Source organism: Aythya ferina (assembly GCF_964211825.1).
Source record: "Aythya ferina genome assembly, chromosome: Z".
NCBI classification, from domain to species: Eukaryota; Metazoa; Chordata; class Aves; order Anseriformes; family Anatidae; genus Aythya; species Aythya ferina.
The window spans coordinates 15,664,944-15,809,122 of NC_140299.1; the positions used below are offsets into that span (position 1 = coordinate 15,664,944).

The following is a 144,179-nucleotide window of genomic DNA, read 5'->3' on the forward strand; positions in this document are numbered from 1 at the left end:
CCACCTCCATATCTGGCTTGTTCTACCTGTGAGGCAGCACCAGCCAGGGAATGACACCCTCACCTTGCATTTTGCTGCATTCCTGTGGAAGCACTGGCTGTCCATTTGGAGACGTGGGCTGAGCAAAAATGATGTTTCCAGGAGGGGAGAACCTTGCAGAACAGTGGCTTGTTGGGGCTGACACTTTCCACACTGTCTGTGCTGAGTTTTGCAGCCCCGAGGACACTGAATTCAGGTCTGCAGTGGCAGCTCCACAGATCCTAAGGTTTCAGGGAGCTCTGAGGAAGGGCAAGTCAATGGGATTTTGGGGTCTCCATTCACTTTCACTACTCCCATCTTTGTGTCTAATCTTTGTGAGGCCCATGGCCCTTCCTTGGAGGGATCCAGCTGCCCAGCACAGCCTGGAGGACAGACAGGAGCTGTGGACTCCTGCTGTTTGGTGCCACCTGCACTGTGGAAACCTGGTGTAGAACACCCATCTCCAGAGCTGCTGGGTGAGGAAAGTTAATGCTGCGCCCCCTGGAGGGGCTGGGTTTTGCAGACTCTGGGTTTTTGGGTAGTGAAGGGCAAGTTCGCCTGCCTGACCTCTTGCCCTTCATAAGCCTTTCAATTTCACCTAGTTGTGCCCATATGGTGCTCAATTATTACTGGCAGAGCTAAAGCAGAACTTATACTTCATTTGCTTTATTCGTGTGTATTAATGAGCATGGCACAAAAGTTTTAACTGAATCCAGTTCATGGAACTGTTCTGTACTGTGTTGTGATAATTAGATTACAAACACACTAGCTACTGCTGCTCTTGCTATTTTCCTTTGACGCCAATCTCTCTCTCTCTCTCTTTCTCTCTCTGGCTTTCCCTCTTTGGCACACACCAAATTTGTTTTGTCCTCGATCAGCCATCTGGTGCTTATCCATTATCACCTTTTGGGAAGCTGCCTGTGTCCATTGGGCCAGTACCTGTTTAGTTTGAGTTCTCTGTAGAATTCCTGGAGCTTGAGCTAGTTCAGGGGTTTTGATTGCAGGAACTGAGGAGTCATTTTGAGACCAGTACTGAAACATGGAAAACAGAGTAGTTACATGTAAATAGGATGGATCATACACTTAAATCCAACTTTTAAACATTTAACCTCTGCTGGAGTAAATATGTGGTGTTTTTCAATGAATATATAAAATACAGATGAAAACTAATATACAAGGAAATCTGCAAGGCAACAGTCTGAGGATGATTGTGTAATAAACACGAAGCTAACATGCCTCTTTTTGGAAAAGCTCATCATGCTTTGATCCACCATCATGTTTATCTCAAAAACATATTGTTTATGTAGCAGATTATGCTGTTGCCTTAAACATATTGTTTATGTAGCAGATTATGCTGCTGCCTTCTGAGGTAACTGTCATATGGTGAAAAGTCCAGTTTGCTGAGAGTAGAAACATTAGGAAAAACCTTGTAGGTCAGCCAGTGTAAAGCAGAGAGTTGAACTATTGCACACTTTCTCTGGAATAAATGACTAGTTACAGGTCAACACGTGCTTGAGAATTCCTGGCAGATAGTGAAGGTCACCATCTGTTAAAGGGAAAGAAAGTCCAAAATTAAATAAATGAGGTGAATCACCTTTTCTCAGGGGAGCTCAGTTTCCCTTCAGAGCATTAATGGTAAAGTTTAGAGATTGCAGAAGACTGCAAAGTAGGGACAATCTTGCATTTGCATGAAGTGAGCAAATAGCATGAAACACAGGTTTTAAAAGCCCTTACTGAAATAAAATTAAGCATAAAACATATGAATAACTACCTAAAAGGCTTTTAGGCATCAGTGGAAGTTAGGAAATTGACGGATGGACTAATTTGGCTCCTTCTGAGCCAGTCACGGCTTTCTCAAGGGAAGGTGATATCCTCTCAGGAGGATATGAAATGCACTTAAGTAATTGGGTTTAACTGAAGCTCCTATTTGTATTATGCCTGTCATTGACCAGAGAAATAGCCTAAATATTAACTATCTTTGACCTCAGATGTCTAACAATTAGACATCTAACTTTAGGTGAGATGAATCTGAATTATTTTTACTGATAAAAGCCAGGAGATGTACTTGTCTACATATTATGTGTCTAAGAGACCTGTGGAAAAAAATATCAGTAATTTAAAATTACTATTGTATAGCATAGTACTACAACATTGTGGCATAGTATTGAAAAAGTATAACTATTTTTACTGAGCTTCACTGGACCTTTGTTGATGTCACCTGGCTTTTTTGCTGGAGTTATTTTTTTCAGATAAAGTTACCTGGAGCTACTAGTTTCAGATAAAGTGACCCAATTCACTTTAGTTCCTTTACCTCCAGATAAAAACCAAAGTTTATTTTATATTTTCAGTTGGCTAACGGGCAGAGCCCAAAGGGTTATGGTAAATGAGGCTGCGTCAGGCTGGCGGGTGGTCACCAGTGGGGTCCCTCAAGGCTCCATTTTAGGGCCGGTACTTTTCAATATTTTTATAAACGATCTGGATGTAGGAATAGAAGGTATTTTGAGCAAGTTTGCTGATGACACCAAACTTGGAGGAGTTGTGGACTCGAACGAGGGTGGAAAGGCCTTGCAGAGGGATCTGGATAGGTTGGAGAGCTGGGCGATCACCAACCGCATGAAGTTCAATAAGAACAAGTGCCGGGTCCTGCACTTGGGACAGGGAAACCCTGGCTGCACGTACAGACTGGGCGATGAGATGCTGGAGAGCAGCCTAGAAGAGAGGGATCTGGGGGTCGTGGTAGACAGCAAGTTGAATATGAGCCAGCAGTGTGCCCTGGCAGCCAGGAGGGCCAAACGTGTCCTGGGGTGCATCAAGCACAGCATCACTAGTAGGTCAAGGGAGGTGATTGTCCCGCTCTACTCTGCGCTGGTGCGGCCTCACCTCGAGTACTGTGTGCAGTTCTGGGCACCTGTGGTGGTTTTACCGTGCTGGGCAGCTAAACCCCACAACCGCTCTCTCACTCCCCCTCCTTTAGATGAGGAGGGGGAGAAGTAAAGCAAAGAACAACTCACGGGTTGAGATAAGGATAATTTAATTAAAGCGAAATAATTATAATAATTAAATAAAGACTACCATGAACTAAACAATTTAACTAAGGGGAAGTAAAAGGGAAAAGGGGAAAAAGGGAGGAAAACAAACAAACAAAATAAATGAAAGCTATATGGAAGTGCAGAGGAAAGAAATTACTCTCTACTTCCCACAAATGAGCGATGATTGACCACGTCCTTGAAGCAAGGCCTCAACGCACGCAGCCGGTGTTCGAGAGGAGGACCGACGTCTTCTCAACGAGAGCCCACCCCTCCCCTCTTCTTCCTGTTTCCACCTTTTATTGCTGAGTGTGACACCACATGGTATGGAATATCCCTTTGATTGGTTTAGGTCAGCTGCCCTAGTGATGTTTCTCTCCTCACTTTTTGCCCACCCCCTAGGAGGGTTAGAGAAAGGCCCAATGCTGTGCCACTGCTGCTCAGCAGTAGACACAACACTGGTGTGATAACACTGCTGTTCCAGCTACAAGTACAGAGTACGGCACTGAATGGGCTGCTGCCGGGAAAGTTAACATTCCAGCCAGACCCAGTACAGCACCACAGTATAAAAAGGACATGAAACTGTTGGAGAGTGTCCAGAGGAGGGCTACGAAGATGGTGAAAGGCCTGGAGGGGAAGACGTACGAAGAACGGCTGAGGTCACTGGGCCTGTTCAGCCTGGAGAAGAGGAGGCTGAGGGGAGACCTCATCACAGTCTACAACTTCCTCGTAAGGGGGTGTCGAGAGGCAGGAGACCTTTTCTCCATTAACACCAGTGACAGGACCCGCGGGAACGGGGTTAAGCTGAGGCAGGGGAAATTTAGGCTTGACATCACGAGGGGGTTCTTCACAGAGAGGGTGGTTGCACACTGGAACAGGCTCTCCAGGGAAGTGGTCACTGCACCGAGCCTGTCTGAATTTAAGAAGAGATTGGACTGTGCACTTAGTCACATGGTCTGAATTTTTGGGTAGACCTGTGCGGTGTCAAGAGTTGGACTTGATGATCCTTAAGGGTCCCTTCCAACTCAGGATATTCTATGATTCTATAATTCTATATCACAGAATCATATCATAGAAAGGCACAGATTAGAAGGGACCCTAAAGACTGTGTAGTTAGAACCTCCCTGCAATGGCAGAGATGCCACCCACTACACTACATTGCCCAGGGCCTCGTCCAACCTGGTTGTGAACACCTCCAGGGATGGGGCATCCACAGCTTCTCTGGACAACCTGTTTCAGTGTCTCATGACAAGCTGAGTAAAAACATTTCCTCCTAACCTCTAATTTAAATTTCCCCTCTTTTACTTTAAAACTTTTTTGCCTTGTCTTATCATTATCTGCCTGAGCAAAAAGTTGCTCTCCATCTCTTCTATAAGCCCCCCTATAAATATTGAAAAGCTGCAATAGTGTCACCCTGGAGCCTTCTTTTCTCCAGGCTGAACATCCCCAGCTCTCTGAGCCTTCCTTCATAGGAGAGATGCTCCAGACTTCCTCTGATCGTCTTTGTGTCCCTCCTCTGAACCTGCTCTGACAGCTACACGTCCTCCTTGAGCTGGAGGCCCCCGACAAGGATGCAGCACTCCAGGTGGGGCCTCACAAGGGCAGAGCAGAGGGGCACAATCCCCTCCCTTCACCTGCTGCCCACCCCTCTGTTGGTGCAGCCCAGGATGCAGTTGGCCTTCTGGGCTTGCAAGCACACACTGCTGGCTTGTGTGGATCTTTTCATCCACCAGAACCCTCAAGTCCTTCTCTGCAGGGCTGCTCTCAATGAGTTCTTCCAGTCTGTGCTCATGTCTGGGAGTGCCCTGGTCCAGGTGCAGCACCTTGCACTTGGCATTGTTGAACCTCATGCAGTTCACATGTGCCAAGTCCTCAAGCTTGTCCAGGTCCCTCTGGATGGCTTCCCTTCCTTCTGGTGTATTGACTGTACCACTCAGCTTGGTGTCATCTGCAAATTCAATCCCAGTGTCTGTGTCATTGATAAAGACATTAAACAGCACCGATCCCAGGACAGACCCCTGAGGGACATCGCTAATCACCAGTCTCCACCTGGACACAGAGCCATTGACCACCACTCTCTGGGTGTGGCCTTCAAGCCAATTCCTTATGCACTGAATAGTCCACCCATCAAGTCCACGTGTCTCCAATTTGGAGAACAGGACAGCATGGGGGACTATGTCAAAGGCCTTACTGGTAGATGATATTAGTCGATTTTCCCTTGCCAACTGATGCAGTCACTCCATCCAGGTTGATCAGGCATGATTTACCTTGGTGAAGCTGTGCTGGCTGTCTTGGATCAATTCCTTGTCCTGCATGTGCCTTGACATTGCTTCCAGGAGGATCTGTTCCATAATCTTCCCAGGCACAGAGGTGAGGCTCACTGTTCTGTAGTTCCCTGGGTCCTCCTTTCTACCCTTACTAAAAGTGGGAGGGATGTTTCCCTTTTTCTGGTCACCAGGGACTTTTCCTGACTTTTCAACGGTGATGGAGAGAGGCTTGGCAACTCCATCAGCCAGTTCTGTCAGGATCCTGGGGTGTGTGTCCTCTGGCACCATAGACTTGTACTTGTTTATTTTCATCAGGTGGTCTTGAACCTGCTCTTCTCTTACAGAGGGAAGAACTTCTCTTACAGTTCCTCCAGCCCTCCTCTATGGGTTCAGGAAATGTGAGATGTGGGAAGCCTGACTGTCAGTGAAGGCAGAGTCAAAGAAGTTGCTGAGTTCCTCCAGCCTCCATGTCTGTTGTTACCAGTTCTCCCTTCTTGTTTATCGGAGGGGATATCTGATATCTCTTTTAGTTTATCTCTTTCTTTTCTGGCCTCTGCACCTACAAAATCCCTTCTTGTTATTCTTTGCATCCCTTGCCAGGCTCATCCCTTGCCATCTGTGCCTTGGCTTTCCTGATCCCATCCCTGCACATCTGGACAGCATCCCTGTACTCCTCCGAGGGCACATGTCCCTGTATACAGTGCCTATGTAGTTTCTTTTTGTGCCTCAGTTAGACCAGCTCGTCCTTGCTCAGCCATCCTGGTTTTCAGCCCTCCTTGCTTGCTTTCTTACTCAGGGGGATGGAGAGTTCTTGTGCTCCAAAGAAAATATCCTTAACAAGTTGCTAGCTCTCTTCAGCGTTTTTGTCCTTATGGACAGTGTCTCAGAGCATCTTATCCAGTAGGTTTTAAATAGCTTGTAGTTTGCTCTTCAGAAGTTCAGGTTCCTGACTTAGTTCTTTGACAGGCTCATATTCCTTGAGACCACAAACTTAACCTGGGTATGGTCACTTGGTAACACTTCTCCTCTTGTTGTTTGCTCTAATACCTGGCCCAGGACGTTATCCTCAATGTGCTCCTGGATATCCAGAGTATCCTGGATTGCTTACAGCCTGTTGTGTTGCTTTCCCAGTAGACATCTAGGTGGTTGAAGTTCCCCATCAGGATGAGAGTATGCAAGCATTATGCTTCATGTATCTGAAGCCAGAAGGCCTCATCAACAGGCTCCCCTTGGCTGGGTGTCCTGTAGTAGTTTTACATAAATTATTTCTATTTGTGATATGTATAATGAATATATATGATATGTATAATCATAATAATAACATGACTGCATGTTACCTTCTTGGTGGCATCTAAGCAGACAGAAATTGTAAGTATCCTACTTCATCTGAGTAGTTCAGATGTTCCTTAGAATAGTGGTTTTTCCTTGTTAAGAGAATTATCAGCAGGTAGATGAATTTCTCACAGAAACAAATGTAATGGAAGTTCCTTAAAGGCATTGAAGGTATAGACAATATTGTCTGTCGGAACACAATTGTGAGATTTGAAGATTGCTCTTATCATAACTATTGACCAGTTAAGTAATCTTTTTGGAAAAACTAACAGAGGATACCTGATGAGAACTCTCTCTGTCTTACACTGGAGTAATGAAGACTACAATTTAGAATATTATAGTTGTCTCATGGAAAAATGAACCACTATATAGGATAAAATCCACAGTACACAATTAATTTATCTTCTCAGAATTCCCATGTAGAATTCTGAGTTTTGTTCAGCATTTTGTGTTCGTAGTTAGTACATTCCTGACAAAACCATTTGTTCCAGTAGGCTAAGTTTCTAAGTTTTGCGAATGTCTAAATTTTGCTAATGCTATCTATCTATCTATCTATCTATCTATCTATCTATCTATCTATCTATCTATATTTTTTTTCACCACAACTGATGGAGGATGGTTCAGTGTGTGATCAGCATTTAGTATGTGCACAAAGGCCCCTCTTACTCGTTGTCTCCTCTGCTTTGAGGGGAAGGCGGTTGCAGGGTTGGGGAAAATTGCTCTTCAGCCTGGTCACCACTAGGACTTTGGTAGCAAGCTTGGATGCTGCAGGAATCTGTTCCACTGAAAAGTGTTAGTAGGCAGGAGCAGAAGAGAGCAAAGAACAAAGGCATACACATGGCTTTTCCTGAATGCTGATAGGAATACTGGGGATATCAGAAGCTCAAGTAAAAGGGGCAGGACTCCTGTGAAGCATGTCCTTAAGGAAGGGTGAGATGAGTAATAATCACCACTATGCACATGGCAGAGAAGGATATGGTACCACTGAGAAAGCAGTCTAAGGAAGTCAGTGACCATTGACCAGTGACCTATCTGTCTATGAAAAACATCCGTGTTCTCTGCAAAGGAATGAAGCGTTGACTGGAAACTACCAGTGTTTCTGTTCTGTTCATTGCTCAATATTAGCAATGAGAGTTTGTTGCTTAATGTTAGCAATGGGATATGTCATATTTTTCCTAGTCCACAGTTTGAATTTCTTCTTATATGCACTTAAAACACTATTTATTTATTTATTCATTTATTTTTTCCACTCGTTTTCTTTTTGAATTTCTGGATGGAGCTGTTGTGTCATCTGGTGAATGCTATCGACTGTGTTTGAACTGTATTACACTTTTTTTTTTTTTTTTTTTTTTTAATTGAAAGACTGATTTGAAGGATAATTACTGTCCCCTTTTGGTGAATCATAATCACCAACTGTGTTTTCATTGTCAGTTGTAGATACATCGATATGGTCATCATTAAGTATCTGTGACTTTGCGAGTCCTTATCCATGTAGCATCTAACAATAGATATTTTGGATCAGCTCTGGTGGGTACTAGAGTGACATAACCTATATTATTACCTGGGTGTGATGTCCAGGAATTTCTTGTGAATGTAATGTTTGCATTTTACTCCTAGTATTATTGCCTTATTCCTTCTTCCAGTGCCTCCCAGTGTTCATCTCTCATTTTTTTGTGACTTCCATTTCTGGAACAATAGAAAAAAACTTTTATGGAAATTAGCATTTGTTCTGGTTCAGCCTTTAATTCTGTAGTTCTCGTAGTGCTAAAATTGGAGTAAAGGTCATATCCACTTTGATTTGCCTTGCTTACTGTAAGATTTTCTCAGCTAGCCTGCTGGACTGCATGCAATAAGGGCTTTCATTATAGGTATGACAGAGACATCCTTTACAAACCTAAAAATCCCTCAGTGGCCAGTTGTAACCTATTATCTCAAATTAGTTCTTTCCAACTAAGAGGCTATATGAAAAGAAACCCTGAAGCTGCAGCAGTTACAACAGTTATTTTCCTGCCCTGTTTTAGTGATGAGCATTATACATAACTCTGTTATTCACTGTCCAGCCCTCCAAAAAGCTCTGGTTTATGCAGTCCTAGATTCTGTGTCCTGACATCTGTATCCTGGTGCCTATAACCTCCTGGTCCCATGAAATTAATTTACATTACTCACATTGCTGTCAGGGAGATTTCACACAGTCTGAAATAAGATTTGTTCCAGTAAAAGTATTACAAATATAAGTTTGCTGAATCTCTCTCTCTCTCTTTTTTATTTATTTATTTTTCTTTTACCTATGAATATAAACTAAGACATGTTTTGAGCCACTTTAGCTGCCACCACACAGAAAATAATCAATATTAAACATAATAAAAAGAGCTCCTTTACATTGTCGTTGGTATTTGAGTCATAATGTCTGAATTCCTGCATGAGATTAGATGTGTGTTTTCTGCTCTGTGTGGTGAGAAGACTAAGAAGTAATAGAAAATGATACATCCTCATAAATCAGATCAATTACAAATTCTCAGTTATGACGTATATTGCTGGAACATTTTGTTTAGAATCAGTTGCTATAATCCCAACAAGCAGAACTGTGGAAATACCACTCCCCGCCCCTGAATACCTTGTTCATATTAATGAAGTCCATTGTTTTGTGACTAAATGAACCATGCAACGGTTTTGAGGCACACCCTGTTCTTTAGGAACCGACAGATCCTCTGCAAACTTTGGCAGGATTTCAGGTAATTTTGTCTCCCCATCACTTCCTGCACTGCAAGATTGAAATGTGGTCAATTTTTTTTTTTTTTTAATTTCATTTTTATTTTTATTTTATTTTTATTTTTTTTTAATTTTTAATTTCCAACCTCCAGTTCTTTCTCATAGTATTGGAGTCACTTTTATTAGAGTGTAGCTAGGCTCTGCTCCAGGAAATGATAGCTATTTTGCCCACTAGAAACTTTCAGATGACATGCTTATTTAAAACAGTTTTGTCTATATTCCAAAGTGCTTAATTCTTTTGAACAGCTGGACTTTGAAAAGCAAGTTGAAACATAGTCGTGTTCCCCCTCTCCCCCCCGCCCCATTTTTTGTCTGTTTGTTCAGTTTGTTTTCAGATTTTGTTCTTAAGAATATGGGAGTTGCTGTATGTTAGACCCTTTCCCAGCAGTCATTGTGCTCATTTTCATCAGGAAGCTGTGCTGCACAGCTGCAGCAATTCAGCTTTGTGAATCAGGAGTAATTCCACTGGAGCTGTTGAATCAATTTACCTTGGTTCTGTTTATAGAGAAATAGATCAGGCCTGACTATTGAAGGCATTTTGACAAACATGTAAGACATTCCCACAAGCAGGTTTAAGTTAGACACTGCACCTGCTGGAAACAAGTGAAATGGCAGTGCAAAATACAGGTGCAGTTTCTGTCCTTTAACTATTGGTTCTGCAATTCTAGATCAACCAGTAGGCTGATCCAATTTTGTTTCCCTCTAGCAAGAAACAAATTATTGAGGAGAAGTCACAGGAAGCCTCCGAAAAGATAACAGCAATTAGAGATGGACCCTCAGTACAGATGGCATGTTACTTGCCCTTCCCAACACAGAAGTTGTCTCATTTATGCATCATCATAAAAGAATTGGTCCAGTTTTTGGACCATACCAAGTGTTTTCCCACAGATCAAACTGTTGGCAGCCTAATGGATTTGCACAAGTTAGAGATTTAGTGCAGTGTTCAGTATTCACAAATTTAATTATAAATACCCATTATAATTAACTGTTTACTGGAAAAGTTGCACATTAGAAAAAAAAAGTCTAAAGTTTGAGCTGGAGATCAAGGCAATTCTATTTCCTTGGCCCCAGGTTGTGCCAATGGCATAAGCAAAAGCCACAGAAAACATAACCCAACAGACCCAGCTCCTGGTTCTGATAAAATCTTTTTTTTGCAGTCATAGTTATGTCTGCATGTGATGATGCAGCAGTCTGCAAGAGATACCTGCGACTGCTTGATCAGAAAGCAGCTTCTTAATGTAGGGAATTAATATTAGCAGTAAACTTTGCTTTACATTCTTGACATGTAAATGTAACTAGTACTATACAGGCATCCCTTTGCTGACCCAAATGGAAGACATCTTCAAGTGGTTGGATCTTAAGACCTTTAATGTGGATTTCACCTTGCAAATTGAAACACCTCCAATTAGATATTCATATACAGGTGTCTTCATGTGAATTATGTATGCTTATGCACAGCAAATGGGGCTCTGGCTATCCAGGAATGTACCATGGCATATTGTTGAGCTGACCCTCAGCAATTCAAAGTACAGCATAGCTCATACCCTTCAAATATCCTTTTAATGCTTACCTCAGTTCCTCTGCAATTTCAGCTCATGTCCCAAAAGTTTTCCTTTGGTCCTTCTCAGGCCTTGAACCTAGATACAGCTTATATGCTATGAAAATAAAGGAAAATATGAAGGAGGTTTTTTAAATTAATGTTTAATTTTCTTTCAAGCTTTCTTTCTCAATTATTGCTCTTTCAAACTTTTTTTTTTTTTTTTTTTTTTTTTTCATTTTGAATCATGCAAATTTTAAACAAGTCAGTAAATAACTGAAACATTTTGTTCTCCATGTATAGTATCCATAATATTTTATCATAGATTGAATTTGCACTTAAGGAAAGGCTAAAACCTTTGCATTACCATTGAGAATGATTAGGAGCAGCAGGTTAGTAAGCATCTAGAGCTTTCACAGAAACTGCTATAGTATCCTTTCTTATTAGATTAAATATAAAGTGAAATATGCTTGACTGGAGCATATATGCTTTGACCATAGTGCTTGAACCACATCGCAAAGGCAGAATTGAAACCATACGTTAATGGAATGCGGATATTGATGACAGGAAGGATGTTCTCATAAACAAAGCATTGGGAGCCATATCTCCCTCCTCCTCCTTGTTTCCATCTGCTAGCCAAGTACATCTCATGACTCAGTCTGTATTAGTTACATGAAATAAGCCTGAGAGTACAGCGGACTGCAAGAAAGGTAACCGCTTAAGCACAGCAGCAGCAGCAGTTGTGAAATTATTAGCGCAAATGTGAATTTGAACAAAATGGGTCTCCTGTGTGAGTGCAACCCTCTATTATCAAGGTAGAAAACTTCTTTGTGTCAATAGACATATTTTTCTGCTGTGACATTTAGTTACTGGCAGGAAGTATGCAAGAAAACATTCAGTGTCAAGCAGTTAATCTGTCTTCATATTGGTGGAGGAATATCTGTATAATGTATATTTGATTGGTTCAAGACAATACTCATCTGGAGCTAAGAAAATGGTTGCTGTGAGATGAACTCTGAAAAACATTGTAGTCCTTATAGTGCAGACAGATGCTTTTGCAAAATATACTTACCTTCTTATAATCTACACAAAATAAATTACTATTTATTTTGCTGCAACTGTGTTGTTACAAGCAATGGAATTATTTTGCATCAAACCTCTTACTTGTCAGAAAAGAGTAAAGGTGTAAAGAGTAAACTGGTGGTAAATACATTAAACATCATATAGGACTCTTAAACATTTTAGAAAAAAAATAGTGAAAGGTTTTGCATCTCTGTGGCCCACAACACTGTCAGTTGGCTTTCTTGTAAACTTGACAGTACTTCGGAGCCTTGCACAGGAAGGCTTTGGAGAATCTTTATGATAAAGTAATAGTATGAGATACCACTTCTTAAAGTGGTTAAAGTGGAGGCAATCGATAAAATTTAACCATGATAGTTAGAGGAGCCTTATATTCAATTTGTTGGTGAGTCTTGACCCTGGAGATACATAATTTGATTGGTCATGATTTGAGTTAGTGTTGACATCTTAGCTTGATTAGAAGACTTGCTGGAGTTAGTAAGGGCTTTATCAGGGAATGAAGGGACCTGAGAGTCTGTAAAACAAACAAACAAACAAACAAACAAACAAAAACCACCACACTATTGTATGGCTTAAGCACTGGGATGCTGTTCTGGAGAACCATCCCTGCTTCTGCCACAGAATTACTTTTTGTATAAGCAAATACCGTAGTATCTGAGCATCATGTCAGACTTGACACACACTGGTGATATACTTGGATTCCTCATTTTCTGAGTACCCAACTTAGCACCAGTCAGTCTTGGTATTTCTATTTGCAGCTAAAGTCAAAAAGAAGTATAAGGCTAACTGTTCTAAAAAAGAGGTGTAGCTCTTAGATATGCTTATTTCAGCCCAGTAGACATATTGGGCTTTTACAGCTGGTGAATTCTGTGTATTCACCTGTTGGGAATGGTGATATATAATAATATAATGCCAGTCCTCTTAGGTGGATGTCATAAAAAATAATACAAACACTTTCTCCAAAAAGATTTAGACTAGGTAGTTGACTTCATATATGTAAAGGGCATTCTTCTGCAAATGTTCTGCCTATAATGCAGTAGTAGTACACTGTTCAGAATAGATTAACCAAGTTTACCTTTGGGACATTTTTAATTTGATTTGATTCCACTTTTTATTACTTCTTATTATTTTTTTTATTTTTTATTTTTATTTTTATTTTTATTTTTATTTTTATTTTTATTTTTATTTTTATTTTTATTTTTATTTTTATTTTTATTTTTATTTTTATTTTTTATTCTGCTTCTTTGCACCTGTCCAGATAATTCTTAACAGATTTTTTTTGGGGGGGGAGTGTCAAAAACCAGATAGGTCTAGTGAGAATATTTGAGGAAAAAATATTGATAGCCGAATCTTCAATATTTAATGAGTAAAGATCCTTGTGAAGAAAACTGAAAATTTTTGTCAGTGTGCAGTGTGGATTGTGGATGGATGGAGGCATGTTTTAGGTAACTCTTTAGCAGAAAGAGAAAGAGTAACATCGTCAAGAAACGCAGAATACATCTACGGAAATAACTTAAACCATGAGCTGGAATTTGGATGAAACTTTACCAGATTACTTTCTTTTATCCTGTCCATTTTGCCTGTTTTTATATGCTCCCTGTTTGGCTTTTTTTAGTGCTGTTTTCTGCAAATTTTAATGTTGTTTTCTGTAAGTATACAAAAATAAGCAGTTGACACAATCTTAACTGTTGCCCAGATAGTTGGAAATATTGCAGGAATATCCATTGCATTAAGACATGAGAAGTCATTACATGCACGTCTTTCTTTTTATGGACAAGCATGACCGCTCAGTGCTACCATGACAAGTAAAAACTAAATGAAATAGCTCAAGCATTTCCTTCACTGAAAATAGCTGAGATTCCTGCCTGGATACATTATGTGGAAGGGATCAGAGGATGTCCCTGTCCCATTACCCAACCCCTGAAAAACTCAGGTCCTGAAAACCCCTTATAAGTGAGCAACAGCAAGACAACTGGGAAACAGCACATTGCTCAGTGGAGTTTGCTGGTGTTGGGGAACCTAAATCTGCTCAGTTTGCAGAGTTGAGCAGTAGATATTCCTCTAACGGCTTTGGTTCATCCATAAAGCACAAACAAGATTTCAGCTGATTTGTAAACATGAATGCAGAGGATCCAGCTGAGCAAGGAAATGACTAATAAGGAGTGCATGACAACTTGACTTACTGTTGACTTCTTGAGTGACCAGTTCAAATAGCCAGAGGATGTGTTAACTAAACCAACAACCAGATTCCAGTGGGTGGAGGTTATGACAACATTTGTCTTTCCAATCCCGTGCCTGCTGACACAGACATGGGGCAGATTTTTTTTTTTTTTTTTTCTGAAGACTCTCTGACAAAGGGAGCAGTCTTGAATTTTTCATAGCTCATTTTACCTTTAGATTGTAAGAAGATATAGTATAAAAGCAGTGAGAGGAAGTGATCTATGCAAGTGAATAGTAAATAGCTCTAAAAACGTGGTTTTTACAGATTTCATCTTGGTTTAAATGCAAACTTAAAATTGCCAAAATACAAGGAGATCTATTTTGCTATTCTTTGCTGGTTTTATCACTTACCAAATGCAGAGATTGTGTTGTGATCATGAACATTAAGAACAAATGCTTTAAAATGACTTTTGAAGACAGAACTTTCATTCTGTCTTCCATCACTGAACTTCAAAACCTATCATTTCACTTTTCAAATTATAAGAACAAAATTTCCTTTGACAAGAACACAAATAACCATTTTCTTGTGTATTCTAGTTATTTTTCATGTAAACATAAACATTGCTTCCAAACTATATGTGTTTTTCCCTAAAACTTATTTGTGTATCTGAGCTGCCCCTGTCTGCCGAACTTATTGGTGAGCTAATGACAGTCAATGTTTTTTAGCACTAGAATCTAGACCATGATCAACTATACCAACCTTTAATCCCTCCCGTGTTCATGCTTCTTTTTCTTCAGTGTCATATCTTGCTTCTAAACTAAACTGAATGGACTAACCTTGGAAATACATTCAGACAATTATTTCTTTTTGGTGCTTCATAGTATAGTTTAAAATGGTCATTTTTTCTTAAAGCTTTTGCATGTAAATTTATCTGTGTTATCTGTTAGCTTGCTCCATGCGTAGCAATGGATACCTAGGCTGAAGGGTTTTTAACTGGTTCAGTGAAAAGAGCCTTTCTTTACATACCAGAATATCAGATAGTTTCCTTAAAATAATGTCAAAAATAGAACTAATCATATTCCATAATCCCTTCTTCAATAGTTTTCTGTTAATGGAAGTCCAGATTATGAATGTACACCTGAACTATTCTGGGGAAACCTGAGAAGGAATCAGCTTCCTCTTCCACTGTCTTCATACACAGCCACAGGGAGAAAATCAGAACTAATGGTCTGAGGTGGCTTTATTGCCTCACTTCCAAAGGGAGGAAAGACAAAGATTTAGGTCTGTCCCGTAAAGTGGTACTGTCTCTTACAAATCGTTTAATCTTTTCTCTTATGTTGCCTATTCTTAAGTGGATTAATACTAGTTCCTGTGTGGGCCTTGCAGAAAGACTTCCTTTTCAGCTTCCAAGGTAAGTAAGAAAACTATCCACTGATATGGAGAACACAGGAAAGAAATTAAAGCTAAAATCTGACTTCCTACATAAGTTACACTAGGCATGGATCTCTTACACAATAATAAGGAACAATTTGCAAATGGAGCAAAGCATTTACTATAGGACACCTCCGTAATTATAAAGAAACCACTTAAATCATTGTGGTTTTATCAGTGAATATGAGTGTGCTTTGAATAGAAATTATTGTGAAGTTCATTGAAGTTCAAGTAAGTTGTGACAAGAACGATTATAGCACTGGGTTGGGAGTACTGGCCACACTTAGGAAAAAATGAAACCAAATGCTAGAATATGGCTGGTAGTTATTGTAGTACTTTCTTGACAGAGAAAAAGGAACTATGTTCTGTTAGAACTTAGATTTCTTTTTATTAAGTTGTGGTTTATACCACATTATCGTACCTTTACAGGTGCGATGGGGGAGAGAATCTGAGAGGTAAAAGTGTGAGAAATCATGGGTTGAGACAAGGACAGATTACCAGGTAAAGCAAATGCCACACGTGCAAGCGAAGCAAACAAAGGAATCCATTCACTGCTTCCCATCAGCAGGAGGTGTTCTGCTACTCCCGGGTAAGCAGGGATCATCATGCATAATGGTTTCTTGGACAGACAAATGACATAACTCCAAATGTCCCCCCTTCCTCCTTCATTACCCCAGCATGGCACCACACAGTGTGGGACACCGCTTTGGCCAGCCTGAGCCAGCTGTCCTGGCCCTGTCCCCTCCCAGCTCCTGGTGCATCCCCAGCAGGGCAGCACGAGGAATTGAAACATCCTGGGCTTTATGCAAATGCTGCTTGTCAACAGCTAAGGTGTTTTGTTATCACCACTGTTTTTATCAAAAATCCAAAGCACAGCATTCTGTGAAGCTCTACATGGAAAATTAACTCTATCCCAGACAAAACCATGACAGAATTTTATCCACTTCTCCCTACAAAAGAAGACTTCCATGTTTAGAATACGCAAGGGATATACTTAGCATTAAAAGCACTTTGGATGCTTGGATGCTAATTAGCATAGTGATTAGAAGAGAAAGAATAACTAAAGTCAGAAGCAGGCTTGTGCACTTTGAGTTGTCCTGTCATCTTTGTATTTTCTAGTTTGAGCTAAAATCAAACTAGAAAAATATGAAAATCAGATGTTCCAATAGATCAGAAAGAAATACATTATTTTCGTCTGTCTCTCCAGAATCAAAGACATACAAAACCTTTAGAGAAAGCCTGTCTTCATGTGATTTTTGCAATGAAATCTAAGATGGAAATTGATTTTAGAAATGTAAAACAGTGAAAGTAAATTAGCAAGCCTGTTAAACAAGTCTCTTTAAGGTTTGAAAAAGTTCATATTTTAGGTAGCAGTTTGGATTTACTGCTGCTTTATCTGATCTGAATAGCTATTTCTAGAAGACCAAATGCATCTCGATATATTTATACTTCTGTTTCATTAACATTTTACTGAGCTATGAAACAAAAAACTGAAGAGAAGCAAAGTTTTTTTAAGATGTATAAACATGGCACCCTGCATCTATTTTTTTTTTTTTAGGTGGAAGTCCCAAGTTACCTATCGTCTGCAACAGCAATTTTGTATTCCTTTTCTTTCATATTTTATCTACAGTCTCCGTTTTTCATATTTGATGACATCTGGTTTATTGTGCCCTACGGGACTCAGACAAAAGTAAAGAGTCATAGTGAATGTACTAATCCCAGTGGTGTGCTTATACCCAACTTTATGTAGAAGGTATGAGAAAGTCTGCAAAAATCAGTGGAGATTTTCTTATGTGTGGAATTAGACATAATAATAATAAAAAAAAATATGGATACTGATCAGGTTTTGGCAGAGGTGTGGGGAGAAGGTGGAGCTCAAAATGTTGCAGTCATCCCTCCCATGTTGCCTAAGTCAGCTGCTGTACATGGAAGGTTAATCACATCTCTGTTGTTCAGTAGTATAACTTCCTTTGCTTCATTTACAGTTGAAAAAAAATAGTATTTTTTAAGAGGAGAAAATGGTTGTTAATCTCTGATGAGTGCTGAATTTCTTGAACCCAATGTACTAAGTTGTCTAATGTCTTTTAACAGTGACTGGTATTATGGCAAGGGTATTTTGAAGACTGGCAGGACAGCCAAACATCTGTGATATAATTATTTGATTGCAAGGTAACTGTACCTCTTGCTTCCCCTCCATTCACCTAGCATTTAGTGGCTGTGATACAGCAATCCAATATATCTTAGCATGAAACTCTTATCACTTAGCAAAATCTGATTCGTACAAAATACTTCTCTCCCTTAGCAATGCTTGCTATTATAAACACATATTGTTACACAATTTAGAGACATCCTTATATGTAAGTTGGAGAGATACGGATTTGAAGGGTAGTCTATTTGGTGGATAAGGAATTGGCTGGATGGCTGTATCTAGGGAGTTGCAGTCAATGGCTCTATATCCAGGTGGAGAACAGTGATGAGTGGTACCCCTCAGGGTTCCATACTGAGAGCTGTGCCATTTAATATCTTTATTTATGACATAGATATTTGGGATCGAATGCACCCTCAGTTAGTTTGATGATGCCAATCTGAGTGATGCAACTGATATGACAGAAGGATGGGATGTCATCCAGATGTACTTGGTCAGGCTTGAGAAGTGGGCCCACATGAATTTCATAAAGTTCAACAAGGCAAGGTGCAAGTTCCTACATCTGGACCAGGGTAATCACAAGCACAAATGCAGGCTGAGTGGAGAGTGAATTGAGAGCAGCTGTGAAGAGCAGGACTTGGTGGTGCTGGTGAATGAACAGTTTGATATGAACCACTAGTGCATGCTTGCAGCCCAGAAAGCCAACTGTATCCTGGGCTTCATCAAGAGCAGCATGGCCAGCAGGGTGAGGGAGGTGATTGCCTCCCTCATCTCTGCTCTTGTGAGACCCCACCTGGAGTCTTGTGTTCAGTTCTGGTGCCCCCAACATATGGACATGGACCTGTTGGAGCAAGTCCAGAGGAGGGCCACAAGGATGGTCAGAGGGCTGGAAGCACCTCTCCTCTGAAGGCTGAGGGAGTTGGGCTTGTTCAGCCTGGAGAAGAGGAGGCTCTGGGGAGACCTTATAATGGCCTTCCAGTACCTAAAGAGGGCCTACAGAAAAGCTGGGGAGGGATTCTTTGTCAGGGAGTGGAGTGATGGGATAAGTGGGAGTAACTTTAAACTGAAAGAATGTAGGTTTAGATTAGATATTAGGAAGAAATTCTTTCTTATGAGGGTGGTGAGGTACAGGAGAAGGCCAGAGGCTGCCTGCAGAAGCTGTGGAGGCCCCATCCCTGGAAGTCTTCAAGGTCAGATTGGATGGGCCTTTGGCTAACCTGGTCCAGTGGAAAGTGTCTCTGCCCATAGCAGGGAGTTGGAACTAGATGATCTTTAAGATCCCTTCCAACCCAAACTGTTTTGTGGTAATCGGAGTTCTCCTGTCCCCTTTTAGTCTTTTTCCTAGATAATCTTAGAGTGTCAGTCTTTAGTTAGAGAGTTTAGGACACTCTGGTTACATTTATCCTAGTAAATTAAAACTGGCCAGGGAGGTTTCCAGGCACTGAGACCATTCTCAACCAGCACAATGTGACCCTTGTCTGCATTAATAAATTTGTTGTAGCCCTAAAAGTAACACAGTGACATGCAACCTGCCTTTGGTGATCTCTGTGCTGTTCTAGCTGCCAAATTATGCTCAGTGCTTACTTGGAGGCAGCTATTGGAATGGGTCTGTTCATGCCAGAGAACATACTGACAATTCACTAGCACAGAGGTTGTGTTTTAGTGACTTTGCTTCTTTAGGTGCAGCCTCAGTTGTTGGGACTAAGGTAGCTGATGACCTCCAAAAGCTCCAGGATGAAGATCCTGATTGCAACTTTTGAACCTGATTATAAAAAAAAAAATCCTTTATGTCAATTCTCTCTCTCTCTTTTTTTTTTTTTTTTAAATTATTATTTATTTATTTCCAGAAATGTGTCTGTAACAGACCAAAACTGCTGTGATCATCACATAACTTACATAATCACAGTATATATTGGGTTGGAAAGGATCATCGAATTCCGACCCTGCTGCCATGGGCAGGAACACCTCCCACCAGACCAGGTTGGCCAAAGTACCGTCCAGCCTGGCCTTGGGCACTGCAAGGGATGGGACATCCACAGCTTCTCTGGGCAACCTGTTCCAGTGCCTCGCTACCCTCATAGGAAAGAATTTCTTCCTAATATCTAATCTAAACCTACTCTCCTTCAGTTTAAAACCAATACCCCTAGTCCTATCAGTATGCTCTTTGATGAAAAGTCCCTCCAGCTTTCCTGTAGACCTCCTTTAGGTATTTTAAAGCCACTATAATGTCTTCCTGGAGCCTTCTCTTCTCTGTGACTTCTAATTTAAATGCCAGACATCTTCCTTTGACCTTCATTTTTCTAGTGTATATCAAAATGTATATGCATGTGTATTATAGGATAATACACAAATAATTTCAAACCCAAACAGTCTACTGCTGTGCCAGGAAATGACAGAAAAGCAGACATAAGACAGTGAATTATGTTTCTAAATGCATTACTGAAAAATGCTCGCATATAACACAGTAAGTCTGAGTAGACCAACTTCTAGTATTTATCAGGTGTATTATAGCTGAGGTGAAACGACTTTTTTCTACTTGTGAGATATGCAGTGTAGGTTTTTGGCAACCTCCATCTGCAATTACTTTAAGACCACGGCAGTAAGGTAGCTCATTTAAAATTGAACAATTTGCTTTGGGAATTCTGTTTGGTACCATATCATTCATACTAGCACAAGCAGTCTTGAATCATAGCTTACAACATATTTGAAACTTGATGTAGTTTTGCATTGAGACTCTGAAATCACGCTTTCCCTTTCTGTAGAAGTCCAAACAATGGTCAGCAGGTGACTCAGGCACAGCATTACTACAGTCTCTGAAGCTTTAGTTTCTTGATAATGTGCCAAAACCAGAAAACATTTCAAAATTAAGCAGCAAAGTGACTTCAGTTATATGAACCCGCTGTTCCAAGCTTTGGCAAACAAACAACATTCACTTGTATTGTTTGTATGTTAGAGCAGTTGATATAATAAGTACTAAGAACTTAAGTGCTTTAGAAAATATGATAACTTATTGCTAAGAATATGGGAGATTTTAGCTAAAAAAATCCTGAGGTTATTATAAAGTATGAGTTACATCGTAAGTATAGCAAAAGCACGGGCTTCCTCCTGTTTGTTTTTCTTCCACCTATTTGTTTTCCATTTGAGTTTTCTTTGCTCTTTCTTTGCTCTGCGTCTTTTCATGTTTGTTTTGTTGTTCAGCCTATTTTCTGTGAGTCAGTTTTAATTCACTTTTATAGCAGGATTGTCTCCCTCTCTCATTCTCCTAGAAAGAAAACAAACATGATAACCACAATGTTTGAGTGGACTCACAATTAAATAAAGAGTTCTTCCATCCTTTCACAAAACACAAAGTACTGGACTCACTGATCTTGGCTATACTGTCTGTAACATCAAGATTTGCCAGGGGGTACTGAACACTTTGTGTATCTGGATGTAATAATGGTTACCAACTTTTTTTTTTTATTATTTATTTTGTGTGTGTGTGTGTGTGTGTGTGTTTTGACCTTTTCCATTCCTCCATTCCTGTCAGGCTCAGTTATTTTCAGGTTTAAATTTTCTGCAATTTGTTTTTTTCCGTTCCCAGTCTGAGATTTTCTCATACTACTCTGCGAGGTAGGATGACAGAAGCCAGTCATTAATTAAAGATTAAAGGTAATGATGTCACAGAATCACAGAATTGTAGGGGTTGGAAGGGACCTTGAGAGGTCATCAAGTTCAACCCCCCTGCCAAAGCAGGTTCCTTAGAGCAGGGAAGAGACTCATGGAAATAAAGTCTTCATCCTTTCATATATTATTAAGTTAAGTGTTCCTTATTAGTTAAAAACTTTAATATTGGACATTGATTCTTAGGAAATTGAAATCAATTTATTGCTTTTATATTCTTAAGCAAGCTGAAGAGCTGAAGACCCCCTAAAGCCACTTCATGATATGTAGCTTTTAATTTAGCCAAACCTGAGTGATTAAATTATTACATGTGATGTAAGACCAGCAGTGAGTCATCCAGCAAGTTAACTGAGCTAAAAATCTGTTGTGTCATTAAGAGCAGGAATACAGTCCTTTGCTTCAATAGATTCATTCTCTGGTAGGCATTTTGTAGATAGTCTGCTATACAGTTTTGGTGGACTTGCACCATACTAGTTTGCAATGTTTTTCTCCTTGCAATTTAGAATCTATAGTCACACAACTGAAAAAAAAAAAAAGAAAAAGAAAAAGAAAAAAAAAGGTATTGGAATAAAGGAAGCAATTGTTAGCAATATACTTGAGATTTTCATCAAACGATTTTTAGGAGCCTGTATGGGATGTCTCTGTCATACTCTATCTAGAAAGTGTGTTTGGCCAACATATTTTACTGTTTAGCAGTGGGACTGACAACTGAATTTTTCAATGCACTTTTAAGAGACAAAGGAATAGGTCAAGATGGAAATAAATAATATGTTTTATTGTAATGGCTTACAGTCCATATCCACCATTCTATTAAACATGCTTTCACAGTCTCCTGTATTTTTGTATACTGTTATTATATTTTCAATCAGAATAATATGCTTCAATTTTAATTATCCTGTATAGAGAACCTCAGCAGTGTTGAAAACTTCCATAGGACTATATGAACACTGTGCTGAGAACTGCAGAGTTCCCTATGAAGCAGAATTCTATATAACACTATTAAGATGTTCCCATGATGTGTTTGGCTAACATTAGGTAATATACAGAGTAGTACTGCTCACCAAGCCTGAGGACACTCCATAAATGAAGACTGAGTAGTTGTGATTATTTAGACTTATCTAGAAAAGTAGACAGAAATACCTAAGTATTTTATTTTAAAATATTAAATATTATTAACAGTATGGAATTAAACCCTTCTATAAATCAAATATACTATTTATGATGCAGTTTCTAAAGGTAGCACTTTTTTTTTTTTTTTTTTTTTTTTTTTTTTTGAGATAATTCCAGGATCTCTGTTGCTGAATGCTTTACAAATCAGGTCCAAAAAGCATCATTCAGGAATGGTAAAGAGGGAAGAGTTGGTTCTGACGTAGACAGGGGCATAGACTAGATCAGGACTTTTGGACTGTACCTGTCAGTTTCTGTAGCAAAGACCATGATTTTGCCTCAATGGGCGTATATTAAATTATTAACTATTTGTAAATATGTTTGAATGTACAAACCTAAACACTGTTTATTTCATTCTCTGAACATTTTTATTTCTGAAGCTGCTCAGTTTCAGCTAAAGAATTGGGATGCTCTATAGCAAGTGGAAATCTGATTTCAAGTTACATTCTTTGCATGAACAAAATTTCTAGAATGATGCCTGCCCTTCAATATTGACCCATTTTTTAATAAAATAGGCAGATTTTTTTTTGTAGTTTTTATAGACTAAAATAAAATGAAAGTATTTTTCTCACAGTGCTTTATATAAAACATTTAGCCATGATCAAGAACTATTTATTCTGCTAGCAAGAACCTTTGCTATTTCTGCACTTCAGATTTTTAGACAAATTAAGAGCAACTTTAAATACTTTCTTCAGAAATTCAAAGTTGCAGTACTATCTTATTATACAAAAATCAACTACACTATTTGGGATTTCTTTTTTCATTCCTGTATGGACTGGCTAAAAAGAAGTGTGAATCATCCAACATACACTGAACTGAGTGGTTCTCTTTTCAATATTTATGGACTGAGGAATGGCCATAAATATACAGATTCCAGTCTTTTTTATCTACATCTTTTCTGGGTCATTTTCCACAGGGAAATGCTAGGACAACCATACATTGGTAAGTAGAATGAAAAAGAGGATATTCCATTTTTAAAGCAATCAGTAGTCTGGGAATGGGGTGTATTTTGTTTTCTTCCTCTGTTAAATTCTGTTTTGCAAATTCAAATAACTTCTCCAGTTATCAAGTTCAGACTGAATTCAAATCCTGACCTGTGTCCCTGTCCCAACATATATGTGGAGGGTTCACTCAGATAGCTGTACTTTGCAATGCAATTTTCAAGTCGTTAGTAAGTATAATATATGGTAACAAGCTCAGGACAAATAACAAGCTTCCTTGTGTGACCTCACTTGAAATATTTTTTCATTTTTTTCAATGAAAGACTGATAAGTATTTTTATCTTTAGGAAACCAGCTAAGGTAGTTGCCAATCCACTCTCCAGCATATTTGAAAAGTCCTGGTAGTCAGGTGAAGTCCCTGATGGCTGGAAAAAGGGAAATATCACTCCCAGTTTTAAAATGGTCAGAAAGGAGGACCTGGGGATCTACAGACAGGCAGGTGAGCCTCACCTCTGTGTCTAGGAAGATTATGGAACAGATCCTCCTGGAAGCAGTTGTTAAGGCACATGCAAGACCAGGAGGTGATCGGAAACACAGCTTCACCAAGGACAAAGTGTGCATGATCAATCTGGTGGCTTTCTATGATGGAGTGACTGCACCAGTTGACAAGAGAAGACTGACTGATGTCATCTACACGGACTTCTGTAAGTCTTCAGCATGGTCTCACATGACATTCTGATCACTAAATTGGCAAGATACAGATTTGAAGAGTGGACTATTTGATGCTCCACCCCTGCAAATTTTCAAGACCAGGTGGGATGGGCCTCTGAGCAGGTGGTCCAGTGGGAGATGTTCATGGCAGGGGAGTGGAACTAGGTGGTCTTTAAGGTCCCTTCCAACCCAAACCATTCTATAGGTCTAGGATTCTATGATTCTTGACAACTACTTTTCAGTGAGTATAATATATCTGTGCTGGATGTTATCAATATAGCTATTTTGTTCTGTTAGTATTTCTCAAGGTTGCATCTGTTAATGTCACATTGAAGTATGTTAAAAATGTTATCAAAGACAAGGTTTATCAGGTCTGCAATACCTCCACTCTGCAACAGGTCACTTTGTCAAGCATGAAATTCTTTATTTATGGGGATTGGTAATGGTTAATACTTTCACTGTTTCCACTATAAATCTGTACTTTCAGGGAATTACAGTGTGGTTGTAAAAATGTTTTCCCAGTCTAACACTTAGGTTTTGAATCCAGCAGCACATTTGTTTTCATAATATTTGAGAAATCCATTTGGTTATTTTTCAAATTACAGTAGTGCAAATGAAAAAAAAAACACAAATAAAACTAAAACTTAAAAAAAAAAAAAGGAAGTTACTGCTTTCAGATGTTCTTCCACACATATCTAACTCAAACATTGCATTGTTTTTCAAACTGAAATTTTGCAAGACCTCTCAATCCACCCTGTAGTGGTTGTGGACCGGTATGTTGGCTACGTGGGGAAATAAACACTTTAAAATAACTAAGTGCATCATTTTGGAAAAACTATTCCTGCACATGTTTAGACACAACTTAACCAACCAAAAATGTCAGACAGTTTTAAAACTGGAACATGTGGAAGTTGCACTGAGACATACAATAATAAGCCACAACAAGAGTGTGCATTAGCAGATATCTGGTATATTTCTTGGATGTGATATGAGCCTGGAGACCAAAGGCTGAAAGATTTCAGTATCTTCAGAAGTGGATTAATAACATGCTGCTGTACATCTTGACATGATTAATTGATTTTAAGTGCAGCTTGCTGCTAACATATTTCATTTAGCTCTTCAGAGTGTCATATACTGTGTTTTTTCATTATGAACAATAAAGACCAGTAGAAAAATGATTGAGATTATCTGGGGTTTTGAGTTTACTCTCTCATTTTTAACCACTTTTCTTCTTTAGCTTATTGGCTTATTGTCTATTTTTGAGGAATGTCTTTGCCATAAGAATCTGGACTGTCCTCCCAGCAGTAGTTAAATATAGCAGCAATTATTATCAGTAAAAGTCATAATGCAATTTCAGATAATGAAGAGACTCACTTCAGCTTTTTCTTGTGTAAATTTAACTGTCTATCAATGCTCACTCTTATTATCTCTTACTGCTATATTTAAGTGTAATTTGTATGTTAGAGATTTAAAACTGCCTTACATCTAAGACTGCAAATGAATCTAGTAGATTTAAGGTGCTGCCTATTCAAATGCTGCATAACTCTGAATGGGCAGAACAGATTTGGCAGTCTCATTCTTGGGACTCTGCTTAAGCTATAGTAGCCATAGGAGTCAGATTTTAGCTTTCAGAACGGATACATACGATACATGCATAGGAGTGACTTTCATAAATGTACCCAAACTGTACACATATCAGAGGTATACTGTAATCTCCTTTCCTCATTGTCTTTATTCTCAGTTGAAGAACTCTAAATTTGGTGTGGAATTTGCATATATAGTTTCCAAAAAATGCTTCCCACAGAAACTATAGAGGTGAAATTATGCATCACTTGATTTCAATGATTTTTCTTTGTTTGTGGTCACAGGGGTGTCCATAGTATATCTGACAGAGTGTACCTGAAAGTATATCTTTAATTTTGTTGAAAAAATAAGGGTGAGATTTTTCTCACCTATTCTCTTAGTCTTAAGATTCCTTCTGAACATCAATGGAAAGAGATTGTCACCACTGAAGGTAACCTTATACCATCCTAAAATAAAACTATCTAACTCTGTACACTAACTAAACAGGGGCCCCAGCTGCCATTTAGATGGCTAAAGATAAATCAGATGAAAATTTGGTAAATATCTATAAATAACCATATATCACCTGACAGCAAGGAACAAGAAGTGTCCTTCAGGAAAGAGCTTCCTATGTAACACACTTTATTTAATTAATGTGTAGAAAAAAAAAAAAGATATATCATCTCTGAAAAGGAAGTGGAAACTGAAAATGTATCTATTTAATGATATAGAACTATGTTAAAAGATCAAAGTAAAGTATAACTATTTACATCTTTGCGGTTTGACAGACTGTCCATGGTAATTAAAGTAAGATAAAACCACAGCATTACAGTATTATTCCTACAAAGGAGGATGCCATTCTTCCAGATGTCATAAGCAAGTGCCAGACTGTCTAACTCCAGTTCATATGGTAAGGATCAATATTTGCATCCTGCTTTTCCAGTAGTGTGAAATTGAGCTAACTTGTTACACTGCAATGGTTCTTCAAAATGTCTGAAGAAAAATATAAATGTGTTCTGAAATTGTAACTCAGTTTCATCAGAGTATAAACAAACAAAAAAGTGTATTTTTAATGTACCATAATTGACTAAACTAGAAAGAAAAAAAAGAAAAAAAAAGAAAGATTCTTCAACTGGGCTGCCAGCCTAATCGTAAATTCTTTCTGAAGTACCTGGCTCAGCACGTACTGTTTACTATAACAGGGTAGGGAATGCCCTGTGGCATATATTATTATTATTATTACTATTATTACTATTATTATTATTATTATTATTATTATTATTATTATTATTATTATTAATAATAATAATAATAATAATTATTATTATTATTATTATTATTTATCATGAAAGAGTGATAATATAAAAGGTTGAGTTTTCTTTAAGCTATATTCTGTGACTGCAGGTACACACTGGGAGGTTCCTAACAGGCTGAGACAGGACAGATTTTCTCTCTTTTCCTCTAAGTTTTAGTACAAGCTTATCACAAACAACTCTTCATTACTTTTTCTGGATGAGGAATCTAAATCCTTTAAAAACGTGGTTTATATAACTTTAATTTGGGCTGTCTTCATTTTCTGTGAATTCCATTTTAACCTTGAAAGCACCTTCTTGTATGCAAAGACAACTGTGATTTTTCTTTGAGTGAGGCTGGAAGACAAAACACATACCCAGTTCCTCACATGGCAACGTCTTTTTCATTATGCTCATTTTGCAGCTTTCATTGTGCAGAAGAGCTCAACACAGATTCAGATTCTGGCTTGGAGCTAACACAGACACTCTGAACCAGATCCTAAGCTGGTATAAATCAACATAGGTGCCACTAAAGTGAGAGGAACAGTATCTCATGTCAGTGCAGAGTCTGGTCAAAGGTTTCTCTGTTGTTTCTTTTAGAACTGAAGCCAAATGTAAATTTACTAAAAAAAATACCATCCAAACACAAAACAAATTCCAACAGTTTTTATTCAGCTAGTCAGCATGGATTTAGCAGGAAGGACTAACAGAACTGTAGACCCCATGAACGTGGTCTTATGTCGTGCACACTCCACATTTCCAGATGGCAGGAGAAGAAGTGCTTCTGAATTGCCAACAGCAGTTTTGTGGTTACTTGCAGTCCTGGTAGTAATAAGAAAATTAAAAAGAGAATGGCAATAATGGCTGTTTTTGTGAAGTTTTTGCAATGAGACAAATGTCATTATTTTTAAATCAAGCTGGCAAAGCTACAATGGTGTCAATAAAGTCAAACTATGTATGGAAGTCTGTTTTAAGAGTTGAAATGGGGCTGCTAAGAAAAATGTTGGCCTCTTCCTCCACGTGTGACTCAAAGGTTAGCAGTATTGGGTCTAATAATATCTCAACAGCACATTTCTCCCAGAGTAACAACAAAAATGGTTGTTTATTAAACACAGTGTTGAAGCTGTAATACTGTCTGTAGCAGTCAGTGAAAGTAAAGGCAGTATTTGTTAAAATACATTCAAACTATTGAATGTATATTGTTCTGAAATTTTGCAGAATCCATGTATGATTATTTTATTATAGATTTCCCTTCCAAATAAGATTAAGTGCTAAAACTGAGAAAATATTATGCCTTATGAAAAAAAAATATAAAAAAGTAAATCCATTCTTTTAGATAATTTTTGTAGGTAGGAACATTTTAAATAAATGAGAATAAGGTATCTTAGAGCTATCCTCTTTTTTTACTTTTTCATCTTCAGCTGAAAATTTCTTATCAAAGATTTTCCAGAACTTATTTTAGTATCTACAGTATCCTTTGAATCAGACTCTAGACCAGTCTGTTTCAGACAGTCAGGAGTACACTGCACAATGGCATGATATAGTGTAGGTAATATTTACAACTTTTAGAAGGATTTTTTTTTTTCCTGAAAAAAGTCTCATTTTTTTTTTCTTTGTATTAATACATAAAATTATTTTTGACAAGCTGCTAAAGCAACACATTTCTATCAGCTGGTAAGATTTTTTCTCTTGTTGCATTTAGTTAGAGATGTAACTATGCTAAGATGGTTTAATTTCTTAGAACATTTTTCAGGATATGAAAAAAATGGAATATGATTTCTGCATACAGACTTTATAATTATTAGGTGGGGGGATAAGTCAGTGGAATCAAAATGCACCTCTAATGAGAAAATAAGAAGGTTTGAATATCAAATCACTTGTTTGTTTCTGTTTTGGAAGAACTTTCTGCACAGTATTTCCAACAGTTTCATGTTAGGAAGTAGTATCCCTACTAGATCACTAGCTTATATGTGCTACTATCAGTATCTCTGTACCCTGTCTTTCCTTCTATATGGTTTCTTTTTATTGCCGATCTATTTCCAGATCTAGGTATTATATATTCTAGCAGAAATTTCTTCAGCTTTGGTGTTTGAAATATACAGAATATACGGATCCAGAGCCATCGTGGTAAAAAAAAAAAAAAAAAAAAGTTGGCTTTACTTCTTTCTGCAGTTATTTATATGGTCTCAGACGAAACCATGTTCCATGCAATTATCAACTAGAAGTGTTTTGAACTAAAGGAATGCAAAGAATAAAGAATAATTGTATTGGTAAAATTAAGATATCTTGAAAATATATTCTAAGATGTAAAGCCTGGACCTTTGAAAAGTAGTTCCTAAAAGTAGCTACAGTATATAAGTGCTTTTGTGACTTTGTGTTTTTTGTGATATGTTTTAAGAATCCAGGGGTACCATAATTAAGTGCCACTTGCCAATATTTTCCAGCACTGTGTAAAGTTAACTGCACATATAAAACATATTGTCTCCTGCTGCTGACTTTTTATTGTTCTGTGTCTGTTGTAAATGCCGGACTGGTATGCTTAAGGACATAATTTTGTGCAGGAAACCACAATAAGGTCTGGGAATAATTGCAACACAAGATCAAGATTAAAAGATAGAATTTTGCAAAAATCATTTTTATTAAAAGGGTTTCTCTATATACAGTATTTCTAATGATCAGTTCTTGTATAAAGATAAATGTTAGCAAGAATAACCAACATTTAATGTCGCCACACACCAAAACAGTTAGCTTGATCAAGGCATGACGTTACCTTGTCATCTGGTTCAACACTCAGCTTGAAAACCATTTTGTTATAGTATTTTACAGTCCTTCTAACCATGAACAGTTTGGCTTTAACAAATATGTGTAAGATACATAATTTGGCTTAGTCTTCCACTCATGCTAGTAAAGCTTTTCTTGAGGACAGTTGCCAGTCCTAGAGATCTATACAGGACATGGCTGAATAAAATCTGCCTTCCATTTTAGGTTGTTCCAGTGGAGATTTTCTTTCTTATGTGTGAGGCCAGGATAAAAGTGTTATTTTATTCAGAAGATTTCATTTTTGTTTTATTCAGAAGTCTTCCTATTCCTTACACAAAGTGAAAGGTTACCTTAGCCTCTCTAACCCTTGCCATTTGCACAGAATTCCTTTGAAATATTTTTTAATTCTCTCTGAGATGGAGAAGAATTGATTTATGCTTCCAACGTTTTGCAGACAATTCAAACCAAGTCCACAGCAACAGAACAAGCAACACTGTAATCCATACAGCATGTGCCATCTGTAGAGGATGTAATTGCAATAGTGTTATAACCTCTTCTCTGTGGGCCAAACATGTGGAACATTCTCTAGATATTATGTTCGGCTGAAAATGTTTAATGTCGTGGTATTTTGAATTGGGACGAACATCCAGTAACAATGTACTGTTCCTAGGCATTGAACAACTGTATCAAACACAGCATTTGAAGAAGGGCTTGTAAAACACAAGGGCTTATAAAACCCATACAGACCTCCTTGGGGTAGGAGTAGAGGAGGTCTTAGAGCTTTGGTGTAAGATTCATAGATTAAGCTTAACAGTGTTTAGTTAGACTAATCTTCTCTTGTCCTGAGCACTTAATGTATACCAGTGGGTCTAGTTGGGGCAATTAAATAAAAAATGAGAAGCTCTTTTATTTCTGAAGTGTTCATTGAGCAGTAAATATCCGTTAGTGCTTTTTTTTTTTTTTTTTTTTTTTTTTTTTTTTTTTCCTCCTATTAAAATGCATTGCTTGAAATAATGAATTAAATTAGATAAGTAATAATTGTTAACAACACCACCTTAATTGCTATTTGTTGCCACAGACGCTCATATCAAGATTATGGATGTTTTGTGGGAGGAAGTGACACATAATAAAGACAGCACTTTTTCTGAAGAGCTTGAAGTCTTAAGTTGGTCCACTGTTAGCCTTAGGAAAGTTAACACCTAGTCTAAGCTGGATACCTACACTTTTACAGCCAGTGGAGAGACACTTGACTTTTCAGGATACACATTTCAGACTGAGAGAATTTTCTGCAGAACTTGATGTTAACATATACTTTGGTAACCTCCTGGGAGTTTATGCTTGGGAGCCCCAAAAACATCCCTGCCACACATGATTCTGTCTGTGGAGGGAGGAAAAGGCCCCAGCTTGTGAAGAACAAGGTGATAGGAAATATATTTTTTACACAGAGCTGCACAGAGCTGTATCCAAGTGGGCAGTTCCAAGATGAATCTTCACAATTATTTGATCCTATAAGAAGGGTCTTTGGTGTGCAGAACAGTAAAATAGAACAGACCTGAACACAGGTTTTCTACTTCCTTGGCAGATGATCCAACCCCTGGTTAGTCTACTTAGCAAGTCAATCACCAAATGGGCCACAAGTAGATCTAAGGACATCACAGAATTATACTAGGCAAGGGCAGTTAGATACTATTAAGCATCAGAAAAAAAAACTTTCAAACAGTTGTCAACCTTTTTTCTTAGGGGAACTGAGTTTCCATTTAAATAAAAGGTATTTATTTGTTTACCTTGTAATTGCACCCACAGTGTGATGGACAGAGACAGAGGGGGTTATTCCACAAAGAATCTCTGAAAGTGTCATACCTACCAAAAGTCTGAGGAACAAACACCATTCTGAGGACTAGGTAAGGAAAAGGTTAGTTTTGCCAGTCACCGTGTTGTGGAAGAAAGCAGCCCATCCAGGGGGTCTAAAAGAAATCTGGAGGGAGACTCTATGTCAGGGCATGTAGTGATAGGACAAAGGGTAACAGCTTTAAACTAAAAGGTTAGATTAAGATATTTGGAAGAAATTCTTCACTATGAGGGAGTTGAGGCACTGGAACAGGTTGCCCAGAGAAGCTGTGGATGCCCCATACCTGGAAGTGTTCAAGGCCAGGCTGGATGGGGCTTAGGCCAACCTGGTCTGGTGGGAGATGTCCTTGCCCATGGCAGGAGGGTTGGAATTAAGTGATCTTTCCTTCCAACCATTCTTTGATAAACCACCTGTATGATAGTATTTGTAGTTTTGGTATTGCAGATGTGAGATCAACAGCCTGAATCCTCATCTGCTCAGAGTACCCCACCCAGAAAGAAACCATGCTTAGGAGGGAGCTTAAAACTGACATGATGGATCCTGCTCAGAGGTACAACAAATAAAGTTTAGGGAATCTTGACCAAAAAGAGAAAATTGCCTACACAATTTAAGCATCAGCCAAATGAAGGTTATTAGATTAAAAAAGTGATTCAGACACCTATCATCTGCCACAAGCATACTTTTGAATTTATTATTATTATTATTATTATTATTATTATTATTATTATTATTATTATTATTATTATTATTATTATTATTAATCATCATCATCATAATCATCATCAGTCTCTAAATGGCTTTCCAAGGTCATATATAGCCACTCTGGCAGCTGAGATTTGAGGTCAGAATTCCAGTCCAGTGCCTTACCCACAAGATTATCTTTTTGCTTAGGCACTAGAGACATCTTTTGAAAAGTTTGGTCTGTGGTTAAGATTGCAAGCAGATTTCCTGTCTTCTACAGTAAACATTTCAAAGAGGGATAGCTTTTGGTTTGAGGTGACACAAGGATCTAGCACTCAACAGTTACCCCTCAGAAGTCAAGCATAAGGCTGTAATAATACATTTAATATGGATTTTCTCCTGTTCTTCCCAGCTTAGGCAGGAAAGAGAATTTCATTCTGTCAGAGCCAAATAAAATAGAAGTTTCATATTATTTAATCTCCTTTCCTTATTTGAGGTTCATTAGCTCTTCAGTGACTCTTCATCTGACTCTTTGTATGACTTTTCATATGACTCTAAGAACATGTTGAAAAACATTTAGAAAACAGACTTGAGCCCCTAAATTCAGCATTAAAAGTTGCAAAACTAGCTGGTCATTTTGCAATTAAAGATACAGATTCAAATCACATCAGGGCACCACCTTTGGTATCTTAGTTTCAGCATCAGTCAAGTTTCAGTAAGGCACTGCTCATATTCAGCAACGGGCTCTTAGCATGCACCATATAGCCTCTGTACATTTCTAATCTCAAAGATAGGCTAGTCTTCATATTGCTCCTTTATCACCCAAATACAACTGAAAGTGTTTTAACACTATCTCACTTCCAATATCCATTGTCCCTCTGTATTTTCAATATCCTTACCTTTTGCTTTACTTGAACAGTGGCATAGAAAACATCCCAGATGATGTGTAGTGGAGATGTCTACAGATATTTTTGAAACATTTTCTAAAACATGTATTGCAAAATTGGAGGCTGCCTCTGATTTATCTACAATTTTTACCAAATGTTAAAGAGCTTGCAGCTGATCACTTGCTGCTTTTATTCAAAAGACTAAATAATTCTTCCAAGTATCCTTTTAGAATTAGAAAAATAGCGTATTGCTAAACAACAGAAAATGAAAAAAACATTTTCATCAGAAATACAACTTCTTATATTGCTTTCTGTGACTATTGTGAATAGATAAAGATATTATGCATGTAAAGGATTGACACTGCAGGGTGCATGTGTAGAAGTGTGTTGGGTCTGAGCTTAAGGAAAAGAAAGCTGAGTAATACATTACTTATAGAATTTATCTGGTAACTACATAGTGGCCAGTTCTGGAGAATGGGTAAACAAGGCAGTTTCTTTGTACTTGGCCTTGGGAGTAGAGTTCAAAGCTTGAATGAAGGCTATGAGCTCCCTAAAAAGTTAAGAGTTAACTTGGTGTATAGTGAGATTTTTGATGGCCTGCACAAAAATCTGCTAGAGCCCAAGCTGACTCACGGAAGAAGTGTTTCAGATTCCATAGTTCTCCTGACCATACATATGTATTCTCTGCTTTCCAAGTGTGTGGAAAAGTAGGGTTCACAGAGTGAGTCCAGTCCCTTATAGATAGGGTCAGAGTTTGGCTAAGTGTTTCATACTTCAAACATCATTGGCTTTGGGTCTACTTTTTCTTTTAAGACTCAGTCAGAGCGGAAAAGAGCCAGACCTTGGCCTTTTCCAAAGCTATTTGCCATCCTCTGATTCCTAAGAAGAGCTCTTACCATCAGTGTAGAAGGTATGAAGGATCCTCCCGCCATGAGGATTGCTGTTGTAGAGCTAAGGGGCCAAAGTACTGTGGCTAGAGAGGAAGGAAGCATGCAGAAACTTGTATCCAAGGATAACAAAGTTTAAAGGGACAGAAAGTCTCTCAGGTTTTGCTCCTTGGTTCCAGAACATTATTTACACTTACAGTCGTATTATGTAAGCATAAATAACAGCTATAAATTCATATAAGTTGGGCATATCTTCATATGGAGAATGGCAGAATGAAATTCAAAATTCTTGCCAACTGCCAGATCCTATCTTCAAAACATAGTAGTGTCCAAAGTAAGCTGTTGTAATGCCTCTGTGTTTTTAATGAGCAATATTGTTTGAACAATGTTCTTTTTCACTTCTGACATCTGGCTTCTTGTTTACTAAATCTAATGAAAGGTTATTTGCCTTTTGATAAAAAATTTAGCAGAAAAAAAATTGTTCTAAAACAAAATTTTCCAGTGATGATGATGACTATTATTATTTATATATATTTTTTATGTGCATATTCTCTGTAGAGCTCAAGGTGAGTACCCAAGTGTATTCCTTTCTTGACAGGGTAAACTCTGTTGGAGTTTCTCAGGTTGAATTGTCAGTAAAAAGAGTTTATAATAAATTAAAGAAACGAATAGAACAATTTTTCAAGATGAGCCAGCAGTTACTTGTTTGTCGAGACTGAGATATGACATTTCTTATGGACAAACTGGATGGTGTAGCCACTTGTTTCAAACAGCACTGGTGCCAGAACATTGGAAGCTTGCGGATCTGGTGCTTTATTTTTCTATTAAAAAGTTTCTGGAAGAACCTTAAAAGGCAAATTAATGCAGTTATACTGGCAAGTAAGATTAGTAGATAAAAGGAAAATATTATAAGAGTGGAGGAGAACAACATGCATATGGTAGAGGGGAAGTTGTGCCTTTATGACAAACCTGTGAAAAATGAGATTCAATTGCTGTACAGCACCGGTATGATATGATGTAACTGTGTTTCCAAAAAGGACTTTTTTTGGTCTGACCATGTACAGCTGTTTGCTCTTTTTTTTTTTTTTTTTTTTTTTTTTTTTTTTTTTTTATCTTGAAATTTCTGTTTCTTTGTTTCTTTGATGAGATAGGAGTGGAATTATTGCTGGAATTTTGAGTCCTGTGATTTGTGTTTTCTTATTAAACATAAGAACAACTGTGGGCATGCTCACAAGCTGTATGGGGTGCATTTCACAGATGTGCTGCATCCTGATCACTCCTGTCTGAAGATGGAAAAGCAAAAGCCGAAAGGCCTTTCTAGAGCTGACCTCAATTAACTGTTACTCATGACTATAACAGATGTTCCTGATTTCATTTTTATATGATATAATATTGGGTGTAATTATCAGAAAACGACTTGTTACTAGACACAAGCTAACTAGTTATTTCCAGACATGTAAAACATGATACCTGGGATGCATCGGTTTGCTTTGGATTATTATAGATGCAGTTGGATGTTAGACACTTGGGCTTGGCGAGTGTTAGAATAAAGTAAACAAGTTACATGTGTTAAATGTTATAGTAAACTAACTAAAGTAAACACTTGCCTATATGAGGTTTATATGAAAACCCAGCCAATTTAGTTTGACTCTTACTTTCTGGATCTCAAGAAGCAAACCTGTTAACTAAAGTCCCAGAGCAGTAGTTGGAGACGGTAGACAGGAGTCTGTAGAAAATAAGGGTGGCAGGCTGAAAGTGGAGACTCTCAATTTGTATGAATTTTGGCTCTGGATGGTAATTGTCAGAGTCTGTGTTAATACTTATCTGCAGTGGTTGGGTGCTTTTCATGCAGTCTTGTGTGCTGTTCTTGAGCAAAGTAGGGACATATGGTCTCAGTGAAACTAATATAAAGTCACAGCTGGTTGAAAGCCATCTTAACTATTGTTCGCTGACTACTTGAATGCACATGTGGAGTTGGCAAATGCAGAAAACTAGATGGGGACACAGATGGAAGTGAATGTTCATTTATAAAAGAGTCAAATGGCATTCCAGAATGTTATTAAATGTGTATCTCTTGATGGAGTGAGGGTGTGTTTGTTTCATGCTATCTGGTATTGGTAGGCACTTACTGGGGAGTAGATGCATTTTCTGAAAGACAAAATCGGAGACAATTTATTGTGAGTAGTAAGGATGATAAGCAGTTTAGAAAACATGACCCCCAAAGCAAGTATGAAAGAATGTAGTTTGTTTAGTCTGGAAAAGACAAGAATGAAAAGGCTATGATAAAAGGCTTCAGATGCATAAAAGTTTATTACAAAGAAGATGGTGATCAATTGTTTTAATCCCTGCAGAAGATAGAGCATGAATTAATTAAATAAATTTGTAGCAAGGACAATTTTTATAGGATATTAGAAAAACATTTCACATCGAAACGCCAGTTCAATACCCAGACCATTTGAGAAGCAGCAGAATTTCCATAAACAGATATATTAAAACTGTTGGATAAACTTCTGTCAGGGAAATTCCAAGTAATGGATTCTATTTTAGGCAAAAGAGCTTGAATAGAGAAAAATTGTGATCAATTTTATACCTGCAGCTTTGCTAATAGAAGAAATAGGAGTTAGGGAAAAGGAAAGTTAACTGTACGTTTTCAGAGATTCAATAATTCATTGAATGGGTGTTTTACTGGATAAGTTGCCATATTGCAACTCATTATTAATGATTCATAAGCAACAAAAACAGCATGGACTTTCTAATGTTATGTTCCTACAGCAAGCCACTGTCTTAATAATTAGCTGTACAATTATCAGCCCATTTACAGTTTCAGTGGAAACAGAGATGTGAATTTATGTTCAGCAAATCAGATGTAGTGGTGATAATTTTGTTTCTCTTATTCTTTGGACTCTTTGGGCTCCATCTATCCAGAGTACATGGAAAATTATTGAAGTAAATCAGATTCCTTATACATAACATACAAAATTGTAATTATCATCAGAAAAGCATGTGGAAGACTTACAAGTATATAAGCCAGCCAGCATTATATAATTTCTGCTACAGCACTTTTGAGCCAGAGAATGAAAATATAGTAATAGCTAATAGGGCTCAAAGGAGATTTTGACCTTAAGTAAATTAGATTTTCTTTAATAAGATAACAATTCTGATACATAAAAGTAACAATGTAGATATACTACATTTTATAAACCTTCCATTTAGCATCATACCATATTTCAGTTAAAAAAATTAACACTACAAAATAACAGTAAAACACATGCTAAATGATACATCAATGGGCAAAAAACAGCAATCAAAGAAAAACTATTGAATAGAGAGTTTAGACAGGAATTCTAGGAATATGCACTTGGCCTGGTGCCAATCAAAGTTTTAATCAGTGATCTGGAAATAACCAGTTTCTTACATAATTCTTACATAACCATGTGAATTTAATTCACACACCAAAAAATAGTGACAAAAGATGGACAAATCTCATCCTCAGACTTATAAACAGGAGTGATAAAACTAAAAAGTTTTATTTTTTCTTGTGCATAGTAGGATACTGTAGATAATGTAGATGCTGCCATACAGAAAGGAGTCTTTATCAGAACATTATCAGAACGATGTGCCTTATGCTGTGCAACCAAAAAATTCTGTCTGAGTAGTTCTTCAGAATACTGAGAGTGACTTAATTCATGTCCTTCACTTGGTTATCAGTGGCTTTTAGCTAAAGTGGAAAAAGTTAGAATTGAAACTAAGATTAACATTGAAGAGAAACAAACACAAATTTTAAATAAAGTACATAAATGGGACAAAACTGGCCTCACTCTCTCTTCAGGTATTCCTAAGCTGTAGTCAGTTAGAAACTGATTAAGTCAAATATAGATATTAATAAGAAATTTTTGAAGGTGAAGTGGTATTATCTTCTAGTTTTATGCTCTTTGGGTACATGAGAGAAAGATGAACCAGATGTCTTGTTTGCAAGAACAATTAATGAAAAAATATAAATCCAAATATGTATTTAAACTGAAAAATAATTACTCATGGTCAGAGGCACACAGTGGACAGTAGAAGCTGCAGCTCATTAAAAAATGTCAAGTGTCTGCCATGAATGATTAAACCATTTGTTGTATTGATGGAGTTCCTTTGGTCACTGCAGCACTGCAGACCATGTGTTGAAGTACTGGTAATTGCACCAATGCAGGTCTTCCAGCACACTGTACACCCAGCTTCCTGCATTTTTTGCTTACAGTCTTTTTACTCTTGTGACATGACTTCATTATTATTATTATTATTATTATTATTATTAATCTGATTTGTCTCTATCCTCTTGCACATATTGGTCTTTATAGCAAATAATATTTAAAGCAGGGTGAAGTCCTCAAGTCCTCACCTGAACATGTGACATAAAACACTGACTACATCAGCTCTATTTGCCCCTTTTCTACCATGTAAACTATTCCATTTTTGCTCTACATTACCATTCTTCCAAAGAGCAGTCTGATGTGTTAGCTGAGAACAGCTGCCAAAGTGAAAAGCTTCCTCTGTAATGGATTTTCTAAATCATGTTCTACTACAGAGGTCTGGTTTACTGTGCTGGCTAAACCGTCTCAACACCCGCTGCAGAAGCACCTGGGTTGGCATGGGCTTCATTTCATGTGCCTGTGTAGGCATAGACTGCTGCACAGTACCACAGTCAGAGCTGTGGTTCCATACATACTGGCTACATGCATCTGCAGGGAAAAATAAGAGATAGTGTATCTTGTTCAGTTCTACCTAGGTGGCAAGAAATCTGTTGCAGATTTCATGCTCAATAAAAAAACAGACAGGAAAAGGCACAAGGTTTCTATGCATTGCAATAGTACTGCCAGCTGTCCTCTGTTTAATTGGGGCCATCCTTGTTACATGATGCTGTTTTAAATGTGATCTGGCTTAAGTTAAGAAAATTCTGCATATTTATATAAAACACAATAGTGTTACCAGTAAAATGTTTACAACATAGACGATCTGGGAGGGACTGAAACAAACAAAAATTATATCTAATTTAATAATTAGAACCAAATAGAAACTTGCTTCTAGGACTGGGTTTGAAGAACATTTGAACTTCTCCCTCAGGCTCAGGCATTGCCCCAAACTTAAACTGAACCTTTTCTGTAAGGTTCTGCAAAGTCTATTTAACTCATTCTTCTCAATATCCCTTATTTCCATTTCTGTGCTTCCTGATCTAGCCACAATTAGGTTCCTCATTGCTTTTGATGCATGTATTTGCCTAGCAGTATCTTGCCGTCATCCCTCAGCATGAAGCCCCAGTTATATCAGTTTGCTAGATTTAGGACATACCTTTCCAATGAAGAGTAAGGTTGTAATTTTTCTTTACAATACAGGTATGATCCTTTTTGCTCTCTATAGGTACCTTAAAGGAGGCTGTAGTGAGGTCTGTTCTCCCATGTGCCTGGTGACAGGACGAGGGGGAATGGGCTAAAGTTGCACCAGGGGAGGTTTAGGTTGGATATTAGGAAAAACTTCTTTACCGAAAGGGCTGTTAGGCATTGGAACAGGCTGCCCAGGGAAGTGGTTGAGTCACCATCCCAGGAGGTCTTTAAAAGACCGTTAGATGTAGAGCTTAGTGACATGGTTTAGTGGAGGACTTGTTAGTGTTAGGTCAGAGGTTGGACTAGGTGATCTTGGAGGTCTCTTCCAACCTAGATGATTCTGTGATTCTGTGATTTTACTGTTCTGTAATATTATAGCAGTGATCTAGCTACTTGTTTAAAGAAGTGACTAGAAGTAAACATTTTCAATTTCCATGTGTGGCCCTAGATCTATTCAGCCTCCCCTTCCTTTCCTGCATCTCTTATTTGAGTCAATTGACTGTTATATATGTGAACTACACACCGAGCATTATGTTGGTTATTACACTGCATTCACAAAGTTCAGTTTATGCTTCTCTGAAGCATTTGTAGTACTTTGCTCCAAAGCAAGACTGTATTTGCATGATTACTGTGTTTTTCTCAGTAACTTTTTTTTGGAAGCTAAAATAATGAAGTCCTGTTTAGATTTTGTATTTCCAACAAATAAATATAAATTAATTACTATTTTCTTCCTGACCTTATTAAGTGAGAAAGATGTGTCTTGTTGTGAGAAGACCATCATGATCACATACTTCAAGCATTGTGTCCTATTGCAGTTTGTCTCATATGCTATGCCGAGTCTCCTCATTATAGAATCATAGAACCACAGAATGGTTTGGGTTGAAAGAGACATTAAAGATCATGTTTTCAACCCCCCTGCCATGGACATAGACACCTCCCACCAGACCAGGTTGCTCAAAGCCCCATCCAACCTGGACTTGAACACCTCCAGGGATGGGGCGTCCACAGCTTCTCTGGGCAACTTTTGCCAGTGCCTCACCACCCTCTGAGTAAAGAACTTCCTAATGTCTAATCTAAATCTACACTCTTAGTTTAAAGCCATTCCCCCTTGTCCTATCACTACAATCCCTGACAAAGAGTCCCTCACCAGCTTTCCTATAGGCTTTCTTTAGGTATTAGAAAGCCACTGTAAAGTCTCCCTGAAACCTTCTCTTTTCCAGCCTGAACAACCCCATCTCCCTCAGCATGTCTTTGTAGGAGGGGTGCTCCAGACCAGTATTTAAAGGAAGGCTACAAAAAAAGCAGTGGAGAGACGTTTTGTCAGGGAGTGTATTGATAGGGACAAGGAATAGTGGCTTTAAGATTTACAGCACTCTGATTCTGTTATTCTACTAAAAGGCTTCTGTAAGTCATATCCTTAATATGACTATTAAGGATACTGCTGCTAACATCATCCTACTGTCTAAGGGTTTGGCATCCTTTCATACTCTTTCCTTGACCACCCTTAAAGAAAAGGGCTCCACTGAGTCTTTTCCTGATATGCCTTAGATGATTTACTAGTTTCATGATACTGTGATTGTTGCCTCTGCTTTCAGCCTGTCTGTTTTTTTCTTTTGTTTTGTCCTGTTTTGTTTTGTTTTGATGTTCCTTCCATTAGATAGAGGAAAAAAAATCCTTCACATGAAAATCTGCATAGTTTTCTACTTTCATAGAATCATAGAATCATAGAATATCCTGAGTTGGAAGGGACCCTTAAGGATCATCAAGTCCAACTCTTGACACCGCACAGGTCTACCCAAAAATTCAGACCATGTGACTAAGTGCACAGTCCAATCTCTTCTTAAATTCAGACAGGCTCGGTGCAGTGACCACTTCCCTGGGGAGCCTGTTCCAGTGTGCAACCACCCTCTCTGTGAAGAACCCCCTCGTGATGTCAAGCCTAAATTTCCCCTGCCTCAGCTTAACCCCGTTCCCGCGGGTCCTGTCACTGGTGTTAATGGAGAAAAGGTCTCCTGCCTCTCGACACCCCCTTACGAGGAAGTTGTAGACTGTGATGAGGTCTCCCCTCAGCCTCCTCTTCTCCAGGCTGAACAGGCCCAGTGACCTCAGCCGTTCTTTGTACGTCTTCCCCTCCAGGCCCCTCACCATCTTCGTAGCCCTCCTCTGGACACTCTCCAACAGTTTCATGTCCTTTTTATACTGTGGTGCCCAGAACTGCACACAGTACTCGAGGTGAGGCCGCACCAGCGCAGAGTAGAGCGGGACAATCACCTCCCTTGACCTACTAGTGATGCCGTGCTTGATGCACCCCAGGACACGTTTGGCCCTCCTGGCTGCCAGGGCACACTGCTGGCTCATATTCAACTTGCTGTCTACCGCGACCCCCAGATCCCTCTCTTCTAGGCTGCTCTCCAGCGTCTCATCGCCCAGTCTGTACGTGCAGCCAGGGTTTCCCTGTCCCAAGTGCAGGACCTGGCACTTGCTCTTATTGAACTTCATGCGGTTGGTGATTGCCCAGCTCTCCAACCTATCCAGATCCCTCTTCAAGGCCTTTCCACCCTCATTCGAGTCCACAACTCCTCCAAGTTTGGTGTCATCAGCAAACTTGCTCAAAATACCTTCTATTCCTACATCCAGATCGTTTATAAAAATATTGAAAAGTACCGGCCCTAAAATGGAGCCTTGAGGGACCCCACTGGTGACCGCCCACCAGCCTGACACAGCCCCATTTACCATAACCCTTTGGGCCCTGCCCGTTAGCCAATTGCTCACCCATCATATGATGTTTTTATTTAGCTGTATGGTGGACATTTTGTCCAGTAGGATCCTATGGGAAACCGTGTCAAAAGCCTTGCTGAAGTCCAAAAAAAATCACATCAGCTGGTTTCCCTTGGTCCACCATACGGGTGATCTTATCATAAAAGGAAATCAGGTTAGTTAGGCAGGACCTACCCTTCACAAACCCATGCTGGCTGGGATCAATGACTGCTTTGTCCCCCAGGTTCGCCTCAATAAGTTCGAGAACCATCTTCTCCATGATTTTACCAGGCACTGACGTGAGACTGACAGGCCTGTAATTGCTAGGGTCTTCTTTCTGACCCTTCTTGAAAATTGGCACAACATTTGCCAGCTTCCAGTCTACCGGGACCTCTCCAAATTCCCAGGATCGTTGAAAAATAATTGAGAGAGGTTCCGCGATGACGTCCGCCAGCTCTTTCAGCACCCGGGGATGAATCCCATCCGGACCCATGGACTTGTAGGGATCCAGGTGGAGTAGCAAATCCCACACACGTTCAGGGTCGGTTGGGAGTTTGTCATCCCCACCGTCCCGGTCCTCCAGCTCAGGGCACCCTGGGTCCCGAAGCCCATCATCGGCATTGAAGACAAAGGCAAAGAAGGCGTTAAGCGTCTCTGCTTTGCCTATGTCATTGTCTGTGAGGAGACCTTCCCTATCAAGGAGCGGCCCTATGTATTCTTTAGTTCTCCTTTTTCCATTTACATATCTAAAAAAACCCTTTTTATTTTCTCTCACAGACACAGCCAGCTTCAACTCTAGCTGTGCTTTGGCCACTCGAACTTTCTCCCTACAAACACGAACAGCATCCCTGTATTCTTTCCATGACACCTGGCCCTCCTTCCAGTAGCGAAACACTCTCTGTTTCCGCCTAATCTCCATTAGAACATTCCTGGTCAGCCACGCCGGCCTCCTGCCCCACCTGCCTGACTTGCGATATTTTGGAATTGCCTTATCTTGTGCTTCTAGGAGGCATCGCTTAAAGAGTGACCAGCACTGGTGGACATCGAGGCCTTCAAGAGCAGTTTCCCAGGGGACCTTGCTGACTAGTTCCCTGAGCAGCCTGAAGTCCGCTTTCCCCATATCTAGGGATGAGGTTTTGGTGGCACTTTTCCTTCTGTCACCGTAAATTTTGAACTCAATCACTTCATGGTCACTATGACGGCCACCAATCACCACATCTCCCACCAGACCCTCTCTGTTTTCTAGCAACAGGTCTAGGAGGGCACCTTTCCTAGTTGGCTCCGTTAGCACCTGCACCAAGAAGTTATCATCTAGGTGCTTCATGAACCTCCTGGACTTGCTCGTGTCAGCCGTGTGGCACTCCCAGTTAACGTCTGGCAAGTTGAAGTCCCCCATAAGGACAAGGGGAGTTAATCTCGAGGCCTCTCTTAGTTCTGTAAAGAATAATTTATCGGCGCTATCGTCCTGGCCAGGCGGTCTGTAATAGACTCCCACAATGACATCCCCTTTATTCGTTCGTCTGTTGATCCTTACCCAGAGGCTCTCAACTTTGCCATTGCCAACCTGAAGTTCCACACAGTCCAGCCCCTGCTTCACATACATTGCCACCCCACCACCTCGCCTACCCTGCCTGTCCCTCCTGAAGAGCCTGTAACCATCTATCGCAACACCCCAGTCACAGGACTCATCCCACTAGGTTTCGCTTATAAAAATGTTACCCTTATATATATAACCCTGATATAAGGCAGAAAAGTCATCACACAAGTGCTGAGTAGTCTGTTATGCCTGGTTCCCTGTGTTACAGTCAACTTTCAGCAATGGTAGTGCTTGCAAGGTTCCACCTGACATTTTTTACTTGATTTTTTTTTTTTTCCCATAAGTGAATTTTTGTCCTTAGTACTTGATATACATAAGACCTCATGCTGTATTGCATTTCAAGTGCAATGAAGAACTGTATTTGTGTCAGGAGTCAGGCTCAGGGAATATGTTAGATGAGTAACAGTCCCAGTTGACTGGCGGCTAGCAAATGTGACGCCCACCTACAAGAAGGGCCGGAGGACTGACCCGGGAAACTACAGGCCTGTCAGTTTGACCTCAGTGCCAGGGAAGCTCATGGAGCAGATCCTCCTGAGAGTCATCACGCAGCACTTGCAGGGCAAGCAGGTGATCAGGCCCAGTCAGCATGGGTTTATGAAAGGCAGGTCCTGCTTGACGAACCTGATCTCCTTCTATGACAAAGTGACGCGCTGGGTGGATGAGGGAAAGGCTGTGGATGTGGTCTACCTTGACTTCAGCAAGGCTTTTGACACCGTCTCCCACAGCATTCTCCTCAAGAAACTGGCTGCCCTAGGCTTGGACTGGCGCACGCTTCGTTGGGTTAGAAACTGGCTGGATAGCCGGGCCCAAAGAGTCGTGGTGAATGGAGCCAAGTCCAGTTGGAGGCCAGTCACTAGTGGCGTCCCCCAGGGCTCGGTGCTGGGGCCAGTCCTCTTTAATATCTTCATCGATGATCTGGATGAGGGCATCGAGTGCACCCTCAGTAAGTTCGCAGATGACACCAAGCTATGCGCATGTGTCGATCTGCTTGAGGGTAGGAAAGCTCTGCAGGAGGATCTGGATAGGCTGCACCGATGGGCTGAGGTCAACTGCATGAAGTTTAACAAGGCCAAGTGCCGGGTCCTGCACCTGGGGCGCAATAACCCCAAGCAGAGCTATAGGCTGGGAGAGGAATGGTTGGAGAGCTGCCACACAGAGAAGGACCTGGGAGTGATGGTGGATAGTCGGCTGAATATGAGCCAGCAGTGTGCTCAGGTGGCCAAGAAGGCCAACGGCATCCTGGCTTGTATCAGGAACAGTGTGACCAGCAGGGCTAGGGAGGTGATCGTCCCCCTGTACTCAGCTCTGGTGAGGCCGCACCTCGAGTACTGTGTTCAGTTTTGGGCTCCTCGCTACAACAAGGACATCGAGGTGCTTGAGCGGGTGCAGAGAAGGGCGACGAAGCTGGTGAGGGGCCTGGAGAACAAGTCCTACAAGGAGCGGCTGAGGGAGCTGGGCTTGTTCAGCCTGGAGAAGAGGAGGCTCAGGGGCGACCTTATCGCTCTCTATAGGTACCTCAAGGGAGGCTGTAGCGAGGTGGGGGTTGGTCTGTTCTCCCACGTGCCTGGTGACAGGACGAGGGGGAATGGGCTTAAGTTGAGCCAGGGGAGTTTTAGGTTAGATGTTAGGAAGAACTTCTTCACTGAAAGGGTTGTGAGGCATTGGAACAGGCTGCCCAGGGAAGTGGTGGAGTCACCATCCCTGGAAGTCTTCAAAAGACGTTTAGATGTAGAGCTTAGGGATATGGTTTAGTGGGGACTGTTAGTGTTAGGTCAGAGGTTGGACTCGATGATCCTGAGGTCTCTTCCAACCTAGAAATTCTGTGATTCTGTGATTCTGTAATGGGAAAAAACTCATTACCACAGGTGACTTAAGCTCAGCCGCTGTCATTTTCAGACCGTGAGTAGAATTTGCCTCACATTTTGTATCTATACACATAACCAGAGTCAAGTTTGTTGTGACTTCACTTGTGGAAAATGGTTATGACACTAGAGCAGTCAGCAGAGTGGAGAGGCTACTTATTTGTGGATAACTAACTTCCTCAGTCCAGAGGCCCAGCCATTCATTTACAACTTCATGATGGCTTTCAGTATGAATATAGCTGAATATAGCTGAACCTTCCCAAGGGGTTTTATTTCAAAGTACTTTAATTTTCCTGACACAGCACCTTCCCACTGCACCCCCCAACTACCACAGAAATGTACTATCAGCAAGACTTTTTGCTCACACTTCATCATTCACCTCAGAGCATTTAACAAGCAATCAGTTAAACAGATGAATAAATTAAATCTTATCCATCTCTGTCAGGCAAAGGATACAGTACTTATTTAATAGAATAAGCAGAGCCATATCTCTTCTAAAGCTGGATTCTTTTAGCTTAATCCATATTTAAGTGAACATGAACTATATCAGTAGCACTTAGTAAGTCAAACTGGCTGATCATAATGAAGAGACAGAGGATGACCCTTCAGGATTGTTGGTATCTCTGTTCTATTTCATCACCAAAATAAGACCTAGTCAAAGACCAGCATAGGACATGTATTTACTACCAGTTAAGGAAAACAATGATGACAGTAAATAATATTTTTTTCTTCTATTCTCATGTCTAGTGAACATGAAAAGGGAAAGCAGTATCAAAACACATTTTAATTTGCAACATATCTTGTGTATGGTGGTTGTTAGAAAAGCCAAGCTATTCTTGCAAAGCATATTTAACTTTTGAATTCGTATTTGCACATTAAATGTATGGATTTTTTTTAGAGGATCCAAGGGTTAACAAGACAAAATAGTATCACCAGATCTCTGTATCATGTTCTACATGGAACCAAAAACAAACATCTTAAGTTTGTAGTGCTAATGACACTATACGACAAATATCAGGAATCCCTCAGTGAAGCATTTATGCATCTCTTTGCTTGAGGCCATCATGACATGTAAAATAAGGGGGAAATCATAGAAAACTACTGTACAACAATTGGACAAGATATATACTGCCCATAGTAACATTAGAGCAAACTGAAAACAGTATTTTTCATTTTTCAAAAAGACTTAATGAAAAGTATGTTTTTAGAGCTGTGGAATAAAGAAATTGTATTCACATTTTTAGTGCAAAATTTAAAATGTCCATTGGGAACATTTATCTTGTGTTTTTAATTTATGCCTAATACCTTAATTTGTTTTGGTTTGTTAGTATTGCTTGAAAGATCCCAGTCCATTGGCCCTATCATATAGAAGGTACTCACTAATTTTTTTACAAAATTCTACTGTTCCTGTAATTGAGGAAACTAGGCTTTTTCAGGCACTTAGTTGTATCTGCTACTAGAAGACCATTCTCAAAACATTTTGATTGTTCTGAATGGATCAGTCCACTACAATTTGAAAGGATGTTAAACTGTATGTGTGGGCTCCTGATAAGGCAGATCCTTCTCTGGGTGCTGTCTCAACTCATTAAAAAGAAAAGAGAGCAAAGGCTGAAGTGCTTATACTTCACTTATACAGTTTTGTGGCATAAATTTTAGAAATATGGGAACAAGGTGAGACTTGACTATTTCTAATGCAAGAAAGTATATAAATTAGGTGGCCATCAGGAAAAACATGGATAAATGTTTCAGGGAGAACATTTTGCGACTGCCATATTTTTTCTACTTAGACACACCTCACTGAATAACATAAGTTCCTGCATGTCATAAATTGAAGGTAATCTGATTTTCAGTTGTTTATAGATAGACAAAATTGCAGATTAAAGTGTAGGTGAGTGTTTGATATTTTCCCAGACTTCTCTGAACACTGTTAACAGAGAAAAGAGTTAATGAAATTCTTTCACCAGTTAAAAAAACTGTTTCATCATAAAAATAATAATAAAAAAAATATAGCATCATTTAAATGGAGCCATAGTAATTTATATGGTGAAATAGTGTACTTCCTGAGCTTGGATGAATAGCTACGCTGAAGATGAACACACATTATACTTGCAGCAGTAATAAAGAAGCTGTAGTATTTTGATTCTTCATTTGCTACATTATCTCAAGATAATCATCATCAAAGAGTCTGACCTTTGATGTAATTATAGGCCCTGTATTTTCACTGCAGTATACCGTCTATATATCATCAATACCCTAAGTATTTCACATAGAACTACACACTAAGATACTTCCAGTGTAGTTGTTGCTGTCTTCTGGTATTGAGATGTGTATTACCTCATATTTGGACAATGGACATGTATTTCTGATGTCAACGTTAGCATATGAGATTCACTGTGCTTTATTAGAAAATGTTAGTCCCAAATAGTTAATCGCAACATAGTCAGAGAAAGCTCCATATGAGGTTCAAATATTCTGAGTAGGTAGACATAACTATGAATTTTAATCTGATAGGTATGAAGCAAACTATTTTTTTTTTTTTTTACATAATGTGATGGGAAACATAACCTTTTGCATGTTTTTGTCTGTTACTTGCAGTTGCATTGGAATTGTTTCACTTGAGCTTTTTCTGAAAACACCATCAGTAATCGTACACCAACTAGCTGCATCAGAACATGTTTGTGTGTTGTGTTGTGCTCTTTTCCCCAACTCAATAGAAAATAAGGAGAATGAATGATGATTCACAAATCTAATTTAAGAGGGTTAATAATGACACTTTAAAATAGGCAATGTCTTCCTTAATTAATTCATGGATTACTGATTGAAGTAGTTAGAACTGTATGAATAGAGACAACCAGTTTCAGCAGGGACATGAATTATGTTGTACTTATACACTTATATTATTAAAGCTTACTAACCTCTAGTGAACTTTATAACACAAAATGTCTTGAATGAAATCTTGTATAAAATGTGACTACTTTTCCATCTCTGAAGTTTACTTTAAAAATGTAAGTACACGTTCTTCCAAAAACCCTTCATTCTTTCATTAAAGATGCTTGCTTTAAATTCATTACTTTTTTCACTGTATAAACTAGGTGGATCTGAATACTTACGGGAAGAATCTAAAGCATTTGGTTGTTATTAGTGTGGAGATAACTGACTCACACATGCAAAAAATTAAAGAAACTTTACAAATGTTCTAGTGATTTTTGTTTTGTTTTAGGGCTATACAGCACCAAACCACATCCTGTAGTACAACAGACCTTTTCCCTTTTTATTTTTATTGTGCAATATCACTTCAGGTTAATAAAACAAACAAGGACAATACTCTTATTCTCTATTCCCCAGATTTTATTATTTTTATTTAAATATAACATGCTATACATTGTTGCTCAGTGATTTTTGCTTTTATTTTCTTTTTAAATCCCTCCCCTGTTTTCCTTTTACTCCGGAGTCTGTTATGTTGACAGAAAACAGCTTATAGTTGAAGAACTGTGATACTCTAGAGTGTCTGCAGTTTGCTTCCACCACAGTGGAATATGGTATGATAATGATGCAGGAATCACTGATTCCTTCAAGGTAATTTTGCTTTGGTTAATTCTCAGAAACAACTATTCACGTCATAAATGGCTCCTGACTCACTTTGGAAAAGTGATATTTTCTGATTTTGGCCTCTGAGCAGCATAAAGTTTTGAGTAGTATTACAAAGTTTATGCATAATCCCTTCCCTGACCAAGTAAACTAGATAATTCTTTAAAAATCATTTGTACCCTAAATGTTCTTTAAGTGATCAGCCAATACTGCAATTGCCCAAGCTAACATTGAATGTTCACTGTGGGTGGTCCGTTATGTCTTGTCAGTATTCATTATTGATTACAACTTTAAACAACAAAACCTCACTTCTACTATGGTAGTTAAGTTTGCTGATTGTCTGCATTTACATTTAAAATCTGAAATTATTATTTCCCTTTCTAGAAAAGTCACATTTGTGAAGAAGCAAGCTGGAGATAAAGTTCAATGAAATGTAATGTTAGCTATCGGCTAAAATGTTTTGTCTCAAATGACTTTCTGGTTTTAAAACAATTGACTTTATTTAAGTACAGGAAATACAATCTGACCATTTTGTATTTTATGGGAAAGCTATTATTTTTTGCTTAAAAAAAAAAAAAAAACACAAACAGCTGATATTTAAATAACAGATTAAGATTGAAGTGCTGGTTAAACATTGACTTAAATAAGTTATAGAAGACTCCAACACCAGCCTTTTTAGAGGTTAAACATTCTCAAAAAGACACATTATGCAAGGCTATCCTTTGTACCAAAATACAGTTTCCAAACAATAAAAATAAAACCAACTTTTTCACAACAAGAAATATTGAAGATAAAACTGCAGCATCAATATAATCTCATAGTTATCACTTAAAGTATTTAGAACAAAATAATATTATACTACTTTTGTTTCTTACTACAGACACTGCAAAGGCTTATTTATTTATTTAGTGGAATACAATGTGAAGACAGTGGTACAAATTGTTTGATGTACTGTTTTCTATTTATCTGCTCTAACAAAATGAATCTCAATATGGTTATATTGGTGAGCTATCCAGAGCTCTCTAAAATTACAGAGTAAAGCAAAACATAAAACAAACCTTATGTACCTTTAATCGAACAGACTTCATATCACGCTTAACTTTGTTATACTGCAGTTGCTCAAGTTAAGCCATGGGACTAGTAACACTTTATAAAAATGTGCTGGATATTATGCATTTTGAGCCTTCAGTTACAATGATGGATATGAAAGGCATGCTAAAGCTGGATACCAGCACGGCTTTTTGGTTGGCTCTCATATATAATATACATGTGAGTAATAGTCTCTGATAAATGCATGCACATGATTTTGAATCCCCTACCCCTCAGTCCTTATTTAGGTATTGCTCCCAGTATATGCCTGTGATTCTACAAGCTGGTACCAAGGACAAATGTGCTGAATGGGCATATTAACTGAATAAGGAGTGCAGGACTGTGTTGCCTTCTTACTTACCTTTCAGAGACCAAATTTTACACTTGGGAATTACATACTGTTTAGTTTTAATATGTGCAGTCTCAGTGATTTTAACTGGGCTGTCCACATCTAGGTTCCAGCCCAGTGCTTGCCGCAAAGTTTCTCACTGATTGCAATGCATCTTTGATCCCCAAATCCAAGTCAGACATATATACAAACAGATGCATTGACACCCAAGTACAGAGGTGGCCCCTCCTCTCAATTTAAAAACAGCAGAAAGACCCTTTGAACAAAGTATTTCTTGAAGTTTGTTCTTGAGTGTTGAGAAGTAAAAAAAACCTCTCCAACATAGACACCCAATACCATAAATTCAAGCACTGCTTGTTTGGTCTTTTTGCTTAAGTGCAAGACAGTTTAAGAAAAAAAAAATGGATTATACACATTAAATTCTGCCTTTAAAGCCATGTCCATTCCCTATTCTCAGTGTGCTTATGAGGTTTTGACACTTATCAACCTCTGCATAAAGTACCGAGGAAAAGGGAAAACAACAAGCAAATGAGGAAAACATTTCAAAACAAAAAGATATTTAACATCCTATTAAATAAATAACTTAGAAAGAAATAAAAAGGAATGAAGTTAGAACATACAAGCAAATCATACTATCTGTTTTGTTAAAACAGTTTTACACTACTTTGCTTATATTCCTTAATCTTATCCATTCTTCCACAAGGCTTCTCCAAAAACATCTTTGCTTTTACATATGACCCAAGTGCTTCCAGTAAATGCTTGTGTGTCTAACTGTTCATTGGATCATTAGGCTTGAATAAGCAAATAAGGTCCTTGATACAAGTTAGTATTCCATAAATAACTTTCCCCATGAAGATCATTCAATAGATTGTCTCTCATCTGTTAAATTCCGTCGCAGAGATTAAAAAAAATAATAAATTGTTCACACTGGCAATAACTTCCATCCCGTTTGATCCAGCTTGTATCTTGATTTTAAGATATGACACTGAACTTAATAAAAGTATTTTATCTGCCAGCAATAAGTTCAAAACCTTCAGAGGCTTCCCCTGCTCTTTTCAAACAAGCAGATATCTGCGCAATTTCTTTGCACTTACTCTTCGAGAGGACTACAAATTATGCTTGACATAAGAGCCTTTGGTTCAACTGAATTGATAATATAGTTCCTTCATCTATGACATTACTACCATTGGAAGAAAGTGAGCTGAAGTGTTTTTCCTTCTTGTTTTCTGTCCTCTTTTTGTGGCTCCCCTTCCATTCAGAGCCACAAACATTTGCCTTCCATTGTGCTTCCAATTTAGGGATGCATATGTGTTATATCCATTTTCTTCTATTCTTTCCTTCAATTTGCAATCACTGTTAAACTCCTTCTGTAAAAAGAAGAAAACACCAATTCAGAATAAACAAATTTCACTGAGATGCATTTAAAGCATCACTTAGATTACAAAAAGTGAAAAAAAAATAATTATAGCAATAATTATAGCAATAAAATGATATAATTCATCCAGAGTTGAAATGCAACTTCTCTGTATTGGAACACAGGAACAATATTAAATCATATTCTCAACAATAAACTCGAAGTATGAGGTAGTGCTCTTGGAATCATTCATCATATTTAAATTCTAATAAATACGACCCTTAAATATCTTGAACCAGATTATTGATACCATATGTTAAACAATGGCATACTTCTTATTGAAAGTAAGATCCTTTACACTACACTGGCCATGAAAAAGTGCTTTTTTGGGTGGGTGCAAATCACTGTCAGGCTGTTGATAGAATGGATGTGAAGCCTGTTTACTTGCTGATTTGAAGAGGGGCTTGGCCTAAAAGAATGATTCATATATGAGCCTATATCTTATTGTAAAGATATTCACAGTAAAATTCAGAGCAGTTTTGGGTAGGATACCAGGGATTAATGCTTTCTATTTTTAAAGGAGAATCAGTTGCCCATTTGCTATAAAGGATAAAAAATACAAGCATGATGAAGCAAGTAGAGGGAGACTATAATGTTAAATGCACTTTTATTTGGATCTGCTTCTCTATAGTGAAGACAAGAAAGATTTGTTTTCACAAAAAAGTAATTACTACATATAAAAAAGTCAGATCAAATTACTTATATTCCATACAGAAAACTTTTGAAAGTATAACATTTACAACATACTGAAACATCAACCAAAAATTAATATTTTGTTGTTTCTGCATTTATAAAAACAAGATGTTATTGTACAGCTCAAATGGAAGCATGTCAGAATCTTAGAGTATGATATACTAACCATTCTTAAGGTGTTTATGAACAAGATAACAAATTTGTATGAATAATAAAACATTTTTCATGGGATAATAATTTCAGGGATTTTTTGATTATGACTAAAATCTGTAGATATTCAGATAAAAAAAATATATATAGAAAGTATCTGCATTAATAAAATAGACATTATTTATCTGAATTATATTGTTTTAAAACAACGCGGGTCAAATACATATTTTTTTCTATTCCTATTAATTTAAACTAGATTTTTTAAACTAGTTAATGTTCAGTACTTCAAAACAGTAAGAAGTTTCTGGTGTATTATTAATGTTTAACTTGATTTTAAGACCACAGAACACATACTTAATGCTTTTTTAACACAATTGCACATATGCAAACACAATTTGGCTCTCAAAATGCACTTAAATTTTTGGATTAGTAGTTAGTGGAACAATAACTGTTGGGGAATACACTGGCAGGAGAAAACTCCTATGCAAAACAACCATTAATGCTGCCTGTATTCATACGCTAACATACAGATAATTTAACTTTTAGTTGCTGTAATAATTTGCTACTTCCTATATCAAGGTATTAAGAAGGCAGGTGACTATCAACTATAGTTCTAAACTACAGTAATTTTTCCTATCTGACAGAGTATTAATTTGTTAAAGAAACCAAATGAGTCTTCCTTGGTTCCCTCTAGTCAGTCAAATGGTAACATATTTGATAAATGGAGAAACAGTCATACTTGTTTTTCCAGATGCAGAACCATACTAGAATCCAAACTTTTTTTTTTTTTTTTTTCCTATTCTAGATAATACAGAGAGAACGAATGATGTTGTGAAGTGGCTAAGAAGTCTTATTGGCAGGGGTCTGAGTGTTAGCCCAGGACTGCTTTGTTCATTCCAACCAAATTTCAGTATAGCCCTGCACCTATATGGTGAATGAATGTCTATTGTGCACATGCTTAAGAGTGTTTTTAAAATTTTTATTGGTTCTGTTTTTCATATCCATCTGCAAGCTGCCACTCTGCAGTAATATGAGTCTAACTGCAAGTCTTAGGAGGATGGGAAAAATAATAACAGAAGCATTCTTGAAATCTCAGAAGTATTATGGAATAGGTTTTGATAAGTCATTATATTGTGATTTTATGATGTGAATATTGAAAAATTATCTCAGTTGGAATTAAAAAACCAGCTTTCCACATTCATAGCCTCCTGTCAACACTATTTCTAATACACTGTGAATTACTGAATCTTATGGCAGCAGTTTCCACCTACGGTACATGAAAGCTGTTTTGCCTTCTTTTGTGTACGAATAGGGTTGGATGAACTCCTACCACACCAGCAATGGATAACAAGTTGGGTAGGAAACCTTATTTTAGGTTTTGGGACAGATCATCACAAATGACTAACTTAACAACATTAACCAAGATTTGTATTGACTGGTGATATAGGCTAATATATTCACTTATGTCCAGAAGTATTCCTGTGATCAATAAAGCAACAGAGCTTAATTGAAAAAAGGTAACAATGTTAGTCACTCAGTATACCCTTACGATTCTCAAACGTGCAGGGCTGACCACTGATTATCTATTATATCTCACCAGTGTAATTTTATAAATTAAAATCTACATTTATGGGAGCTTAGGAAAAAATTATCTGTTCAGGTCTTTCTATCCCTAATGCAATTCTTCAACACTGCCCAGGAACTGGAGGAGATCAGAAGTAACCTCATAAACTAGGAGTGACTAGTAACAACAGTGCAGATAAGGGAAGACAGTTTATGAAGTTTATATGAACTCAGTGCACCCAACAGAAATGCTTACTTAGAAAAAAGGGCCAAATGACATCAACCCCCTTGAATCTCAATTGATGCAATCGGTAGTCTCAGAATGGCAATACTTCATTGTTTTCAGCAGAAGTGGGCTTAACTATGTGACCCTCTTTAAAACCTATGGATGTTCTGAATCCAGAGCAATCTGAAGATTGGCTCATCACCTCTGTACATGACTTGAATAAGTTTACACTTATGTGGGTTCAAACTGGATAAAAAGTTACAAAATTACAAACCAGTTGATATGTAATAACAGAACAATCTGATGTCTGTGCCATCATGCGGATGTGTGAGTGTAAACTTGAATTTAGTAGTCAGATTTCTAGATTATACTGCTTCCTATTAAGAATTTATTATTATTATTATTATTATTATTATTATTATTATTACTTGTTTAAACTGGAAATATCAGTAAACCCAAACTTACAGAAATGCAAATAGCACAATTTTCAAATGATATCCAAATTCTTCTCAGTCAAAATATCTCTGTCTCTTTGTCCTGTCTATAAGCTTGTGTATTAATTACTATAGTCATTTTATAGCTAAGTGCTCCAGAAATCTTCTCAACACTCATACTTTGATGTGCCTTCTCCATCAGCTGAAGTTTACAACATTTTAGGTACACTTTATTTCCTCAGAATCACTAATTATTGTGTCAGTACTGCAGAAACTCGGCTCTGGTGAGGCCGCACCTCGAGTACTGTGTTCAGTTTTGGGCCCCTCACTACAAGAAAGACTTTGAGGTGCTTGAGCAAGTCCAGAAACAGGCAACGAAGGCAGCTGGTGAAGAGTCTGGAGAACAAGTCTTATGAAGAGCAGCTGAGGGAGCTGGGGTTGTTCAGTCTGGAAAAGAGGAGGCTCAGGGGTGACCTTATTGCACTCTATAGGTACCTTAAGGGAGGCTGTAGCGAGGTGGGGGTTGGTCTATTCTCCCATGTACCTGGTGACAGGACAAGGGGGAATGGGCTTAAGTTGCGCCAGGGGAGTTTTAGGTTGGATCTTAGGAAGAACTTTACTGAAAGGGCTGTTAGGCACTGGAATAGGCTGCCCAGGGAAGTGGTTGAGTCACCATCCCAGGAGGTCTTTAAAAGACCGTTAGATGTAGAGCTTAGTGATATGGTTTAGTGGAGGACTTGTTAGTGTTAGGTCAGAGGTTGGACTAGGTGATCTTGGAGGTCTCTTCCAACCTAGATGATTCTGTGATTCTGTGAAAAATATGGAAAAAGAGCCTTAAAGATTACATTTTGTAGATCCTTTCCATCAGCCATCAGTTAGTAAGAAATGTGACTGAAGCAGTGAACATAATAAATCCCAGCTACAAGAAGCTTGTGGCTGGGGGGGCTGCTGGTTTACCAGAGGGTGACATTTTGATGAACAGCTAATTTTAGCTCTAATTAGTAGTAATACACAGACAAGTGGGATTTTCAGTAGGTAAGAGAGGAAAATATGTTGACTACTGCCATCTGTTTGGAAGGTAAAAAGAGGTACTTACAGAGCCATAGACTTTTCCTTTCTTGTTCATGGCTAAATAATAGTTGCTTTTAATAGACTTAACTGCCACGACTCCAATTTCAACGGATGTTATCTCCAATATGCCTAAAAATAAAAAATCAACTATTTAATCACTTCATTATATGATTTTCTCACTATAGAAAGAACAGTAAACCCCCCAAAATACTAAGCTTCTAATACTCAAAATGAATTGACCAATAGACTTCAGTAACATTCTTCTCCAAACTATTGCAAGAGTATACACAAATATTGTTTCAATTAACATGTTTCCTTTGCAAACCCTGCATTTTAAACCCCATAAATACTGAAACAGCTCCATTCTTCTTAGCATAGATTTTACTAAAATTTATCAGAAGAGACATCTGAACCACAGCATTAAATTAAATCTATAGCATATGTCAATAGAATGTTAGATTTATCCCAATCTTCAAAACCAGTGGTAAACTATTTATTCCTTGTAGGACATTTAGATAAACTAAATCTCTTGGCTACACTGAGATGATAATTCATTTTTGGCAAGTGTGTTGACATTTTGGGATATAGTAAGACTAACCCTAACGGCCACATTATCTTTGCTTTTCAGATATCAGAAACGTTTTGCTCTGTTTGTAATAAATATGATTAACTTTTTTTTTTTTAAAACAAAACAAAACAAAACAAAACTATTTCTGGGATACTGGATACCTCAAGGGGCCAGTAACAGGACACAGAAATTTTCATCCCTGCATTGTCTGTCCAAGAGCATACTGATTTGGGACTAGCAGTTAGTACCACTTACACAGGGAGTGACTTCAGAGGTATATTTTCAGCTATTACTAGAGAACCTGGATGGCTCTGTTGTTTTAATGCAAATGCTTTAATATAAGATAAATATGGTTCCAAAGAAATATCTTCTAAATGGTTAGTATAGGTAGTATACTCCAGCCTTTCTATTGATATTAAAGTAGTAGTAATGGGAAAAAAAAGCCATCTAACTCAGAGGTCACAAAGGGGCAACCACTGCGGAAATTACTGGAGGGCCAAAAGTATTGGGAAATCTTAGAGAAAAAACATCCTACATAAAGCCAACAAATAATATGATGAATAGATCAGCTGGGACAACATTGATGAGTTGCCAACTACTTAAAGAAAAGGCATCTGCAATAATTTGGTACTACATATGTCCAACACTTTTTGTCTGAGCAGAGAAAAACTGGAAAATTCATATGTTTTTTTCATTTACTTAAAATTCCTTATGGTAACCACACACCAACTGAATCCGAGCGTAGCTTGTTATTCAGTGCTTTGTCTGGAAATGCTGTTTTTCTGTCCATGAAAACTGTATGCAGTCTGTGCAGACTGTGTAAGCATCTGGAGTTCAGTTTGCAGTGGACGTTTGTAGGAAGCTCCTTCACTGCATAGATATGTATATATTAATAATGGCTGCTTTAGGTACAATGGAAAAGTCAAGCAATATGGCCATTGTGCTGCAGGTCTGTATAAATCAGGATTAACAGATGAGCGAGGTTGATACTTGTTCTGTGACTTGACATAGAAGCTTTGATGCTAGCTAGACAATGGCTGTGAATCAAGCACGACAAAGAAATACCTGATTTTTAATAGGAAGAAAATTGATGATATAGGTTATGGACATGAAAAATAAAAGAAATATAAACCTAGGCAATATAATGGAAAAAGCTTCCTTTTATTGCCATGAAAGAAGAGATGGACTTTTCTGACTGCATTTTTTAATATATATATATATTAATATAATAAATTCTGGATTTATATAAATTACCTATTTTTAAATAAAAATATATGTAAATGATAATGCATTTACCAGAGAATTTGTATTTATTTAACAGGAAGCAGTAGGTTGGCCAGAGCTACAGAGTGATTACATATTAGAAAGACTTCAATGAGAATGGCAACAATAAACAACAAGAGGTCTAGGATCTAGTAAAGCTCTTCAAAAAATGGACCGTGTTAAACCAGAAATATATACATATATATGTGTATGTATGTATATGTACACAATACATTTCCTGTCCAAACCTATAAAGTACTCAGGGAGGAGGGTTATTTTGTTTTAATTTCTTTATGAGTGCCTCATGCTACAAATACTGATTTCAGTATGTAAATGTAAGTGTTGATAGGCATAGTTTATCATGTACTGCTAAAAAAAGCAGTGATAAAACCTTCTCTTGTAAGAATTTAATTGTAAGTTTCTTAACTACAGCATGAAAAATCAACACTGCTAAAGATTGTGTTGCACATATATACTAAAAAACGTCACTCACAGAGCTGAATATCCATTGAGTTTCTAACAGCTGCATGAGAGCAGTTCTGTGACAATTACCTCTTGAGCTTGAAACCCAATGGGTTTAAAAAAACAGTGAAAGCATAGTTACATATGGCATTGCAAGTGTGCTACCTGTGAGGGAGTAAGAAAAACAATTTCCCAAATAAGCTCATTCCATCATCAGAGGTGTATCCAATTCAGTAGCAGCAAAGGCCTTTCTACTATATCTAGAGCTACCTTTTTCCACTGCTAGGTAGAAAAAGATATGCCTGGTTAGATAAATGAAAAATCAAAACATAACTTCCATTAGTCACCTACATGCAATGTTAGCTTGTGCATTAGCACAAGGTCCTAGGTGTAAATAAGAGGAGACGTAAATTGGGGGAAATTAGTCAACTAGTAAAATTAGTAAATTAGTAATCTGGAAAATTCCAGAATGTTTTCAGGAAGAGTGAGGTAAGACCCACTACCTACTTTTAAGACTAATATGACTATTACGGAGGAGCTCTGTATCCTTTTCCATAAGTAAGATGAAGATAATTGTACTCAAGAAAAGTTGTCAGAGCTCCTTAACTAGGTCTTGTTAGCCAGCTCATATATTACAAACGTTGTGCCATTGACACAAGCAGATCAGTAAGCCTAGCAGCCAAGGCCTATTATGTTTTTGTTACTCTTATAATGTTGCTCATTTTCACTGAAAAAAAAAAAAAAAAAAAAAAAAAAGCCAAAGTTGTTTTCTTGATTTTCTGCAAAAGCATTAATACAGAACAGTGGTATTTAACATTTTTCTACCATGGGTCATCTTCTACAGTATTTGTACTCAAAATCAAGAACAGTTAAGTGGAATGCTTTAAGTTATGTGGATGACAACGTGTAAGAGGGTAAGACTGTGTTGTGAATGTTGCTACAACACCCCTCTCTTTCTGTGCGAGTGACATGTTTTCAGGTCTTTTCCATGTCAAAAACGAATTTAGTCAAACGAATTTTATTGTAGAAATTAATAGCTGTAACCCAAGTGTCACCAGTAAAACTAGGCTAGGTCTATCTCTAACACCAGTAACAATAAAAATAAAATCTGATACTGGCATAATATGTAGTATTATTACTTATTGTATGTTGAAATGGATTAAACTGATTTATAGTTTGTCATAGTATCTTTGTAATAACACCATATTGGATTAACTTAACAGACTATTGCACTTGTGAAATTTCTGAGTGCAGCTGAAGGAGAACAGTGTTTAAATAGGAAACTTGCTCTAAATTAACACATTTTAATGCTGATACACTGCTCTTCACTATAATAACCGAGTTAAAACAACAGAACAATTTATATAAATCATGAAAATTTTTCTGGCAAAGTTTGGTCACTATCTCATTTGCCATTATACCCCCAATCAGGCAGCTAAAAGAAAATAATGAGGAGAATTGTTATTATGTTAACATTATATATAAGAGTAATATATATATACATCTAATATTATATATGAGAGTATATGTAAGAGTAACTACCTTGATTGTACCCAGTTATGCTATTTAACTGCAACCAAATTTAGCTGAATTCATCTGAACTACTGTCAGTTTGATCTCGTGACCAGTGATCCTGGACTTATTTTCATTGGGTTTGTTTTGTGTTTTTTGGAGTTGAAAAATGTTGTATAGCTTTCAGTGAAAATTTTGCATATTTTAACTTCTGCAATATTTTGAGGAAAGAAGTAAAAAAATTGTTTTTCTTTCAAATAAATGTAGTACTCTTCATCTATTACTCCTTGGGTAGCAGGGGTCTAGTTTGGTATTTATCTGCCCTGTTACTAGTTGTATGCCCTGGAGACTTCACTGGAGTTACATGCTCATTACGAGCATGGAACTATCTTTTGTCTAGATTGCAAATTGTTCAGCATCATTTACACATTTGTTATGGAGGGGATTGTCTTGTGTGTTTGATAGAAATCTATTGAAGGTAATGGGAATCTTTTTGTAGGTGTCTGTGATGTAGACACAAATTCCAGAGCTCAGGATGAGAGCATCAGCTCATCTGACACAGATCTATAAGAAGTCATAAGGACTTTCCAGAACTTTGAAATAGACTGCATTTAAATCAAGTGCCTTTGATCTAAGGGTGAAAATATGTATTTGATTATTCTTGAGTCATTATTAAATTCAGCAGGAATGTGTAAAGTAAAGCAATTGAGACAGACAGTATGAAGCATAAAACTGTAGTGCTTTCACCACCTAATGAAACTGACTTCTTTCAGGACCCATTTTTTTTTTTTTTTTTTTTTTTTGTATTTTCCTCAAGGTTTCTATAGTAGAGCTATGTGGCATGATTGGGCATCTATGTTACTGAAATAAAAAATATAGATAATTTCCATTGCCTCTCAAGAGTAATCAAGCTTGAAGGTAAGAATCTCTATATAGTCGAAGACAATGTGGCTAAAAGGATGCCAGAGTGAGGGTACTCCATGGCTTTAGTCAGGAAAACTATTCTTGGCAGATGAATTGTTCTTAAACACTTTCAAAAAATGATATGTGACCTCCAAGGTGACCTATATACACTGTCTACATGAGGAAGATTTTCTGTATTTTTGATATATATGGTATTTGATACAAAGCCTTTGCTGTAAGACTGTCACTTATATTTCGTTTGTTACTCTTGTTTAAGAGAATATTCTGATATACTGATTTCAAAAATCTTTCCCAAATTGATGATACCTATTGCTTCTCTCCTGTATGCAAAGGTTTTAGCCCATCACTGATGTAAATTTGGTATGGTGTGATATTACTATTAATTATTTTGATTTATAATTTATTAGGTGCTTATAAGCATATATTTAAAAAATATTTGCCCCATATTTTTTCTCTACATATGCTGACTTGTCTCTAGGTCTTTTGTTTTCCCTTTTTTAAAAATAAGTATTATATTTATTATCATGTTCTTTTTCTATTCTAACCTGTGTTAGTTACCATTGGTTGGAGCTTGTGTTATTTTTCTATAGAGACTAAAAAAAAGTATGTATTCCAAATACTACCTAATATGTTTCTAGTATCTGATTTTATGCCTTGGCTTGGGTTCATTCATTTGCATTGCTAAAAATAATCCCTCAACAAAATAAATAAAATAAATAATTACTATGGTATAATTTGACTTGTATCTAGGTTTGATAATAAGCAGTACAAAAAAAATATTATTGGGGGGAAAATTCTCATCGGTAGTTTCCATTTCCAGTTCTATGTTCTTTAGGAACTTGGAAAAGAAAAAAAAATATATGTATATTTTTAAATGAAGAAAATAAAAAAATGCTGTGGTCTCCATTATGGTTTTAAAACAGATAGCACACTTACTTTACAGCCATAATTCTGTAAACTCCAACAATTACAACTTATCCCCATTGACCACATCCACTATAAAAGCATGGTTTTCAATACCCAAACGATTTCCAACTCAATATAATTAGAAACATTTTAAATATCATCTTGAGATGTGCCCTGTAGCCATGCATATGCTGTCTTTACAGGTCTCAAAGGCTCAAAACATACTCCCAATAGAAACCAAATATATTTAACTTAAATAAACTGTATTTTTATGGTTTATAAAAGTGATCATTGTATAAATGAGAAGGCAACAGAAAGCTGACTGGCTATCTTGTTCCACACAGAGGGATTGTTTAAAATCAATCAATCAATCAAACAAACAAAAAAAACCCCATACTCTTACATAATTCTGTACAGTAATTCCAAATGTCTTATGTTCTTATAAAAATACTGGTAATACGAGGCAAAAAAAAAAAAATACAGAATATCCTAGAACTTGTGTAAAATTATGTCAAACAATTTGTTAGGAAGCAGACGTGACAGAGTATCAGATACATTATCAAGGCTGTATTACAATGGACCAAAAAAACCCTGTACCTTGCAATGAGAACCACATGATTCTGAAATCAAATGCTATGTAGCATGAGGCAGTGACTGTTTTTCTGTAGTGTCATTTGTATAGTAAGTTCTTAAAATGCACTTTACTTGTCTGTAACCCTATTCTTAATGTAAAAGAATGGGAATACCTTCTATACTCCCCAATTCAAAGACTTCACATTTCAGACATAATGCCATCCATATATGTGGCAATCCACAGGCAGTCCTTCCCTCGCTTGCCTTTTCTTCTGTCTGCACTGCAGAATAAGACTGAGTTCATCTGGACAGAATGTGATAATGACTGAGAGTTTCTGAAACTTTCCAGTTTCTGAAATGTTGACAAGAAGGTTCTGGACCTGTGAAGTCAGGTAGCAAGTGGGTAATGGGAGGGCGAGGAGGGGAAACTTAGCAACATATCTTTAAACTAAGTTTTCAGAACTTTTTTTTTAGATCACCCTGCAGGGAGCATCTCTAGAGGAGTTTCTTTGACTGTCAGTGTCTTGGGCCAAACAAAGTTGATGATAAAGCATCATATTAAAGATTTCACAATTCAAAAAGCTGCTCCTAGTAGGCTATTTGAAAAAGGCTTGTTTGAGGAAGTGAGAAGATTGGTTGGATGTGGTCATGAAAGACAAGAGTGAAGTACTAAGGGGTCACTGAGTCTGTTCCCACTCTGTTTCACCACTTACACTGGTGGGGAGTGAGTTGAAAACATCCCCAAGTCAGAATGTATACTGCTATCAATCTTACCATAGAATCATAGAATGGCTTGGGTTGGAAGGGACATTGAAAATCATTTAGTTTCAAACCCACTGCCATGGACAGGGACGTCACCAACTAGATCAGGTTGCCCATGGTTTTGAGCATTGAACATGGCATTGAACACCTCCTGTTTTTTATTTATTTTGCATAAGAATTGCTGACATCAGACAGAGAAAGATAGTGGAACAGAAAATAAATGCATTATAATGCATTATATGCATTTATCCAAATGCATATAGATATTATATATATAAAAATGCATATAGATATTATATATATATGCATTATATATAACAACTCTATATATTATATACATAATATATGTATATATATTATCTTATAATATATATTATATCTTATAATATATATTATACATTATATCTCCACATATATATATATGGATAAATGCCTGAGATAAATATCCAAACTTCTGGAAGACTGTGAGAATAGGACTTCAGGGCCTTCTTGCATGAGCACAGTATCAGCATAAGATATGAAATCTCTGTTGTACACAACAACAACAACAACAAAAAATTATTAAAGCCCTTTGTCAGATAATCAGAGGGAATAAGAGAAGATAAGTTGCTTCTCCTTTCCTTATCTGTTTCTTTTATGAGTTTGATTTCAGAGCAGAGTAAAGACCACTCAACCAACACTCCTCTGTAACACCAAATACATGGAAGGGTGGCAGCAGTATGATACATAGGAAGAGGGAATCCTATTAGGGATGAAATGGTAAGAGCTATTGGTTAGTAAAGCAGAAGTTTAAGTTTAGCTACAAAAATGTCAGGAAGCAATTTATGCTGCATGGGCACATAATACCGACATGTAACTGAAAATTAATTTTCCCTTCTAGTGTGTGGAGAGAGATAGACAGCTCCAAAGGACAGGTCTGAACATTGCCACTTCCTCTGCTAAATGACTGAAGTTAGATGGGTTAAACTTAAGCAAAGGAAATGCAAGAAGTGACTTCAAGGATACATCTATGCTGTCAATTAAGATGTGTTCAGATCTGTCCTTAAGGACACCTTCTCCATTACTTTCATCACTTACATGCTAGCATGTCATCAGATTTAGCCTAAGTGCTGGAATTGTCTTGGAGGAGGGAAGATGATAAACAGTCTCACTTCCTTCACATGGATTTAATTCATGCTGTGGAGATGGAATGGCTACAGGTAGAGCCAACTCTACCTAGCTCCTGTTAAGCAGAACTCAGATTTCTTGAACTCCATGCTTTGAGCAAAGACAGGAAGAGATGCAGCCAGCTATGTGAATGTTGATGGAAAATGTAAAGGTCTGAAGATCTCAGCATGCTTGACCCCAACATTGCGAGATTTGATAACATGCAGATTAGACACAGACAGAATGTCAGAATTCATTATCTGAACTGTTTCTGAGATGGAGAAGTTACAGCTGACAACTCAAACCACCCAAGGAGTAGTAGCAATTAACACACCAGGAGGAAAAAGGGGAAAACAAAACACCCCAACTTAGAATATATGATCTATGTATACAGATGCAGGGCTGTAGTTACCTGATTTGTTAGCTCTGTTGACAAAGGCAACTTAAGGAGTGTAAGCCCTCCCTTCCCCCAGATACTTTATCCTGCCTCTGTGCTGAAGTTCACCAACCCTTCAAATATAATTGTTTGTGGAGCAGCACTATAAACAAAATCATTGGAATGATCTAGCCTGAAAATAAACTCTTGATAGAAAACAAATCAACCGAAAACCCTAAGGACTAAACAATCCAAGTTTTTGCAGTCATTCCTAGTAGTATATGTTTTCTAGACCTCCTATTGCTTTCTTTCTGGTATCTTTCCAACTGGCTAATTTTTTTGAAGTGAGGTGCCCAAGACTGAACTAGTGTTCTAACTAAGGTCTGATGGGTACTGAATAAAGCAGAAAGATTACTTCATATGTTTATAAGGAAACTTGGATCCCAATCCAAATCCTAATCGAAACTTGGCAGACCATATATGTTTCCATTTAGTAGACAGGACCAGGCACTCAGGAGTTCTGCCAAATCTTAAATTTCTAGGTCTCCACAGAAATACATAGGATGATGGAAAGCTTCTAAGAGACCAATATAGTTCAGTAAATTTCCTCAGAGGTGTATGGAGCTGCCTATTTGTAACCTGGGTGGAATCCCATGTTACCTTTTACATTCACGATCATTATGTTCATCTCCTGCATTTTAACATTTGTACAAATTTCAACATGAATAAGAGAGCAAATTGAATGAAATCATACGGTCTGTTCCATTTATTGCCCAGCCTAATACACAAGAGAAGGATAATATATAGACAGTGGCACTGCAGAAGAAAAAGTCAAAATGCATGGTGACTGGTAGGAGAAGCAGATTGTTACTTGCAGTCTCAGGAAAGGCAGACCTTCACTGCTAAGGCAGTCAAGTGCAGTTCAGTCAGAAATTCTTAGCAGATACAGTATATATATTCACAAATGGGGCACAAATGGATGAAAAAATGTACAGGAGTATCAGATGTATGTATCACTTACTGTGTATTGCAGATGGCCTCTGCTGCTTTTATCTCAGCAGTCTTTATCCTAGTGACAGGTCTGTTGCCTCCTACAGAGATTGTCTCGCAAATACTACTCAGCTGCACATCGAAATGAGAGAACAGTTTTGTTCAACAGTTATATTTAATTTGAGGCCTCATAGATCTCAGCTTCACTCCTTTTTATGCAGAAAACAGGATTGGAAAAATAAGATCTCTTATTTTCTGGTTCCAAATACCTTCTTCTGTAAGGTGGGAGACAGAGGGAAACTCATTGCATAACTATACCACAAAAACTGGAAATTTACATTGCACACTGCCAGTGGAAAGTAAGATCCCCTCCTAAATCTGTATGGGCACAATGACCTAGTTTTGGGGTAAAACAGAAAGTTCTACAGGCTCCCTTTCTAGGGACCATGTCTAAATACAATTCCTAACAGTATCCTGATACTACTGTGTTTCTATGAGGAAAAGGGTGTTTTAATGTTTTCAATGCAAATCAGAAACTTGCCAAATGCACTAATCTATCACATTAATTAGTTGTTCCTAATTAATTATATCTGGTTTTGCCTTACACAGGAGAAAGGAATCCATGGTATTTTAAAATGTGGGATCCATGTGTTAATAATGCAGGACTATCCCTGGACAGCTATAATGATAACTTTTTCACATAATTACCTTAGGTGGCAGTTACTCATAAACATTTTCAGCAGTTTTATTCCACAATAACACAAATATTCCTAGTATTGCTTGGTCATAATAACCACTGTTTTAAGGAAACCTCATAAGGACTGTGGGGATATAATGAACATTTTAGAAGTATAGACTAGGGAAGATATACAGCAAAGGTGATCAGTATTAAGAAAACGATTGCAAACCGTATTTCAGTATATCTTAAAATTACAGACTGTTTTTTGTCCCTGGCAACATTTTCTTCCTCAGATTCTTTTCTTGACTGAAAATAAATGTGATCAAATAAAAGACAGACCTGTGAATCTAGTATTCTCATTTACATAGTTTGTATCAATACTGTGTATAATTTAAGATTGACATAGGTTGTGAGTAGCTCATAACCCTGGGGGGTGTTTTGCCAACAAACTACTGTCGAAAGTTTTTCAGATAAAATATTTATTGAAAAAGACAATCATGTTATTGGATAATCTTAGAGTAAATAAAGAGACAAAGTGAATGGAGTGAGAAATTGATTGTGAGTTCATACTGCAGAAGATGTTAAAGCCGACAATTTAATAAGTGAAAATAACTAGATGACCTCTGAACATCAGTTCGTTGTTTTGACTATTTTTTTTTTTTTCTGACATAAACAGTCTGGGTACTTAATTCATCCTAAGATGCAAACAATTGAAAAGACACCATTCAATCACTGCATATATCATTCTTGTTATAATGCTATGTGATGAGCTTCTTGTTTTTAATGTTAGATTTGTACTCTGGTTTACATATCTTGTACACTTTCTTCATTATCAAAGGTGTGCTGAAACACTAAAAAAAGTAACAAGGTCTGTACCCTTGCACAAAGATGTAAACTATTGCCTGCTTCAGCTACAGTGCAAGCACCTGATATATGTCTTTCACAGTGTTTTCATCTGTAATACTTGACTATCTCCTAACCTGGCTGGACCTATCTTCGTTCTTCCAGTACAAACAGCTTTTTTTTTTTTTTTTTTTTTTTTTTTTAAACTCTGATGAGCAGTGATATGTGCTGTCTTAAACATTCATTCAACACCCCATCAAAAAGCAGGATGACAAAATCATCAATCTTGCACAGAAATTTAAAAGGCTGATCTGCAGATCACAATCACTTCACACCCTTCTGCTTTCATTTCCTTCAAGTCTCTTTTTATATCATTTCTCATCTTGCATGCTGACATCCTCAGATGTCATGATAACAAGCATGTTTTGCCCAGGATTATGTGATCTAATTGCACATGCAGCCTATTTTTCTTTTTTCGCTTTCCATGAAATGCACAAGACTTCTGTGCAAATACTCACAAAACTATGCTTGGGACAGTTAATGGACAATAGAATACAGTAGGGAATACGTAAAGTGTAGGGACCTCCTGTCTTCTCTCCCTACTTTTATGTCAGGCTCAGTGATACCTTCACTTACACTACTGCCTAACGTTGTAAAGAGCACCTGCCCCCTTGGCTGGCTCATCAAAATTGTCTGGCAATCATATTCACACCTTCGAGCATAGTCTGGTGCATCCATGAGAGTACTTGGTTCAAATTTCCTGTGATGACCTCTGGAGACTTTACCTGTAGACCACTGACAGGTCTGTGTTTTTTCAGCTCTGAGTGTTGTGAAGACTGTGTGGCATCCCACCATTGTGCTTTTTATAGTTTGATGCCAAAGTCATCTAGACTTCCTCTTGTAGAGCCTGGCATGAGAGTTTATAAGACCAAAAGAACCAAGCCAGGCTTTTCCTTGTCCATATTTCCTCTCAGGAGTTGTCCTTGCAATGAACTTTTGTGAGAATTTTTGTGGAGGTTCATCTCATGAGGAAATAGTTCATGCCAAAGAAAGCTAAGAGTGAACTAGTTTATATGCTAGGCTGTCAACCTTGAGAGCTATGGTACATGTGCTGTTCATACAGCCTGCACATAGACAATAAATATAAAACGTTCTATGTGCTTGTCTGTGATCCAACTCTACGATTATTTTCCAGTAAGCATCAACTTTTCTATACAGATGCTGTGCAACTGATATTAGGTAACTATAAATAAAGAAATAATAGGTTAAAAATAGGGAACAAAAATAATCAGTTTTCTCAGGAAGAAATTGGGCCTGGAGAACAAGTCCTACAAGGAGCGGCTGAGGGAGCTGGGCTTGTTCAGCCTGAAGAAGAGAAGGCTCAGGGGCGACCTTATTGCTCTCTACAGATACCTTAAAGGAGGCTGTAGAGAGGTGGGGGTTGGTCTGTTCTCCCATGTGCCTGGTGACACGATGAGGGGGAATGGGCTTAAGTTGCGCCAGGGGAGTTTTAGGTTGGATCTTAGGAAGAACTTCTTTACCGAAAGGGTTGTTAAACATTGGAATGGGCTGCCCAGGGAAGTGGTTGAGTCACCATCCCTGGAAGTCTTTAAAAGACGTTTAGATGTTGAACTTAGTGATATGGTTTAGTGGAGGACTTGTTAGTGTTAGGTCAGAGGTTGGACTCAATGATCTTGAGGTCTCTTCCAACCTAGAAATTCTGTGATTCTGTGATTCTGTAAATTCTTTGCATTGTTTATACTCAATGTATTCATTAGTGATCCACCATAATGGATGGATACTGACATGAACCCTGCTGATTATACTGAAATACTCAGGGTAGTAAATCTGAAAAGAAGCTGGAAGTAAATGCAGAGGTTTCTCAAGATTCCAGCTGATAGAACAGTAAAATACCAGATGAAATTTGATGTAGATGAATGTTGTGAAGTAATGCACATGGGGAGAATACTGTTAATTTTATAAACATGGAATGTGTTGCAGAATTGCTTATGGTACAGCTATCAATTCTCAGTCATATAATAAATAGTAGAAAGAAAAAAATAGGAAAGTACAGGAAAGGAATTTGGACTGTTTAGGAAATAATATATAGCAACAATATTTAAATCCATTTGTGCCTCATTTTGAACATGCAGGCTGGCCTAGTCTCAACATGTACAAGATGGAGTAGAACTGTAAAATCTACATGAAAGGACACATGCATGAAATATGGATTAACTATTTTTTTTTTTTTTGAGAAATCACTAAAGCTCAGGGCTTTGCAGGGTGGCACAGAAATGGCTTGAGGAGAGGAATTCTGTAAAATCGTGGGCAACCTTAAGAAAGTGAGGTAGGAAGAATTACTCCCTGTATCTAAAATCAAAATATTGGGTAAATGTTCAAAACAAAACAAAACAATTTTTTTTTCTTTTCACATTCTGCTCATTAGCTTACAACAGTCATTGGTGGGGTGTCAGTTTACATGAAAATCACTCAGAAGAATTAGTTAAAAAAACATAGTGCTAGCACAAGGATACCATCATTAGTCACTGAATATTGACAGAAACTAGGAAAGCAGTTATCACTATATGCTTGTTCTCTTCTCCTCTTCAGGCTTCTGTTGCTGCCAAAAACAGGAAACTAAATTGACCTTTAGTCTAAAGTGGTGGGGTTGCCCTTTGATTCTTAAATATACATCCTTTGATATAGGGAAATGGAAGAAAGCGGAGAAGTAGCCAACATGAATTTGTCAAGAGAAAATTCTGTCAAATCTAATTTCATTTTATGGCAATGTAACTGTTCATATCATGAAAAGAGCTCAGCAGTTAGGCTTTTGACACTATCGTATTACATTATCTTAAATACACTAGGTATGTACAAAACTGTATTTTGAGTGTGACGAAAAACAGGCTAGAAAAGTGTATTAAGAAAATCACTCTCAATAATTTATTGCCAAAAATGAACGAGGTATTGAGGAAATGCAAATATAAGGTGAAGAAGAATGAGGTAGCCATTTTGCAGAAAACTCTCTGGGTGGCTAGTTTTCCACAACCTGGGCTGCAGTGAATAGCATGAAAAGCAAACATCTTCCTAACATACATGTATTTAAACATGAATATAGAGTGTGAAGCAAAAGAAAATCTTGCCTTTTCATCCAGCAGTTGAAAGGCATAAACTGCACTCTATTCTCACTTCAAGATGTGTGTAAAAAAGAACTAGCATTGCTATACATCTAGAAAATATGTTTTGCAAGGTAAAGTAAAATAAGGAGTAAAATAAGTGTTATTTATTTATTTATTTATTTATTTATTTTTTCCTTAAGAAGAAGAGATCTGAAAAGAGTAAGCATACCATTAACTTTCAGAAGAAAGTTTTTTAAAAAAAAAACACTTTTAAAAAAGTGTTAAAAAAAAAAAAAAGTTGAGGTATACACTGTGCAAGAGGGATCATAAATAATGGGCTCAATAGAATGCTTTGGAGTATGTGTTGTCTTCAAGAAAGATGACAAAAGTGTCTACTGGAGTTCACAGTAGGTATCATCCATATGTACATTATAGGAGAGGTGGATCTACCCCATGGTCTCTTGAGATTTCTGTCTGTCTTAGCTGTGTTTCTACATACAAGATGTCAATCTAATCTTTCTTAAAATGTTGCACTACCACTCTACACAGCAGAATTCTGCACAGTACTTGCATAGGAAGTCCATCACTCCCAGAAATGCACAGACAGAGTGCATAGTGTGCAGGTGACCTTTTGAAATATTCAGGATTTTTGGTTATGCAAAGACCATTCAGAACTACTGATATTATATATGATATTTCTGATATAGGTATTGGAATTCCAAAAGAAATGCAAACAATAATTAAAAACACTGGGCAGTAAAGGTCAGTTGAGATACATGATTGCTGCAGGTCAGAGTAGGACTGTGATAATTTAGCTCTCTCTCATGAAAACTTGAACACCATAAATACTTGCATAATTACTAGACTTTACAGAGGCTATATTATCTTTGAAGATCTTGCCTCTAAATTGTGAACTTTACTGTGAACCTCATCCTCATGTTCTTCATTTGCAGGTTTGTACTTATTAATTGATCCTAGCTAATGTCTTATTAAATGCAACACCAACCATAACTCTTTTTGGATTTATCAGAAACTGCCCCACCGCAGCAATCAGTAGAAGGAAGGAACCTATTTATTTCTGTAACGAAAAGTGTAATTATGGTAACAGTGGTAGGTCTGTTATACAGAAATCTGAACAGACATTTACTTTAAAAAATAAACACGAGTATGCATAATGTATCTTACAGAACATAGGATTCAACATCTGAAAGCTGGACTACTTACTGTAGTTCCTACAAGATGTAGAAGGGACTCCTTTTAAAAATCAGATTCACAGAGAGGAACTGTTCTACAAAGTAAGATACAAAGTTCACAGAACCTCTTCTGTAAATATGAATGTCCCTGTTCCTCTGATCATCTCTGGTGAATTATTCTTTTTATTCACCAGGGCCTCTTTTTTCCCTCAAATCTGCACTGTCTCTTTCTGTCTCCCTGTTGTAGCCACTAACAAAACAGCTTGATAGAAAAAGAGTAAGTTAAAGCATACGACAGAATCACAGTGGCTGCCTTTAAACTGTCAGTCGATTTATTAACTTTATTTATTTTGCTGTTTTGAAATCTGTATGTGCCAAGACCACGCTCTGGGAGCTCCTTGCTGTGTATAAAATAACAAAATAATCAACAGTTACAAGACACTGCTAAATCTATTGTCATGCATCTTCACATTTATAATTCACTTCCATGCCAATACAAAGCAATCAGACTGTCTGACCCACTCAATACCTTCAGTTGCATAGTCAGCTGTCAAAAAAAAAAAAAAAAAAAAAAAAAAAAAAAAAAAAATTGAAGCCCCCAGAGAAAGCAGAAAATAACAAAACTAGCCTCTGGTAAAAAAGGAAAAAAGGAATTTTTGAAACAGGATAGAAATTATGTTGCATATTTTGGTATACTGATATGATTCCAACATAATATTTCCTTGTTTATGACAATAAAGAAACATCACTATATTACTGACACTGTTTCCAAGTTATCTGTAATTTTCATGTCCCATATGTTTCATGTACATACTGAGCAACAACTAGTGTCCCGTAAAATCTCTTATAAAACAGAGATTAAGAAATCCCAGTTTGGTAGAACACCTTCTCCATTCTCTGGTATCAAAGAGTAGTAGTTCTGGTACAAGTAGTTCTAGAAAATTGCTTGAAGGAGTTCAAAGCTGTTGATGCCACTACTGCAAATGTCAACTGACAAGACTCAGTGCCCACTGACCTCAGCAATCCCTTAGACCTTTCTAATTAGAATAGAATAAAATAGCTTAGTCGGAAGGGACTTTCAAAGATCATCAAGTCCAACCACTTCAGGGCTAACCAAATATTAAAACACTTTATTGAGAGCATTGTCTAAATGTCTCTTGAACACTGACAGACATGGGGCATCAACCAGCTCTCTATGAAGCCTATTCCTGTGTTTTACCACCTTCACTGTAAAGAAAATTTTCACAATATCTAGCCTGTACCTCCCCTGGTGCAGCTTTGTGCTGTTCACACACATCCTGTGATCAGTTCCCAGGGAGCAGAGACCAGCACCTCCCTTTTGCCTTCACCTCCTCAGGAAGTTGCAGAGAGCAATGAGGCCACCTCTGAGCCTCCTTTTCTCCAGACTGAACAATCCTAGGCTGACCTATAGACTTACGTCTTTCCTTCCTCCTTAAATCCCATTTCAGCAGGAGATGCCAGGCCAAACAATAAATGAGTGGGCTGGTACAGTTCTCTGCTGGTTCACTGTTGCTTATTTGGAAACATCTCAAATCAGAAACAGAAAAATTTTCATGAGCAGGATGCTCTAATTTACGAAATTTTATATTTGTCTTACCAAATGTATGATTTGTAGAACCAATAATCAGTACTGTCTCAGAACAAAAAAAAATTCAACAGATGCAAAAGTATACATATTATAATATTCCTGAAAGCATGTGACCCTCATTCCAGTATCATTAGGCATTGTAGCTAGTAAGATCAGGTTTAGAAGCCAGTAACTTTCACTGGATCAGGAGACTGTTTTTCAGTACTCACTTAGCAGAATAATAGCAAAGTTTGAACATTTTTAATGTTATCGAGTGAGACAACAACATTTATTGAGAGCAAACTTCTCTAGTTTTCTCAGCTGTTTCAAGTATCAATCTCTGATTCCCACCTTAACAATTCCAGTGTTGTGGGTCATAGAAAAGACTTCTGGATGCCTGTTTGATTCATACAACAATTTAAGTTGGAATGGCCTCTGGACGTCATCTGCTCCAATCCCTCCACTCAGAAGAAGGCCAATTTAAGTTTCATTAAGTTGCTCTATTTCTTCTTTGTGTAATCTGTGTTATCTCTCATGTGACTGTCCTGGAGAAGAGTTAAGTAACTTCCATAACTGAGGACCCTTCACCTCCATTTTTATCAACAATCTCTTCCAGAATTGGATCTGCCATATGCAAAGTCAAACCTCAGTGGAAGACAGTTGGGTAGAACTGGCAGCAGATTCAGAATCTGGTGCTGATTCCACTGTAAATGAATTAGAAGCATTAAGCTTGGAGAAGATCACTGACTTTAGACAAGAAGGTGGCTAATGGGGCACTGTAAAACATGTACAAGAAGACAGTGGCAGCTGATTTTGATTTCTCTTCCAACATGTGGATTATATTACATCCACCCAAGCACTAAGCTTTCATCTCAAACAGTTGTGAAGGTGAATGCTTCTGGGGGTCTCATTCTCTAATTATGCCTGACTTAGAATTCACTTAACTTAGAGTAACATGCATAGGAAGTCAAATTCTGTTAGCTGTTCCACCTTTCACCTTACCACACATCTGGGAAATATTCAGATCAAGATCATAACCTTGCATTTTGGCATTAGCTACCTAAAAAAACATTAAGATATCACCTACAATTTGCCTTTGACTGGGAAAATTAGAAGCATATTTGAGATGTAAACACTGTTGTGCCACTAATATTGCTGGTAATGATTAAAGGCTGCTACTTTAACTATAATGGAATAAACCAAAACTGACAGTCTTAGTCCATGCCCCTTTTCAGTTAAAACAAGATAAGGAAATCCCAGTGGTATATCATATTCTGAAAGAAGGGAAAAGCTGGGAATATTTAGAGATGAGTATTTTCGATGACGTCTACAAATGAAAAGCAGTATAAATAAAGAACTGTAACAAATTTGTGGTTATAAAGCAGAAGTAGGGATAGGACCCAGATCTTCCCACTCTAACAGTACTGTGTCTTGAATTTAGGAAGAATTGTCTTTAATTGTAAGGAGGCTGGTCCTATGCATACCCTAGAGACTATGCAGTAGAGGGCAGCATTCATTAGCCAGTTTATTTCATATCTACTAGCCAATTTATTAGACTATCATTGCCATCATTATTGTTTTACTCCAAGAAAAAATATTGGAAGTCTGGTACATGTAGGAGTTGGAGGGGAAGAGCAACTGGGACATTCCATGCGCAGGACTGGAGAGATCTAAACTCCCTTTCTCCTTCCATTTCCAACTCCATCATTACAACCCAAGTCTAAAGTTGAGCCAACGTTAAGAAGGATTTGCTCTTACAGTCATACTGGAAGAACTTTTTTACTTCTAGGATTATTTTTGTGTTGAGGTTTCTGTTTGTTTTTTTATAAAAACAATGGCTGCCTAGAAAAAAATACACAGAGGTCAAGCAGAGATCAATTTGTAGAAGCTGAAGCCAAGAAGATTCATTAAGAAAGCAAGCAAAACATTTTAATGAAAAATTTTGGTCAGGCTTTGATACTAACTATCAAACAAACATGAAGATTTTCCATATATTGATGTGTCTAAACTAAAACCAATGCCTTTCTTGGATGTATGATTAGCCAGATATTAGTTATGTTTGAAATATAAATTCCTATTCTCTCTGCAACATTAACAGTGGGAAATGAAATAGGTGGTGATATACTGATATATGCAGTCAGATTACATCCTTCTTAAGAACTCTAAAAAATGCTGTATATTTGTAATTTATGCTATCCCTCCCTCTCTCTTTCTCTCTTTTTTTTTTTTTTTTTTTTTTTTTTTTTTTTTTTTTTTTCCTAAAGATATACTTGCAGGTTAGAGTTGTTGTAAAAAATGAGATTTCCTTCCAGGAATAAGTGTTTTCTACTGCAACAATTTTTCACATCAGTAAGCAGAAAAACAGTAATGATCTCAAGACATAAATCTGTATATGTTACTAAAGATGGTGAAATGAGATTTAGCATTGGTTAGCATTTATCTCATACTATTAGTTTCTTTGATATATTTCAAATATCAGTAGAACCTTTTCCTCATCTTCCACACTGCAGTGGAAAAATGATTCTGAAAAGAAAAACAATTCTGAACAGTCTGAATTGTAACGAAAAGCTTCCTGGGAGCTTTGAAGTGCCACGAAAATTTCTTATATAACTTCATAAGAAATGATACAATATGAGCTAAGGTTACTAAATAATTTCTGTTACTTGTTGACCATTTATCTACCACAGGACAAATCATTGCATGTGGTAGAAAAAAAGTAGGTGCTTGGGGGCATCAGGAGTATATGGGGTGTATACTGGCTATATTGTTTATTGTGAAAAATTTAGTTCTATAAATCAAATATAACAGACAAGTTTAGATGGAAGGAAGCAGAAAGCCCTGAGTACGTAAAAAATTGTTTCAAGATAAAAATAATTATTTTACCTACAGCTGGGTTTGAATATCACTGCTTTTCACAAAAGAGATATACCTAACTCAGTATGAAGGAACTAGTCAAAGTAGGTAACAATCCAGAAAACCTAGATATAGATACAAAGAATTGAAACCACTATCAAAAGTCACCACCCAGAAGAAGGTGGAGGGAGAAGAAACAATATAACTTTCAAAATCCAAGAGGCAAGACGTTTTCATAGTCTGCTTCCCTGACAAACAAAGATATTTTTAAGCTACTTATGTTAATGGATAACTTACCAGATATGTCTAGTCAGTATAATCTTTAATATTTAAATTTACGTTTGCTCCTTTAAGATAGAGTATGCCTAATCCTGCCATCTTTACCCATTAAGAGTCTCCTCCATTCTCCTTGTGTTACTTTGCCTGAAACTACAGGAAAAAACAGTACAGTAAACTGACAAAACAACACATCTGCAATTACTTCTTTGTACACAAGACTAAGATAGTGAACACTTAACATAACTTTGGCTTTTGTTTCCTTCAAACAGGCACTGGATTAAAATACTGATTTTTGAATATCTGAGAAAATAAAATTCAAAGTAATTCATACATATGGTATGTAGAAATATGTAAAATTGCATGTAAAGGTAGAGGAGATTGGAGTTTGCATGCTGAAGAGGAAGGAAAATACCACAGTGTAAACTGAAAACAGATCTGAAATCCTTGAAATTCACTAGAGTTTGTGAACAGGGTAACTTGGTTAACGTCGATTAACGGAACAATTAAAACAATGCTAGAGAAGTTTTGCAACTGCTGAGGCAGTACAGAGTACTCTTAGAAGGTAAATGTGTTTTGACATCTCTTGCCATATTTGTTAGAACAGCTCAGAATCTGAGAAAACAACACTGTGTGTGCAACAAACTCCTACTCACATGTATATCCAAATTATATGATTTGAATATAGCACCTTAAGAGGCATTACAATGTATCTGATTAAACAGAAAACATAAGTAAATAATCTCATCCATTATCTCATCCATAAGTAAATAATCATCACATTGTTCAGTGGAACTGTCTCCTATTTTGTATTTATATGCATTTATATTTTATTTATAGTATTTATATTTTATAGTATTTATATTTTATTGTATTTATATTTTATTTTGATGGCTTCAAGTTGTGCCAGGGGAGTTTAGGTTGGAAATGAGGAGACATTTATTCTCAGAAAGACCAGTCAGGCATTGGATTGGTCTGCCCAGGGAAGTGGTGAAGTCACCGTCCCTGGGGGTGTTTGAAGGAAAGGTTGGACATGGTACTTAGGGACATGGTTTAATGGTGGCAGGGAGATTGTTGGAGCAGATGATCTTGAAGGTCTTTTCCAACCTTAATAATTCTATGATTCTATATAGTCCTTAGCATAATTGGATTAGCATCACAGATTTCTAAGTGCTCAGAACACAATTCATAGCTAGGCAGGGTGATTCTGCCCAGTGAACTGCCCAGTGGCTTGACTGCTATTGGTACTCAGGCTAGCTAGCATAAAGCTCTGTAATACTGTGGTGGAGAAATATGGTGTCTCTTCTGCAGAATAAATCTCACCCTTTCTGTCTGACTCTTTCTGACTCACCTGTTCTTTCACAAGTCATTGTTCTGTCTTAGATGATGTATTTTTGAGGGCCATTGGTCCAGGCAACCAATGATCTTTCCAGTTTTGTTCCTATGTCTTCAGATGGTATTTATAAACTTATATCTGGTTGTAAAGACTAATTTGCCATGAACAGTTTTACATAGCCCTTTACTTAAGAACAACCAGAAAAACAAATGACTTCTTGTTTCAGCAACAAAACTCAACTGACAGAGGTCAAATCTTTATCTGACTTTGCACCTGAAAGTATCTACAATCATTTTGTTAATTACAGGATTTCTTTTCCAACTCATATTTGTGCATATGTACTAAACATACATACATATCACTATATATACATGTGTGTATATATACATATGTGTGTATATATACATATATATACATATATATACTTACTATATATACATATATATATACTACGTATACTTACTATAGATATACATATTTTATATATATGTATATATATGCACACAATTATGCCTATGATGTAAACATAATAGATCCAACCATATGACTATCTTCTGAAATACAGTTTATATATTTAAATACATATGTATGAATATGTATATGAAATACTACTTCTTATATAAATAGAACAATTCACATATACTTTAGAAATGTATTCCTAAACTCTGAAATACCTCTAACTGGATGTGAAATCCAGTTCCTTATTCCTGATATGTTTCTCACCAGAAACCGAATTGTTGCATAGCTATCAACTACCTTCAAATTATATTGGACTTTTATAAACTACACTAGACAGAAGTGATACTTCTTGTACAGAAAATGATTTAGAAAAAGAACATATGTCATACATGGATCATACATCATACATAGAATCATACATTCAGGCAAAATTATAGTGACTTCTTGTAAATACTTCATGCAGTCCAAGGGCACGGGGTGAATTTGCTTCTCTTAAAATTTGATATATTTCAGCACAGGAATGAGACACCATTCATCTTCCCTTCTCATATTTCTACCCACAAGACAGATGTCAATTTTGTCTAATGGATAGATCTGGTCTAAATTATTTCCCATCTGGAGGCAGGCCAAACAAAAGAAATAACAGCTAGAATCAGAGAAAAACGTTGTTTAGAAGGTAACTAAAGCTCTTCACTAGTTATGAGTATCTTTTCAGCTTAGCTGTGTTTAGTCTATACTTAACAAACATCTACATTTTGGTTTTGGTGACATCAGATAACAGATATATTTACATCCACAGATACTAATACCTGCTATTAATAATCTAATTAATCAATATTAAGATAATTATCACAGGTGTTAGTATTAATCTCCATGTCACAGATATTTTATGCAAGATATCCCAATGCATGACTTTTCCATAATCCTCTAAGCAAGCAGAAACATCATCAAATGACGCTAAAGAGATTAAATGATGAAAACTGAAACTGATGGACTACAATGCAATGTGTGCTTTAGTATAGGACTGAAGTGTGTTCATGCTGCATGCACACAGAGTGACTGCAGATACATCACAAATGCATCATAAAAAAATTGGTCTGTATAGGGACACTTCATTAATAAAGAAGAGATCACAATGAAACATTTGGTTGGCTTTGCTGAAAAGGAATTGTGAAATGTAATTATGAAATGTAGTGTCTGAAAGTGGGTGTACAAAATGGCTGGAGTTTATAGCTTTTCTTCCTGTGAGCCATATTCAGGGTTGGCAAGTACAAGTGGTGACAGCAGTTTTAGTCAAGATGTGTCAGATATAGTTAAGTCTCATGTTTGCTCTCAGACTTCTCCACATAAAATATTTTCACTGTACAGCCTGGAAGTCTTGCCAATGCTGGAAGTAATCTACTGCATGAAAAAAGGCTCAGGTCCCTGAAAACTTCATGAATAATAAAAATCAAAGTTTAGTAAACATTGCAGAACTAGTAGATATTATAGCACGAATTTACAGTTCATCATACAACTTCCAAGACAATATTATTTTGCCTTATTTATTGCCGTAATATTTTACTTTTGCCCATAGAGTGAACAAATAAGATTAATACATTGTGACATTTAAGATTAGCCTAAATCTAATCAATTTATTGTGCTAACATTGCTTCAATTAAAATTGATGTTAAATTTCTTTCAACCCTACATCCTCCTATCCCTCTGTAATAGCTTCTTCAGTATCTATTGGTGGAGCAATTGTTCTTAAAGGATGCACTGAATGTGTCAGGTGCTGAGTAACTTTCCAAGGGTGCTGTTTTTCAGCAGATGCTGTTTTTCAGTGATGTAAGTTAAAGTATGTGATGCATTCCTAGCTTCAGCTCATCTTATTGCCAGCAACTTGTCCCTATGCAAATGCAAAATGCTGTGAGATATGATGGGAGAAGTTGCCTCTCAAACATGGCTTTATCAAGAATGTGCTTATGAGATTCAATCTCCACCATGCACTGAGGATGTCTTAGATAAATAAACAGATATTATTTTGATTGCAACGTGTTGTAGAAAAACCTGAATAAAATAGTTCTGAATCATGGAAGTTGCTTAAGTAATTATTATAGGCAATGTTACAGCACTACCCATTATTAAAATGTCAATCATGTCTCTCTTTTGTGTAATTGGAAAAACACTAATCTGTAGCATTACATTTGTTTTGATTATTTTTGATTAAAACAAATCTCATATATTTTATTTTTTATTTTATAAATATTATTTAATGAGATAGTTCAGCTTTATTAAATTTGACAGTAAAATTATGATATTAAATGAAGTAGTACTTTTGCAAATAACCTAGAAATCAAATAACTTAGATGAAATACCTTACATGAGAGTTTTAACACTGAAAATAACTTCTTTATGATTTATTTAACTTATTCATGTCAGTATGTCATTCATTCAAAGTTAAAAAGTGATTGGGACTTTCAAAAAAAGTAAAACTTTTAACAAGAAAGAAATCAATGATTAAAAACAAGGTGTCAGAAGATGAGTTCTACTACTTTTAAAAACCTAAAGGACATGGTAACTAGAAACAATCAGTTCAGTATACTAAATACATACAATCTTTTGCTTAATAAATTAGTAAATACTAAATGCAAAGCATATTTTGACAAATTATTTTTTATGCTTCCAACATAATGTCATTTCATGTAATTTAACCAGCAAAACAACGTTAAATTGTTTTTTGAAATTTTTTTAGTTACATTAATTTCTTTCCAAATGTTGCTCAACAAAAAAAAAGCCATATGTAAATGATTATCTTGTAAATAACTAACTTATGATCCACCATTTTCTAGCAAAACCAAAAAGAAAAAATGAGAATCTGAATAATTGTTCATTAAGCCATATAACTACACATAGAAAAATCTGCAGATACTTTGTGGTTAGCAAAAAGGAGTGTTGAACTGTACCAGGCAGTGAGAATCAACAAAATGACTAAAACCAACAAATGCAAAATAATTGTTTTTAAATTAAATATTTCTGTTGATGCTTTAAATCATGATAATATGAAGTAGGGTACTAAAACTGAGTTAAGTTACTTGCTATATGAAGCAACTGCATCATATATTCAGTTCATAAACTGATAAACCTTAATTCTTGCTTAGATTTTTTTTTTCAAAGTACATTTCAAAAATCTGTATTGTAGAGTTAAAAAATATAAATTCCATTTTTTTTTTCTAAAGGATCATTTTTACACCTTTTTTTTTTTTTTCTTTTTTTTTTTTTTTCTTTTCCTCATACTTCTGTATCATTCTCTCTTAGTGTAAGCAGTCATCTTGCCTCTTTCCATACTTATGGTTACTCTTTCTCTTCCTGCTTAGATACATTAATATAGAACTCTTATATCTTCTTTCAGCCTTTTTCCTGGTTAAACAGGTCAGGTATTTTTCAGACTTCCTGCTAAAACTGTATACGTCCACTACAGAGTTACCCACAGATTCTTGTCTACTCCACATCTTTTTTTTTTTTTTTTTTTTTTTTCCTTGACTAGAATAATACATTTTATTTCAGTTGAGGTCTAACAGTGATTTGTAGAATGGAATCGCAATTTTCCCTCTACTTGAAGATATATCTATTACAGAATGTAAGATGCTTGCACTTACATTTCTTATAGCTGCATCACATTAGAAATTATTCTTATTCGTTCTGTGATAAAGTGGTCCACTGAAGTCTTGCTTCAAGATTATACAATAGTTGCATACAATATATGTTCATGTTATTATCTCAAAACAGCATGTTTTGCTTTTTATACTGTTGAATTCTCTCCCACCTTTCCACTTATCAATCTCACCAAATACTTCCCATATACTACTACTGCTTTATATTTTCAGGATTTTCCGATGTCACACCACCAAATTTAATTTTAGCTGTCCAAGTTACTACTAAAAGCATTGAAAATATATTAACTCTTCTGATGTCCAGCCAGATAGATGAGATCTCATTTATTTTGCTTGTCCAGGAAAAACAATCATCAAAGAAAGACATCAGATTACACTGACATGATGCCCTTTTGGAAAATCCATGTTGAATTTTATTCTGTTTTCCATTTATTTCCATGCATTTAAAGCAAATGTTGAAGAAGAGAACACTTACATTGCATGATTTTTAGATAATCTGAAGCCAACCAGAATCACAAAGTCTTCTTCCTGTTGCAAATCAGTAATAAACCCTGAGATTGCTGAGTTTTTCTGCCTGAAAATAGCCAGTGGCAAATCATTTAATTTCTATTTTTGATGGCTCAGTAAAGAATATGTAATGGATTGGTTCAGTCAGCCAGCTATCATAGACAGAAGTCTGTATGACGATCTACATGTGTCATCTTATGAGAGCTGCTCACTTTTTTGATGAAACCTGTCTTTATGATTCTATGTCCTTTGAAAAACAGCTCACCATGTCGGTGCTTTCCTGAAAAAAAAACAAGAATGAAAAAAACAAACAAAACAAGATAGTCGCACTACACAAACAGGAGTGCACTGTAAAGAATAACAGTCTCTCCTTGTTTGAAAACAGGTGGAAGTAAAATTACAGCCTTGCTCTCTTCATACAGTTAAAGAAAGCACATGCAAAGTGGGGATAAATACTAAGAGAAAAAAAGAAGACAAAAGGATTCTAATTTATAAATCAGCTTAAACTGAACTTAACATGCACACACTAGGCTTTGTATATGGAAATGAATTACACCAAATCTTTGTCTATAACCATATTTCTACATTGTCCTGCACAAATCATCAAAAGCTACTTTACAAAAACTAGAAGGGTTTTCCTAACATGGAATGCTTGAGCTACGTGTGTAGATGTGTGTGCACAAAAAGATGAGGTATTTTTGTTTAGTTTGCTGCAATGCTGCTTGGAGGTCTCATTCATGATCTACTTTCGCATTTTGCAGAGTTCTTTATTCACACTCATTCTTGAAATGATCCCTATCCCCAAAGCTTCCATTCTAAAGATATATTGTGAGGATGCAACAAATAGGATAAACAAACACAAGTTAACATTGTGACCATGTGATAAAATCAATTAGCAACAGTTTCTGTTTATATTATGATCTACAAATGGAAAACAGAGACTGGTAGGAATGATATAATGGCTTTTACAGAGTTTTTGAAAAGTCTGAGAAAGGTGAGAAGGAGCAGACAATAAATAACAAAGGCATCTAGCAAGGGTGGAGTAATGGTCAGTAAAGACTACCTTGGTTAGCGGAGCCCAAAAAAAGCTTTCTGAAGAGAACAGTTTTCAGAATTCATACTGACAGACTTTGTTCAGCGAGTCATGGCTTTGTACTATTACCATTTCTTTGTGCAGATAAAAATACTACAAAGATGAATTCTGGGCATAATAATGCCTGCGTGAGAAAAATGAGTTGGAAATTATTTGAGGGAAGATTGGTGGGAGATAAGAGAGACCGATCACAGTGAGATCATCTCCAGATGTCAAAGAGACCTGAATCTTTGAGGGCAGCCATGTGTCCAGTAGGGCTCTTTGAGACAGAACTGTGTTCAGAATAAGATGTTGTCAAGGATGAGTTCAAAGTCACGTTAAAATTGCTATCCAGGATCATTTTTCAGGAGGATGCATGCTTGTCTCTGAGGCAAAGCAAGAAATTGGATACTTTGTCATCCATCCCAAGCATACAGTAATTTTTATGGATCATTAAAGTTTGGAAGATAGAATGGGAACATTTTGGGTACTTTGAGAAACAGGAATAAAATAATCTCTGGCCTTTCCAAACTTTTTATCTAAGCTAAAACACGTATTATTTTTTAGCTCTACAAAAAACAAATATTCTGACAGGACAGTGATGTTAGAAATTGATTTATCTGGAACTAAATTTAAACCTAATTTTAAAATTGCCATTTAAAATTTAAGGTAGAGAGTAGCACTTGAAGACAAGATGGTTAAACAACAACAACAACAAAAACAAATGAACAACAACAACAACAAAAACAAAAAACAAAAAACAAAAACAAAAACAAAACACAGTCAACCGTATGTTTGGAAGGTTTTCTTTCTAAAGGTTACAGCTGGTCATGAAGAATTTCCTAATTTTAACACTATGTTTTATCAGCATAGGGATCAACCCCTCTTATAATGTATTGATTTACACAGAAGAACTGACATTGTTGTGTTGAAACTAACTGTTGATATCTGCCAGTTAGTAACCAAAATTGCTGGGCATATGTTTGAGTAATCTAAGAAAATAAGGCATCTTTAATTTTACAGTCATCAGGGACAAGATTTTAAGTTCACTGGATTCAGTGACAATACTTCCATGAACTTCAGTCTGGATCCCTTAATTGCACAAATCTCAGTGAAGTCCATTTCCTTGCAACTAAAACTCAACTCTCAATCAGGATAAATACTACTTTATCACAATCTGAAAATATATACACAACACAAAAAAACTTCTGTAAAATAAAACACACTAAAATTACATATTTTTGTATGTTGCTCATTAGTTACGTCTGTGCCAGATACAGTTAACAGTTGTTTTTTATCAATCTACAATGAAGGACAGATTTTTTTCTTCAAGAAAACAGTAATTATAATCACTCTATCAACAGCTCTTAGCTAACATATGCAAGGAGGCATTCATTTCCTATTTGACCCTTTAAAGGGAAATATTGAATACCAAAAAAAGCAAAACCAAATATACTATTAAGATTTTCCCACTCAAAAAGACAAGCAAAAACCTGTGTAACTCCGAATAATAAGATTGAGCTCTCATCTACTTGATGGAAAAGCTGCTCCACTGGAATCAATTGAGTGACCTCTCTTGCACCTCTGTTTGGTCTTATTTGGGTTGCATGCAACCTTTTAATAAACTTCTTGGAAATACAATTGTTTGGATTTTGTGAGTGGGATCATATGTAAAGACATTGGTGTTATATAACAACCTAATGAAGTTGTTCATTTCTGGAATTTTGGTAATTTTCAAATGCCCAGAGTTTTTGTCACCCACTAAACACTGCTAGCAGTCCACAAAGAACCCATGCCCAGAAAATGTTTTTGTTACTATTTATTTCTTTATTTCTCTCTGTGAAAAAATTAGTAAATAAAGAAATAATTTCAGCAATTCCAACAGAGATAAATAAACCTGGAGCTACGGCACCCAAGAATCTGTCTTAAATTGTTGCTGCCCTGATACTATTAAAGTGAATAAAAAAAAAATACAACTTTAACATAAAAACCTAACGCTGCTAATGAAGTATTTTGTCTACTAACATCCACTACACACCAAGAAGACCTTTTGGAATACCTTGCCAATGAGTTTTATGTATGGTAGCATTTTTTCAAAAGATTATTTTGTATGAGATAAAATCTATATGACATATACACTTGAAGGTAGTTCAAGGCCTGCTTCAGAAATACCATTCTCTTTCAGGAATTGGTAGCTTCTACTCTAGTGAAATGCAAACTGGCCCTTCTGCCAATGAATTCAATGGCAAAACTACTGTTGATTTGAAGGAGAACAGCAATTCCAGCTGCTACTTTCTTACCATGGTGTAATACAAAGAACAAATGCACAAAATCCCCCGAGGATGTGATACTGACTTTGTCTCTGTCCAAAAAATAACTTTTGCCAACTTAGGAAAAAAAAATAAAGCAATATATTTTGTTACTTTAAATCTATCACTGATAAGAGATTGCACTGCAATGCCATTTAAAAATATTTTTGATTTATATTCTAAAGAAAAAGGTTGCCTTGCATTTAAGCAAGATTTCTTTAGTGCTAGAAACCAGGGTAAATCAGAACTATGCAAACTGTTTGAAGTAAAAAACAAACAAAGTTCTCTTTTAAGATTTATTCTGAGAATTTCCCTTCTAAAGAAGAGGCACTGACAGGTACAGAAGTGTTAATGGCTAAACTTCCCATTTCCCCTGTAATCAAAGTTGTGCTTTCTAATATCCTACCACTAAATTTTTCAAACAAATCAATGGGAAGGTCTCTTTCAGTGCTCAGTGCCCTCAGTTCAGTCTAATTCTCTGAGTTTGCACCACAGCAGTCTCTTATGCCTATCATCCAACTCAGCAAGTGTGCCAAGGACACAGCTTGCTCCAGAGTAGGCTGCCATTACTTTACTCAATCTTCTTTAAACTATAACTGGAGATGGAAACCTTTTGCTGCTCCTAAAACAGGAGGAAATGTCTCATCTTACCAACATGGCCTCTTTCTGTCTCTTTTCCTCTTTGCTTCCAAAGACACAAGTAAATGACATCACGTGCTGTGACTATGCTTTCTGAAGTGCTTGTACAGCACATTGCAAAGCAACTCTTGTGGTCTCATAATTCATCTTCATACAAAGGAAATCTATTAAAAAAAAAAAAACAACACCTAATAACTAGAAAAAAAAAAATAATGAAAGAACAGCCTAGCATCTTTTAGGTGTTCTTTCAGGACTTCTTTTCAAGAGAACACTAAATCGGGGTAATGTTACTGTAAAAGAGTAGATTCCCTAGATTGCAAACAGCATCCACAGCTTAGAGCAATCTTTTTATCAATTACAACACCAGAAATGTTAATTATTTTACTTGGGATTTTATTATGAAAAAAATAAGTTTCATTCACTAGGTACTTCCTTACATACATACTTGCACGTAGTTTTAATTCACAACTTCAGTTTTCTAATGCTTGTAACTGTTAGGATAATTTATTGACTTGAACCAAAACAGAGAATTATGAATTACAACTAATTGATTTGCTTTGGTGTAAGTTTCTAACCGCCCCTATTTATTTATTTATTATTTTTCTTACGTTGTCCACCAAAGAAAGATGAATGGCAGTACCCGAAATGCAGTGTTTAGCACTTCAGTATAGAGTTTAGACTCAATCAGTCTTTCCTCCCGTTTTGTCTGTATTTGCATTTTAGGCAGTAGCATTTATGAAATAACAAAATACAGTGAGATGCCAGTTTAGTTCTTTCAATTTTAAGCCATTAAAAGAGAAAAAACACTTTGAATGCAATCTTACAATCAAAAACAAAAATCCAAACTTGTGCCAGATCATACACATTGGTGCTTCATTGTTAAGTTTTTGCATGAATATCCCAACATCTAACTGATTTTACATTTCATCATCACATGATATTGTTAAAAACTAAAAGTTTGAAAATAATTTTCTCCTGTGGGGATGAACCCTCTATGAAATTAAATGATGAAAAATTCTTAACATGTTGATGCATACAGTCTACTTAGGCTTCATTAGTATGGTAGAAGAGATGTAGTGTTACTCAGTATATATTAGAAGAGAAGGAAAGGTGATTCCCTGTTATTTCTGGGCTTCCCGGTACAAAAGAAGACAGGAGTCTCCTGGAAAGAGTCCAGCGGAGGGCCACAAAGACGATATGGGGCCTGAAGCATCTTCCTGTGAGGAAAGGCTGAGAGACTTTTCAGTCTGTTCAGCCTGAAGAAAAGCAGACTGAGGGGGGATCTTATCAATGTTTACAAACATCTTAAGTGTGGGAGACAGAGGGATTTGGCCAACCTCTTTTCAGTGGTTTGTTGGGACAGGACAAGGGATAATGGCCACAAGATGGAGCACAGGAAGTTCCACACCAATATGAGAAAGAACTTCTTCACAGTGAGGGTGACGGAGCACTGGAACAGGCTGTCCAGGGAGGATGTGGAGTTTCCTTTTCTGGAGGTATTCAAGGCCCATCTGGATGCCTACCTGGGCAACTTGCTCTAAGGAACCTGCTTTGGCAGGGGGGTTGGACCTGATGATCTTTTGATGTCCCTTCCAATCCCTACAATTCTGTGCTTCTGTGACTATTTGATTCTGTGATTTCCAGTACACCAGACTGCAGGAGAGAGCCATGGTGTGTGTTAAATGCTCTCACAGCCTAGGTGACACGCAGCCTGGGGACAGCATATATGAACTATACCTTATATTTCCTTTTTCCCTGACAATGCAGGAACAACATTTCCTCCAAATAAGAGAATAAGTCATGTTTTGCCGGAGAAATCTTCTAACTGAGCTCAGGTCTGTAACTACTGGACTGGGACCAAAAGGTTTTCAGCCCCTTGGAGCATATAAATAACAAAAGACAGGCACACATCTCAAATTCCTGGTTTCAGCTAACAAGTTAATAGAGCAAGATACACGACACTTTATCTGTTTCCAGCCAATCTTTATATAATGGAAGACATTTTCAAGCTGGTGTTTATCAATTTCAGGGTGACCCTATTGCTCTCATACTTTTGTGCCTTGAATTACTGAGGAATGCAGGCTTCAGAGCTGACAAAGATGCTAAAAGGTGGCTTCTGCCTACCCCCTGCTATGTACACAGAACCCTGCAGCGCTCTCATCTACAGGAGTCAGCCAGAGGACTCTGCTTTTGTTGGTTCTCTACTGCTTTCTGCATGGCTGAGGTTTTCAGCCCTCAGAGAGTCACCAATTTGCCTGCAGGCTGGAGTTTGTAATGAAAGTCTTGGTGCCAGGATTTTGTACATTCTATTCTGCCTCTAGTTAGGATGAGGAAACTTTCAAAATAATTATCCAATTTTAAAGACAAAAAGTAACAAATGGGTATCCAAGGAGCCATGAGGTTCAATATAGTCTATTTCCTCATACAGTTAATATTGGCCTACAAACACCAGGCCTAAGTTTAGCAGTGATTAAGATTGAAAACTCTGCAGAGCAAAAGAGAAATAAATCTGTACTGAGGAAAACTGCTGTGGTGGGAAAGCTGCCCTCTACACATTACCACCCACAAAGCCATATGGGGATTCCATGGATAAATATGTGACTGCTAGCAAGAGCTGGGTGGGAAACCATCTCTCTAGCTCAGGAAACATTTCAAGATTTCAGAAATGTTCTTGTTCTGCACCAAGGAGGCTGACCAAGCCACTGCTACCAGTGGAATCAGATAGGAGGGTATTTGTGTCCAAAGTGAAATATATTATAAAACAAAACAGATAGTGAGAAGATATGTTTCAAAATCCACAGAGCTGGAAAAAAAAAAAAAAAAAAAAAAAAATATCAGACTTTCTTACCACTACTGGAGTCTGCAAACAAAATGAGAACAGGAAAAACCCAATCAGTCCTGGCAGGCTGGCAAAAATAGAGTAGAGGACAGTGGACAGAGCTTGGAATAGCTACAGCACACATCCCCTTTCTCTTTTCAAATGTAAATTCTTTATTTGAATGACCATCTGGTCTTTGAATCACTTAAGACTGAGGGGAGAGAATCCCAAATACTGTGGGCCTTTTCCAGGCCACCATAAGCAAGCTGGTGACCTGTGATGGGGCACAAGACTTAAGTGTTCCTGACACACACCCTTGATCAAATCACAAATGCAATTCCATTTCCATGGAATTTCCATTGTCTCTCTATTTTTTGCTCACTAGAACCAAAACTTTTCATCATGGACAGAAAACTACAGCCTGCTAATGGCAGACTCTCCACGAAGAATTTGAACCTGCATCCCACAAAAACACCTGGTAGACAATTTCCATTTCTTACAACTGAAAAAGCATTGAAGTGTTTCCCTAACATGAACATAACATACAGACTAACACAAGAAATGTAAAGTTTCATAAGGGCTTCATAAAGCTTCTAGGTGTGAGAGAGAAATTCCCTTTATATCTAGTATAATCCTATGATTTTTTGTTGATAACAGACAGCCAGATCCCAAAATCTGTTTGGGATCAGAACAGAACATAAACTGAGAATGATACAAACAGCAGTGATGATAACAGGTGAACTTTCTACATTTTAAACAGTCATTGAAGGCAAAAACCTGAAATTTGGAAGACTTCATAGAGAAAAAATGGTGGCTTCACTAATTGCACTATTACTCCAGCTAATATTCAAGACTATTTCTTCTGCAGACATGTAAGCTGATTACATTATCCTGGGACATCACATGCAAAGCACTACAGGACTTTTATTGCTTCCTGTCTTTCTAGAAAATTGATTAACCTATGTTCTATGTTGCTGTAATGTTGGAACTTGGAAGTTTTTTTTTTTTTGGCTGGTGAAGTGTATTTGCTCCTTATTTCTTTGGCAAACCTTTGACAGAAAAGAAAATAATACTTTCTCTACAGCCTCCTGATCTTTAAAAAGGAATAACATAATCAAGAGCAATCTTGTAAAAAAAAGTAAGGATAAAAGACATCTTGGAATGCTATGTTTGAAGGCAAAGCTGCAATATCATCTCAACTAAATGTTCCTCCTGTATATATAGGAAAGAAACCATCAAAGCATGTTGATGAACTTGAGTGTCTGAAGTATACAATGCAAATATTTTAGTAGCAGTGAAACATTGTCCAGCTGTCTCTTCTAAGCTTTCAATCCAGTTTAGCAGGAAGCCAAATGGTCCAAGGCTGTTACATAAATTTGGTGACATCTGGAAGAAGTGGTGTGCTCAGTTGGACAGACAGGTTTTGCATGGGAATATGCTGTATTAGGAAAGTTATAAAGCAGCTGGAGATTTAATACAGAATCTGTGATGGATAAAATCCAGGGCTACTGGCTCTGCTACTGCCTGCCCCCTTAGTCACACCATCTCTACTCAAGCAACACATGCAACATATTAACAATCCAATAATTAGTACACATTCCTGTCTGCTACTTAAAACTTCACTCCCAGATGCTGCTTTGGTCTGATCTCAATTTTATTACCTTTGATGATTCCCTGTACTTTGTAATAGTAGGCTCCACTGCCATTCTTTAGACTGAACAGTGCTTAGACAGACAGTAGCCGAGGCCAAGTTTCTAATAGGAATGCCTTTTTTTTTTTTTTCCATGTGGCTAACTTATGTAAATTACTATAAATCCTTCTTCCAAATCCCCTTCAATGTATATTCATGTATGTGTTTGTCTAGGCAAAACAACTGCAGCCACAAGAACAAGACCAAGCAGCTAGATAACAAGCCAAATGATTAAAAATGATAAATGATAAAAATAATAATAAAATTGTTTTGCAGAAAGCTACCTTGAGTAAGATAACAAGATAATATTTATTATTTAATCTGTTCTTTTTATGTACTCATGCACACACACACACACACTTTGATACTCATGCTTTCACTACTCCACCCATAAAACTACAAGTCACCTAATACTCTCCTACAGCTAGGCAGTCAGTCAGTCCTAATCATCTTATACAGATAATTCTGCTAAGAAAATACTCATGAGATGTACGTCAACAATGACATTTTTGTTTATAATTTTAAATAACCAGATCTCTCATGTCTTATCTTATTGTTCTGGGCCCTGTCTCTTTTTTTTTTTTTTTTTTTTTTTTTTTCCTCATATATATGGGCAGAATTAAGTTATTTGGCATAACTTTCTCAACAGCAGCTATAAATGTTTGAATGTGTGAAAAACTATGCACATTTGGACACTATCAGGAGATACTCAAAGGTTTTGCTTCTAGCATCAAAGATTTTAAATTTATTTTAATTTAAAATACAGATAAAGGGAAAGATATCATACAAATATAAGCAGTAAAGGTTTGCCTTGAGCTGACCCAAACAAAGTGGTGCCTTACAGTGTCTTTACCCGCCTCCTTGCTTATTGATACAGCAAAATATGCTAAATAAAAGGGGATTTTATTTATTTATTTTTTTTACCTAAAATGCAACAACTGGAAACATTCCCAGTAAATCCCAAAACTGTGAAGCTTAGCAGACCTTGAGTTTAATGAACATTTCAGGATTGAGTTGTTGCAAATGTTTATACAAATCATTCAAAAGGGAACAGGGCTGGTATTTTTGTCTATGTGGAAATCTTTCTAAAACTTGAACTTTCTTTGAACAATTTTATTCAGTGAAACCCAAACTAGAAAGCTAATAGAAGAATGGGCGTTGTACATCTAGACTGACATCACAACGGTTGCACAAGCCCTTTACAACTACAGTTGTTGATTTTCAGACAGCTTTATTTGAAATGGACTTAAATACATTATATTTTCAAATTTTGATCTAGTTTCTTTTCTTTTTTTTTTTTTTCTTCTTGATGACAGTTTAATTTCACCTTTAAGCCTCAGAGATATTACTAGCTATGGTTTCAAATCATCTCTCTATTTTTCTGATACGTAATTTAGAGGAGTGTTGTCTATCATTTCACAATCAACATGAGTTTCAGAATGGTGCAATGGCTTAACTTCTGTTACCCATAATGAGTAATTTTTCAACATGGACATTTCACATCACATTCTGTTTCAAGATACATCTTGCACTACTGATGGGATGGAATAAACAAAGAAAAGCAATGAGCTACTCAAATTCCTTGGATTGGACAATGACTAATTAAGTGTTAGCATCCATGAATGGTGTCAAACCAAACAAGGGACGAATGGAGCTTGTTTGCCACACTCTTAATCAAAATACTATTTATGAAACATATGAATGGTCATCGTGATAATGGAAAAATAAACAACAAACATAACTCATAAAAGCTGGGGTGTGCAAAAACTGCCTTGGCAACTTGCAAGGAGACCAAAGCCGATCCTGAAGGCTCCTCCATTCAAGTGATATTTATGCTCAAGAAAATTATCCAAGTGACCACAATAGTGTTTTGATATAAAAAATTAGATCCTTTAAATTGTACTTGCTGTCTACTTTACAAAACAATGGAAAAGGCCATACTAATTTTGATATCCAGTGTTTTATTTGACAGAAGATAGTGAGGTATGTTAACTCCTTATTCCACTGAATATTTAGCTTGTTATATTTCGACTTGCATTATGGGCTAAAAGACCCTTTTCTCAGTGCACAGTGCTCCTAATACCATCAACATCTCACCTGTACAAAAAAGCAGCTGGTGACACAGATTATTGTTTACATGGAATAAAAACTTCACTTTCGACTATTCTGTTCTAAAGTTGTTTTTAGAAAAAACAGCTATCAGATAGCACCTAATTGTTGTTTACAGACTTTATTATATCAACAACAGCTTAGTCTCTTCAATTAATATGAACTAGAATTTAACTTTCCTTCCACCCTCTCTCCCTCAAAGCAACATTGAATATAAACTCAATTTAACACCACTGCCAAAATTTAATAATTTCATTAACTGTGCTACCTAACACTTTTTTGTTACACAACACACTAGATGATATAAACGTAATTTTTGGCTTATGTGTATTTTAATTCAAAAACCAAGTTGGACAGTACAATTCAACATTTGGCAAATCACAGTCTTATCTTAGTTTTTGTACTAATAATGTCTAAACAAAAGTAGACATTTACTGGGAACAGCAAACAGCAGAACTTGTGTCTTATCTTTTTCACAATTCACAGTATCATGCTGGCATTTGTTATACATTTCTAAGCACATTTTGACAGCTAAAAATGTCCCACATCATATCTCAATGTAATGGCTGTTTTACCTCATATTTTTGTATCTAATCCACTTAAAAAAAATGATGATCCAATTATTTTTGGTACAAAAGAATTCCTTTGAAATTCTGGTAATTAAATCTAGCAACCTGGAGAATTCCTTGAGTGTCCTATGATCTTTTTTTTTAGCTGTGATCTCATATAGGCAAATTCAAGACAGCTCCTATGCAAACAGTGTCCAAGTTGCTTCAAGCATATGAGCCATATCAAACAGATTTAAAAGATTATTGCTCTGCTGCTCTGAAGAAGCAGGAATGAGGTGAGACAGAAGTGAATTGCCACACTTTAAGCTCCCTCGCTGACCTTCCAACCCTTCCTCAACTTGTTCCTGCATACTCCAAAGCATAAAGCTGCCTCTTTTCTACAAAAAGATTAAAGAATATGGTGTTAGAATGTAAGAAAACATCATAATAAGAGATGGAGGGAAGCAGGTACTTGTACATTCGTTTCTCTGTTTTACATAGGAGCTACTTGATTTCACAGAGTTTGGGTTGAAACAAAATAATCTTAAATGAGACGATAGTGTTCCGAGGATTGCTTTTTGTTTAAAAACCTTATGATTTCTGTTTTTAACTGAACACCTGCAAGGATTCTGTTTAAAAGAGCAACTTTTATCAGTATGTTTACACTATGATCTTGACAACACTTTTGTTTAATCAGTTTTCCCAATGAAAGCCAGCTTCTGGGTCTATATGAAATTTTCATGGGACAACAGAGGAAAAAAAAAAAGTTTTAAACTAGCTAGATGTGATTACAGAACCTCAAAAATTATTGGCAACCACAATGTATGCAGGTGTCTACCTATATTACTTCAAACTATTATTAAGAAGAAGAAAGATTAGGTACTTCAAGATAAAGGAGAGCTTTTAGATGGAAAGAAAGACTTTAGATATTACATATTTTGAGGATAAGTAGGAATCTTTTTCCTTGTATATGTGAAAGAAATACCGTACATGGTATATGATGCTGATCAACCATCTTAGATGAATGAATAAATTAATCAATCCAAAATACACTACCATGTGTGAAATCTTCAAAATTAAAGCAGATAGAGCAGGGGATGGGCAACTGCAGCTCTGATAACTTCTCCCAGATTGTTTATGTAGTGTGCTGAGTGTGTCAACTGATGTGTATGGTACTGGAAACTTTCAGGAATAATTAACCTCTGTAGCCTCTTAATGCAGTTTCACCTATAATCCACAGTTCCATATCAGGGAAGAGCAAAAAGCTTGTTCAGGCCCAATTGTAACATTTCACAGAGAAGTCACTGATTAAAGCCAGACATACAGATAGTAGAAGAAAAAGAAAACAGGAAAAAAAATAATCACGTGGTGCCCATTATCTCCATACATCAGATGCAACAGTCCACACATCTTCTATGACATCTTGATGCATCAAGGAAGTGCTAAGAGTAGCCTTGGTTGATATATCTAACTTAGAATGTCAGGAACAAGTGAAATTATACCTAAATATTTCAGGAAATGCTATTGTGAAAAACTCTGTCACAAGATTAAAAAAAAAAAAAAAGCACATTGTCCTCATCCCTCCTCAACATGGAAGTAAGAGACCACTGTGAATTATATTCAGTGCAAATACACAGCCACATAAAGCACACTGTTTACTAACGTGCTTTTCTAAACACAAATATGTATTTTCTATAAAAGATACAACTTCATGAAAAACATCCTGGTTCGTCAGCTTGAGCCGTATCCAGAACTTATGGCAGTTGTCTTGCTGCTCCAGAAAAATGTCAGGAGGAGAAAACAAGCATATTTCTTAATGTTTGCCTTAAGACCATTGATAAATAAAATGGAATGAAGCCAAGGAAGTAAAGATACAGCCTTGCTTCTACACTTCTCCATGTATAAAAAAAAAAAAAAGAAAAAAGATGATAACCTGTGGACAGGTTTCTGCATGGAAACTAAGAGTTCTGTGCACAGTATTAGGTCCCATTATTAGCGCTATGCCCCCTAGTCCTCTTGCATTTCTAATTCAATGATTCAATACCTCTTAGGGACAAAAGTTACCTAAGGACTGGCAGGAAATCTCTATTCCTTCAGTTGTACAGAAATCAGTACCTTGAGCCTCAGACATCATCTAAGACATTTAATGGGCAATCAGATTGCTTGCCTGGTGTCAGGACTTGGACAAAAGCCAGTGCAAAACATAATTTAATCACTCTTTGTGCTTAGCTTAATTCTAGTGATGAGTCTGATTATTTGAAAAGAATATTAGAACTCTCTTCTCATCTTTTTTTTTTTTCTTTTTTTCTCATATTTACTCTCCAATTCCTTTCTTATTCTGAAGCCATATATAGAAGTATATATTCTGAAGTATATATAGAAGTTTTATGACCAACCATTAGTTCATTTGAAAGTATGACTTTTCATTCATTTTATTTTCCCATAGAAATAATGGGTTTCAACAAGATTTTCAATTTAACTTTCTAAAACTTATCATAATTTTTATTATACTTTTAAAAAGAAAAAAAAAATGTTTCCAATTTAAACTCACTACAGCAAAAATAAATTTCAATTTTTGGCAGTTTAAAAAATATATTTTAAATTAATTTCCATAAAATGTTGTGTTTAATATAAACTGATATTATTCTGGACTTTGATTTTATAGGAGAGTCTGTTTCAATCTTTCATATTCACTCTGAATGGTAAATACTTTGGCTTTTCAACATCTTTCAGAAAGTGGGAAAAATGAGTTCCTCCCCTAAAAAACCCATAAACCAATTCCCCACTTCTAAATTTAAAAAGAAGCCTTATGTGCCAAATCATTGAGAATAAAACACTATGTGATAAATTGCTTCAATTCATCTTCACCTGTATCAGCTCTATTCTTATCATCACTCTTAATGGAGGACTTCAAAATTTCCAAAAATTTGTACTGTTAAATATATTGTAAGCTAGCTCCATTTCTATTCTTACATTTCTTTTATTTATTGGGCAGAGAGTGGCATTTGCCATGTGACAGGTGTAAGGTCTGTTTGGGGGGTTTGTTAGTTTTGGCAATATTAGAATTCTACTAAAATTAGAATACTAGGATTACTACTCATTTCCTCTGGCATTGAGAAATTAATAGTGTGAGTCCTGAGCACTGAGGACAGAACCTGGCCTGGGACATGGCATGCAATTTTGGTTTAAGACCAGTCACCTAGAAGCAGTTCTACAAGACAGGAAAATGAAAGCATTATCCTACAAGAAAAAGGCATGTCTACACAGAACCATCCAGGTTGGTTCTTTGTAGTCCAGAAAAGAAACACTTCAAACTAAGCTGCCTTAGTAAAGATACTAAACTTGGAAAGCAAGGCAGATATGCTTTCAGGGTACAACGCATGAATTAACATGATCCACTAAGATGCATGGCTTATCCATGTGGATTTAGCTACAGTACTTCATGGCCAGGACCAGCAGGAAAATAGTGAGGGTATTTCTCAGCACACTGGGCTCTTTTTAGCAATGAACTTGATTTATTAAGTTTAGCAGAGGAAAAAAAAAGATTGCATATCAGCTCCCTGTATATACATTGTGGTGGTGAGCTTTACAGTGAGCTTTAGAGAAGAAGAGGCAGTGAAGGAACCTGCCTTCCTTCAAGAGTAGGAGGAGTAGCACTGACTATGAATGTATCCTGACTGAAAATAAGAACTAATTGTAACATGTAAAGCAGTGAGATCGTGCAACAGCCTTTAATTAAAGAGTATGATGAGAAGAACCTATATGTTATTAATTGAACTTAGGAAGATTCTGAACAAATTTATATGGCAAGTACTAGTGATAACAGGAACCACAGTAGAATTCCCAAGAGGTTTTTTTTTTTTTTTTTAAGTCTTGTGCCTTTACAAGTTTTTAATTAATAGATACACACTGACCAAGTGTAACAAATGCCCATGGTAAGGCTGTGCATGCAGTAGAATCCTCAGTCATCAAAAGCCATGCAGCAATGCTGGCTGAAACTTGATACTGGAACACTGGCCTGTTCAACCACTTTTAAAGTGTTCCACCAAAAGCTGATGTAAAAAGGATGCCAGAGAAAGATGAGTACAGATTTTTTTTTTTTTTTTTTTTTTTTTCTGGTACCGTAAACTTACTGGTTACATATTACATGTCTTTGCAGGACTTCCTTTTCTAGGCCAAGAGCCACATAACTACTCCTTGCCTACCTACATCTCTCAAACTGACAAAACCTTGATGTTGGTAAGTCGGAGAAACCACCTGGAAGTGCCCATCTTGCGAATGTGTTAGTGTTCTGGAGGGGTAGCAAATACTTTTCTGATACCATTCACAGACTGCTTTTTCACAGAAACTGTCTGCTGAAGCTATCCAGTAAGAACAGTTCCAATATTAGTGTTTTAGCTTTGAAGTTTATGCAGAAAAATAAAAGACAGAGCTTCTAAGGTAGATGCAGGGCACAAAAAAAGATGAGGAGTTTATCATGCAATTTCAGAGTGCTTCTGCTTCCCCACTGGTTATTCTGCAGCTTGAAGAACAAAGAATTCTGTTTTAATTTCCTTTTCCCTTTTATCCCACAAATGACCTTCTCCTTTGGCTACTTCAGCCTTCCGCAAAATCGACATCTGTAACCTTTTCCAGGATTGGCACAATCCATAAAATCTCTTGGTATTTTCTCCTGGACTAGGTTCTAAGGTGGTACTATTACTTTTATAAGGTGCTGAAATGATACTCTTGATAGAAATTGAAATCCCGGTGTGAAAAAATTGGTTATTTTGAATTGTCTATTTGAAGAAAATAAGAGGAATGCATAACTGAGATCCTGGACTGCTGCATTTAGGTACAGGGTCAAAACTCCATCCTCTTTGTTGAAAGTCTAAATGATTTTGGTGATTTTTTATCGAATGACACTCCTGTTAGGACTCCTTTTACTTTTTTTCATTCTAAAGCATCCTGGTTCTCTGGTATGAATAATGAAGTCAGTCTTGATGTGATTGCATGTCCTATCTCTCTCAGTGTCAATACTGGATATTTCAAAGTAATGAAAACCTCTACTATAAAATCCTTCCTGTCTATGCCTTGATGAAGTCTGATCTCAGTGTCACTAGACACTTTTTGATTTCAGGTGTTGAGAAATCCAGAAATTCCAGTATCGCTGATTTCAGTAGGAGTGAAAACATTCTATCCTGCACTGGCAGAAAAACCTCCTGTCTCCAGCTGCTTGTCACCAATCCTAGATGGAGCTTCGTTGATCTCCAAACATTCCACTGGACACACTTGCTTTAGATAATATCTTTCTTTTAAGCCAGTAAAGTTAAATTGGGTGATTTCTGGGTGATTTTGCATGATGGAAGGTATGGAATGCTCACATGAGCTGAAGAGATGTAGTAAACTCCAGCAAAGCAATTATAACAAATTGCTGGAGGACTTCTCTACTTCTAGTAGATGCCGCCCACAGCCTTAGGTTTCTGTGTCTTTGCAATTAACCACTCAAATCCCTGAATCCCTGCTTCCAATAGTCTCTTCATTTTTTAAAATATCAGACCAGTTCCTCCTGCCTTTCTGTAGGCAAGTTTCTTTTGTTCCTGGATGAATACCATTTCTTCAGTTAAATCTCTTCAACACTAACTCCTCTGTAAAGTTCAACAACATGAGAAAGAAGCAATTAAAATTATGGTTTTGGAATCCATATGCAAAATGCTGGCTTTCAGACTCTGCTCTCCTGGAAGGACAGACTGTTATCAGCTTTCAGCTGTTTTCAGTAGTGAATACTTATCAATACTTAAAATATTTATTTTTCATTGTAAAACAGAATAAGTTCCCAAACCCAGATCTTCCAAAGGACAGTTTATGGATTACCAACAGCTCCTAGCTTTACCCATTAAGGTCAATTTGTTTTCAAATATTTTCAGTTTTGCCATCTAGGGGAAAAGGTATACTTAGCAAGAGAAGCTACCTTACAATATCTCTATCATTAGACAGAATTGTTTATCTGTTTTCAATCCCTTCTCTAAACATTTTTTCTACTTTCTATATATTTAACTAGCATCAAAGTCATCATGTAATCTTTCATATGTATACATGTATGTTGGAGACATACGCTGCAATACAAACTGAACAATTACACTTTACCCTTTAAATCCCATTTCTATTAAGAACATGAACATTATCCCTTTTGTTGTGAACACAAAATAAGGAACAGAGTAGAATTATCAGTCCATTATTTAGCATGGAATAAGCTTGAATAAAATTAAAATAGAAAAAATCCAAGTCTTTAAACATCCTGTCTCAGTTTCTGTCTCTATGAAAAGAGGAAATAACATAGCTACATTTCAAGATTTGGCTAGGTAATGTCTATGGAATGAAAAAGCCCAACACTGGACAGGAAGCCTAAGTTCTAAAGCATGGTATTTGTAGATTTTCTTTAACAAGTAAGAATTTTACTACTTGTTACTTTCATTTTTGTTGCAACTCATGGAGCTTCTGGCCCTTACTTTTCAAAAGTAAACATGGAGCTATTGGTCCAAGTATAGAAATATCACTACAGTAGAAGAGTCTTTTGGCCTAAAACAGGACTTTGTAATACTACAATTTTATGAAAAGTTCTTAAGCAGTTGAAAAGTTCACCATGCCATATCATTATTTTTGTTTAGAGGTATTTTAACTTTTTGTTCCTAATGGAAGCCAATTAGAAAAAGGGGGGCAAGAGGTTAGACATACATCTGGTCTCCCTATAGAGTTTTATCTTTTGCATGTTGCTGACGACTATTTGGAAGGATGGGCCCAAAGAAGAAAAACTTCTCCACCCTAACACTTGCATATTTTTCTGTTATGAAAAAGACTTCTATTTCTCATTTGACATATTAAATAGCTCTGCCTTAAAAACCTGTATTTTTCAACTTTGTGTTTAATTGTTAGATCCAAGAAAAAGGGTGAAGAAATAAGACAGATCTTGCTTGGGCTGACACTTTTTAAAACATAGGCTATAGCAGGCATGTCTCTCATTATATTTAAGTGAATTAGTCTGTTTCCTTTAAAACTAAGGGGGAAAAAAAAGGGAGAGATTAACAAGCCACCAAGGGCCTGCTGTAAGATTTTGACACTTTTAGTGGCTTGTGACATATGACTTGTGAGTATAAGCTCTCCTTCAAAACCAGAAAACAAATCTACTATTTGGATGAGGAATAAAAAGAAAATAATAATAATAATAATAAAATCACAAACCAAGAAACTCTGCTGCTACAAGTTCATGTTAACTAGAATTTATTAGCAAGATATTTATTGGAACAAGAGAATGAGATAAGTTCTTTAACTGACTAAACTCAAAGATTATTATTAGATATCTAAAAGTTTCTAACATTTGTCATTCTCTGCTTGGGTAAAGCATATGCTATGGTCCATCTGGAGGCATTAATCTCACATGTCCAAATAATGAAATAATACAGATTTCTATTTATTCACAAGATGTTTCACAATGTGAGAGATCTTACATCATAAACTTGATCGAGCAAGCTCTTGGAAGTTCTTACAGCAATAGGTACTAGAGGATTAGATGTGAAAATTAGTAGAATAAATAGAAAATTAGTTCATTAATAGTTAGGGCCTTTACAGATTCTTTGGAAACTTAATCTTATGAAGTATATTAGTTGCATCATCATGCGATCTACTTTTGTATTTTCAGTAGTGTCTGAGTGTACAACAGTAGTTTTGCACATAGAACAGCCGTAGCTTGGGACACAAAACACATCTATAAACAAAAAGGTCATGTATATGTTTATATTTGACTACCGTGAGAAACAGAAAGTCTGATGTGGCTGGTGGTCTTACAGTAAACTATATCTGAAAATGATTAGATCTCATGAACTGGGAGAAAGAAAGATTCTGAAACTACTAGCACAAGGTACTTAGATAAAAAGTCAACAACATTAATATTAAAATATGTCAGACTGGAGTTTACTCAAACACGAAAAATATGTTCCCTTCCTTGTAAGGACTTAATGAGAAATGTCTGGTAACCTCAGCTATAACTTCTTGTACTGACCACAAGGCAACAGAAAGCAGTGAGATGTTTTCAGGTATTGTTTTTCCTTCTCATCATTACAGATACTTTTTGAGTCTGCATTGGTGTTTGAGCACAAATACACATATCCCTTACATCTGTTTCTCCATTTTCAAGGATTTTAAATGGTGATTAAGATTTAGAGGTCCCTGGACAAGAGAGGTAACATTTCCCCCATCAACAACTCTTTTTTTTTTTTTTTTTTTTTTTAACAACATTACTGAATTTAATAGATCAGACAACACTAAAGATCTTTCTCAATATAAGCACTATTATTTGCCTTATTTATTTATTTCATTTTGGACACAGCACTTATTATAATTTAGTTAGTATTGGATGACTAGATAGGGTTTGTTATGCCCTGAGTACTGTTGAAAACCAAAAAGGTTACATTTTGCTGACCTTTCTGATCTACTGTGTACATTAATAAAACCAGCAAAACCTAAAAGGAAAAAGTTCCACAGAAAAAGTATTATGGATATTTTACAATAGTGTTTGTCCCCAAATCCTCATCTTTGCAAAATATTTCCTGTTTCATAAGCAGAATCAGCTGCAAGCAAGTCCACAAATGCATGTGTGGCAGAACTGAAGGAATAAAGCAAGCATGGTGAATTTTGAGCAAATCTGGATAATGCTTTGAGGAATTATTTGGTGTGTGGTCTGAGGCAAGAAGCCACAGAGAGGCGGAAGTTAATCTTATGTACTCCCCAGCTGCAGATATGTCTTTTTCAGAGCAGACTGCAGCAGGAGACACAGAAGAAATGACCAAGAGACCAGATTAATACCACATGAGCCAAGTGTCAGCCTCATTATATGTGTTTTCACTAGAGTTGAAAAGACTTTAACTTGGATGGCTGTCATTTCAAAGAGAAGTTGTGACATGTAAAAGTAACTGTAATAAATTAAACTGAAAGAATAATGCGTGTGAAACCAAAGAGGAGATATCTATAATAAAAAGAAAGATAGGAAAAGAAATAAAACAATAATAATAATAAAAATCTTGTAGCTTTACTCCAAAACATAGGCAACATTTCAGAGAAACTAAGGCAGTGCCAAAACTGCATAATAGGACCAAATACGAAAATTATTAGGCAGAAATCATGCTTAAATTTCTTTGACTGGTAGGCTGAACAGTAAAAAGAAGAAAGTGAAATAAATCACTATTTTAACTGTTTAATCATGGAAATCATATAGATCCTTGAGCTGAAACATCCTAATATTTAGACCTTTAAAATAACATCAAGGTTGATATCCCTTAAGATCACAATGGTCATGCAGCACAACTAGATCTCAGCTCAGCATGACAGAGGGGCAGATCCAATTTGTGTCTACACCCATGTATTTTCAGAAGCTATTTTGCCATTAACTTTTCTATTACACTATACAACAAGTTTGTTGAGTAACCTTGACAGTGCTTTCAAGAGAAGCTATGGAATGTTTCTTTTCCAGTGGAAGCTTAAGTTTTTGCTGATCAAAGGACAAACACGTAAGTCTGCTGGAGCTAAGAAGTAGCTTATTCTTTCCCTTCCATAAAGAGGACAAAACTGCCCTTCCTATTCGTTATACACAAACATTTCTGTAAAAAGAGAATCATTACCTTCCTGGTGGGCTTTTTTTTTTTTTTTTTTCTTTTCCCTGGCATTCATCACCATGTTACAGGTGTGTTTCATAAATAATGTGTTTTCATAACACCCTTGCTCATGGAAGAAGCATTACTACCTTGGTTTTATAAACAGCAAGGAGCCAAAGAGAGACTAGAAACAAATACATGTATAAATTTGGGGGTACAATGGACAAAAATCATATACAGGACCTGATATTTCATAATAGCTAATAAACACTGTATGACACTTCACAAACTCAAGTTTTACTTCCTGTAGACTATCCTTGTTCAGTCTTCTTCCCTTTCCCTTTGAAGTGAACAGATTCCTCCTCTGTCTTGTTTGGCTATCAGCTAGGGGAGCATGGAGAAATCAGTAAAGTCTCCCAGATCCCCTTATGCCCTGGCTATCTTCATCTCTTGTGCTGAAGGATGAAGAACCTTTAGTGTCATTAACCATGTCATTATTCCAGTCCATATGCTTTTCAGCCTTGTTATGATTGAAAATTCCATCAAAGAATGTTTCTAAATTTTGCATGAAAATTTGATTCCTCAAAGAATGCTGGTGCTGGACCTTTTCTTCCAGCCAGTTTATTTGCAACCTTCAAGTAGTAGCTGTTCTGTAAAGTATATCATCCACCTGTAATGAATTTCCTCATCTCAAACCTCTTATAATGAGGTATTTTACACTTGTGTTACTAGTAGCAATCTTTCTACATGTATGTCTATAATGATCTTAAAATGTTTTTAGCAATGTTTTTAGCAACATCACTGGGTTCAATCTTGTAGCTCCTTAATACACAAGTTTCTCCAGTTTTGAAGCAATCGGCAATCACTGTTCTTGACTGGTTTATGGAATAAGAGAAAATAAAGTACCAAAAAGTACTACTAACTCCCATGAAATGTACATAGTTTGGTTGCAATTCCCACCCTCAAAGTGCTTTGCACATGTGAAACTGTGAGAGAAATGGCACATTTCTCCACATAGTACTTGGAGAAGAGATTCTTGTTAGTATTGTTCCCCTTTCCCTATCCTGCACTATCTCCCACAGTGTTTTGACTATAGGAAACATTGTCATTGCCAGGATTGGTAGATTGCTAGTCTGCATGATTTCACCATCTCCCTCCATCTTCCTTGGCCTATGACTGTGGCTGGCCACAAAACAAAATTGAAGAGAAGCAGCAAAATTGCTTGAATTGAGTCCATTCTGGGGCACAGAAAGGGCATGATTTGCAGCTCCCACTGCTAACTTTGGTAAATTTTGTTATGGCTCCTTAAGCAATTTAAACAGTGCATTGCCCTAAGAAGTGAGCTATTGTTTGTGTGAGCTCATGAGTTATTGGAAGCAGAGGTGATGCTGTTCTGTAAATGAAAAGGAATAGACATGACAATAAATGTTTCTATTCATAACAGTTTGCATACTTGCACAGTATGTGCCTTCATCCAGTATCTTCACGTGTAAGGATAAAGCCTGAAATGATCATTTCCTTCTATTAGTTACATGTTGCTCACTTTCCCAGATATTTCTGTCAGGAGCAGATAAACTGCTAGTTGAAGAGCTTGGAATGTTTAGGGTGTCTGTTTGTACCTCAGAACACCTAGTGAAACTCAATTTGTATGAACATTCTACTCCAATTTACACATGGTTGAGTCCCTTGACCAAATTATCTATTTCTGCCCCAGACACCCAGTAAGGATAGTAGCAAAACTACGTGTATCTCTTCCAGGAGGAAATTATCATTTCAGCTTCTGAAAAGCCAGGTGAACATCCAGATACAGACCTTGAAGCATACTAGTAACAAGTGGCCACCACTCAGCTCAGACACTCAGTCTCTTTCTGCTGTTTCTTTTCATGTTACCATTAGTTTTGGAGCTATGAATTCTCACTGAACACACAATTAATCTCTGCATTGTGGTTACTAGCAATAGCGTTTTGACAAAGGAAAGGTGTCCTGTCATCAAGATATGGGCCATGTCTACCACATTGCTTTTCTTGAGAAAGGGGAGAAGGACACAGTGATATTAACTAAGGTTAAAGTTGCCAAAGGTTTTATATTCTTCACATGGGTGGGAGAGGTACTTCCAGATCAACATGTTTTACCCTTTTTAATGTCTACCCCCCTCCTGGAAATCCATAAAAAAAAATGATTATCTGGGAAATACACAGTGAACAAACCTTGTTCTGTTGAAGTCAAAGACAGTTGCAGTGAATATCAGGAGGCTTAGCATCTCCTATAATGTTAAAAAGTTTTGAAAATGTGGCACTAAAACTATAGTCTTATAAAACCTACTTCCTGTTAAATACAGTCATCCTGTGTTCTTTCACAGAGCATATATTCCTATTGTCACTGTAGTAACAAACAGTTATTGGATGTATGAGCTTGTAACTATGTAACTACTTTAAATCTTAAAGATAAGTTTACAAAAGATGATATACTTGATAACAGTAAACATATAGTCATAAAAAATAACCTGTTCCTTTCCCCCCAAATTAAAACACTTAAAAGTCTAAGGATATATCGATGCCCTTCAGGCGTATGTTTCTCATACCAAATTCAGTGGTTAGTGAAAAACTAGCATAGCAAAAAAAATGAAAAACAAACAAACCAAAACCCCAGTTTTTTTCTTCTTTAACACAGGTTTGTTTGTGGCTGCTTTTCTTACTCCCAAGGGCCAAGTATGATCACCTTTCTGCTTGCAAGTAGTCAACACTTATTTTGACACTAGGAATAACGCATACTGCTAATCCTCTTGAAGAAGATAATCTGAAGAAGAGAATGCCAGAGCACATACCAAATCATATCAACAGAACAGGGTTAGAGAAGATACAAAGGAAGTGGGGGTAGGAGTGGGGAGATTTGATAACTCAACATTGATTGCACACTTTTAAAAAAATTCAATAGGTACCTTGATGAATTTGCAGGTTCATAGGTTCAGGAAGTGAGAACACTGATGATGCAGTGAGATAAAATGGGGAAATTCAATGGCTTCACTACTGCCAGAATGGGTAGGCCACGTTCCTGTCTCCCACGTGTAACATACGGTACCCCTATTTCTTTCTTGTCATCCTTTCTAGTGTTGCTCTGGCACTCATCACATTTCCCTTCCCCTTCCTCTAATGCTGGCACGGTATCAATGATTTATTCCCAACCTCCACTTAGCACCACAACTTAATTGCAACTAAAGAGTATCCTGAATACTTCCAAAATGCTTTAGTGTCCCCTCCCAAACTCCCACATACACTGACTGCAGCTTGCACAGATGTGCATTAGGAACCTGAAAGAAAATTTACATTCCCTTTATTTCTATGCTATGTTTTGAATCTCTACTATCAGTAGCAGAAGAAGGAAGAAAAACTAGACCCGTCAGGTCCCCCGTTTTCACCTCTGCTCCCTATGTAGGAGGAATCAGGAACTGAAAAAAACAACCAGCTTTGTCTTTCACATGTTTTCGACCATGAAAGGAACAGGCATCATATTGCTTTACTATATCAAGGTTTATGAAAGATCTGATCTTTATTTTTATATAAAATTTATGAGCACTCATGTTTATCGTATCTGTAGCCTTTTCCTCTCTTGCACAATATCAGAAATTGCAGAAGGGGGGTTGGGGTGGAAGGAATGAAACTTTTTGGTGTAATTTAAACATTTCCTTTTTCTTGAAAGTCAGCCTCAATGCGTGTGAAAATTCCTCTTTAACTGTAGAAGATATACACTACTGACAGATTATTTAGAGGTAAATGTGAAAGGGGACAGGCTAATAATTCTTTAGGCTAACTATAAAATATGGGAATGCTTTACAGCTGACACTGTGGGTATATCAACCCAGTAATTGGATGCACGTGTTAGTAGCAGTAAAAAGGCACTGTCCAGTTGTCCACCTTACATGGGAATCTACTTTGAGTGTATTCTTTGATTTACTGTTGCAATTAGAACTGAATGTTCAAAGAAAGAACACAAGTAACCCAATTTAAAAGCAAAGAGTGCCTTTAAAGCTATTATTTAGCGTGTGACCAGGCTTACTTGCAACCATTTAATTCCCCTGCAATTTCCATTTGTTGCACTGTACATATGAAGTAGCACAACCAGTTTTAATAATGCATTTAGCTAATGATTTAATATCTATCCAGTGCTTAAAATATAACTGATTTTTTTTTTTTCCTCATACACCTTCCCTTGAAGATATTCATTTTCTTCATAAAAACAGAGAGCTTTCCTGTGCTGGATTTTCAAAACTTCATGTAACAGTGTTTCCTGTCTCCCATTTACTATGTAGTAAGAAATGTTTTACAACAAATTGGCTCTAGCAACAAAAACAATTAATACAGAGAGGAAAGGATCTTTTCAAGTCACAAAACTTATGCTTACAAGTACCATTATTAGTTCTTTGTGTTCAAGGTATCTGAACAATGAAAGGCTGCAAGATATGAAAGTATTGCATCAAAATAATTTGTTGAAGTACAGGAAGGATTTTATTATTATTATTATTAATAATAATAAATACATGCAATGAGACTAGTATATTTCTACCTACATAGTAACCAAGACACTTATATGTGGTCATATTACTCAAATGCATCCTCCATTTCTGATCTGATATTTAGCTTTCCTTAGCCCGAAGTAAGCAAAGCTTACTTCCATAGAGTCTCATCAAGTTGACAATGCTGATAAACCTTCAAACTATTTATGCTATTCAAAGTGTCAGAAGTCACTACATGATAAACCACAGAATATTAGGATAAGACAGTTCAGTGTCTTATGGCAGCTGCAAGAAATGGTACCACAATGTACAAACTGAAATGTCAACTCAGTGCTGTTTTGGGAAGGAAAGAACTCTAAGACCTTGATTCAGAAAACTTCAGAAAACTGAGAAAACAAACAAAAACAAGACATGAAGGAAGCATTAGAACAAGTCCAAGCTGACTGAATTATTTGTTGACACTATTGCTACCATCCAAATATCAGGCTTATGAATAAAAATGCAATACTGGTTTTTTTTTTTTTTTTTTTTTTTTTTTTTTTTCCCATTAAGAACCTTACCAATGTGATTTTATTACTCGATTAGAGGAAAGGTCTGGAAACCTCCATGAGAGGAGATGTAGCTCTATGTTCATATAAATACCCACTGTTTTTAACTTAAGACACACAGGTTAACAAGTTTTGCTAATAGGATGTTTTTTCCTTTTCTGGAATGAGAGGCTCTGTGGAAGAAATGAAAACTCCCCTATTGCAGAATCTGACTGAACTCCCATTTGAAGTGAAAAGACCCCTCTTCACACACACAGCTCAAAGACATATGAAAGTCATCTTTATTTCAAAACAGAGGATTTTATGCTATGAGTGAATGCATCCAAGATGTTTCAAAAGTGTAAGCAGATTCTATAGCACTCACTCAACTAACACCATCTTCAAGGGAAGTTTTGACTGAGCCATACCTGAGAATCATCCCATTAAATCAGCAGTATGGCATCTCTGAGCCTGTATGCATCTTTCTCTCACTCTTCTGAGGTTTTAAGGACAAACTTTTAATTGCCCCAACTGTTCATTTATTTATTTATTTTTCTCCCCAAGAGGTTATAAGTTAGATTTATGAAGACAAAAAGACTTCTTACAACTGTATATTTTGAACAGATTTATGACAGGGCTACAGTATCAGCATGGAGGGTCCACAAGGCAGAAATGCAGTAAGGATAACAGGAGAGTGTCATGTAGACATTAAATAGTACAATTCTTTCCACATTCATAAATCCTAAGTGCCTATGGTTGTACCCTGCTGGTTATAAATTATGTAACTGAGTTCTGCAGGGAAAAAAAAAAAAAAAAAAAAAAAGAAACCTGGAGTGAGAAGTCATCTCCATAAAAACACAAATTTCATATTAAAGAAAAAGAAAAACAAGATTCAACTTACTAACTTACTTCACTGAGACAGCATTATTTCTTATTTTAAACCATTTTAATTGGTAACAAAATAAAATATCTCTTATAGAGTAAAACAACAAAACACATATGACTACTAATTAGTCTTTAGAAAAATAGAGAAAAGTCCTCACATTAATTTACAAACACCAGCTTGTGAGGAATTGATAAACCCAAACAGCTAGCTTAACCATGTCCAGAAGCAAAAGAATGTATTTTACCAAGTATTCTAATCTGTTTTGAACTGTACATCTGAGATTAATGTACCAACAAAGCTTTGAGGTATACTAAAAAAAAAAAAAAAAGAAAGAGTATCAAACTGAGTATACTTAATCGGAACACTTTTGATGTGTGTGTACACAATCCAATATATACTATAAACCTGTATTTACATGTCATGCATACACTTAAAATCCTCATTAGCAATGTTCAGCATTTCTAGCAATTAGTCATTGTCTACAATCTTTTGGCCTACAGAGCAAGCCTTGAAACTGTCTTGCTATTATTCATTATATTGCTAATCTAATCCCACACTGACTATAGCAAAATGAAAGACTGCCAAGGACTTCAGGAGATACTAAAGCCATTCATAAAAGATAATTGCATACTCAGGGGAAAAGCCTGGAGTAGGTTAGCTTGTGAGCAGTAGCTAATTATTTCTTGCTAGCTCTCTCAGTGAAAACACTTGTTCTGCAACTGCAGTGCTTTTGCACTGTTTGGATTAATCCACTTCGGATGCTCAGAAGGCCATTTAATAGCCTCCCACCTGGTGTAAGACCCTTTAGCTTTGCTTGAGCCAAATTAGTCCACAGAGCTGAGGACCCAGCCCCTTGTCTACCTACTTTGAGCAGAGGTGACACCAGACAGTGTCTGTGCCGCCATCTACCGTAGGTTTTGCATAGCACTGCTTGGTCCAAAACTCGCAGGAATCGATCTAGTAATTCTTCCCTCTAATGGGCAGTCTCAATGACATGGACTACACTCCCTAAATATCTACCTGAATAACAGCTTTACCCTGTAATCCTCGCTCAGGCAGAACTCCCACTACGGACTGCATGTTAGCTGCTGCTAGTTAACCATTGCTTATTGTGTTACCACTCTTCACCTACTACAATCTGTGCTGTAAATTTGAAGCCCATGTGCTTCTTAGCACTATTTATGGTTGCCTTAAAAGTCGATTAAAAATAATATAACACTCAATAATATGTTCAAATTTCCTGGATGCAGTTTATCACAAGTATCATGCAGCCCAGTGCATGACGACCATATTATATCATGAAGCCTAGTGCATGACGACCATTAAACCCAAATATTCACCATCTTCAAGAAAGCTTTCTAGGTGCAAATCAGGTCAGAATCTGCACCATGCAGTTCTCTCCAAGTTTACATATGGCTAAAGCTATTGTTGGTCATCCCAGATGTCAAGTTACAGCAATTTACTTTTTTAAATTACACTTTAGAGGTGTTCCCCCCCCCCCCCCCCAAAAAAAAAATACTTAAGACTCCAGAAAGCAGCGCAGCTGTCCTTGTTCATATACACAAATGATCCTACCAAGGAAAGGGATTTCACAGCTGTGGTGCTGAGGGACATGAGGGACAAACTATCACTAAAATGTTACTCTTTGAGAACAAAACTCCAGTTGCAAGGAACAATAAAACCAGACCTAAAAAGCATCCTGCTTTTATCTGGAGATACACACACTCCATTTCTCCTAAATGTTGCAAGTTCTCCTAGCTTCCTGACAGTGTGTTCAGAAGCCACCTCTGTTCCCATTACCCTGTAGGTAGAGAAAGGCTGATGGAAAAGTTCCAAGCAATCAAGTCGGAAAACATCTGCCAAAGTAAACTTTTATTTAGTGCACTTTACACAATATTTATAGAGCAAATCTAAGGATGCTGTTTGAGCCATTTTAAAGGCTGGGGACTAAGTTCTATTTTCTGAATGTTTATTCTGACTTTCTCTAACTGTTCTTCTTACTTGACAGTACTTAATTGGCAGTCAGCCATGAAAGCTGTTGTCTAATTACACAACATATCATGATCTTAGAGACCTACAGATAAGGCTTTACTGCAGCGTAAATGGACTTTAAACATTAGCATATGAGAAAAAGAAAATTAGCCTCCAAATTAGATTTCAAACAAAGTCTTGTGTGTCAATAGTAACTGTTATTTGTTTAGGAAAGCGTGATTTTGAAGGAGGAACTTCTATTAAAGACTAAATAGCCTTTAACATTAAACAGGCTACAACTTAGTGTGTTGGCTGGCTATCCCCTTATGCATGGCAGAAATTTGTTCACATGTAATTACACATTTTAGACTATCTTAATGATACTACATATTTGCATGGAATCAGCCCAGCTAGAGATTATGGCAGCACTCTGATTACACAGCTACATGGAAGTGATGAAAAGCACAGATTTTGTGAATCACTTGCAACATTTTGCTACAGACACCCTTGAAATTAAGGCATGGTAAATGTCTACATGAATGGTCTCAGCTTATGTGCAGAAAACACAATTTCACACTGCAAGTTATAGTGCGTGTTAGAGGAAGATATAACTGTTTGACTTGTCTTCTGCTAGCTAAAGTGTAATCTTGTGTTTAAAGATGTTGTTGTATCACACTGTGGGGTCAGCGAGTTACATGCCCTAGGACGATGGGAGTCTTTTCTTCGCTACTTGTAAACTTGAAAGACAGGATACATCTATGTGTAACACAACCATTGGTTTGCATTTATATGAAAACATAACAAAACAAAACACAACATTCTTCACCCCTTATGTAGATATTCTGCAGTTGTGAAGAATAGCCAGGATATCACCCAGAATGCCTGTTCTCTTTCTGGTACACTGTCTAGAACTCTAGGAAAAAGGAATCACATCCCAGAGTTACAGGGAGTTGTTCATGCACATAGATCAAGAGTAGAAAGATGTATATGTACATTGCAGATTATGCTACCTCTTCTTCAGAAACTCATGCAGATTATGATACCTCTTCTTCAGAAACTCATGCATGTGTGCAACTTTACTCGGTAAATAATTCTGCAGGCTAAGTGGGGCTGCTCAGATGAGCATTTACTTCTCTGAATATACTGTTGTCAATTTGGCCCGTTACAGACTGTGCTGCAGGAATATTCTACACAGCATGGCTCTGTGTTTTCAGTGATGCACACAATGTTTGCAGAATCCAGTTTGAGGGGAATCACACTATCCTCTGCAAATACAAGTTATCAAAGAAATACAGGGCTAGGACCTAGTTCCACAAGCACCCATTGAAGTGAAACCTTCATCATAGATCTTTCTTTCAAGAATTTGGCTTCCTATGAAATATAAAAGGGAAGTGGTAAGATTTGGCTGCCTTGATATCTAAAGCCTTTACAAACACTAAGCATATGACAGAGTATGAATGTGCCAGGTGGAGCAAGTGAAACAGTGACATGATACATCAGCTCTCTCCTCCCTGCTTGTACGCCTGTATTATGGGTATTTAATAGAAATACAGTGGAATTAACAGTAATGCCTATCATACAGCAGGGCAACCTGCTGAAATATTCCATACTTTACACATTAGCTAACAGGGGAGCTACTTAAGTCACTTTAAGTTGTTTTAAATTAACGGGAGATTTATCCTCAGGTTTTTCTGTATTTATGAAAAACAACCCAAGAACCAAGGAGCAGTTCTCCACCAGCGGAACAAGTCATAGTGCTTACTCCAACACTTGCATAACAGAGCTTACTTTTGCAGCACTATAGTGGGATGCAGTCACTTAAGAGTTACAATGCAATATATTGTGATTTACTACAATTGCTTCAGTTTGAGACTGCACAGGCAAGAAAACCGAATAAATGTTACATTTCTAGCACTGACAGCCAGAAATACATTACCAGAAGCACGCTATTACTAAAAGCCTCATTAGTACCACAGAAAAGCTAGAAAGTACAGCCATGGAAACAGCCATACGGCTTTTACTTTGAAATCATTTCTTCAAGAAAAAAAAAAAAAAAGAAAAAGACAATGAAATGTGTGTGAGGTCTGCGCGAGTCCAGCCCCAGATGTTTACAATGGGGCGCGGAGCAGCACCGAGGCTGCCGCGAACCCGAGCGCAGCGCGGGTGCCAGCGGAGCGGCGGCGGGAGGAAAAGCCCCTTCCCCGGGATCGGGGAAGGGGGGCGCGGGGCAGGCAGCCGCGCTGGGGCTCGGAAAGCGAAGAGCGTGTGTGCACGGGGGGAGATGGGTGCATTGTTTTAATATAGCGTTCTCGTCGAGGCGCGTTAATGACAGGGGATAATTATTTTCAGATGCGGGAGACAATGTCGTCTCCCTCTTCTCTCCCCCCCAACCTTCGCTCCCCCACACGCTCCGCGCCACATCCTTTGCAAATCTTTTCTAATTTGCTCTTCTGCCAGGCAGCGGAGCGAGCGGTGCTCGGCGAAGCCATTTGCAAAGCAAATGCCTGCCGGAGAGCGAGGCAGAGGCGGGCGGGCAGCGGGGTCCCGGCAGAGCCCACCCCACCTCCGCCCAGAGCCCCCTCCCCGGCCCTTTCCCAGCCGGGGGCTCGGGTGCCGGGTTCGGGGGAGCCGCGGCCGGGGGAGCCGGCGTCCGAAGTCGGAGCCGTACTTACTGAAGGGGCAGTTCTCCTTCTTGGTGCCGCTGACCTTGCCGTTCTTCTCGATCTTGAGAAAGTACTTGTTGTAAGAGTAGAGCTTCCTCTTGCGCACGTCGCCTTGGAGGTGATTGTAGCTCCGCACGTGTCTCCCCGCACTGGAAGGAGAGGAGAAGGACGAGGGGAAGGAGGAGGATGATGAAGAAGAAGAGTTGGTGGCCTCCGGGGACAGCATGTCCTGGCCGAGGTCATGGCAGGTGACAGGCACAGAAGACACCAAGAAGAGCAGCAGCAAGCAGCAACAAGGCAGGTGGGAAAAGGCTGAGGCACCATTTGTCAGTATCCATTTGCACATTGTACTGAAACTCTGGGCGCTGGAAAATGTCTTATCAAAAGAAACATACTGGAAGGGTAAAACCTGGTAAAAAGCAAGTGGAGAGCCGGTGGTTGCTGCTTCTGGTTAGATCCCTCTGAGCTCTGATCTGGCCTGAAGTAAGTGCACCAACATCCATAACTCAGGGGACAAATCGCCTCAGAAGTTGCTGCCTTTTAATCCTTCGAGTCCTCCCTCAGAAAAAAGAGCTGTTGGTTTTTTTTGGGGGGGTTGCTGTGGTTAATCCTCTTTCCTTTTTCTCTTCCCCTCCCCACCCCCCCCCCACCACATACACACACACTCCCCAACCTGGTTTGAGACTTCCCAGTAGTTATTTTGTTCTCTTCCTCACTCCTTTCTTCACCATCTTAGATGCAGAAAGGTCTGAAAAATAGATGACAGCAAAGTGAACAACAACAACAACAAAAATAAATAATAACCAGCAGAAAGGGGTGCTGGAAGGGATTTTTCACACACACCCCTTTACACACACACTCGCACTCACACTTTGTGGCTTTGCACCTTCTTCTGATCCCCACCCCCTTGCCTTTTTGCAAATCCCAAACCAGTTGCACAACTCGTCCTTTCTCACTGACAACCCCAGAGGAGGCAGTTTCTTTGTTTTGCTTTGAATTCTCCAGAACAGTATTAAAAAAAAAAAAAAATCCAGAGAGAGAAAGAAAGAAAGAGAGGGAAAAATCCCAACTTGTCTCCCTCCCTTCCCTTCCCTTCCCTTCCCTTTCCTTTTCCCTTCCCTTCCCTCCCCCTTTGGTTGTAAACAGGTTGGAAGCTGTAGCCTAAATGTCAGCGATTACAAGTCAGAGGTGGGATGTGCCTCTGGTGGTCAACCCTTATTTGCAGGGGGTCAAGCAGCGGTGGGACATCTGAAACCCTTTTGCAGTTGGAGCGAGCAGTGCCTGCTGCGGAGGGAGCCTCAGGAGCTGCCCTGGCTTCCTCCGGGCGGCAGCGGCAGCAGCAGCCGCCGCCGCCTTCAGCTCGCTGCTAATTGCTCCTAAAGCGTTCTTCTCCTCGGAGTGCTGACCACCAGCATGGCTTGGAGACTCATGCCTTACTAATTTCCCTGTCTTACGGGCTGAACCAATCCCCTCCAGGGAGGCTACCTTCCCCCTTCGCCCCCCCCCTCCAAGGAAAGAAAGAAAGAAAGACAGAAAGAAAGAAAGAAAGAAAGAAAAAAAAAAAAAAAAAAAAAAGAACTTGTTTTCTAGCGGAGGATTTTATTTTATTTTTTTGGCAGTGAAGTGCTTGAGAAAGCCACCTGGAGCTTGTTGCCTGCTAGATCTCCCCCTCCCCCCTGCTGGAGGAGGGGTTGGTGGAGGGGCTGGAAAGAAGTATATACTACAGGCAGACCCTGGAAAAGCAGATTATATGCTGGTCGGAGAGAGTAAAAAGGGAAGAGACATAATTAGCTCCTTTTCCTTCTTCTTTGCCAGCTTCCATGGAGGTCTTTCTCCCTCCTTTAATGAATCACTGATTTCTCGCTTCCGTTGCTGAAATAAAAAGTTCACACTTTAGCCTGCTCTTCCTTTTAAGCCTCTCAAGATTTATTGTGTCTCTTTCCCCACCCTCACCCTCCTTGTCTCAAAAGAAATCGGGGCCCTAAGTGACCATTTTCTAATTGCTAACATGAGTCATTTACCGAATCACGCGTCTGACTTCAAAGCAAAAGGGGCTTTATTGGGATTGCAAAGGTTTCCCCATAAAATCTGTCTGAATGTTTTGCTGTCTTTTTTTTTTTTTTTTTTTTCATTAATTAATGCAGTTTCCTTTGCCAGAAAGAAACACATTTTCCATTCCAAGGCTATTTTAAAGCGATTTTTCAAGCTATTATTTTCCTGGAGGGGCATATGTTGTTGGTTTTTCCTTTGATTCTGTCTCTCCTAATGGATTTGTCATTTCACATACTGAATGTTATGACAGATTCATATTTCTATCCCGTCACTGAACTGTCAACTTTCCCAGTAATTAACAGGCATCTTCCATATGATGTACTATCTTTTAACACCATAACAAGGGATCAGGGACTGACAGGATATGGGTGAGCATGCTAGACGTCGAATGTTGGTTCATTATTCAGTATTGTAAAATAACTGTTTTGGAATGCAAGTAGGTGGAACATTCACTAAGAGGACAGAGCAGCAGAGAAGTGAACCAGTGCAGAAACACAGGGAGTTACTCAATATGTAAAACCAAAACTTTTTTTGAAATACAGGCAGTTTAATAATGCAGATCAGTGGAATGCAATGGAAAACTGCCTGTGCAATTACATGTGGCATTTGGAGTCAGTCTTAATTTAAACAACAGAAAATCCAGAAAGGAACAAATAGTTCTAAAATTAGACTGATTCATTAGATTAGGATGTTAAATATATTGTTAACTTCACAACAGAAATTAGAAATGATTTTCTCCAATTATGGTGTTTATTCTGGAGAGAGTTAGCTCTTAAATTTATGTTCTCAGCTTCTGGGGGTGACATTTAAACAGCCTTAAAAATGAAACCATTTAATGTTAGAATCAATATGTTTTATGATGTTGTTTATGGTACTTCAGAGTATTTATTCTGCACGTATTTGCACTGAGTGCAGAGCATTTCAGAAAATTTTTGGTGAATCTGACTTAGGCTTTTCTTTTGTAGCAACTAATAAAAAAAGAAATAAAAACTAAATGAAAAGCAAAAGCCTACTTCTTGGTGAATGCCTGACAGCTTACGTGTATGTCTGCAAAGCTACTGTCAATGTTCACTTGCTGTTCAGGTCATGAATACAATATATTATCTCTAAAACTGAAGTGCTTTTGATTCCAGCAGATTAAAGAATAAATAAATGCCATAATGTTTTAAAAATATACATTTGAAGAAACCTTTAATTTCTGTGTTTTTTTTTTTTTTTTTTTTTTTCTGTCAAAAGCTGAAAAATGCAATGAATTGACATTTTAGGATCTCTGGTGGCAAGAGAAAATAGCAAGGTCAAACAGACATATTTAACCCCAACTCCTCTAAAAACAGGTACTATCTTGAATTGGTTCCTCTCCGGAAGAGGTCTGCTTAAACCTATATCTAGTTTGTGATGGATTGTATATCGATTTTAAAATCTTATGGTTAAATACAAAAGCTACGTGTCCAGAATTTCATATTAAATTTGCTTCTGTCAGGTGCTATATTCAGAGCAGTACTTAAAACTACTTCAACGCATAGGGAATGCGTTTCTATCCCATGTGATGACAGGGAGGGCATTAACAAAACGGAGTCCAAATGAAAAGCTGACATAGCTTTTTAGATTATATCTCATTCTTTTTTTCTACATTCTGTATAGCCTTTCTTTTACAGCACAGTTGAATCCCTAAATACCCCACTACTTTGTATTGTTAGGTCACCTCTTAGGTTAGCCTGAGAAAGCCTGAGAAAAGTTCCACAGGAAAGATGCACTATTTAACGGAATTCAATCTGTCCCAATAGATTTGAATCACTAACATAAATGTATGAATGTAGATTATATCTCTGTAATGAGGCCTGAATCATTCTCAGTTACTTCAAAGGACTGAAATTCAACCTTCCTTTTTAGCAGCAACAATCAGACCTTAATGGGTTCCTTTATTAATTGTTCCATTGCTACATTTGAAAAGCAGCTACCTTCAGTCTGTGTCCTAGACTAGAAATGGTACCTGCTGCTTCTAAAACAGTGTTTCTGTTTTGACTTCTACTCTCTAAGATTTGGTTTCCTTTTCTGCAATTTTAGAAATGCCGAATAATCTTGACCCACCATGAATGAAATAAAGAAAATCCCTTTCTAAAAACAATGTGCAAAAAGTAGAACATATGTTTTAAGCATTTTCATTTTGTGCTCTTTTATTGCCAAGGAATGTTCAGGGAAATGAATTGCACAGGTGAATGAAAAATAATCTCAACACAATATTTTTTTTTATATTTGTAGCAATTGCTTGTGTCATGTTTTGCCTTTTGATCAGCAAGGGAGGGTTTTGTTGTTGTTGTTTTTCTTTCCTGTGTTAAGTAATTGACTTGAATCCAAGAAGGAGTATTTTAAGGTAGCTGGAATAGATTTTGCCTTGTATGATTTCCCTTAGGCAAGTCTTTATCTTTTCTGGTGTTGTAAATAAGTTCTGTGTATGTCTTTGAGTGTTAATATAATCAGCTAACTCTCAAATATCACCAGCCCCTTAGGTTGGGATGTTAGATAGCAATCATGCCCATTTGCTGCTTACAGTATGATGAGAGATGCACATGCATCTTCTGGTCATGGGACCCAATTCTGTTGTTATTCAAGGTGTTGGGAAATTCACCAATGTTTTCAGTGAGGGAGATCTGGGCTAGGAACCTGACTGATAGAGAGACAGTCCTGTTGGAAGTGAGGCAAGGAATGCCAAATGACAGTGATGGTTCAGATGTCTCCATCTATATGACTAACTGCTGAATTTGGCTGTGTTGCAAAATGCTAATCACAGTTGTGAAGAAAAGGTGGTAGAACATGATGTCCACAATAGCCAGCCAGCAATGAGACAAGCCATTTGATTCAGGTTGCAATGTTGCTTGCTGAAATCTTTATACTGGGTAAGGAGTTTGTGGCCAGCAATAGCAGAGATTAAAGGCCATAGCATTTTTTCTGAATGAACTGTGCCTTAAAGCTTGAAGGTAACTACATCATGGAGCTTGAAGGAAATAATTGTTGCAGTTGTTTTCTTCTGAGAAATCTGTGAAATCACTATTGTTATATTTGTCTTCCTTTTTCACCTCATAGCATACCTCCATGCCATTTAAGAAGTGTCCAAATACTAATATTATTCTAATTTTACATATAGAACAAGGTATAAAATAAGTCCTTAAGCTGTCAAAGAGAAAGATTGAAGGAGGTGTATGCCATATACCTCATCCATGTGAAGCTGGAATAAGACATCCAAAGACAGCATCCCATTTCAGCTGCCTGTAGTGGGATTTTGTAGTGTGTGGGATACATGGCTGAGCTCCTCTGTGCACATTTCTTTCAAGCTAAGCATCCAAAACTGGAAAAGAACTCCAGCAGAGTTTACACAGAGTTTAATAAACGGACATGTCAGCATTTATTTTTTATTTAAAAACCATTTGCATTTCTAGGTCGGACGTAACAGTAGACAAATGCAAAAATAACCTGAGATAAACAGAATTTAGCTAAGGCAAACCTGGTTCCCCCTGAGTATACAGAATCACTGCTGAGAATGGTCAAATGCCTTGCCCATGCTGTTAATAGTCCTCAGGATGGTGCTTACTCTCAGAGACCTGGTAGAAAAACAAAGGGCTGTCTGGGCTAGCACTGCCACTGGCAATATGTAATGATCATCTAGCATATACTATCTCATGTTTTAACACAGAATCAAAATATGGCAACTCTTAGGACTACAAGGGTCATATTCTTCTGAACAGATGTGTGAATTGTGGGATGAGCAGGATTTGGTCATTGTGATTTACCTCATTACTTAGGTTGGATGTGTTTTTCACTCTTGGATGTATTGGAAAAGTTGTCTGAATGATGCACTTCAAGCAGACGATTAAGAAAATTGTTTATTCTTCTTAAAATGCTAATTATGGCTATTCTCTTGGAGTATGTTTATAGTTATGCTATGCCTGGCAAAAGAGATCTATAAATAATGTATGTGTGATGGTTGAAAATATCTGTGTGATTTGTGTTTGATAAATACAGCTTAAAGAAAAAAGTAAAAACATGCATTCTACAGAGGTCATCTAGACTACAGATCCCAGACAATGAGCTGTAGTAGTAGCTATGTGCATGGGTTAGACAGTGACTGTGTTTAGTAATGGTCTGCTGGCAGCCAGTTTTACTTTGCAGAAGAAAAATTAAAAAGGCAATATTTTCAAGGAAAGGATTTGTTTTTCTTTCTAATTTCATACAGAACTAACAAGAATACAGGCCACTTAAATATTTTCTATAAATATGAGTGATTGAGAACAAAACCATAAGAAACTGCCAGGAAGGGGTAAATGCCAGTGAGGTCTGCATAATTCTCCCTCCCTCCCTCCCTCCCTCCCTTCCTTCCTTCCTTCCTTCCTCCAATCTCATCTAAGCCTAAATTTTCCATTGGAAAAACAATGATGGCTGAGGAAATACTTTGTGCCTTCTGATAGTCACTCTATACGCATAAGCCAATACACCAATACGCCCATGGGTTTTCCTTGTAATGGATTTTGCTACCACACTTAGTCACTGAATCTCTGTGTGATTTTATTTTCCTTTTGCCAATAGCAGTCTCTCACACTGTTTTCAGACCTCAGCTGATTTGGTGTGCCTAGACTTGAATCAAAATTATTATTTGAAATGAACTTGTGTGCAGTGTTAATACTTGGAAAAGATAAGCTGACCTTTTATGTGGATAAAAGTGGGATACTGGTGAATTTATCCCCCCACCCTGGTTATTCTAGCTGTTTATACAACTTCTGAAGATACACTGTAAACATTTCACTACTGCTTCACAAGATCCAAATCTTCACCTGAAAGAAGGTGTTGGCTTATTTATGATATTGAAGCTTCTGTTCCTTGGAGGAAGCTTTCCAGAAAAAGGGACAATTTTGTACTTAAATGTGTAAAATCATCTTTGTGTCTTTGTATTGTATTTCTTAATTTACTGGAAAAGGTGCTTATATAGGATGTAACTGAGACAAAATGAAAAAAATTTAAATGAAAAAAATATATTTATTTATTTAATAAACAGAATTGTGTATCCTGAAAGGTGCTAACTATCAGTATTCTTTCTGGATCCAACCAAGATCCCTTTTACACAGGCAACAAAGCCAAACCAAAAATCTGCAGCTCTGCTAGGCTCCATCCTTCTTCAGTGCTACTGGAAGGGAGTGAAGAAGTCACTTCTAGGCATTGCTTGTGGAGCTATTTGAAACAGAGCTGACAGCTAGGAACATCAGCCCAACAGCTGAACATGCTTGCCTCACCACAGGCAACCAGGGTAGCCAGCTGGGCTCCCTCTGAGCTAGTTAATAGCTCACACATTGCAGGGGGAGCTCACACATTGCCTCTTCTTTGTCAGTTAATTTGTAGCAGTCACTGGAATTACTTCTGTGAGTAAGCACCTCTCAGCGTGAGGAAGGGTGATGGAAGCAAGCCCTCCACTAGCTGGGCAGTGCTCAGGAGGGCTGGAAAGCAAAGGACAGCTCCTGATTCCCCTCTGGCTGAGCAGGCAGCACCAGAGACACCACCAGCTAGGCTGGGCACCCGTCAGCTTTCCTGAGTGCTATAACCCGGGAAATACCTGGCATACTGGGGCTTAATGGGGCACATCCACTTTTCCAAAGACTTTAACCGTACCCCTTTCATAAACTTATCAGACAAATGAGTCTCACTGAAGATACCGTAAAGAAAATAAATAAACTTAAATGGAGTCACTTGAAGTCTGTGGGATTTTTTTCCAAAGCATGTCATAGCTTGGGGTATCCTAGTACCCTTAATGTCATTACTAAGAACACCATGACTCAGGTATAATTTCTCAGCTGTGTGCAATCTTATTATTTTGTCCTGGAGTTCAGAAAGAACAGACGGGCTTTACTGCTGTCCTCTCCATCAAAAAACAAGTCCCTTAAAGCTAGCATATTCCTGAGTTGTGATCTTTTTAAGGATGATTTTCTTCTGTTCAATAGCTGATTATGGTTTTGGAAATTCAGCTTAATTAAATCTATATTTATTAGCAGATTGTTTAGCTTTTTATGAGGATCAAAACACAGAGATAAAGGAAAACAGTATGGTATCTTCTTTCTAGCATTATTTAAAACGTTTACAGCATGTTAAAGTTTTAAGCAACTCTGAAGAGCAGTCATCCATTCCGCAAAGCTTAAAGAAATTATTTTTCTTTATGACATGTGGGTAATAACTGACTACACAGATCCAAATTATTTCAGATTTTAACTAAGCTGACAGTCACTGATGATAATAATTAGCTCCTAATTGTCAGATTCTCAAAAAATGGCATCACGTTTCATGTATTGTACATGCAGTTAAAAGTAAAGAACTCTGACAATGACACATTGTTTTTTTGTATGCCAGTAACTGGTAAAATACTTTCCTTGTATGTTTCTAAATATTCAAACAAACAAACAAACAAACAAACAAACTTCTGCATTTTTTTCAGTGCAGCTCAGGAATACAAGCCCCTATATAAAGGCTGGAATCTGACAAACCAAGAGATGTCACTGATCATAACAAGCAGCAAAAGCCTGTGTATATGGTATACACTTATTCTGAGCAGCTTTCAAAAGCATAGAAGGGCATCTTGCAGCCAAAGAATGAAGAGGGGAAGCCAAAAAAGGAGAGGCACTCCCTTTCTTGCTCTTCTACTGTGCTTGTGATGCTGCCTTGCTTCATGTATTCCTTCCAGCCCTGAATCACCAAGTTATCCTATTCATGTGATTACTGGGAAAAGAATATCATCTTGGAACCTTTTTTGTGTATCTGAACGATAGCAATATAAACAGAAAAGAACAAGTTACTTAACTAGCAAATGTTGACTGTCTTCTGTGGAAAAGTACTATGTAATAGAAAAAGCTGAGGAGAGCATATGGAAGGGCTGAACAGATAAACCTACATAAATAATTTGTGTATTACAATTACACAAAAAAATTACAATTTCTACAGATTATTCAGGTATAAAATTACATGCTTAATTTTTGAGATATTCAACACTAGTTCTTTTAATGCCTTCTAAAGTTTTATGAATCTGTTGTACAAATGATTTAACAAAACTGTGGTGACCTTTTCTTCAGCTTGCCTCACGTTAGTGTGACTTATGTGTACTTGGGTCAGATGTACACCTAAAGACAGACAAACTCTTCAATTAATTAACAATTTTATTAGTTAGTAAATTATTGAAGAGTCAAAAAATTGTTCTTTTCAAAAAGCTCTGGGCATGAATGTCAGCTAGTTAGATTCATGGTAACTCAATAGTGATAACTCAGTAAAAATCAAAAAACATTTACAAATGACATATTACTTAGACCATAAAATTTCATTACAAAACAGCCTTTTTGGTCTTGGTTCCCTATGGACATGCATTTAAATTTGTCAACAAATGACATCCTCAGATAAAACACCACAAGTCAGATCTTCCTTATCTCACAGCCGAAATGAAAAGGATTACTTTCTCTGTGGGTGTAGAGGTGAGGGGAATAAATGTCTTTTTATCTCAGCAGTTTGCAGTAAAACGTCCTCTTCCATCAGACTAAATCTGTGACCTATTTTGCTGCTCCACTGTACACTTTGCTCCCTACTGGCCTTCAGGAAGAGTACCTTTCCATTCCATTTCTCTTGCAATTGCTTTGTATCCTCAGATGGGAGCTAGAGAGAAGCCATACCTGTCACAAAATGGAATATTGTCCATTTAGTATATCTGAGATCTGGTCAGATATGTGCAGTATTGTGGACCCCGAAAACAGCCTATCCTATTCACAACATGGAGCATCTGCAGAGAAGTGGATGAATGATGGTTTGGATGTCGTATCCCCAGTTTATTGATTGATGGCTGATATGTGTGATGGCTGATATCTTTCTGAACCATGAAGGTTTGGGGGTAGGGAGTGTCCTGGTACTGAGAATGACTGTGCTCATCCTGGATTTCTGGGAAAATCAGATCAATCAATGTTGGCTAATATGTAAAAATATTGTCTTCTTCAACAGGGGCAAAGTGCATGTCATTACTATGAAGAGATAATTACTGAGGCTAAGAATGTGAAGGTAACAAATGCAAGTCCATTCACCAAATCATAATGTGTTCTACCTAGTAAAATTAGATAGAAAGCACAGTCCATAAATAACATGCTCTAATGTATCAGGTCTTCAAAGAAAACTGGACTTGGCCCTGAAAAACTATGAGCCCTTTGCCAGCCAACCACTCAATTTCTTAAGCAGGTGTTTAATCATTTGAATATTTCAGTAAATTTCAAGATGATCATATATATACTTAAAACTAAGTGTGTGTTTAGGTACTCTTAAGGCAGGATTTTTCAGCTTACTAAGACTTTCTGCCAGCTTAGAATTTTGGGTATCAGGAGTGAGATTATAAAGATTTTTAAGGTGTTAAAAACAACCCAAAGTGTGAGAAGACAAACAAATTTTGCATGGCATATTTTCAAGTCTTAAAGATACTAACATTTTCATAATTTGAAAGAATAATACCAAAGTAATTGTTATATATCCTCCCAGGAGACCATCATTATTATGACACAATGTTTGTTACTTTTGATGAGCGTTACAAGGAACTGGTAGGTTATATGATCTTTTTCATGGGAAGATTTAAAAGCAAGTGACAAAGATTCTAGATATGTTTTTCTAGGTGGACCAGATCTAGTGCAGTGGTAAATTTAGATGATCACTAAATTCCTTTTCTATAGTTTTCGTAATTTTGAAGTAGCCAAACAACTCTTGTTTAAAGCTTAACAAAATAGTTGCATTACTAAGTGACATCTGTGAAACTACAGCATAAGCAAGAACAGGGCAAGCTCTCATCCTTTCACAATAATTTATTTTCCATTTCTTTTTTTTATGAGGATCCTTTCTCTCTAAAACTCTAATTCTGCAAAACTTAGAGAATAAACAGGACTCAAATTTCAGTTGATTCTGGGCAGCTGACTTCAACAGATTCTATGTGGTTTTCCTGCACTGACCAAATTGCAGAAAATATATCAGGGCGTGGCAATCCTAGAAATTCCCTGGAAATTCCCTGTGCAGACTAAGGAAGACAGTAATTAACGCTCCTTCATCCTGAATTGATTTTTTTTTCATCCTGCCTATAGATTTTGCAATGTAGTATGTGTGTTATGTGTGCACATCCCCCAGGATCTTGACGTAGCAACTTTTTTTATATAGTGCATGAATACCTGTCAGACAGTATGAGTGCTTGATCACAACTGAGAGAAAAAATCAATAATATAGCAGAAAAAGGCTTCTAATTTAATTTCTAATACTTGTTTTTTTATTATTATTATTATTTTTTGTAGCTATCCTATGCATTCATATAGAGACTTTGCTCTCTGGAAAAACAAACAAACAAACAAACAAACCATTAAATTCTGGGATAAAAATTTCCCATACATCAAAAATGACATTCCATTTAAGCACTGCTTTTTTTTTTTTTTTGCTTTTTTTTTTTTTTTCTGTCCCTATAATAATTGCTGTGTGATTTTGATTTAGAAAGACAAGTGAACAACATTTAAAGTCTTCAAGACTCACTATTGCTTTACTGTAACATATGAATAACTTTGCTTGTTAAGTGAACATTTGTAACCAATTAGTCTGAAGAATGCATCTTTGCAGCTGAGAAAAAGACTTCAGCTACCCTTTTTCTAGTGCCTTGGACATTGGTCTGCTTTGACAGCTGCAAGAAAGAGGTGTGCTTGGCTCACTAAGGTATTTAGCTGGGGATGATAACAGAGAATAGGTAGACTATGTTCCTTTTACTTTTCAGGTGCTGAGTTAGAGGAAGGGATATTTTGCTGGTGATATTAACTGTAATAGAAAGGGAGAAAGTCAGAGAGGCTATCTGATTCACAAGGGTTTCCTCTGTCATAATGACGTTTATTTGTCACACTAACTTTAACTTGCCAAGGCTAAGTTAAAATCCAGGCCCTAGACTAATTCTTCAGCTTGCTTACTCTTAGAGCTCCTGTTGGCTTTAAAATTGTGTCAAAAAGGTACGTACTCCATTAGTTTCAAGTACTCCATTAGTTTGTCTTTTATTGAGTCAGCCTTTATGTTATTTTCTGTATAGATAAAAGTTATGAAAATCAGGGAATTATATCAAGAGTTATATCCTCAGATAGTTCAAACAAATAACTCAGTAATAAAAACTCAGGAAGTGGTAATTTATGCTGCTACAGATCCTGACTGAATCAGCCTCTTCAGAAATATGTGTGCACATATCACACACATCCCCTGTTTCACAAATGGCTTTTTGCAATGTTCTTGAAACTAGCTATAATAAATATTGTTTTAATTATTATTAACAATATTATTATTAATTTTTAGCTGACCTGAACTAGAAGGACCTGAACATAGACCTGAACAGAGACAATGTTTTACTCATGTTAGAATAGTACCTGATTATACCTTTATGTGACTATCAGACTGTCATTTCTTACTGGTAAGTGCAAGATATCTAAACATTCATATTTCTATTAGAAAAAACGTTATAAAATTGGAATCAGAACTGAATCAGTGTCAGAGCTTCCAGAAATTGCAGAGTGACTGTAGACATCATCATTTCTACATGTGAGCTCCTGTCTGTTTCTGTGCAATGTAACTACTATGATAACCTGATCATAATGATGGATTTTGGCATTGTGGTGTTTGTCATCACATTCCATAAGTACCTCATACTTCACTGCTAGTGAAGAAGGTACAGCATCTTGCACATGCATTGTTGTCTATATGCCAAAGAGAAACCATTCTGACTTGTTAATCACTCTGTTGAAGGTTAGATGCTGTTTTGGACCAAAGGATGTCATCTTTTTCTTTGAATTTATAGACACTTCAGGTAAATCTTCAGTCAAATGAAGTAGGAATCAGAACCATGAAACAGAGGTGAAGGGACAAGCAGTGATCTTTCATCCCCAGGTTATTACTAATGTGATGAGATGCTTCAGTTCTAATCCTTCTGCCTGAAGAAGATTTAAATTCAAATCTTGATCCATTAAAGTGCATGAGCCATATTAGTCAAAATAATGGCATTTTCTTCCTTCTTGATTATAATGTTGCTATTCCACTTTGCATGGACTGTTGTCCAGAAAAACAAAACAAAACAAAACAAAAAACAAAAAACCAAACAACAACAATTCTAACACTGTAACTCGGGGTTAAAACATTGTTTTTAAAATAAAGATCTGGGTTTCAATTGCTGCTCCATGGTCTGTTTATGTGTTTTATGACTTTCTAATGCAACATAAATAAGCAGCAGTTCAAGCAGGCACCGAAATTTAAGTCTCTCTTTTCACAGGTACAGTTGTTAACACTCACTGGATTGAATCCCTTACTGAGATAAGGAGATTTAGTTTCAGGATTCCAGCATGACATGTGCTGAATCTGTGATACGTGAATGTGCATACACTGGTGTGCTGAGTTGCGTGGTCCTGTTTAATTTTAGTTGCTCAGGTGCTTTTATACATGCAAGAAGTTGATTTCTGGCTTTTTTTGATGCTCAAGACACCTATGATCTTTAAAGTATCTTTGAGCAAAGGTTTTTGAAAGTTCAGAATTAGATGCATAAACCTGTCTTATGTCCCATTTTAGGTACCTCAAATAGCCCTGGGTTAATATTATTTGCTTGAGGGTAGTGCTATGGGATAAATTATATCCCACATGCCCAGACTACTTTTTGCTTTCAGAAAGGATAAAATCACAGAAAAATATGAAAACAATATAAGTGAATTATGAGAGCATTATCAAGAAATCTCAAAATGGAGATCTCAGTGAAAATCCAGATTACATACTAGGAAATAGAGGTACAAACTATGGAAATGACTTGCCAAAGGCTATCTAGAAGTCCAGTAGCAGGAGTAAGAGCCAAATTTCCATCTGGTATTCCATCTATGCATCAAACTCTTCCCCACAGTGTCCATTAACTTTGAATTGTAAAATATCTGAAAAAATAAGGTTATGCTCATCAGCTCTTAATTCATTTGTTATTTTGCTCATCTGATGTAGTTTAAAATGTTAAGAAATAAACCATTGAATTTGCTTCTCTATTTCTCAATTACATCTTGCCTTTCCTTTTAAATTACTGCCAGTTTTGTAGATCTGTAACTTTGAATATGCTGGGCTTTCCTTAAAACATCGATTAAAATTTACATTTACTAGCTTTTTATCAATAAAGATTTATTTATTTATTTATTTATTATTTCATAAATATTAGGGCTAAGAATAACTCTAATGGCTATCAGATCTAACTTGCTTTTTAATGTATGGTACCAAAAGCTCCTCTTTCATGTAACTATTTTCCACACAGTTCTTGCAGCTAGTACAATAACTGGTGGTTAAAAGAACTTCATAGAAGCCTCCAACAGTAATGTGCAATCAGTAATGTGGGACAAGCCCCAGGTATGACATCCACTGGCTTATGGACTAGAAATTCACAAATCAGTATAATAGCTGAAGCCCCAAAAATCAAAATTGAAGCAATATAAAGATATTCCGGTCATATGAAAGGAAAACAATTGGTTTCTAAGTTTAGGACATTTATTTTTGGATTAAATATTGAAGAAACTGCTGTTTTTTTTTCCTGCTCTTACTGTATTTTTGAGATTTTAAAATTTTCCATCAATTTTAAAGAACAAATAGTTTAATTTATAATCATAATCAACAGATGCATTCAAAAATAGATATTCTCTCTGTCCTTTTTGTGCCATGGCAAATAATCTTTTAGCTCTGATGAAAGGAAAAGGAAGTTTTGTGTATCTTATATAATGCTGAATTTTTTCCTCATTAAAGCTAAAGATAGCAGAACTGATTCTGTTGTAATTTTTGTTTCAGAGTATCAAAGCTTTGGAAAATATTAATGTCATGTAAAATGAGGGTTGACATTTCTACATCACTAGTCTTTGTGTTAGTCAGAATGGAATAGAAGAAGATGTTGCAGTGAATGAGATCTTACAGTGCCAATTTTTTCATATGCCATGTCCTTTACAAAAACGTGTTCCACTTTTGTAGGAAAAAAAAAAAAAAAAGATAATGAGAGAGAAATTGACATGTCTAGCTTTATGTGTTGCTGTAGAACCTTGAGATGTTAGAATTGTGATTTTTTTTTCAATCTTTTTTTTTTTTTTTTTTTTTTCTTCTGTGAAAAGCTTAGAGAGGAAAATTCTGAATAATGAAGACAAGTCCAAGCAGTCAGTTTATCTTTTTTTTTCAAAGTTTCCTATTGATGTAAGATTAAATGTCCACAAACATTAGAAATAAATAGGGTATTTCAAGAACAAAAGCATCCTCTATCAAGTCCTTGGCAGACTGCCATATCCCAAAATGTCCCAGGTAGTTGCTGTCATCAGAAGGTTCACAATCAAAATTCACACATTGGAGGAAGCCCTACCCACACAAACCTGTCTATTCACAATTTTTGATCCAAAAAGAGGAGACATCAGCTGGGAAATGGTCTACAGTGTCTTCTGGATCAGGCTAACAGCGATTTTTTTTTTTGAGGTTGAGTACAAGTCTTTGCAAAACTTTGTAGATTGCAGTATCCCAGCCTGTTAGTCCTTACAGTAATGTAATTCTGTTGGCAAATTTTGAAAAGTTTTTGTGCCAATATCAAGATTTCACAGAGTTTCTGCTCTATGATTGGCCTGCCATCCTGTTGGCCAGGGTTCCCTTTAGCTGCAAGAACAGTAGCCACAGAAAAGGCACTGACAGGGAATCTGAAAGATTTGGAAAAGAATTTGTTGTGAAGAATGGCTATTTTTACCCTCCTACTCTCTTGTGGGTAGTTGATGACAGATCAACTACCAAGCACTTTAGTAGAGGGGAAGAATCTCTTTCTTGCTTGAAGACTGTCCAAGACCTTACACTATACTAAATATTGCATATCCATATAACAAATGATAGGTCTTGTCCCACTTATTAAAAAAATAAAAAAAAAAAAAAAGAAAAAAATAGAAAAAAAAAGGTGTCTTCTGCTGCTGCAGTCAGGTTTCTCCTTGAATTAACATCATGGCCAAATGGTCTACTGTGCACATCTACTCTGCATTACCATTTTAAGCAAACCTGAGACGATTCTAAAAGGAAGTGCTGCTGGAACAGCAACTACAGGACTTCGAAGAGAATCAAGGTACCAGAGGTTGGGAACACCACAATATATTCTCTTTCTCTCACTAGTGGTTCTGTGCTGACAGCCTTAGAAACATTTTCTATTGCTTGTTTGAAATACTGCCGATCTTTCTTTGCCAGGCTGGCACAGTCTGGGTCAGAAGAACCATGCAAGTGTGACTCTCATTCTAGCAAAGATGCAGAGGTAACTGTGCAACTTTGGCTGTGACAATGGTGTTACTACTGTCCAGAAGGGTCTCTTAAAACACCTGTTGTAATTTGATGGCTCATATGCTTTCTTTCATACCTCTCTTTCAATAACAAATAGAATTATGCTAGCTTCTGTAAACTGTTACTGATTTAGAATATACTGAATCTGTCTCTTTACTAAATTTAGTTATAACTGTATTCCCTAAGTCACAAACTACTCAGTAAAAGCATATTCATTTAGAACAGAGTATCTGTTACCAGTGTTATGTATACACCTTTGACTGAAGGGTTGCTGTTCACTGTACAGACACAGATTTCCTTTCAAGTTTCTTTACTTTTAAAATCCAACTTCAACACGAAGGAGCAATTTGCCTCATTGGAACAGACAAGCCCAAGTAGGATTTCCTACTTAAAGATACATTTATTTATTTATTTTTTCCACTCTCCAAATAAACAAATAACTAGACAGTACCAACACAAAAGCCAGTTGAAAAACCTCACATGCATGGAGCTTACTGAGTGTCTATAAGTCTTTTTTGATCTTTCAGCATGGACCTCTGAACCCAACAAAATAAACAACCCAGATTACATCCTAATTGCTCCTACAGAGCAGAGCTGCAACACCTGGGTGTGTGGTTTCTCTTTATAAATTAAAAGGTCAAGCTAACCCCTCCTCCCTTTAGAAAAACATCCTGTGCTTATGGTTTTGGTGGCCTTAGGCAGCTAATCACTTTGTGCTGGTGGGTTTGTTGTGAATGAGTCTAGTTTGATTTGTTTTTTTCCTTTTTTTTTTTTTTTTTTTTTTTTTTTTGAGGTGGGTGGGTAGAATTTTATTTTTTGCTGCTGTTTTCCTTTGGAAGTATTCTTACGCTTCAAGCATGAATGGGCAATGCAGTGAATGGGAGCACTCTCATATCAAGCACTGAGCCTCTGCAGTCATCTGAATGATTAGTCATCTGAATACATGCATATGACTTGTATAAATAGCTACACTAGTATATCTTGCCTCCTTTGGTTTATAAGCAGAGACTCCCCCAGAATGAATTCCCACTAATACCAGTGTGCTGTAAAAGATGAAAAATAAGGAGGGAAAAACGAAGTTTTCTTAACTAAAACACAAAAAGTAAGATGCAAATTCACACTAAAATGGGAAGTTGAAATGAGTTTGAGAAGAAAACATTTTCTGTGTTACCACTTCATAACATTTCTAGCAAACCTGACATAAGTAAATGAAGGCAGAAAGGGGCTCTGTAAAACATCTGCCAGGTCTCCATTCTCACGTTTCCTTTAGATTCTTTCAAAGTGTGTGTTGTTCCTTTCTGTTGGTAGGTCTGAAGTTAGGGTGATTGTGCAGGAAAACACACGGCATGCTGCCATTTGTGTTTCTTTACAAGTGTAGAGACACTTTATCAAGACTAAAGCATTGACAGTTTGCTTTTCCCATTCTCTGTGAACCCTGTGGGTCTCTTTGAAAGTACTGTAAACATGATATATTTTAAAAATAACTACTTTTGCAGGGCAACAACTAGTCATACTAGGGAAAAAATATTTCAGGGAAGTAGACAATTAAGATATCAGTAAAAAATGGTCCAAGTCCTAATATGAAAGATGAGAATATCATAGATATGCGTTTAATGTATGTATCTAATGCGCTATAGCATAAACTCACAAAACCTTAAGTAATACCAGTAGTAATAAGTAGGTAATACTAGAGTGGGGCTCTTGATGGGTAAAAGGCACTTGTTCCCTAAAAGAGAATCAAACCTTTTCAGGTGGGGGATAATTTTTTTTCAGGAATGGAATAATCTGGATTTTTGCAGGCAAACCTTAGCTGTAATCATTGAAAACTTTTCTTGGGAAATGTCCACATAAAAATGCACAGAAATAGGGAAAAACAGTAGAAGATGAAATCTGTTTGAGAGTCACCAAGGCATTCATAATTTTTTGCAACATAAAGGTTCTTCAGGGACCTTCAACTGAAAGATTCATTATATAATTACCATTACTGTGATATCTATTTCTCTTCAAAGAACTCATGCTTAGTGTTGGAGGAAAGGTGTGTGCCTGTATCTACACCTCTGAACCATTGTGCTGAGGGACTACTATGGCTAAGCTTGTAATAATTCATCTCACATCTTCCTCTGCAGTTCCTTATGCTGCAGTGTCTTCTCATCCTTGTTTGCACTCAAGTTCTTTCTAAAGGCTTGCTTCTAACAATGATGATAATTAATGACTGTGTTTCAAGGCTTCCCAGTACATCCTGTCATTTCAGAGCCTGTCTTCTATACTGTAGGCTCTGAGAGGCAGTATTTGTTTTCATGTTTTGTCTTATGCAATGCCAAGCAATTCATTCTGTTCAACAAACAATAAAAATGGGTGAAATTTTGCTCACTGTTATACTTTTGAAAATCTTAAGCCTTTTAACTCCATATAATGAGGAGCAAATGAATATATTTCATGTGTATTGCTATATGTCAATATATCCCTGTGCAGAGCAGAAGTCTGCTAGGTTTCAGAATGGGGGTTAATTTATTAAGCCATGTGAAGCAGATGTTTCTCTTTACCCTTATAAGCAAATATTTTTTCTGGTAATCTAAAGTGGTCTACACATTCTAGATTGCTTGGGGAAGAAAACCTCTTGCCCTTCCTTACTCCCATCTCTATCACAGGTTCACACTATCAATGTGCAATAACCCCCCTCTTTTCCCCAGTCTTGGTTCAGCTCTTGCAAAGGCTAAAGGGTTTTCTCTGACACTTTTATTGTCCAGATGGTTTGTGACGTGTACAGATGTTGTATTTGGTAATACAGTGATTATCAAAACATGTCCTGTTGCTCACTCGAGGGTTACGACTTGATGCATAGATCTATTACAAAGATTGATAGTCTTAATAAATGCTAACCTACCAATTCTGTAAGTGCACAGGGATTTTGTTGTTGTTGAGTTTTTTTAAAGATGCTAGATGGCACTGCTAGTCCAGGCTTTACTTTGAACAGCTGGGTTTCATAAAGCTAATTCTGCAAGTTACGAAAAGGGCATGTAAGGTATTACTTAAACTTGACAGCTAACTCATTCTGAGAAATATACACCATGATACATTAAAATAATGTTTCCATCATAAGAAAATTTGGGTTTAGGTCTATAAACTCTGGTTGACTGCACTTAAAATTGTTGTACAAATATCATTGTGTTTGCATTTTGTCCTGTCTTTTTCACATGCCACCTCATTTAATAGATGCTATGATAGCATAGAACTTGTAACATATTTTACTTTTTATTCAAAATGTTGATTGGGGTACTTTAAATACCTTTTTATATTTAAGAATTAGATATACAACAATGGAAAAACATACTTTTAAATTAATTTATTTTTTAAACTGGAATCTTTCATTTTACAAACATTATGCCATAAAATGATTAAGTCATAAAATGATTATTTTGCAGATCGGAAAAGTATTTAAATATCTCTGTAGTCATAGTGCTCTCCCTTTTCCTTCGTTCACTTTAACTTCCATTTAATATATGCTATACCTTTCTCTTACATATGTTAGGAATTTGATGCAGCTATCTGCTAACAGGTGAAGGTTTCATTTTGAAAAACAAACATTTTACAACTGAGGGGACAGACAAAAAAAAAAAAAAAAAAAAAAAAAAAAAAAAAGAAGTTCCAGTAATGAAGTTGTTGAAAAAAAGTTTATACAATGTTATTGACTATTCACTCTCTGTTTAGTTAGTATCAAATTCCCTTCTTTTGTTTATTGTGCAGTAAGCTTACAAAGAAACTGCAAATTCTCAGCCTTTTTGGGCAGACAGTTGGATCCCATGTCTGAGCATTCAGGGCAACCAAACGGAACCTGCACCCTTCTGACCATTGGCTGGGTCACTGGCTGGGGCGTAAAGACTCACCTGAGTAACTTGAGAAATCCCTTCAACTTCCCTTTTGATTTGCCTTTCACAGGCCAGTACTTTTTATTTCTTCTCATCTGTCTGCTATCATGTTAACAAGCAAGGGAGAATCTCGGCAGTTCATTGACAGCATAATAAAATGGGATTTAGATTTCAGTATTTGAAGAATGGTTTGCTTTTAGGGTTTTCAGCTTTTGTCTCGTATTTGTATTGCCCCAGTGATCAAAAAAGCCCCAAACCCCACAATGTACATAGTTGGCCCTATGAATTTTCACTTAAGTTTTCCAGTTATAATTTGGGCAGAATATTTCGTGTAGGTTCTGCCACAGTTTAAGTGAAACATCCCCAAATATATTTCTGTATAATACTGTAATATTAAACATTGAATATTCTGTAGGGCTTTTCTCAGGTAATTACTTCCATCTAAATAAAACTGAAGATGCAAAGTCTAATTGAACACAGTTGAATGGAGAATAGCCCAAATTTATTCCAGACATGAATTAAGTGAGCTGATGAGGTGAATTTGGCCTTGTGTGTCTGCATTGGAAAATTCATACTTCCTCTTGGAAACTCAATGCAAATGTAACCTAAGATTATTGCTTTGAAAAATCTGTGCTAGATGATGCTCTCAGGTGAATATTGTACTAAATATTTCATGACTGTTGAGAGATCTTGCTTGACAATATTGTATTTAGTTCCTAGCTGAAAATAAACTGCAATGTAAAAACAAGTCAGAAGTGAACATTGTTAGAAGAATATAATTTACTGTGATGAAACAACTATAGTGCAATGAAGTGTTGAAACACCTGCAAATTAATATACTCTAAAATACTGCAGAACTTTTTATTTTTATTAGCCTGGCCAAAAATATTAAATTGTATTATTGTTTTCAATTATGCTTCCGTATATATTTAAGTTAATTCTGTTATCTCTTATCTGAGTGACAGTAATGAGAATGGTTTTAACTTGATTGCCAAATGTTGTTGTAGCATCTGTGGGAAAAAGCCCAGCTCCATAGGATTTACTCAAAATTGCAGTTCACCAAGTATTCTGGCAGCAAATATAGTGATATCTGGTAGGATAAACAGTTACATGTATTGGTTTGTCAGCTGTTCCTAATTCTGCATAATTTAGATACTGTGAACTGGAGAGGTGCACATTATTTATAAATAATGCATGTGTGGATTAGTTTCATGTGAGAGAAAGCTGAGTAAATAAAACCACTCTAATGCTCTCTATTTATTATTAATTAGTGCAACAGAGTAACTCTTAAAATATCCCAGAACTCCATAGACATCAGTAGCAATTTTAAGGAGTTATTACTCATTCTGTCCTAAATTTTGAGATCCTTGTTTAAATCACTGTGATGTTATATCTAAAAATACACTAATGTAGTATTTGATTTCTCACAGAAATATTTATTTACTTTGCTTAGTCTAATTTTGACCCATGTCAGCAAGGGAGAAATTCAAATTACAGCCTCTGCTCTTCATAAACTCCCATAGCATATTAAGACACTTGCTGAGAATTTCATTGATTTCCTATATAGATACAGGGTTTAGCCAGGAGGACTGCAGTGCCAGTTCAGGACTAAAATTGGCAGAGGCTAAGCACACTTTCAGGAAGCTGCACTCTTATGAAACTGGTGACTGGAAAATGACCCAGAATTAATACTAATTCCACACAGAGAAAAAACTCAAAATGGAGTTCAAACCAGTAGATTACAGTCACTTCAGCTATTCTGGATGAAATGCAGTGAACAGAAGTGGGTTTTGTTATGTTCTTACGTGTTTCAGGATTGCAGGGAGGGATCTCAATTTGGAAACCTCATGGGTTGCAAGGTGGGTTGGACACTTGGCTATGGCCATCTCATAAGAAGTGGGATTATGGGCTTGGGCTGAGAGGCTGTCTTTCTGCAGAAAAGAAAGGATGCATTAATCCACTTGTTGAATCTGTTTGGGAGAGCAGGGTTTTGTACTCCCTGCTGCAAAATGAGATCTGCAGAATATTAGAGCCTTGATCCTCCATGCTGTTTTCATACATTTCAAATTGTTTTGATTATTATTTTTGTTGTTTAGTGGAACAACTTCATCAAGAGGGTCTGAAAGCATCAAGTACTGGACAGTCATCAGGGTAGCTAGAATCTAGAAGGCTTAGGCATTCTTGGGGATTTGAACTCAAATGTTCTCAGGCAGAAAATTATTATTTCATGATCTGCATTTGTGCTATGATCTCTTGGTGTAAAAGGGAGGATTGTTCTTCCAAGCATCTTCTAAATGCATTATATTGCAAGATCCTCTTTCAATTGGTGTTCAGAAATGTGCTCAGAGAAGCTTGCAGTTCAATGGATGTATCTTGGTTCGAGAACTTTGTGTGTATATCTTGCTATGGAAAACTGCTAAGCAGGGAGCAGTGTAACATTGTAACATTATTTTTATTTTTTTAAAGCCACTTAGTCTGTGCTGAAGATGAAAATAGATATTTATAATAGTAGAAACACTTACAAAATTTAGAAAGCTGTTGAAGGATTTTCAGGGCTATTATTTTGGAACTGAGTATCTATATTGCTATTGAGCCAGCATCAGAAACCTAAATACTACTTATAAAAACAAACAAACAAACAAAAAACAACAACAGCAAAACACGACAAAATAAATCAACAAAACAGCTACAATGACAAAACTGAGTAAATATATAGGTCTGAAACTGAGATATCCTTGAAGTGGGATTTTTGAGGTTCAGGATCCATAGAGTACATTGAAAATATAAATACATAAAAGGTTATCCTATTTCTTTAAAGTTGTAGGTGTAGTACAAAATGCCTGATCTGTCTGCAATGGTCAGAAAAACCACTGCTATTACCTTCAACAGAAGCAAAATTGGCTTTCATTTGTGTGCACACATAGTAAATCTGAGGTATCAACAAGTCCTTCCTGACGCTACAGTACTTTTTAAAAAACTGTTTCATTTTTAACAAAGTTAATTAGTTTCCAAGTGAGTAGGATGCTTTTATACCCTCTTAATATTCTCTTTGCAGTGTGATGGTTGCCTGGGGTTGAAGTGTTTTCGATTAACTATATGCGATAATGAAAACCATGAGAACAACCTTATGCAGAACTTCTCTCTTTCTGATGTTACATATAAAACAGCGGAAGTCTTACAATATTTAACACAAAGCTTTTTCTCTCCTCCTGCTCCTTCCTCAGCCCCTCTAAGAGCAAAAGCTAATTATGGAAGTGTTAGAAATGGTTGCACACCAAGTCTTCAGTGTTTTGTAAGGTGTTCCTAAGTGTAGAATTTGACTATATTTTTACAGGGATGAACGACTAGCACACTAATAAGGACAACGATGATAAGCATCTATGGTGAGAGCTGCTTGGTTACTATGATGCTCTACAGTGTTATTGAGAATCACACTCACATAAGAATACATATGTTTAAGGTTTATTAACAAAGGAGGAGAGACACCCTGCTTCACTCACATGGCTGTTGCTCCTTTTTTCCCTCCAGCAAAATCTTGTTGACTGTTGGATCTTTCCTACATTCTATAGCTTATGAAATGGAAGCCTGTTGGGACTGAACAAGATGGCCAGATGTTATCATAGAATCATAGAATAGAATCATAGAATATCCTGAGTTGGAAGGGACCCTTAAGGATCATCAAGTCCAACTCTCGACACCACACAGGTCTACCCAAAAGTTCAGACCATGTGCCTAAGTTCACAGTCCAATCTCTTCTTAAATTCAGACAGGCTCGGTGCAGTGACCACTTCCCTGGGGAGCCTGTTCCAGTGTGCAACCACGCTCTCTGTGAAGAACCCCCTCCTGACGTCCAGCCTAAATTTCCCCTGCCTCAACTTAACCCCGTTCCTGCGGGTCCTGTCACTGGTGTTAATGGAGAAAAGGTCTCCTGCCTCTTGACAACCCCTTACGAGGAAGTTGTAGACTGCGATGAGGTCTCCCCTCAGCCTCCTCTTCTCCAGGCTGAACAGGCCCAGTGACCTCAGCCGTTCCTCGTACGTCTTCCCCTCCAGGCCTTTCACCATCTTCGTAGCCCTCCTCTGGACACTTTCCAACAGTTTCATGTCCTTTTTATACTGTGGTGCCCAGAACTGCACACAGTACTCGAGGTGAGGCCGCACCAGCGCAGAGTAGAGCGGGACAATCACCTCCCTTGACCTACTAGCGATGCCGTACTTGATGCACCCCAGGATACGATTGGCCCTCCTGGCTGCCAGGGCACACTGCTGGCTCATATTCAACTTGCTGTCTACCACGACCCCCAGATCCCTCTCTTCTAGGCTGCTCTCCAGCGTGTCATCGCCCAGTCTGTACATGCAGCCAGGGTTTCCCCGTCCCAGGTGCAGGACCCGGCACTTGCTCTTATTGAACTTCATGCGGTTGGTGATCGCCCAGCTCTCCAACCTGTCCAGATCCCTCTGCAAGGCCTTTCCACCCTCATTTGAGTCCACAACTCCTCCAAGTTTGGTGTCATCAGCAAACTTGCTCAAAATACCCTCTATTCCTACATCCAGATCGTTTATAAAAATATTGAAAAGTACCGGCCCTAAAATGGAGCCTTGAGGGACCCCACTGGTGACCGCCCGCCAGCCTGACGTAGCTCCATTTACCATAACCCTTTGGGCCCTGCCCGTTAGCCAATTGCTCACCCATCGTATGATGTTTTTATTTAGCTGTATGGTGGACATTTTGTCCAGTAGGATCCTATGGGAAACCGTGTCAAAAGCCTTGCTGAAGTCCAAAAAAATCACATCAGCTGGTTTCCCTTGGTCCACCATACGGGTGATCTTATCATAAAAGGAAATCAGGTTAGTTAGGCAGGACCTACCCTTCACAAACCCATGCTGGCTGGGACCAATGACTGCTTTGTCCCCCAGGTGCTCCTCAATAAGTCCGAGAACCAACTTCTCCATGATTTTACCAGGCACTGACGTGAGACTGACAGGCCTGTAATTGCTAGGGTCTTCTTTCTGACCCTTCTTGAAAATTGGCACAACATTTGCCAGCTTCCAGTCTACTGGGACCTCTCCAAATTCCCAGGATCGTTGAAAAATAATTGAGAGAGGTTCCGCGATGACGTCCGCCAGCTCTTTCAGCACCCGGGGATGAATCCCATCCGGACCCATGGACTTGTAGGGATCCAGGTGGAGTAGCAAATCCCGCACACGTTCAGGGTCAGTTGGGAGTTTGTCATCCCCACCGTCCCGGTCCTCCAGCTCAGGGCACCCTGGGTCCCGAAGCCCATCATCGGCATTGAAGACAGAGGCAAAGAAGGCGTTAAGCGTCTCTGCTTTGCCTACGTCATCGTCTGTGAGGAGACCTTCCCTATCAAGGAGCGGCCCTATGTTTTCTTTAGTTCTCCTTTTTCCATTTACATATCTAAAAAAACCCTTTTTATTTTCTCTCACAGACACAGCCAGCTTCAACTCTAGCTGTGCTTTGGCCACTCGAACTTTCTCCCTACAAACACGAACAGCATCCCTGTATTCTTTCCATGACGCCTGGCCCTCCTTCCAGTAGCGAAACACTCTCTGTTTCTGCCTAATCTCCATTAGAATGTTCCTGGTCAGCCACGCCGGCCTCCTGCCCCGCCTGCCTGACTTGCGATATTTTGGAATTGCCTGATCTTGTGCTTCTAGGAGGCATCGCTTAAAGAGTGACCAGCACTGGTGGACATCGAGGCCTTCAAGAGCAGTTTCCCAGGGGACCTTACTGACTAGTTCCCTGAGCAGCCTGAAGTCCGCTTTCCCCATATCTAGGGATGAGGTTTTGGTGGCACTTTTCCTTCTGTCACCATAAATTTTGAACTCAACCACTTCATGGTCGCTATGACCGAGGCGGCCACCAATCACCACATCTCCCACCAGACGCTCTCTGTTTTCTAGCAACAGGTCTAGGAGGGCACCTTTCCTAGTTGGCTCCGTTAGCACCTGTACCAAGAAGTTATCATCTAGGTGCTTCATGAACCTCCTGGACTTGCTCGTGTCAGCCGTGTGGCACTCCCAGTTAACGTCCGGCAAGTTGAAGTCCCCCATAAGGACAAGGGGAGTTAATCTCGAGGCCTCTCTTAGTTCTGTAAAGAATAATTTATCGGTGCTATCATCCTGGCCAGGCGGTCTGTAATAGACTCCCACAACTACATCCCCTTTATTCGTTCGTCCCTTGATCCTTACCCAGAGGCTCTCAACTTTGCCATCGCCGACCTGAAGTTCCACACAGTCCAGCCCCTGCTTCACATACATCGCCACCCCACCACCTCGCCTACCCTGCCTGTCCCTCCTGAAGAGCCTGTAACCATCTATCGCAACACCCCAGTCACAGGACTCATCCCACCAGGTTTCGCTTATGCCGATGATGTCGTAGTTGCGGGACTGGGCCAGGACCTCTAGCTCATCTATTTTATTCCTCATACTGCGTGCGTTTGTGTAAAAGCACTTCAGGTGCGTCTCCTTACACTCAGCACCTTGTGGATCTGACCAAAGGACCCCACTGGCACACAGCCCCTCTGATTCTAGCGTACCATCCCTTAGGTCTTCACCGGCGCGCCTGGTTTTAGCCCCTTCCCCCTTCGACTCTAGTTTAAAGCCCTATCTATCAGCCCTGCCAACTCCTGACCTATGATCCTTACCCCTCTCCGAGAGAGGCGCATCCCATCCGGTGCCATCAGGCCCGGTGTAGCATAGACCTTCCCATGATCAAAGAAACCAAAATTCTGCCGGTCACACCAGTCTCGAAGCCACGAGTTTATGTGAACAGTACGTCTTTCAGCTTCGATCCCCCCTATCGGAAGGACAGAGGCAAACACCACCTGCGCCCCTGATCCTCTAAGTAGTCGCCCCAAATCCCTAAAGTCTCTTTTGATCGCCTTCGGACTTCTCGTTGCTACTTCATCGCTACCAGCCTGAAAGACCAGTAGCGGGTAGTAGTCAGTGGGCCGTACCAGGCGCTTGACTTTCTTGGCAAAGTCTCTCACCCGAGCCCCAGGGAGGCAACAGACTTCTCTGCGGGTTGGGTCCGGTCGGCATATCGGTCCCTCTGTCCCTTTCAGGAGGGAGCCCCCCATAACAATAGCCCTTCTTTCTTTTTTGAAGGATGATGTGGCAATGCGACGTGTAGGTCGCATTGTCTTAGGCGCCCCCTCCAACTGGGACGGGTGTTTGTCTACTTTGTCATTTAGATTGTCTTGCTCTAGTCCTTCATATCGATTATTTAAGGGTAGATGAGAAGGTGAGGTGGGCAGAGAGAGGGCTCGCCTACCACCCCGAATAGGCACCTGCCTCCATTCCCCCCCTTGATCTAGGTCTCCTCCCGCTGCCTGGCTGGAGGAGTGAACCTCCGTCTTCTGCGTAACAGGAGACGCCTGTGCCGTGGCAGTCTCGTGAGCCTGCCTCAGAGAGGGTAGAGCGCACCTCCACCAGTCAATTTCCCTCTCTGATTCCCTGATGCTCCTGAGCCTGTTCACCTCCTCCCGGAGCTCCGCTACCTGGCTGAGCAGTTCTTCAACCTGGGCACACCTCCCACAGGCATACCCACCACTGCTGTCAGAGACCGACAGAAGGCTGGGGCACACTCTGCAGCCCAGGACCTGGACGGCTGCGTGTTTCCCCGAGCCCTCCGTCTGAGTAGCCACACTGGCGACCGTGGCTGGAGATGCCTCACGAGATGCGGAGGCCACGGTTTTCTGCCTGGTCGATACCATGGTCAGGTTCTACGCAAGCAGAGTTAGAGGCTGAGAAAATGATAGTGACTGGCTGCTTTGGATTCTGTGTTATAGGCCTCATTTTTGATATGAATTCCCATTGCAAAAGTAACTTTGGGTGATATGGATGATTTCCGTGTGAAAACATGCATAAAGGGGTATAGTCCCTGGTAAAGATGTGAAAGGATCTGATTCTTCTCCCAGTGAAATGCGCAGGAGTTTTGCAATTTCCTTTAATTGGGGAAGGATTGAAATCCTTAAAAGAAGGAGACAAAGCTGAGGTAGTCATTTTGCTGTTTCACTTGAATTTTAATGTGTATAAAATAGATGAATTACAGTAGTACTCCAATTCATATTTAGAAATATTTTAGAAATATTTTATACCAACTTAATTTAAGTTGGTATCAGACAGAAAATCTTAGCATCTTTCTGCATGTAACTAGTAGGAGGAACTCTGTAGGTTGCTGGAATTGATGACAATCTCCCATTCTGCTCTGTAATGAGTTCTGAGCTCTTACCAAGCATTATTCCAGCTTACTTTAGGGCGGGGGATGATATGACTGAAGTGTCCTTACAATAACGTGGGAAGGCTTAGAGAATCAGATGTCTAAAAATAATTGTGGCTCAGATGTTGAAATATATAATGTAGAGTAGTAAGCATGCTGGATATTGTTATATACTGTCAAGTGGATATTATGCAATGTGGTTTTGTACCCATGGGAATTTTGTTGCAGACTATCATTGAAGCAGGAGCTGGAATCCATGTATTATTATCTGGCATGTGCTACAGAAAAATATTTGGGCATATATATATATATATAAAATTTATAAATTTATATGAATATATATATATATTTATGGAGCAGAGCTATGCCAAAAATGGAAAAGAAGAATCAAGTATAATTCAGATTTTATTGTTTCTGCTAACAAAATGCTAACAAAAATGACCTCTATACTGAAGTCAGTTTAGATCAAAACAAACCCTGTTGAAGATGCTAGATGTGAGCATTGCAAACTCAAGAGGAATATATGCCAGGTTTCCTTCATACAGCGTTATGAAGGAAAAATAATTTTACAAAATGAAATTGGTGTGTATCATCCTGCCAGAGCCATGCTCTTCAGAATTTATAAAATGTTGCTGTATCAAGCTAATAATTTGTAATAACTTCTTGGCCACATTCACAACATTTAACTAATAGACAAACACTTTAGAGCAGGACTGTATGTAATTACTCTCATTATAACAAAAAAAAGAAGGTATTAAATACAGCTGAAAAAACAATTGTCAACATGAATAAAAGGATACAGGGTACTACAATGTTTAGATACAACTGGTAACATCTTTAAAAAAGAAAAATACTCTTCCTTCTTCCCTTCTGCCCCCCCCAATCTCATTCCTCAGAATCCTTCCTCTGAAGCGACTAAGTTATCTGTTCCTTTACATATGCTGTACTACAAAAGCGACAATTTGCAGGGATCAAATTAACTCTTCATACATTCATATTAGTGTTTCTCTGAAGTAAACATTGTCTTAAATATTCAAAGTAAGAGTAGTGGATTTGAAAAGGTGTTTGGGATAACTGTAATATTAATTTTTACCACAGCAGTATCCTGATGGCAAACAGACACATCACAGCATGTCACCTTTTGGCAGATAGCTGCTGAGCTGTATTTTGCATCCCTTTGCTTGGATTCCACAGAACACAAATCTGGGTAAAATTTGTCCAGTTGTGTCCAAAGAACATTGCTGTGAAAGTTAATAGGGAATTCAGCAATAATTTTTACCACTGGGAGGAAAAGTATGACATCATGCCAAATATGACTCAAAGCCAATTCTCAGTTCCCGTTTAAATATTAGTAGCTTGATACAGCCCAAAACCTTATATTGCTTTAAAAATAAAAAAATAACACTGTCAGATGTGAGAAGTATTACTCAAATTTCTATTGGCTAAATGTAAATGGCAAAAACAATATTTTAGAAATATTTGTAACTAACTTAATGTCACTTATTTGTTTAATTAGATGACCTTTAAATACAAACCCAAATTATTTTATAAATATTTAGCTTTCCAATAAAGCTATATCCAGATATCAGTCTTTTGACAAGAACCATCTGCAACATTTGAACTTTCTTCACATTCAAACCCTTATTTATGGTTTTGCTTTCATTCTGAAAGCAATGCTTTTCACCAAAGTTAACGATGCAACACCTAAATGAGATGCCAACTCTGTGGCAGACACCCAACAAATGTTAATGGCTCACTGCTCAGATGATTAAAGTCAAAGAGAGACATGGATACAACTTTGAATTAGACAACTGCTGAAATTCCTTGTAGCTCATGCCTATTTTGGAAATACACATGCTGAAGGGAGACAAAAATCACACAATGTGTGCTGGTTTAAATTATGTTAGTTGTTCCTTCTGAACTTATTTTATACAATAAAATCTGTGTATTCCATTAAATTTATTTGAAACTGGATCACTAATTGT

General features: G+C 37.4%; 1 protein-coding gene across 2 annotated transcripts; it reads right to left on the reverse strand.

The window, feature by feature from the left end:
* Positions 1 to 49,809: 49,809 nt before the first annotated feature.
* FGF10 (fibroblast growth factor 10) lies at positions 49,810 to 115,078 on the reverse strand. Of its 2 annotated transcripts, none has more exons than XM_084503220.1 (5): positions 114,857 to 115,078; positions 114,351 to 114,425; positions 113,687 to 114,250; positions 56,350 to 56,453; positions 49,810 to 52,140 (listed from the first exon to the last, which is right to left on the reverse strand). In XM_084503220.1, the coding sequence occupies exons 3-5, from the start codon at positions 114,021 to 114,023 to the stop codon at positions 51,943 to 51,945; spliced, it is 639 nt and encodes a 212-aa protein (XP_084359346.1). In that variant the 5' UTR covers positions 114,024 to 114,250; positions 114,351 to 114,425; positions 114,857 to 115,078; the 3' UTR covers positions 49,810 to 51,942. The 2 variants fall into 2 exon arrangements, with proteins under 2 accessions (XP_084359346.1, XP_084359347.1); XM_084503221.1 differs by lacking the exon at positions 114,857 to 115,078 and adding an exon at positions 114,547 to 114,843.
* Between the last annotated feature and the right edge of the window lie 29,101 nt (positions 115,079 to 144,179).

Excerpts from the sequence above, each read along its gene's own strand:
- FGF10 (XM_084503220.1), bottom strand. The coding sequence starts at position 114,023 with ATGTGCAAATGGATACTGACAAATGGTGCCTCAGCCTTTTCCCACCTG. Across the intron at positions 56,454-113,686 it reads GAAGGAGAACTGCCCCTTCA|GCATATTGGAGATAACATCC; the intron begins GTAAGTACGGCT and ends TTTTATTTTTAG. Across the intron at positions 52,141-56,349 it reads AAGGAAAAGTCTATGGCTCT|AAGGAGTTTAACAGTGATTG; the intron begins GTAAGTACCTCT and ends TTCTTTTTACAG.